At 46.7% G+C, this 144,179-nt stretch overlaps 2 protein-coding genes and 1 pseudogene across 2 annotated transcripts; 2 read left to right on the top strand and 1 right to left on the bottom strand.

The window, feature by feature from the left end:
- Nucleotides 1–44,148: 44,148 nt before the first annotated feature.
- LOC123130331 (uncharacterized) lies at nt 44,149–45,569 on the top strand. Its single transcript, XM_044550251.1, has one exon. The coding sequence runs from the start codon at nt 44,180–44,182 to the stop codon at nt 45,437–45,439; it is 1,260 nt and encodes a 419-aa protein (XP_044406186.1). The 5' UTR covers nt 44,149–44,179; the 3' UTR covers nt 45,440–45,569.
- A 4,173-nt stretch (nt 45,570–49,742) lies between these two features.
- On the bottom strand, nt 49,743–51,440 carry LOC123131537 (G-type lectin S-receptor-like serine/threonine-protein kinase LECRK1). Its single transcript, XM_044551180.1, has one exon. It carries the CDS (start codon nt 51,438–51,440, stop codon nt 49,743–49,745), a length of 1,698 nt encoding a protein of 565 aa, XP_044407115.1.
- A 2,487-nt stretch (nt 51,441–53,927) lies between these two features.
- Nucleotides 53,928–99,389, top strand: LOC123129471 (G-type lectin S-receptor-like serine/threonine-protein kinase LECRK1; annotated as a pseudogene).
- Nucleotides 99,390–144,179: the final 44,790 nt, after the last annotated feature.

The following is a 144,179-nucleotide window of genomic DNA, read 5'->3' as shown; positions in this document are numbered from 1 at the left end:
CTAGTCCTTCTAAGAGGAAGAAAAAGAAAAATGATAGGACTTTGCATGCTTCTAGTGAACCTGTTGTAGACACACCTAAGAATCCCAATGATATTTCTATTTCTGATGCTGAAAAACAATCTGATAATGAACATGAACCTAGTGATAATGTTAATGATGATGTTCATGTTGATGCTCAACCTAGTAATGATAATGATGTAGAGATTGAACCTGCTATTGATCTTGATAACCCACAATCAAAGAATCAACGTTATGATAAGAGAGACTTTGTTGTTATGAAGCACGGTAAAGAAAGAGAACCATGGGTTTAGAAATCCATGCCTTTTCTTCCTAAACCATCCAAGAAAAAGGATGATGAGGATTTTGAGCACTTTGCTGAAATGATTAGACCTATCTTTTTGCGTATGCGTTTGACCGATATGCTTAAAATGAATTCTTATGCTAAATATATGAAGGATATTGTTACAAATAAGAGAAAGATACCGGAAGATGAAATTTCCACCATGCTTGCTAATTATACTTTTAAGGGTGGAATACCAAAGAAACTTGGAGATCCAGGAGTACCAACTATACCATGCTCCATTAAAAGAAACTATGTTAAAACTGCTTTATGTGATCTTGGAGCCGGTGTTAGTGTTATGGCTCTCCCTTTATATCGTAGACTTGATTTGAATAAGTTGACACCTACTGAAATATCCTTGCAAATGGCTGACAAATCAACTGATATACCTGTCGGTATTTGTGAGGATGTGCATGTTGTGGTTGCAAACGTTACTATTTTAACGGACTTTGTTATTCTTGATATTCCTGAGGATGATAGTATGTCTATTATTCTTGGAAGACCCTTTTTGAATACTGCAGGGGCTGTTACTAATTGCACCAAAGGCAATTTCACTTTTCATGTTAATGGTAATGCGCATACGGTACACTTTCCGAGGAAACAACCTCAAGTCCACAGTATCAATTCCATTGGAAAAATTTCAACAATTTCTATTGGAGGTTTTGAATTTCCTCTTCCTACTATCAAGAAGAAATATGATATTCTTATTGTTGGGGATATGCATATACCCGTTGAGGTAACCTAGTGTTATTCGAAAATTCTCCGGTTTCATGTTATTCGAAATGAGTTTGTTAACAAGACCTGATCAACCTTGTTAGTGGATTCCTTTTGATGAGCATGAGATGGATGAATTTAGAAAACACAACTCTTTGTATCCTCCTTTTACTTTCTGATATTTATATTAAATAAAGCAAAAATAGTATATCATGTCTGTTTTCTGAATTATCCATGCAATAAAAAATACCCCAAAAATAATATTTCTCCAAATGCCTTGAAATTTAAATATGATTTTTTCTAGAATATTTTAGAATATCTGGCACTGAAAACACAGCAGGGGGAGCAGCCACGTGCCCACGAGGGTGGAGGGCGTGCCCACCCCCTGGGCGCGCCCCCTGCCTCGTGGGCCCATGGTGGCTCCCCTCCACTTATTCCAGCCACCACACACTCCTTCTTCCTCCCAAAAAAATCACTAGCCAGCTCAAACCCGAGTTCTTGCTCATCTTGCTGCCATTTCGACCTCCTCGCTCAAAGCTCCATTCACAAAAATGCTTTGGGGGATTGTTCTTTGGTATGTAACTCCTCCAATGGCCCAATTAGTTCTGTTCTAGTGCTTTATTCATTGCAAATTTTTGCTACTTAGGTGACCCTGTTCTTGAGCTTGCATGTCAAATTTATATGGTCAAAAGTAGTTTTAATGCATGATATATCCTCTAGGCACTTGTGGGAGTAGTTGCTATCAATTTTGTTGAGTTTGGTTCACTTTTATTTTGAAGTTCCTAAATTTTTTAGAAATTTTAAGAAAATGATGAAGAGATTTTTGAGGGGCTCATCGAGCCAAAGCTCGAAGGACAAGCAAAGTGAGGAGGATAAGAGGCCCAAATATAATATCCCTCGCACCGCGGAAGTTCGGCCGTGTGAATGGCCTTGTGATGATTACTTGAGAGCAGCCGGGATTTACGATGATTTTTATGAGTTGGCTGAGAATGCTGGCCTCACCAACTTCCTCCACGACCAACGCGAACAGCAAGTACCTTGTTCCGCCGGAGGCCTGATACGTCTCCGTCGTATCTACTTTTCCAAACACTTTTGCCCTTGTTTTGGACTCTAACTTGCATGATTTGAACGGAACTAACCCGGAATGACACTGTTTTGAGCAGAGTTGCCATGCTGTTATTTATGTGCAGAAACAAAAGTTCTCGAAATGACCTGAAACTTCACGGAACAACTTTTCAGAAATAATAAAAAATCCTTGCAAAAGATGAAGGCCAGGGGGCCCACCACCTGTCCACGAGGGTGGGGGCGCGCCTGCCCCCCTACCTCGTGGGCCCCCTGGAGCTCCTCCGACCTCAACTCCAACTCTATATATTTGGTTTCGGGGAGAAAAAAAATCAGAGAGAAGAACTCATCGCGTTTTACGATACGGAGCCGCCGCCAAGCCCTAAAACCTCTTGGGTGGGCTGATCTGGAGTCTGTTCGGGGCTCCGGAGAGGGGAATCCGTCGCCGTCGTCATCATCAACCATCCTCCACCACCAATTTCATGATACTCACCACCGTGCGTGAGTAATTCCATTGTAGGCTTGCTGGACGGTGATGGGTTGGATGGGATCTATCATGTAATCGAGTTAGTTTTGTTAGGGTTTGATCCCTAGTATCCACTATGTTATGAGATTGATGTTGCTATGACTTTGCTATGCTTAATGCTTGTCACTAGGTCCCGAGTGCCATGATTTCAGATCTGAACCTATTATGTTTTCATCAATATATGAGAGTTCTTGATCCTATCTTGCAAGTCTATAGTCACCTATTATGTGTTATGATCCGTTAACCCTGAAGTGACAATAATTGGGATACTTACCGGTGATGACCATAGTTTGAGGAGTTCATGTATTCACTATGTGCTAATGCTTTATTCTGGTACTCTATTAAAAGGAGGCCTTAATATCCCTTAGTTTTCGTTAGGACCCCGCTGCAATGGGAGGGTAGGACAAAAGAAGTCATGCAAGTTCTTTTCCATAAGCATGTATGACTATATTCGGAATACATGCCTACATTACATTGATGAACTGGAGCTAGTTCTGTGTCACCCTATGTTATGATTGTTACATGATGAACCGCATCTGGCATAATTCTCCATCACTGATCCATTGCCTACGAGCTTTCCATATATTGCTCTTCGCTTATTTACTTTTCTGTTGCTATTGCTATCATCACTACAAAATACCAAAAACATTACTTTTGTTATCATTACCTTTTGCTACCGTTACCACTATTATCATATTACTTTGCTACTAAACACTTTGCTGCAGATATTAAGTTTCCAGGTGTGGTTGAATTGACAACTCAACTGATAATACTTGAGAATATTCTTTGGCTCCCCTTGTGTTGAATCAATAAATTTGGGTTGAATACTCTACCCTCGAAAACTGTTGCGACCCCCTATACTTGTGGGTTATCAAGACTATTTTCTGGCACCGTTGTCGGGGAGCATAGCTCTATTCTTTGAGTCACTTGGGATTTATATCTTCTTATCATTATGAAGAACTTGAAAGATCCAAGAACTAAGATTTATCCCTCAACTACGAGGGGAGGTAAGGAACTACCATCTAGCTCCGCACTTGATTCACCTTCTGTTTTGAGTAAGATTGCGACACCTAAACCTGCTTCTGCTATTAGTTCTGATATGTCGCATGTTATTGATGATGCCACTTCTGCTATACATGATACTTATGATGAAGCTACTTCTATGCTTGATACTAATGTGCCACTTGGTGAATTTCTTGATGAACAACTTGCTAGGGCTAGAGAGAATGAAATTATTGAATCTGATAATACTGATGAAAGTGATGATGAAGACTCACCTGTTATTCCTAAGGGTTATGTTTTTGATAAAGAAGCTTCTTTTGCTATTTTAGCTTGCAAAGATAGATACGAACTCAAGAGGTTATTATCTAAATGGAAGCAGCAATCTCTTAATGCCAGAATGAAACCTGACCCTGCTTTTGCTACTTCACCAATCTGTGTTACTGGTAAGGATTATGAATTCTCTATTGATCCTGATATAATTACTTTGGTTGAATCTGATCCTTTTCATGGCTATGAATCTGAAACTGTTGTGGCACATCTTACTAAATTAAATGATATAGCCCCCTGTTCACTACTGATGAGAGAACTCGTTACTTTTATATCCTTAAAATATTTCCGTTCTCATTAAAGGGTGATGCTTAGATATGGTTTAATTCTCTTGATCCTGGTTGTGTGCATAGTCCCCAGGATATGATTTATTACTTCTCTGCTAAATATGTCCCTCCTCATAAGAAACAAGCTGCTTTAAGGGATATATATAATTTTGTGCAAATTGAAGAAGAGAGTCTCCCACAAGCTTGGGGGAGGCTTCTCAAGTTACTTAAGGCTTTGCCTGATCATCCTCTTAAGAAAAATGAAATACTTGATATCTTTTATAATGGACTAACCGATGCTTCCAGAGATTACCTGGATAGTTGTGCTAGTTCTGTTTTCAGGGAAAGAACACCGGATGAATCTGAAATTCTATTGAATAATATGTTGACAAATGAAAATAATTGGAAACTTCCTGAGCCAGCTCCTGAGCCTATTCCTAAACCAACTCCGAAGAAGAGGGGTATTCTATTTCTCAGTCCTGAAGATATGCAAGAGGCAAAGAAATCTATGAAAGAAAAAGGTATTAAAGCTGAAGATGTTAAGAATTTACCTCCTATTGAAGAAATACATGGTCTTAATTTACCGCCTGTTGAAGAAACATATGATCTTGATCCATCACCTATTAAAGAAGTGCATGGTCTTGATAACTCGACACAGGTAGTAAAGGTAAATTCTCTCTATAGATATGATAAAGCTGAAATCCCATTTACTAAGTTTGCTAGGCCATGCTTAGATGAGTTTGATAAATTTATGGTTAAGCAAGAAGATTTTAATGCTTATTTTGGTAGACAATTGAAATACAATTCAAATATGCTTGAACACTTGGGTGATTATATGGCTAATGTCAAAGTTGAACTTAAACTTATTAGTAAACATGCTTCTATGGTTACCACTCAAGTAGAACAAGTACTTAAAGCTCAAAATGATTTGCTCAATGAATTGAATAGTAAGAATAATGATAACGATGTTAGAGTTATGACTAGAGGTGGTAGAATGACTCAGGAACCTTTGTATCCTGAAGGCCACCCTAAGAGAATTGAGCAAGATTGTCAGAGAAATAATATAGATGCACCTAGTCCTTCTAAAAGGAAGAAAAAGAAAAATGATAGGACTTTGCATGCTTCTAGTGAACCTGTTATTGAAACACCTGAGAACCCAAATGATATTTCTATCTCTGATGCTGAAACACAATCTGGTAATGAACCTGAAACTAGTGATAATGCTAATAATAATGTTCATGATGATGCTCATCCTAGTAATGATAATGATATAGAAATTGAACCTGCTGTTGATCTTGATAACCCACAATCAAAGAATCAACGTTATGATAAGAAAGACTTTGTTGCTAGGAAACACGGTAAAGAAAGAGAACCATGGGTTCAGAAACCCATTGTCGGTGTCAAAACCGGCGGATCTCGGGTAGGGGGTCCCGAATTGTGTGTCTAGGCCGGATGGTAACAGGAGACAAGGGATACAATGTTTTACCCAGGTTCGGGCCCTCTTGATGGAGGTAAAACCCTACGTCCTGCTTGATTAATATTGATGATATGGGTAGTACAAGAGTAGATCTACCACGAGATCAAGGAGACTAAACCCTAGAAGCTAGCCTATGGTATGATTGTTGTATGATGAAGTTGTCCTACGGACTAAAACCCTCCGGTTTATATAGACACCGGAGAGGGTTAGGGTTACAAAGTCGGTTACAATGGTAGGAGATCTTGAATATCCGCATCGCCAAGCTTGCCTTCCACGCCAAGGAAAGTCCCATCCGGACATGGGACGGAGTCTTCAATCTTGTATCTTCATAGTCCTGGAGTCCGGCTGAAGGTATAGTCCGGCTACCCGAACACCCCCTAATCCAGGACTCCCTCAGTAGCCCCTAAACCAGGCTTCAATGACGACGAGTCCGGCGCGCAGATTGTCTTCGGCATTGCAAGGCGGGTTCCTCCTCCAAATTCTTCATAAAAGTTTGTAATGACCAAGAGTAGTGTCCGGCTCTACAAAATAAGCTTCCACGTATTGCCATAGAGAGAATAATATTAACACAAATCTAATCTGCTGACGTATTCCGCAGCGTGACATCACACTACGGCCAAGGCTTTGTTCGAATCGTTTTTGCTTTTCCACCTCAGCGTGTTTTGCGAGGCGGTTTCCTTGGCACGTCTTGTCAAAGCAGAGATCGTGTCCCCTTTGTTTACAGGATTCTCATTAATACGGACGTGGGTAACCCAACTGCGCCACTTATCACGGCGCTTGGGAGGCAAGCGAGTTTTACTAGGCTGGTGGGGACGCATAGTCGCATCCGCCCATATAAGGGGATAAGGATCCACCTTTTTACCTATGCCTTCTTCCTCCTTTGACTATCCATCTTCTGTGCACCCGAGCTCTAGCGCCCAAGCCCGCACTTCCTACCTCAACCCTCTCCAACAATGTCCGGAGCGGGAGGCAAGTGGATGGTCTCCTCCGTCACGGAGGGCCATGTCAAAAGGTTAAGGAAGGCCGGATACTTGTCCAAAGATCCCGCGCACCGGCTTCCGGAGGAGGGGAAGCTTCTCCCCACCCCAATGCCCCATGAGAGGGTAGTATTTCTTCCCCACTTCCTCCGCGGACTGGGTTTTCCTCTCCATCCATTTGTCCGCGGGCTCATGTTCTACTATGGCCTAGATTTCCACGATCTGGCCCCGAACTTCATCCTCAATATCTCGGCGTTTATCATCGTGTGCGAGGCTTTCCTCTGCATTCACCCCCATTTCGGCCTCTGGCTCAAGACCTTCAACGTCAAGCCAAAGGTGGTGCGCGGCAACCAGGCGGAGTGCGGAGGTGCCATGGCGGGCAAAATTGCCAACGTCCTATGGCTTGAGGGCTCCTTTGTGGAGACCTTGAAGGGGTGACAGTCAGGGTGGTTTTACATCACCGAGCCACGCGATCCGAAGTGGATCGCAGCCCCTGAATTCCGATCCGGACCCCCTACGCGTCTTACGTCCTGGAAGGAGACGAGCTTGTCGTGGGGCGACGAAGAAGAGTTGACCGGACTGCAAAAATGCATCCAGTCCCTGGTGAACAAGCAGCTCAAGCTTGTCAACGTAATCCAGGTCATGCTCGTCCGCCGGATCCTTCTGTGTCAAGAATGGGACTTCAATTTGTGGGAGTTCAACCCGGCGCAGCACCAAACTCTGAGCTGGCTCTTTGACACGACATACGAAGATGTCTGGAGGGGGCTAACCAAAGGCGCCGAGGCTCCCACATCCGCCTCCGAAGACCACAGATTCAGCTCGCAGCGTCCTGCTGGCGAGGTAAGATATTTCCATCTTTTACAGGATGTTATGTTTTTTCATAGTTTGACTCTATGCGGGATCTAAACTCCCTCACCTTTGACAGGATTGGCGGGAGAAGTCCGGACAGATTAACTGTCCGGCTCCCTTGCCCGAAGACCCAGCCCCTGCTCTCCTAGAGAAGCTACTGGTTCCGGCACCTTATATGGTGCCGGAGAAGAAGGCCAAGAAGAAGAAGGCCACGGGGACTTGAAAGAGTTCCCGGCATATGGTGGTGTCGGACTCATCGTCCGACGAGTCCGAGACGCACTCCTCCCGTGAAAACGAGGAGGAGGAAGAAGGAACCTCGCCCCCTCCAGTGGGGGGAGGAGAGAAGAGGAAGGCCGCCTCAGTAGGGGAAGCCGAGGGGTCCAAGAAGAGGAAAACCCCTCCGCCGGACTACGGCCCCGACGCTGACGAGGACGAAGAGGGGTGGTCGGACAGGGCCAAGCGTCCGGCGAGATCGTAAGTGTTCGGATACCAGAGTAACTCACGATATTCCTTTTGTTGCACAGCTTTCCCTAACGTCGGATATTATCATGCAGTCCGCCCAAGGACGGGCTCGACGAGTCGTCGAGCGGCTCCCTGGATTCATCGGACGTGAATTCAGTTCCGCCCGCTGCTTCCCCCCGTGCTGCGGATGACGACGAAGTGGCGTCACGACAAGCTCCGGGGCGAGAGGAGGTGGTCCAGGAGGAGCCGCGAGGCGACCTCGCGGACTCTAGGAGTGAAGGGGACAAGACCCCCCTGGGCTCCAATTCTGGCTTTAAGCCGGACACTGCGCCGGAATCATCAACGGTTCCGGACCGCGGTAGGCGAACTTCTGCCAAGAGGAGCAAGCCTACTGAGCGGGCGTCCTCCGTCCAGCCGGAGGCACCGAACAATCTGCTGGAGGAGCTTAAGGATGCCTCCATCAACGAGGAGCACCGTGCCATCATGAGTACGGTGATCCAGAAGGTTCGGTCCGCCAAAAGCGGACTGACTGAAGCTTGTGCTAGCCTTCTAACAGGCTTCGAGGTAAGTAAAAATATGTAAAAATATTACCATATAGACAGTAGCCCCTGATGCTCTGTTTGGCGTTCGGAAAGAAAAGCCGAATAGAGGATCTATAAAATATCACAGGAGTCTAACTAAAAAGGAGTCAATATACGTATGGAGGCTTCGCTACTGGCCACCGCTGCACTGACTGCGGAGGTGGGTGCCCTGAAGCAGGGCCTCGAGGGGACCGAGCAAGAGCTCGGCCTTGCCAAAACGCAGCTTGAGGAGAAAGAAGGTAAGATATACCTTATAGAAAAATTCCTATAGGGAGGCGCAATTGCAAAAAATGACAGGAGTATACTGCTTATTGTAGGGGCCACAACTGAGGTGGCGACCCTCAAGCAGGCGCTATCTGAGGCCGAGAATAAAGCGGCCACGGAGCGTGCCGAGCGGGAGAAATTTGAGGCGCAGGTCGGCGAGGTGCGGCAAGAGCTTCAGATTCTCATGCAAAAACATGAGAGTTTGGAGCTCGACTCGAAGACGCGAGCGTCCGAGCTTGCTGCGGCCCTTAAAACTGCCAAATCTGCCAAGGCCGAAGCCCAGAAGGCCCTCCAGGAATTGGATGCGGTGAAAAAGATAGCAGCGGGTAAGGCATTCTATATGCAAAGCAGACATATAAAAGTAAACTACTTGTTACTTACCCGAATCCGGAGCTCTCCAGGGGCATTCTTAGATCTTCCCCGCAGCGTATCCCATGCCGCCGCATTCTACCGAGCCGAGGAAGGCAGCTCGACGGAGAAGGTGTTCTGGTCTCAGTACGCTGAGGCCGGACACCCTGTGCCCTTGAGAGACCAGCTGAAGCAGCTGGTCGAGCTCCACAAGGCGGACGAACAGGCCCTGAAGGGCTTCATAGTTCGGCTGTGGCCTAGAGAGGCCCTGCCTGGGAGCTACTTTGGACTGGTGCGGCGGCTGGTGGAGGCTTGTCCAAGGCTCGAGGCCATCAAGCGCTCCGTCTGCATCGAAGGTGCCCGTAGGGCCCTTGCCTGTGCAAAGGTGCATTGGGGTAAGCTGGACGGTGAGAAGCTTGTGAAGGACGGGCCGCCGCCGGGGAAGGAGCATCGCAAGCCTGAGAACTATTACAAGGATGTTCTTGCTGGTGCCCGCCTTGTGGCGGATGAATGTACCAAGGATGTAATTTTTGAATGAACTCGCTTGTGTTATCCTGTGCACTGAAAACTTGTTCATATGCGCTAAGCAATGCTTGAATTTAAAATATTACTTTCTGTGCGGCCGTTTATCAAAAAATTGAGAGATGGCCAGTCGTCGGCTTCTGCCCCCATGCCACTAGTGCTGGGGTGTTCGGGATAAACCTGAGCGCTCTTTTTCCCATGATTGGGTCCGTCGAGGGAGGCGGTTAGCACAACGAACAAGGCAATCGGACTATAATGCTTGAACACTCTCACTTAGCCATAGAACTCTATAATTTTAAATTTCGGTGAAGCCCCTAGTATTCGGAAGACCGAGTTCGGGGCGCTATCCACGCCTTGGCCGGACAAAGCCGGTTCCTCGCTCGAAGCTGCATAAGCCTTTAAGGACTCGAAAAACCTCTTGAACAGCGACCGGTCTCTCGCCTCATCATGACAGTCAGTTTTAGCTTTCTCCACTGAGGTGCTCGGCCTAGCTCAACTGGGGCACAATCGCAGTGGTTCTCCTAGTGCTACCTTACCCGATATAGCGGAACCTAAGGCACCAAAACATAGGAGCCGGGCAAACCCAACTATTGACCCAAATCATGGTTCGGAGCCGATGCATATAGTGCTATAAGTTTGGGGTGCCGCACTTGTGAAAGTGGACGGACTTCTCACGCCATATTGGTGGGTACTGAAGCCCCTGGTGTATTTTGCCGTACCACAGTGTACGGATGCAACATGTTATTAATAAACATATATATATAAAGAGGGTAATGCAAAAAATAGACAAAAAGCTATGCATTGTTTACAGAAAGGCTGCTATGAAAGCAGAACGATACAAATAGTGCGATAAGCAAAATAAATTGGACTATTTAACATGTCCTGGCCAGGGCCAGGCCGCGGAATTGTATTAAAAAACAGGTATACTGCTCGCAATAGAGACCACCTGGGAATTCCATAATGCGGCGTGGCTTGTCTGCTTCCCTGGATCTTGCATCGTTTGTGCGGCAGTTGAATTACCGAACGGGTCGTCCGAAGTATGGAGTTCTGAGAATAAGAGAAAAAAAGAAGGAATCCGGCAGCCCCTGGTGCGGTTTAAGCCGTATTACGGGCGTGCCATGATAGTGCCCCTTCCCCTGTGCCCATGGTATTTCAAGAGCGTAGTTATGTACGCGAAGCGCTGGTTTTACTATATTGCGAGGGCTAGGGTTGGGGCCGCATTGCTACGCTAGCTCGGAACGTGCCAGGCGGTCTTGTTGTAGGGTACTCCGAGCGCGCTTGACAGTGTCCGGCTTTTTGAAGGCCGAACTAGAGAGCTGCCTAGAGAGGCTGCTTTGTACTTCTGCTGCTAGCGCTGCCGTGTGCTCCTCCGTTCGGAGGGAGCGTTCAGTGTTCCCATTGACCGTGATTACTCCTCTAGGGCCTGGCATCTTGAGCTTGAGGTATGCATAGTGCGGTACCGCGTTGAATTTTGCGAATGCAGTTCGCCCGAGCAGTGCGTGATAGCCACTACGGAACGGGACTATGTCGAAGATTAAATCCTCGCTTCGGAAGTTATCCGGAGATCCGAAGACCACTTCCAGTGCAACTGAGCCTGTACAGTTGGCTTCTACACCTGGTATGACGCCCTTAAAGGTCGTTTTGGTGGGCTTGATCCTCGAGGGATCTATGCCCATCTTTTGCACTGTATCCTGGTAAAGCAGGTTCAGGCTGCTGCCGTCGTCCATGAGGACTCTTGTGAGATGAAATCCGTCAATGATTGGGTCTAGAACCAATGTGGCGAAGCCGCCGTGACAGATGCTAGTGGGGTGGTCCCTTCGATCAAAGGTGACCGGGCAGGAGGACCATGGGTTGAACTTTGGGGCGACCGACTCCATCGCATATACGTCCCATAACGCCCGCTTCTGCTCCCTCTTGGGGATGTGGGTTGCGTATATCATGTTCATCGTCCGCACTTGTGGGGGAAATCCCTTCTGTCCACTGTTGTTCGGCGGCCTGGGCTCCTCTTCGTCGTCGCTATGCAGCCCCTTGTCTTTGTTTTCGGCTCTTAACTTGCCTGCCTGCTTGAACACCCAACAATCCCTGTTGGTGTGATTGGCTGGCTTTTCGGGGGTGCCATGTATCTGGCACAAGCGGTCGAGTATTCGGTCCAAACTGGACGGGCCCTGAGTTTTTCTTTTGAATGACTGTTTCCGTTGACTGGATTTGTAGCCTCGAAATCCGGCATTAACTGCCGTATCCTCATTGCTGTCGCTGTTAATGCAGCGCTTTTGTTTGTTCCGACGTGACCTGTCACTTTTGTCCTTGGTATTCGAATTACCAGTGTTCTTGGTTAAGTTGTTACGCAAGCTAGCCAGCTGTCTTCTCCCGCGCAAAAGCGGGTCATGAGTGTCGTGAGGGCTGCCATGGATTTCAGCTTTTCCTGTCCCAGGTGCCGGGCCAGCCACTCGTCATGGATATTATGCTTGAAGGCCGCTAAGGCCTCTGCGTCCGTACAGTCGACTATCTGGTTTTTCTTTGTTCGGAACCATGTCCAGAATTGCCTGGCCGATTCTTCTGGCCGCTGAATTATGTGGCTTAGGTCATCGACGTCCGGTGGTCGCACATAAGTGCCCTGGAAGTTGTCAAGGAATGCGGCTTCCAGGTCCTCCCAAGAACCGATTGAGTTTGCTGGCAAGCTGTTAAGCCAATGCCGGGCCGGTCCCTTAAGTTTGAGTGGGAGGTATTTGATGGCGTGTAGATCATCGCCGCGGGCCATGTGGATATGAAGGTGATAATCCTCGATCCATACCGCAGGATCTGTTGTGCCATTGTACGATTCGATGTTTACGGGTTTAAAGCCCTCAAGGATTTTATGATCCATTACTTCATCTGTGAAGCATAGTGGGTGTGCGGCGCCTCTGTATTGGGCTATATCACGACGCAGCTCGAAGGAGCTTTGTCTGTTGAGTTCGGCCCGGCCGGATTCATTGCGTCCAGAGTGACGATCACCGTCACATGCCGTGGGGTGCCTGCGCGATCTGTAGATCGATCTTGTTTGCCTTGCCTTGTCCTCCAGGATGTCGCGCAGGTCGGGCGCATTTTCCCGTGTCTTAGTATGCTTGACGCGGTGCCGGGGCATGGCTTGAGTGGAGGGCCAAGAGGCCTCTCTGTCGCGGCCACGAGGTGGCCGGTCGGCCATGTCATGCGTTGGTGATGTAGGTGCTTCCTCCTCTAGTTGGGGTAGCAGCCTGCGCTTTGGGTAACTCTTGGAGGGGCGTTCGAGTTCATACTCTTCGGCCGCAAGGACTTCAGTCCATCTGTCAGCTAGCAAATCCTGACCAGCTCTAAGATGTTGCCGCTTTTTCTTGAGGCTGCTTGCCGTGGCCATGAGCCTGCGTTTAAAACGCTCTTGTTCGGCAAGATCCTCTGGCACGACGAACTCGTCGTCGTCGAGGCTTGCCTCGTCTTCGGAGGGAGGCGTATAATTATCGTCCTCAACTTCTTGGTCCGCCGCCCTCTCGTGAGGGCTGGCTTCTCTGTCCTCCTGTGCCGAATTTTGCTGGAGGGGGTGTTCTTCGGTGCTATCCTAAGTAGTATTATCTTCCGTGCCGGAATCACCGTTTTTGCTTTGGCGGGATTTAGAGCGGCGCCGCTGACGCCGGCGCTTGGGCTGTTTCTTAGAGGTATCGTCCACCGCTGTTCCATCACCATCTCCATCCTTTGGAGTGTCCACCATATATATGTCATATGACGAGGTGGCCTTCCAACGCCCTACAGGTGCTGGTTCTTGTTCGTCTCCTGCATCGTCGTCCATGCCGTTGATGTCTTCGGAGTCGAAGTCAAGCATGTCGGTTAAGTCGTCGACAGTGGCTACGAAGTGGGTGGTGGGTGGGTTTTGAATTTCTTCATCGTCCGTATCCCAACCTTGCTGACCATAGTCCGGCTAGGGCTCTCCTGATAAAGAGAGAGACTTTAGAGAATTCAGGATGTTGCCGAAGGGCGAGTGCTGAAAGATGTCCGCGGCGGTGAACTCCATTATCGGCGCCCAATCGGATTCGATCGGCAGGGGTGCAGGGGGCTCGGAGTTCGGAGAGGAATCCAGCTCCTCGGAGTCACGGGCCATGCGGAGTGCGGGGCTGGAGTTCGGCTCGATCGCCTCTGAGGTCGCAGCCCCTGAGGCAGCGTCCAACCGCTGATCCTTGATTGGCGCAGTGGGCTCCGAATCACTGGTCGGAACCGATGCATGTGCGGCCTCCAAGGCGCTGTTCGGCAGCAGAGCTATACCGTGCCCATTGAGACAGTGCGGCACGCTTGGCTGTGGCTCGAATCCGTCGAAGATCATGTCCCTGCGGATGTTAGTCGTGTAGTTTAGGCTTCGAAACCTGACCTGATGGCCAGGGGCGTAACTTTCGATCTGCTCAAGGTGACCAAGCGAGTTGGCCTGCAGTGCAAAGCCACCAAAGACGAAGATCTGTCCGGGGAGAAAAGTCTCACCCTGGACTGCACCATGGTTGATGATCGAAGAAGCCATCGTGCCTGAAAGCAACGACACAGAGGAACTCTCAATGAAAGCACCAATGTCGGTGTCAAAACCGGTGGATCTCGGGTAGGGGGTCCCAAACTGTGCGTCTAGGCCGGATGGTAACAGGAGACAAGGGACACGATGTTTTACCCAGGTTCGGGCCCTCTTGATGGAGGTAAAACCCTACGTCCTGCTTGATTAATATTGATGATATGGGTAGTACAAGAGTAGATCTACCACGAGATCAAGGAGGCTAAACCCTAGAAGCTAGCCTATGGTATGATTGTTGTATGATGAAGTTGTCCTACGGACTAAAACCCTCCGGTTTATATAGACACCGGAGAGGGTTAGGGTTACAGAGTCGGTTACAATGGTAGGAGATCTTGAATATCCGCATCGCCAAGCTTGCCTTCCACTCCAAGGAAAGTCCCATCCGGACACGGGACGGAGTCTTCAATCTTGTATCTTCATAGTCCTGGAGTCCGGCTGAAGGTATAGTCTGGCTACCCAAACACCCCCTAATCCAGGACTCCCTCACCCATGCCTTTTCCTCCCAAACCATCCAAGAAAAAGGATGATGAGGATTTTGAGCGCTTTGCTGAAATGATTAGACCTATCTTTTTGCGTATGCGATTAACTGATATGCTTAAAATGAATCCTTATGCTAAGTACATGAAAGAAATTGTTACTAATAAAAGAAAGATACCGGAAGCTGAAATTTCCACCATGCTTGCTAATTATACTTTTGAGGGTGGAATACCAAAGAAACTTGGAGATCCCGGTGTACCAACTATACCATGCTCCATTAAAAGAAACTATGTTAAAACTGCTTTATGTGACCTTGGAGCCGGTGTTAGTGTTATGCCTCTCTCTTTATATCGTAGACTTGATTTGAATAAGTTAACACCTACTGAAATATGTTTGCAAATGGCTGATAAATCAACTGCTATACATGTCGGTATTTGTGAGGATGTGCCTGTTGTAGTTGCAAACGTTACTATTTTAACAGACTTTGTTATTCTTGATATTCCCGAGGATGATAGTATGTCTTTTATTCTTGGAAGACCCTTTTTGAATACTGCAGGGGCTGTTATTGATTGCACTAAAGGCAACGTCACTTTTCATGCTAATGGTAATGAGCATACGGTACACTTTCCGAGGAAACAATCTCAAGTTCATAGTATCAACTCTATTGGAAAAATTCCATCGATTATATTTGGAGGTTTTGAATTTACTCTTCCTACTGTCAAGAAGAAATATGATATTCTTATTATTGGGGATGTGCATATCCCCGTTGAGGTAACATAGTGTTATTCGAAATTTCTCCGGTTCCATGTTATTCGTAATGAGTTCGTTAACAAGACTTGATCAACCTTGTTAGTGGATTCCTTTTGATGATCATGAGATGGATGAAACTAGAAGGCACAACCTTCTGTACCCTCCTTTTACTTTCTGTTATTTATATTAAATAAAATAAAAATAGTATTTTTCTATCTATTATTTGATTATCCGTGCAATATAAAAATACTCCGAAAATAAAAATTCTCCAAATGCCCTGAAATTTAAATATGATTTTTTCCGGAATATTTGAAAATATTTGGCATTGAGAACACACCAGGGGGGTCATCCACCTGGCCACGGGGGTGGAGGGCGCGCCCTACCCCCCTGGGCGCGCCCCCTGCCTCATGGGCCCACGGTGGCCCTCCTCCACTTATCCTTTCACCCACACACTCCTTCTTCCACCCCCAAACACGAATATCCAGTTCATACCCGAGTCCAAGCTCGTTTTGCTGCCATTTTCGATCTCCTTGCTCAAAGCACCTCTCACAAAACTGCTTGGGGAGATTGTTCCTTGGTATTGACTCCTCCATTGGTCCAATTAGTTTTTGTTCTAGTGCTTTATTCATTGCAAAATTTTGCTGCTTAGGTGACCCTGTTCTTGAGCTTGCATGTCAAATTTATATGGTCAAAAGTAGTTTTGATGCATGATATAGGTCCTAGGCACTTGTAGGAGTAGTTGCTATCAATATTATTGAGTTTGGTTTACTTTTATTTTGAAGTTACTAAAAATTTCAGAAATTTTTCAGAGGAAGAAATATGTTTAGGAAAATGTTCCAAGGTGGTTCTTCAAGGAAGCAAGGACCCAGGCTTGCAATGCGTGATGCTGATGAAGAGCCACCAAGAGATGCTCCAGTGCGTCCTTGTGAATGGCCTTCTGAAAACTTTATGGATCGAGCGGGAATTAAGAAAGAATTTAACGCATATTTGTGTAATGCTGATCTTGTGAGCTTCGAGGAAGAAAAGTGCAGCCAGTATCACTATCTCACTAGTTCCTTTGTGAGGAGGTTTGAATTTTCATCTTCACGTAATTCTCCAACTGTCCTGTTTGATCTTTATGAAAATTCTTACACTATGGACTTAGAGGATTTTACCACTGCTTGCAAACTTCCACAATGGGGTAGTATCAGGGATCCTCACAAATCTGAATTCAGAGATTTTCTTGCTAGTATAACTGTGGGAGAATCTAGAGATATAACACAAGCTACCATAGGGAGCATTCACTTTCCTGCTATACATTATTTTGTTGTTTTCATAGGTAGATGCATTAATGGTAAAGATGAGGCATGTCACATGTGTGTCCCTGACCTCAGTATTCTTAGGAGTGCTGTGTTAGGAGATAAATCCTATAATTTGGGAGCCATTGTTGCACGTAGGTTGCATCTTAATAGATTTAATGGAGAATTCTTTGGTGGAATTTATGCAACCCGCATAGCTAATTTTCTTGGTGTAGCCATACGCGAAGATAATATTGAATTACCCCTGCTTACCTAGACTTTAATGCTATGGTTCACCACCAGGTTGTCGAGAGGAATGAATCACCTCTCCAGTATCGTTTAATCTTTGACAGACGCCGTGCTGTCCATATTACTCTCCCTGCTCCTGCCTTCTTTGATTACCAGGCAAAAGGAAGATATGTTATTACCAGAGAGGAGGCAGGTGAGTACGAGAGGAGGGCAGAGGCCGCTCGTTGCCACGCTGCAGCTCAGGAGGCGATAGCCGCTGCATCGCAGTACGACCCCAACTACTATTATGGATATCCGCCAGGCCAGTCGTGGCCATAGACCAACTTAGGCCAAAAGCCTAAGCTTGGGGGAGTAAGTATTTCTCACCAACATTACATTTATGTTCACGCACTCATTGCTAGATGTCGGTGCTCATACTTTTTCATTGTATCATCCATGCTACTTTATTTTCCTTTTTATGCTTTCTTCTTGTGTGTTTGATAAACCTTAAGAAAAACAAAAAAAATTAGTTGTAGCTTTTAATTAGTTTACTTTCCATGCTTGTAGTAGTAATTAAAAAGAAACCCAAAAATATTTCCTGTTCTTCTTTTACTTGTTGGGAGGTTTCCCGTGTAAATAGTTTTATTTCTTTTCTTTTCTTTGAGGGTCGATAGGAGAAGACCATAATTAAATTGTTGAAATAGCTCTTGCATGCATTATTGTTGATCTGACAAAAGAGCCCATATTGCCTTGTCTTCTCCTGTTTATTGAATGCTTGCAGATTCCAGCTTAGTCCAATGCACGTGCACTATTACTATTATTCACATCGTTCGGTCGTCCAAGTGAAAGGCAATTATGACGATATATGATGGACTGACTGAGATGAGAAAAGCTGGTATGAAGTCGACCTCTCTTGTTTTTGTAAATATGATTAGTTCATCGTTCCTGATTCAGCCTATTATGAATAAACATGTTTGCAATGACAACTAGAGATCATATTTCTTGTGCCATACTTGATTAGCTAGGAGCTTATAATGGTTTACCTTGCATGCCAACATGCTATTAAAATGGTTGTGATGTGGTATGATAGGGTGGTATCCTCCTCTGAATGATTTGAGTGACTTGTCTTGGCGCATGTTCACATATGTAGTTGAAACAAAATCAACATAGCCTCTACGATATTTATGTTCATGGTGTATTATATCCTACTCATGCTTGCATTCGGTGTTGATTAATTTTAATGCATGTTCATGACTGTTGTCGCTCTCTAGCTGATCGCTTCCCAGTCTTTTTCTAGCGTTCACTTGTACTAAGCGGGAATACTGCTTGTGCATCCAATTCCATAAACCCCAAAGTTGTTCCATATGAGTCCACCATACCTACCTATATACGGTGTCTACCTGCCATTCCAAGTAAATTTGTATGTGCCAAACTCTAAACCTTCAAATAAACATTCTGTTTTGTATGCTCGAATAGCTCATGTATCAACTAGGGCTGTCCGTATCTTCCATGTTAGGCGGGTTATTCTCAAGAGGAGTGGACTCCGCTCCTCACTCACGAGAAAATGGCTGGTCACCGGGATGCCCAGTCCCATGCTTTATGCAAATCAAATCAAAATAATTGCAAACAAAACTCCCCCGAGACTATTGTTAGTTGGAGGCACTCGTTGTTTCGAGCAAGCCATGGATTGATGCTTGTTGGTGGAGGGGGAGTATAAACTTTACCATTCTATTTGGGAACTTCCTATAATGTGTGTAGCATGGAAGATATCGCCATCTCTTGGTTGTTATGTTGACAATGAAAGTATACCGCTCAAAATATTATTCATATCTATTTCAAAACCGAGCTCTGGCACCTCTACAAATCCCTGCTTCCCTCTGCGAAGGGCCTATCCATTTACTTTTATGTTGAGTCATCATCCTCTTATTAAAAATCACCAGTTGGAAAGCACTGCTGTCATTTGCATCCATTACTGTTAGTTTACATTGAGTATGACTTGACTGGATCTCTTTTACCATGAATTACAATGTCTAGTCAGTCCTTGATCTTTAAAGGTGCTCTGCATTTATGTTTTGCGGTCAAAGAAAGGGCTAGCGAGATACCATCTTGTTATATCATATTATGATTGTTTTGAGAAAGTGTTGTCATCCGAGATTTATTATTATTGCTCGCTAGTTGATTATGCCATTGATATGAGTAAACATGATACCTAAATGTTATTGCGAATGTGGTTAGTTCATAATCTTTGCTGAAAACTTGAATGCTGGCTTTACATATTTACAACAATAAGAGGAAATAGAGTTTGTAAAAGTTTTTCTTTATCACTTTCAGTTTATCAACTGAATTGCTTGAGGACGAACGAAGGTTTAAGCTTGGGGGAGTTGATACGTCTCCATCGTATCTACTTTTCCAAACACTTTTGCGCTTGTTTTGGACTCTAACTTGCATGATTTGAATGGAACTAACCCGGACTGATGTTGTTTTCAGCAGAATTGCCATGGTGTTATTTTTGTGCAAAAATAAAAGTTCTCGGAATGACCTGAAAATCAATGGAGAATTATTTTGGAATATATAAAAAATACTGGAAGAAAGATCCACGTCAGGGGGCCCACACCCTGTCCACGAAGGTGGGGGCGCGCCCCCTGCCTCGTGGGCCCCCTGACGCTCCACCGACGTCCACCTTGACTCCATATATTCACTTTCGAGGAGAAAAAAAATCAGAGAGAAGGATTCATCACGTTTTACGATATGGAGCCACCGCCAAGCCTTAAATTCTCTCGGGAGGGCTGATCTGGAGTCCGTTCGGGGCTCCGGGGAGGGGAATCCATCGCCATTGTCATCATCAACCTTCCTTCATCACCAATTTCATGATGCTCACCGCCGTGCGTGAGTAATTCCATCGTAGGCTTGCTGGACGGTGATGGGTTGGATGAGATTTATCATGTAATTGAGCTAGTTTTGTTAGGGTTTGATCCCTAGTATCCACTATGCTATGAGATTGATGTTGCTATGACTTTGCTATGCTTAATGCTTGTCACTAGGGCCCGAGTGCCATGATTTCAGATCTGAACCTATTATGTTTTCATGAACATATGTGAGTTCTTGATCCTATCTTGCAAGTCTATAGTCACCTACTATGTGTTATGATCCAGCAACCCCGAAGTGGCAATAATCGGGACCACTCCCGATGATGACCGTAGTTTGAGGAGTTCATGTATTCACTATGTGTTAATGCTTTGGTCCGGTACTCTATTAAAAGGAGGCCTTAATATCCCTTTGTTTCCAATAGGACCCCGCTGCCACGGGAGGGTAGGACAAAAGATGTCATGCAAGTTCTTTTCCATAAGCACGTATGACTATATTCGGAATACATACCTACATTACATCAATGAATTAGAGCTAGTTCTGTGTCACCCTATGTTATAACTGTAGCATGAATAATCACATCCGGCATAATTCTCCATCATCGATCCATTGCCTATGAGCTTTCTATATATTGTTCTTCGCTTATTTACTTTTCCGCCGCTATTGTCACAATCACTATAACCCAAAAATATTACTTTTGCTATCATTACCACTACTATCATATTACTTCGCTACTAAATACTTTGCTGCAGATATTAAATTTCCAGGTGTGGTTGAATTGACAACTCAGCTGCTAATACTTGAGAATATTCTTTGGCTCCCCTTGTGTCGAATCAATAAATTTGGGTTGAATACTCTACCCTCGAAAACTGTTGCGATCCCCTATACTTGTGGGTTATCAAGGATGTCATCGAGCTGAACGTGTGCTGAACGCGGAGGTGCCGTACGTTCGGTACTTGGAGCGGTTGGATCGCAAAGACGTTCAATTACATCAACCGCGTTACTAAACGCTTCCGCTTTCGGTCTACGAGGGTTTGTAGACACACTCTCCCCTCCCGCTGCTATGCATCTCCTAGATAGATCTTGCATGATCATAGGTAAAATTTTGAAATACTGCATTCCCCCCAACAACACATTGAATACAATCAAACATGACATAGGGTTTTATCTCCTTTAAGAGAGCCCGAACCTGGGTAAACATCATGTCCCTATTGTCCCTTGTTACCATTGATCCTATGACACACAACTTGGGACCCCCTACCCGAGATCTGCCAGTTTTGACACCGACACTACGGGCATTGGAGCTTTGGGAATTCAGGCGCAGGGAGCAAGGGGTAAGGCATGAGAACGGATTGGATTCATTGACATCCTTTATAGGCCAGTAAAAATACCAAAGGCATGATACCGCGCGGTAATTTCGCCGGTTTCCAACACGACGTGTGTTATGTATGCACATGAGTCGAGGGATTTTATTAAAAATGCCGTGGTACACGATCCCTTTATTGACAGGACGTGCCAATAGCAACAGCCTTGAGCCACAGTAAAACCCGGCATAATGACTACTATAGGACTTTCCAGTTCTATAGTATGTGGTGGCGGTTCGGTTTTCGTTCAAAATTGTGAGAACACGACCTAATCGACTCACCCACTTAATCACTAGGAAACTTCACCATTAAGCTACCCAGGCATGAATCTTTGGATCCAATGTAAAGAAAAGTACTACTGAGGGAGCTTGGTTGGAGCTCCTCGGATGTTCAACATGTATCACTACTTAGACTAAAGCATGTTTACAATGAAGGGAGATGCAAAAAGAAATGATGAACCGGTTTGCAAGGCCGAAGATCAGTAATAGAGGGCAAGTCATTCAAGGACCTATCCTTAGCTTGAAAGACCAGTTTAGGGGCTACTGGTGGTATTCTGGATTAGGGGGTGCTAACCACGTCGGCCCCAGTCATGGGTTGGGCCGAGGACCCCCAGACAACCGACAAGTGTTGTCGGTGCTAAAACTGGCGGGTCTCGAGTAGGGGGGCCCTAGTTGGCAATCTTCGCACGATGGTAATAGGAAGTAAAGGGGACACAATATTTACCTAGGTTCGGTCCCTCTCAAAGAGGTAAAACTCTACGTCCTGTTTATATTGTATAATTGTGGATGGGGTACAAACTACATGATGATCTACCTCGAGATCATATGTGTGAGCTCTAGACTCTAAAACATTGCCTCTACAGACTAAACCCCTCGGCTTATATAGGCACCGAGGGTATGTAGGGTTGCAACTATTTTGACTATAACTAGGGATATATAACATGTCGATCATTTGAATATGCCTTGAAGTATACGTCAAGTCTTCGGAGGATTTCATCTTGAGTACGCTGAGGGTCATGACTTGCACAACCCATTCTTCAGTTGTTCGTGGATCTTAGGCCCAACCCATGAATGATAAGCAGATGTGGTGTGCACCTCCTAATCCAATACACCGTCAAGTGGGCCACATTTGCCATTCCCCGCGGCGTATTCAAGATGGAATCCTCAGAAGACTTGCGCATACTTCAAGACACATTTCAATCATCGACATGTTTATCCCTTGATGTAACCGACCTACATGGTTTAGACCATAGGGTTATATTAATTCACATACAATCTCGAGGTACATCATCCTGTACTTTGTACCCCATCCAAAATCAAAACAACTGAAGCCTGACATAGGGTTTTACCTCTTCGAGGGGGGCAGAACCTGGGTAAAACATCGTGTGCCTATTTGTCATGTTTCCATCTAGACAAGATCAGTAGCTCGGGACCCCCTACCCGAGATCCGTCGGATTCAACTCCGACACATTGCAGGGGTGAGTCGGAATCGACCAGAGGAGTCTCGACTCGCCCATTGCTTGCATGGGTGAGTCATACTCAACCAGAGGAGTCAGACTAGACCACTTCATGGGTGAGTCAAACTTGCTCGGGTTCGGCCATTGCAGGGGTGGGTTAGACTTGGCCAGAGGAGTCGGACACAACCATGGATGAGTCGGACTCAACCATGGAGAGTTTAACTCAACCATGCCAGTGGTGAGTCGGGCTCGGCCAAGGGGAGTCAAACTCGGACATGGCATGACCGCATGAGTGAGTCAAAGTTTCCAAGGTATGCCAACCAGACTAACGACCCAAGCTTCCGTAGTATTTACCAGTACGAGGCAAACTGGGCTTGGCTGCTCCGTTGCGCCAAATGACGCAAGGTCCCATTTCAAACCCGAAGTGCTCTCGAAAGGTTTGTCTTTGTTGGTAAAAATAGGTTTGCAACCACCTAGGGTACCAATTCAAACCCTTGTGATGGAAAATTAGGGAGGATCTCTCTTCAAAATTACATACTTGAGTGTGCGCAATTTGTAATCGGTCAAATTTGCAAACATGGGATTGAAACAGCTATTAACAAACTGGGATATACATTAATTCCGCTATTGTAGTAACATCAAATGCGATACAACACCATATATACATTGCAGCGAGAATATGGCTTTTTTGTTTATCTGGAAATGTCACACGAACTGAGGATAATGTTTCACAAACAAGCACCATACGGCAGCAACTACCAGAAAGACATCTCCTTTTAAAAAAGAATCTGCAAGATAAGCCCGTAACAAAGGGAGTACTGCAGCTTCAAGGCTGCTGTCAAAATAGTCGTAGCAGACCATGTCCAATGCAGAAGAAAGAATGCTTTGGTGGCTCCATGGCTGAGCAACAAATTTAACGAGTCACCCACTGCACAAAAAGGATCCGCAAAATTTTATTTACTTCACGGAAACGTACTCTGAGACTCCTCTTCTTGTCTGTAATGTAATACCTGGAGTGTAGCTTGATTCAGTGTAACCCGATGCACAACAAGAACCCTGTTGTTACATCATGTACTAATTAATAAAGATTTCTTAATGAATGGTGGATGCAAGAATTACAAATGTGAAAAACAGTAGACATTTCAAATGTAGTACCTGCTGCTGCAGTCCTCTCCTCCCTGTATTCATCAATGAAGACCCTCTAATTTTTGTATACTGGGTCATGCATGAGTAAAATCAACATTAATCAACTTGAGTGCGCTAAGCCGCCAATCACCAGCTATGTGATATTTTCCCAGCTACCGCATGTGAGAACAATAGAAAGAGAGGCATATATGAATCATTTTTTTCTGTGGAGGTGCCTGTATTCCCATATTATCTTTCCTCTCTCTTGATGAGTTGATATACTTGTGATTGCTTCAGAGACTGCTATTTGTTTAAAAAAAACCATAAGCCTTTGATGAGAATACGCATGTAGCACCTGAAGAGACTGATTATATATTTATTTCTATGAATATCACACATGTGACACATACAGATATTGAATATCCTGAGAAACATTCTGAACCCAAGCTGATTTGGAAAAGAAAAGACAGGACATTGCCAGAGCATAAAGCCATAAGATGAATAAATAGAAATGGTAACCAACTATTGGATGAGTTTGATTGCTCTACAAAGCAAATAGAAGTGTTGAAAAATTGAAAATACGGTAACAGGTTTTGGGCCTTCGATTAATTAAAAAGTTGAGGTGCACAAAAAATGAGCTTTAATGCACTACATACAGAATCGGCCGAAGAAAGAGAAGGCATGGAATGTCCCTGAATGGTGCATAACTAATGTAGCAGCAAAGAATGCTATCAATGAAAGAAAAAATATGTCTGCATCTCATAAAATTGTGATCACTGCTATACTGTCGATTTGACGGCAAACCATCTATATGATGAGGACATGACTACCTTGGATACGACCAAAAATATTGCATACATGTACATTTGTGAAGTGATTTCTAATGCAAACTATGCAATAATTTATTTATGTCATCTAGAACAAAAATACTTCACACAATTTTGTATTTTGTCTAATTGCAGGTGTATGAGACATTTGTACAATCCACATATGAAGATAAGGGAAAAGGAAAAGTTTAGGTTCTGTTCAAAAAGTCCTTTCACGTCACTTTTGGGCCAAGATAAGATAGAGTCCAAGTCTCTCACGTTCTGAATTCAAATTCGGACTGCATAGACATACCTGACTCAAAACGTCAACAACTTTTTCATACGGACTCCGAATTGGGTGATTCTTTTTTTGTTGGAAAGTAGATTTCGTGCTCTTTCCAACCCAATTGGAATCACCTTCAAATTCGTCCTGAGAATTGAGATATCGACGAAATAATCTAACACTGCAGCAGAATCCGAGTCAAACAACAAGTCCAAAGGTGTTGCATCACCTCCACTTGGGCCCATGAGCCTTGTACGACCTAGGGTTAGTTTTAGGCTGCCTTGGGACGTCCTCCCACCTCCTTGGCCGCCACCCTTACTCCTATATAAGTAGATCCATCTAGTAGCTTTTTGCTGAAGATTTGTTTAATTACAAGTTAGCCATTGCAACTTCGTGTACTTCGTTTGTGTCCAACGACCAGACCAAGACCGCTTACGGATCCCCACCATTATCAATACTTTATATATATTCGCAATATTCAGATTGCTTTATCATAATCTTGTTGGAAATATGCCCTAGAGGCAATAATAAATTGGTTATTATTATATTTCCTTGTTCATGATAATCGTTTATTATCCATATTAGAATTGTATTGATAGGAAACTCAGATACATGTGTGGATACATAGACAACACCATGTCCCTAGTAAGCATCTAGTAGACTAGCTCGTTGATCAATAGATGGTTACGGTTTCCTGACCATGGGCATTAGATGTCGTTGATAACGGGATCACATCATTAAGAGAATGATGTGATGGACAAGACCCAATCCTAAGTCTAGCACAAAGATCGTGTAGTTCGTATGCTAAAGCTTTTCTAATGTCAAGTATCATTTCCTTAGACCATGAGATTGTGCAACTCTCGGATACCGTAGGAGTGCTTTGGGTGTGCCAAACGTCACAACGTAACTGGGTGGCTATAAAGGTACACTACAGGTATCTCCGAAAGTGTCTGTTGGGTTGGCACGAATCGAGACTGGGATTTGTCACTCCGTATAAACGGAGAGGTATCTCTGGGCCCACTCGGTAGGACATCATCATAATGTGCATAATGTGACCAAGGAGTTGATCATGGGATGATGTGTTACGGAACGAGTAAAGAGACTTGCCAGTAACGAGATTGAACAAGGTATCGGGATACCGACGATCGAATCTCGGGCAAGTATAGTACCGCTAGACAAAGGGAATTGTATACGGGATTGATTAAGTCCTTGACATCGTGGTTCATCCGATGAGATCATCATGGAACATGTGGGAGCCAACATGGGTATCCAGATCCCTCTGTTGGTTATTGACCGGAGAGTTGTCTCGTCCATGTCTGCATGACTCACGAACCCGTAGGGTCTACACACTTAAGGTTTGATGACGCTAGGGTTATAGGGAAAGTATGCACGCGGTTACCGAATGTTGTTCGGAGTCCCGTATTGAGATCCGGACGTCACGAGGTGTTCCGGAATGGTCCGGAGGTAAAGATTAATATATAGGAAGTATGGTTTTGGCCACCGGAAGTGTTCCGGGCATCACCGGTAGTGTACCGGGACCACCGGAGGGGTCCGGGGTCCACCAGGTGGGGCCACCAGCCCCGGGGGCCTACATGGGCCAATAGTGGGAAGGGACCAGCCCCTGGGTGGGCTGGGGTGCCTCCCCACCAAGGCCCAAGGCGCCTCCAAGAGGGGAAGGGGCAAACCCTAGGGCAGATGGGCCCTAAGGCCCACCCCAGGTGCGCCTCCCCCTCTCCCCCTTGTGGCCGCCACCCAAATGGGATCTGGGGGCTGCCGCCACCCCTAGGGGAGGGAACCCTAAGGTGGGGGCGCAGCCCCTCCCCTCCCCCTATATATACTTGAGGTTTGGGGCTGCCCAATACATGTGATTTGCTCTCCCTGTTGGCGCAGGCCCTACCCCTCTCCCTCCTTGTCTCTCGTAGTGCTTGGCGAAGCCCTGCTGGAGTCCCGCGCTCCTCCACCACCACCACGCCGCCGTGCTGCTGCTGGATGGAGTCTTCCCCAACCTCTCCTTCTCCCCTTGCTGGATCAAGGCGTAGGAGACGTCACCGGGCTGTACGTGTGTTGAACACGGAGGTGCCGTCCGTTCGGCACTAGGATCATCGGTGATTTGGATCACGATAAGTACGACTCCATCAACCCCATTCACTTGAACGCTTCCGCTTAGCGATCTACAAGGGTATGTAGATGCACTCTCCTTCCCCTCGTTGCTAGATTACTCCATAGATTGATCTTGGTGATGCGTTGAAAATTTTGAATTTCTGCTACGTTCCCCAACAGTGGCATCATGAGCTAGGTCTATGCGTAGTTTCTATGCGCGAGTAGAACACAAAGCAGTTGTGGGCATCGATATTGTCAATTTACTTGCCGTTACTAGTCTTATCTTGATTCGGCGGCATCGTGGGATGAAGCGGCCCGGACCGACCTTACACGTACTCTTACGTGAGACTGGTTCCACCGACTGACATGCACTAGTTGCATAAGGTGGCTAGCGGGTGTCTGTCTCTCCCACTTTAGTCGGATCGGATTCGATGAAAAGGGTCCTTATGAAGGGTAAATAGAAATTGGCATATCACGTTGTGGTTTTGGCATAGGTAAGAAACGTTCTTGCTAGAAACCTATAGCAGCCACGTAAAAACTTGCAACAACAATTAGAGGACGTCTAACTTGTTTTTGCAGCATATGCCTTGTGATGTGATATGGCCAAAAGGATGTGATGAATGATATATGAGATGTATGAGATTGATCATGTTCTTGTAATATGAATCACGACTTGCATGTCGATGAGTATGACAACCGACAGGAGCCATAGGAGTTGTCTTAATTTATTTATGACCTGCATGTCAACATAAACGTCATGTAATTACTTTACTTTATTACTAAAGCGTTAGCCATAGTAGTAGAAGTAATAGATGACGAGACAACTTCAAGAAGACACGATGATGGAGATCATGGTGTCATGCCGGTGACAACGATGATCATGGAGCCCCAAAGATGGAGATCAAAAGGAGCAAAATGATATTGGCCATATCATGTCACTATTTGATTGCATGTGATGTTTATCATGTTTTACATCTTATTTGCTTAGAACGACAGTAGTAAATTAGATGATCCCTCATTAAAATTTCAAGAAAGTGTTCCCCCTAACTTTGCACCGTTGCGAAGGTTCGTTGTTTCGAAGCACCACGTGATGATCGGGTGTGATAGATTCTAACATTCGAATACAACGGGTGTAAGCCAGATTTACACACGCAATACACTTAGGTTGACTTGACGAGCCTAGCATGTACAGACATGGCCTCGGAACATGGAAGACCGAAAGGTCGAGCATGAGTCGTATAGAAGATACGATCAACATGAAGATGTTCACCGATGTTGACTAGTCCGTCTCACGTGATGATCGGACACGGCCTAGTTGACTCGGATCATGTTTCACTTAGATGACTAGAGGGATGTCTATCTGAGTGGGAGTTCATTAGATGAACTCAATTATCATGAACATAGTCTGAATTGTCTTCGCAAATATGTTGTAGATAAATAGCTCACGTTGTAGCTCCCTATTTCAATACGATCCTAGAGAAAGATTAAGTTGAAAGATATTGTAAGTAATGATGCGGACTAGGTCCGTAGTCCGAGGAGTGTCCTCACTGCTACACAGAAGGCTTACGTCTTTGATGCTACGCTCGATGTGCAAACCCCTACAACATCGTCTGTGGATATTGTGAACACCTGACAGACACATCCTGATGACTACTTGATAGTTTAGTGCACCATACTTTACGGCTTAGAATCGGGATTCCAATGACGTTTTGAACGCCATAGAACATATGAGATGTTCCAAGAGCTGAAATTGGGATTTCAGGCTCATGCCCGTGTTGAGAGGTGTGAGACCTCTGACAAGTTCTTTTGCCAACAAGATGGAGGAGAATAGCTCAGCTAGTGAGCATGTGCTCAGAATGTCTGGGTGCTACAATCACTTAAATCAAGTGGGAGTTAAACTTCCAGATAAGACAGTGATTGATAGAGTTCTCTAGCCACTATCACTAAGCTACTAGATCTTCGTGATGAACTATGACATGCAAGGGATGGAGTTGATCCCGGAGCTGTTCGCGGTGCTTAAGACCGCAAAAGGTAGAAATCAAGAAGGAGCGTCAAGTGTTGATGGTTTAACAAGACCACTGGTTTCAAGAAGGGCAAGGGCTAGAAGGGAAACTTCATGGATGGCAAACCAGTTGCCGCTCCAGTGAAGGAACCCAAGGTTGAACCCAAACCCGAGACTAAGTGCTTCTAATGTAAAGGGAACGGTCATTGGTAGCGGGATTACCCCAAATGCATGGCAGATAAGAAGGCTGTCAACTTCAACAAAATTTATACGTGTCATTAATGTGTACCTCACTAGTACTCCCAGTAGCACCTGGGTATTGGATACCGGTTCAGTTACTATTATTGGTGACTTGAAGAAAAAGCTAAGGACTAAACGGAGACTGGCTGAGGGCGAGGTGACTATGTGTGTTGGAAGTGTTTCCAAAGTTGAAGAGATCACCATCGCACGCTCCATCTGCCTTCGGGATTAGTGTTGAACCTAGATAAGTGTTATCAGGTGTCTACGTTGAGCATGAATATGATTAGATCATGTTCATTGCAATACGGTCATTCATATAAGTTAGAGAATAATGGTTATTCTGTTTACATGAATGATACCTTTCATGGTCATGCACCCTATGTGAATGGTTCATTGAATCTCGGTCGTGGTGATACACATGTTCACGCCAAAAGATGTAGAGTTAATAATGATAGTACCACTTTCTTGTGGCACTGCCGCTTAGGTCATTTTGGCGTAAGATGCATGAAGAAACTCCATATCGATGGATGTTTGGAGTCACTTGATTTTGAATCGCTTGACACATGCGAGCCATGCCTCATGGGCAGGATGACTAAGACCCCGTTTTCAGGTACAATGAAACGGGCAAGTGACTTGTTGGAAATCATACATGTTGATGTGTGTGATCCAATGAGAATTGAAGCGTGCGGTGGATATCGCTATTTTCTCATCTTCACTGACGATTTAAGTAGATATAGGTATATTTACTTAATGAAGCACAAGTCTGAAACGTTTGAAAAGTTCAAGCGATTTTAGAGTGAAGTTAAGAATCATCATAACAAAAAGATCATGTTCCTACGATCTGATCAAAAGGGGATTTTCTGAGTTATGAGTTTGGCAATCACTTAAGACATTGTGGAATTGTTTCACAGTTGAAGCCACCTGGAACACCACAGGGTAATGGTGTGTCCGGACGTCATAAACGAACCTTATGAGATATGGTGCAATCTATGATGTGTCTTACCGATCTACCGTTTTCATTTTGAGGTTATGCGTTAGAGACAGCTGCATTCACTTTAGATAGGACATCATCTAAGTCCGTTGAGACGACATCGTAAGAATATGGTTTGGCAAGAAACCAAAGTTGTCGTTTCGTAATGTTTGGGGCTGCGATGCTTAAGGCTTCAGCCGGAGAAGCTCGAACCCAAAGCGGACAAACACATCTTCATAGGATACCCAAGGGTGACAGTTGGGTATACCTTCTATCTCAGATCCGAGGGCAAATTGTTTGTCGCTACGAACGGGTCCTTTCTCGAGGAGTTTCTCTCGAAAGAATTGAGTGGGAGGAAGATAGAACTTGATGAGGTTGTCGAACCTTTACTTCAACTAGAGAATGATGCAACATAGAAAGATGTTTTCTGTGGAGCCTACGTATGTTGAATAGGAAGTTAATGATAGTGATCATGAAGCTTCGGATCAAGTTGCTATCGAACCTCGTAGGTCGACAAGGATATGTACTACTCCTGAGTGGTACGGTAATCCTATCTTAGATATCATGTTGTTAGACAACAATGAACCTACGAGCTATGGAGAAGCGATGGTGGGCCCGTATTCCGACAAATGGTTACAAGCCATTGAGATAAATGGATCTTTAAGAAGAAGACGGACGTGGGCGGTAATGTTACCGTCTACGAAGCTCGACTTGTGGGAAAGAGTCTTTTCACAAGTTCAAGGAGTTGACTACGATGAGAATTTCTCACCCGTAGCGATGCTTAAGTCCATCGGAATCATGTTAGCAATAGCTATATTTTTCGATTATGAAATCTTACAGATGGATGTCAAAACAAGTTTTCTTACCAAGTTTTCGTAAGAAAGAGTTGTATGTGATACAATCAAAGTTTTGTCGATCCTAAGGATGCTAAAAGGTATGCTGGCTCCAGCAATCCTTCTATGGACTAGAGCAAGCATCTCGGAATCGGAATATATGTTTTGATGGAGTGATCAAAGCTTTTAGGTTTATACAATGTTTGCTAGAAACTTGTATTTACAAGAAAGTGAGTGGGAGCACTACAACATTTCTGATAAGTATATGTGGATGACATATTGTTGATCCAAAATAATGCAGAATTTCTGGAAAGCATAAACGGTTGTTTGAAGAGTGTTTTTCAAAGGAATACCTGGATAAAGCTGCTTACATATTGGGCATCAAGATCTATAGAGATAGATCAAGACGCCTGATGGTACTTTCAAAGAACGCACACCTTGACATGTTTTTGAAGGAGTTCAAAATAGATCAGTCAAAGAAGGGGTTCTTACCTGAGTTGTAAGGTGTGAAGTTGAGTAAGACTCAAAGCATGACCACGACAGTAGAAAGAGAAAGGACGAAGGTCGTCCCCTATGCTTTTGTCATAGGCTCTATACGGTATGCCATGCTGAAGTACCGCACCTGGTGTGTGCCTTGTCACATGTCTGGCAAGAGGGTACAAAGGTGATCTAGGAGTAGATCACCAGATAGCGGTCAAAATTATCCTTAGAGGAATAAGGAAATGTTTCTCGGTTATGGAGGTGATAAAGAGTTCGACGTAAAGAGTTACATCGATGCAAGCTTAACACCTATCCGGATAGCTCTGAGTAGAGATACCGGATACGTATAATGGAGCAATAATTTGGAATAGCTCCAAGTGGAACGTGGTAGCAACATCTATGACATAAAGTTTTACAAAATACATAGGGATCTGAATATGGCAAGACCCGTTGACTACAACCTCTCTCACAAACATAACATGATCAAACCCAGAACTCATTGAGTGTTAGTCACATAGTGATGTGAACTAGATTATTGAGTCTAGTAAACTCTTTGGATGTTGGTCACATGGTGATGTGACCTATGAGTGTTAATCACATGGCGATGTGAACTAGATTATTGACTCTAGTGCAAGTAGGAGACTGTTGGAAATATGCCCTAGAGGCAATAATAAATTGGTTATTATTATATTTCCTTGTTCATGTTAATCGTTTATTATCCATGCTAGAATTGTATTGATAGGAAACTCAGATACATGTGTGGATACATAGACAACACCATGTCCCTAGTAAGCCTCTAGTTGACTAGCTCGTTGATCAATAGATGGTTACGGTTTCCTAACCATGGGCATTGGATGTCGTTGATAACGGGATCACATCATTAGGAGAATGATGTGATGGACAAGACCCAATCCTAAGCCTAGCACAAAGATCATGTAGTTCGTATGCTAAAGCTTTTCTAATGTCAAGTATCATTTCCTTAGACCATGCGATTGTGCAACTCCCGGATACCGTAGGAGTGCTTTGGGTGTGCCAAACGTCACAATGTAACTGGGTGGCTATAAAGGTACACTACAGGTATCTCCGAAAGTGTCTGTTGGGTTGGCACGAATCGAGACTGGGATTTGTCACTCCGTATAAACGGAGAGGTATCTCTGGGCCCACTCGGTAGGACATCATCATAATGTGCACAATGTGACCAAGGAGTTGATCACGGGATGATGTGTTACAGAACGAGTAAAGAGACTTGCCAGTAACGAGATTGAACAAGGTATCGGGATACCGACGATCGAATCTCGGGCAAGTATCGTACCGCTAGACAAAGGGAATTGTATACGAGATGGATTAAGTCCTTGACATCGTGGTTCATCCGATGAGATCATCGTGGAGCATGTGGGAGCCAACATGGGTATCCAGATCCCGCTGTTGGTTATTGATCGGAGAGTTGTCTCGGCCATGTCTGCATGATTCACGAACCCGTAGGGTCTACACATTTAAGGTTCGATGATGCTAGGGTTATAGGGAAAGTATGTACGCGGTTACGAATGTTGTTCGGAGTCCCGGATGAGATCCCAGATGTCACAAGGAGTTCCGAAATGGTCCGGAGGTAAATATTAATATATAGGAAGTATGGTTTTGGCCACTGGAAGTGTTCTGGGCATCACCGGTAGTGTACCAGGACCACCGGAGGGGTCCGGGGGTCCACCAGGTGGGGCCACCAGCCCCGGAGGCCTACATGGGCCAATAGTACGACTCCATCAACCCCGTTCTCTTGAACGCTTCCGCTCGTGATCTACAAGGGTATGTAGATGCACTCCTCTCTCCCTCGTTGCTAGATGACTCCATAGATTGATCTTGGTGATGCGTAGAAAATTTTAAAATTCTGCTACGTTCCCCAACAGTGGCATCATGAGCTAGGTCTATGCGTAGTTACTATGCACGAGTAGAACACAAAGTAGTTGTGGGCGTCGATATTGTCAATTTGCTTGTCGTTACTAGTCTTATCTTGATTCGGCGGCATCGTGGGATGAAGCGGCCCGGACCAACCTTACACGTACGCTTACGTGAGACCGGTTCCACCGACTGACATGCACTAGTTGCATAAGGTGGTTGTCGGGTGTCTGTCTCTCCCACTTTAGTCGGATCGGATTCGATGAACAGGGTCCTTATGAAGGGTAAATAGAAATTGGCAATTCACGTTGTGGTTTTGGCGTAGGTAAGAAACGTTCTTGCTAGAAACCTATAGCAGCCACGTAAAAACTTGCAACAACAATTAGAGGACGTCTAACTTGTTTTTGCAGCAAGTGTTTTGTGATGTGATATGGCCAAAGGTTGTGATGAATGATGAATGATATATGTGATGTATGAGATTGATCATGTTCTTGTAATAGGAATCACGACTTGCATGTCAATGAGTATGACAACCGGCAGGAGCCATAGGAGTTGTCTTAATTTATTTATGACCTGCGTGTCAACATAAACGTCATGTAGTTACTTTACTTTATTGCTAAACCGTTAGCCATAGTAGTAGAAGTAATAGTTGACGTGACAACTTCAAGAAGACACGATAATGGAGATCATGATGATGGAGATCATGGTGTCATGCCGGTGACAACGATGATCATGGAGCCCCGAAGATGGAGATCAAAGGAGCAAATTATATTGGCCATATCATGTCACTATTTGATTGCATGTGATGTTTATGATGTTTTACATCTTATTTTCTTAGAACGACGGTAGCTTAAATAAGATGATCCCTCGTAATAATTTCAAGAAAGTGTCCCCCCTAACTGTGCACCGTTGCGAAGGTTCGTTGTTTTGAAGCACCACGTGATGATCGGGTGTGATAGATTCTAACGTTCGAATACAACGGGTGTAAGCCAGATTTACACACGCAATACACTTAGGTTGACTTGACGAGCCTAGCATGTACAGACATGGCCTCGGAACAAGAAGACCGAAAGGTCGAGCATGAGTCGTATAGAAGATACGATCAACATGAAGATGTTCACCGATGTTGACTAGTCCGTCTCACGTGATGATCGGACACGGCCTAGTTAACTCGGATCATGTTATACTTAGATGACTGGAGGGATGTCTATCTGAGTGGGAGTTCATTGAATAATTTGATTATATGGACTTAATTATGATGAACTTAGTCTAAAATCTTTACAATATGTCTTGTAGATCAAATGGCCAACGTTGTCCTCAACTTCAACGCGTTCCTAGAGAAAACCAAGCTGAAAGACGATGGCAGCAACTATACGGACTGGGTCCGGAACCTGAGGATCATCCTCATAGCTGCCAAGAAAGATTGTGTCCTAGAAGCACCGCTACGTGACGCACCCGTCCCACAGAACCAAGACGTTATGAACGCTTGGCAGACACATGCTGATGATTACTCCCTCGTTCAGTGCGGCATGCTTTACAGCTTAGAACCGGGGCTCCAAAAGTGTTTTGAGAGACACGGAGCATATGAGATGTTCGAAGAGCTGAAAATGGTTTTTCAAGCTCATGCTCGGGTCGAGAGATATGAAGTCTCCAACAAGTTCTTCAGCTGTAAGATGGAGGGAAATAGTTCTGTCAGTGAGCACATACTCAAAATGTCTGGGTTGCATAACCGCTTGACTCAGCTGGGAGTTAATCTCCCGGATGACGCGGTCATTGACAGAATCCTTCAGTTGCTTCCACCGAGCTACAAGAGCTTTGTGATGAACTTCAATATGCAGGGGATGGAAAAGACCATTCTTGAGGTATATTCAATGCTGAAATCAGCAGAGGTAGAAGTCAAAAAGGAACATCAAGTATTGATGGTGAATAAAACCACTAAGTTCAAGAAAGGCAAGGGTAAGAAGAACTTCAAGAAGGACGGCAAGGGAGTTGCCGCACCCGGCAAGCAAGCTGCTGGGAAGAAGCCAAAGAATGGACCCAAGCCCGAGACTGAGTGTTTTTATTGCAAGGGAAGTGGTCACTGGAAGTGGAACTGCCCCAAATACTTAGCGAACAAGAAGACCGGCATCACGAAAGGTATATGTGATATACATGTAATTGATGTGTACCTTACCAGTACTCGTAGTAGCTCCTGGGTATTTCATACCGGTGCGGTTGCTCACATTTGTAACTCAAAGCAGGAGCTGCGGAATAAACGGAGACTGGCGAAAGACGAGGTGACGATGCGCGTCGGGAATGGTTCCAAGGTCGATGTGATCGCCGTCGGCACGCTACCTCTACATTTACCTACGGGATTAGTTTTAAACCTCAATAATTGTTATTTAGTGCCAGCTTTGAGCATGAACATTGCATCAGGATCTCGTTTAATATGAGATGGCTACTCATTTAAATCCGAGAATAATGGTTGTTCTATTTATATGAGAGATATGTTTTATGGTCATGCTCCGATGGTGAATGGTTTATTCTTAATGAATCTCGAGCGTAATGCTACACATATTCATAGTGTGAATACCAAAAGATGTAAGGTTGATAATGATAGTCCCACATACTTGTGGCACTGCCGCCTTGGTCAGATAGGTGTCAAACGCATGGAGAAGCTCCATGCAGATGGACTTTTAGAGTCTCTTGATTACGAATCATTTGACACGTGCGAACCATGCCTCATGGGTAAAATGACCAAGACTCCGTTCTCAGGAACAATGGAGCGAGCAACCAACTTATTGGAAATCATACATACTGATGTGTGCGGTCCAATGAGTGTTGAGGCTCGCGGTGGCTATCGTTATGTTCTCACCCTCACTCATGACTTGAGTAGATATGGGTATGTCTACTTAATGAAACACAAGTCTGAGACCTTTGAAAAGTTCAAGGAATTTCAGAGTGAGGTTGAGAATCAACGTGACAGAAAAATCAAGTTCTTGCGATCAGATCGTGGGGGAGAATACTTGAGTCACGAATTTGGCACACACTTATGAAAATGTGGAATAGTTTCACAACTAACGCCGCCTGGAACACCTCAGCGTAATGGTGTGTCCGAGCGTCGTAATCGCACTCTATTAGATATGGTGCGATCTATGATGTCTCTTACCGATTTACCGCTATCATTTTGGGGCTATGCTTTAGAGACTGCCGCATTCACTTTAAATAGGGCTCCGTCGAAATCCGTTGAGACGACACCGTATGAATTATGGTTTGGGAAGAAACCTAAGCTGTCGTTTCTAAAAGTTTGGGGATGCGATGCTTATGTCAAGAAACTTCAACCTGAAAAGCTCGAACCCAAATCGGAAAAATGCGTCTTCATAGGATACCCTAAAGAAATTGTTGGGTATACCTTCTACCTCAGATCCGAAGGCAAGATCTTTGTTGCCAAGAATGGGTCCTTTCTAGAGAAAGAGTTTCTCTCGAAAGAAATAAGTGGCAGGAAGGTAGAACTTGATGAAGTATTACCTCTTGAACCGGTAAGTGGCGCAGCTCAAGAAAATGTTCTTGAGGTGCCTGCACCGACTAGAGAGGAAGTTGATGATCATGAAACTTCAGATCAAGTTGCTACTGAACTTCATAGGTCCACAAGGACACGTTCCGCACCAGAGTGGTACGGCAACCCTGTCTTGGAAATCATGTTGTTAGACAACGGTGAACCTTCGAACTGTGAAGAAGCGATGGCGGGCCCGGATTCCGACAAATGGCTGGAAGCCATGAAATCCGAGATAGGATCCATGTATGAAAACGAAGTATGGACTTTGACTGACTTGCCCGTTGATCGGCGAGCCATAGAAAATAAATGGATCTTTAAGAAGAAGACAGACGCGGATGGTAATGTGACCATCTATAAAGCCCGGCTTGTCGCTAAGGGTTATCGACAAGTTCAAGGGGTTGACTATGATGAGACTTTCTCACCCGTAGCGAAGCTGAAGTCCGTCCGAATCATGTTAGCAATTGCCGCATACTATGATTATGAGATATGGTAAATGGACGTCAAAACGGCATTCCTCAACGGCTATCTTAAGGAAGAATTGTATATGATGCAGCCGGAAGGTTTTGTCGACCCTAAGAATGCTAACAAGGTATGCAAGCTCCAGCGATCCATTTATGGGCTGGTGCAAGCATCTCGGAGTTGGAACATTCGTTTTGATGAGATGATCAAAGCGTTTGGGTTTATGCAGACTTATGGAGAAGCCTGCATTTACAAGAAAGTGAGTGGGAGCTCTGTAGCATTTCTCATATTGTATGTGGATGACATACTATTGATGGGAAATGATATAGAATTCTTGGAAAGCATAAAGGCCTACTTGAACAAGTGTTTTTCAGTGAAGGACCTTGGAGAAGCTGCTTATATATTAGGCATCAAGATCTATAGAGATAGATCGAGACGCCTCATTGCTCTTTCACAGAGTACGTACCTTGACAAGATATTGAAGAAGTTCAAAATGGATCAGTCAAAGAAGGGGTTCTTGCCTGTATTGCAAGGTACGAGATTGAGCACGGCTCGATGCCCCGACCACGGCAGAAGATAGAGAAAAGATGAGTGTCGTCCCCTATGCCTCGGCCATAGGGTCTATCAGGTATGCTATGCTGTGTACCAGACCTGATGTAAACCTTGCCGTGAGTTTGGTAGGAAAGTACCAAAGTAATCCCGGCATGGAACACTGGACAACGGTCAAGAATATCCTGAAGTACCTGAAAAGGACTAAGGAAATGTTTCTCGTTTGTGGAGGTGACGAAGAGCTCGTCGTAAAGGGTTACGTCGATGCTAGCTTCGACACAGATCTGGATGACTCTAAGTCACAAACCGGATACGTGTATATTTTGAATGGTGGGGCAGTAAGCTGGTGCAGTTGCAAGCAAAGCGTTGTGGCGGGATCTACATGTGAAGCGGAGTACATGGCAGCCTCGGAGGCAGCACAAGAAGCAGTCTGGGTGAAGGAGTTCATTACCGACCTAGGAGTCATACCCAATGCGTCGGGCCCCATGACTCTCTTCTGTGACAACACTGGAGCTATTACCCTTGCCAAGGAGCCCAGGTTTCACAGGAAGACTAGGCATATCAAGCGTCGCTTCAACTCCATTCATGAAAGTGTTCAAAATGGAGACATAGAGATTTGTAAAGTACATACGGACCTGAATGTAGCAGATCCGTTGACTAAACCTCTCCCTAGAGCAAAACATGATCAACACCAGAACTGCATGGGTGTTCGATTCATCACAATGTAACTAGAATATTGACTCTAGTGCAAGTGGGAGACTGTTGGAAATATGCCCTAGAGGCAATAATAAAATGGTTATTATTATATTTCTTTGTTCATGATAATTGTCTATTGTTCATGCTATAATTGTGTTATCCGGAAATCATAATACATGTGTGAATACATAGACCACAACACGTTCCTAGTGAGCCTCTAGTTGACTAGCTCGTTGATCAAAGGATAGTCATGGTTTCCTGACTATGGACATTAGATGTCATTGATAACGGGATCACATCATTAGGAGAATGATGTGATGGACAAGACCCAATCCTAAGCTTAGCTCAAAGATCGTGTAGTTCGTTTGTTGTAGCTTTTCTGAATGTCAAGTATCATTTCCTTAGACCATGAGATTGTGCAACTCCCGGATACCGTAGGAGTGCCTTGGGTGTGCCAAACGTCACAACGTAACTGGGTGACTATAAAGGTACACTACAGGTATATCTCCGAAAATGTCTGTTGGGTTGGCACGAATCGAGACTGGGATTTGTCACTCCGTATGACGGAGAGGTATCTCTGGGCCCACTCGGTAATGCATCATCATAATGAGCTCAATGTGATCAAGTGGTTGATCACGGGATCATGCATCATGGTACGAGTAAAGTGATTTGCCGGTAACGAGACTGAACAAGGTATTGGGATACCGACGATCGAGTCTCGGACAAGTAACGTACCGATTGATAAAGGGAATTGTATACGGATTGATTGAATCCTCGACATCGTGGTTCATCCGATGAGATCATCGTGGAGCATGTGGGATCCAACATGGGTATCCAGATCCCGCTGTTGGTTATTGACCGGAGAGTCGTCTCAGTCATGTCTGCATGTCTCCCGAACCCGTAGGGTCTACACACTTAAGGTTCAGTGACGCTAGGGTTGTTAGGAAGACTTGTATGTGATTACCGAATGTTGTTCGGAGTCCCGAATGAGATCCCGGACGTCACGAGGAGTTCCGGAATGGTCCGGAGGTAAAGATTTATATATGGGAAGTTGTCATATGGTCGCCGGAAAGTTTCGGGGGCATATCGGTATTGTACCGGGGCCACCGGAGGGGTTCCGGGGGTCCACCGGGAGGGTCCACTTCTTTCAGAGGGCCTTATGGGCTGTATGGATAAGGGAACCATCCCAAGTGGGCTGGGGCGCCACACCCCCCTAGGGCCCATGCGCCTAGGGTTGGGGGAAACCCTAAGGGAGGGCGCCCCCTTGCTTGGGGGGCAAGCCCCCCTCCCCTTGGCCGCCGCCCCCCCTCTAGATCTCATCTAGAGGGGGCCGCCCCCCTTCCCCTTTCCCCTATAAATAGAGGGGTGAGGGGAGGGCTGCAGAGAACATCCAAGGCCCAGCCCCTCCCCTCCCCAACACCTCTCCTCCTCCATAAGAGCTTAGCGAAGCCCTGCCGGAGTACTGCAGCTTCATCACCACCATGCCGTCGTGCTGCTGTTGGAGCCCTCTTCCTCAACCTCTCCCTCCTCCTTGCTGGATCAAGGCGCGGGAGACGTCCTTGCTCCGTACGTGTGTTGAACGCGAAGGTGCCGTCCGTTCGACACTAGGATCTTCGGTGATTTGGATCACATCGAGTACGACTCCATCAACCCCGTTCTCTTGAACGCTTCCGCTCGTGATCTACAAGGGTATGTAGATGCACTCCTCTCTCCCTCGTTGCTAGATGACTCCATAGATTGATCTTGGTGATGCGTAGAAAATTTTAAAATTCTATTACATTCCCCAACATCACAATCATAGTTGAGGTCATTCACATCTTCGCTAGATCCAATCTGCATCTTATCTAGTTTTTTTTGGAAAGAGGGGGAGAGAGAAAAAAAGATAAAAAAACGAGAGAAAAAAAAGTTAGAGAAAAAAGAGAAAGAAAAAAAGTGTGAGGAGAAACAAAAAGAGAAGAAAAAAACAAAATTCGGATCTATCTAGACTCAATCTCGTAGTTGAATTCGGATTGGAATCTGTTGTGTGCACTGTTCAATAAAACAAGCATAACTTCCTCATATGAAGCCTGTTTTGGCTCCGCGAATATTCAAATGAAAGTTAGAGACGAGCCACATCTAATAGTTGCAGAAGCTAGTTCAATATTTGGCACCTCAAAATCGGCTTCTAAATAGGTCATTTTTCCCTCCGAAGTTCACGAACACAGCTTATTCCAGTTTTTCAATCCAGTTTTAAAATTTTTTGACTCCTCATATCAACTCGGAATTGAGTGATTCCTTTTGCGTTTGAAAGCTTGAGTCAATACCATTCTTGAAAAAAATATCAAAATTTGGCACAAATTTTTCTATAGGAAAGTTGGAGAGAAAGTTGTTAATATATGCTGCTTGGCTGTTGTTTCACATCATTATCTTTACGGTTATTGTGATCTTCACTTATATTTTGCTGTCCAGAGCTAATTCATATCCTTTATTGATGCTAGTTGTGCTACGGCGTGACCTCATTAGTGTTCTAGGCTCGCGTCTCTAGTCCGGTCTAGCCTAGGACCAGCACAGTGCCGTCGTTGAGCGTTTATTCAACATTGCATCTCTCAATTGATTATTGTTAATCTTTTGCTACCATATATAGCCAACCCAGATCCAAATATTTCTACACCGTGTATACGTACGTTCCCCTGGCAATCGCTTTACACAATCTTCGGAGTTATTTGACACCGCTGGTTGCCTGTTACCACCTGCCGCATGGTAAGAACTTGTAAGATATTGATATTTGCTTTACTGTGAGCACTTTACAACCACATCCTAGTAGTTCATAGGAACATTATTCTCGAATTCTCTTTCTTATTCCTACTAATCATGTCAGGTTTCGGAGATAGAAGTTCTTGGACGACGGACACATCTTCACCATCACGAGAGTTGGGACAACACACAAATGCACATGGTCAGGTTATGTCTTTACCGTCATTTGAGGGTAGATTTAATCCTGCTATTTATCTAGCTTGGGAGCTTGAAGTAGAACAAGTTTTTACTCACCATGATTTTTCTGAACTTGAGAGAGTACGAGTTACCACTAGAGCATTTACTGGTTTTTCTTCTGCTTGGTGGACTGTACATTGTAAGAAAAAAATTGATAACCAACCCACAACTTGGAAAGTTTTGAAAGCTGTAATGAGATAATAATTTTTTTCTCCTTACTACCATCGTGAATTGCTTCGCAAATTGGAGCAATTAAAACAAGGCAGTAAGACTGTTCATGCTTACTACCAAGAGTTCAAATCTTATATGCATCATTGCGACATGGAAGAATCTGAGGATGATACAATGAATAGATTTTTTGGTGGTTTGAACCATGATATCCGTGCAAGATTTCAGTATATTCCTCGTTGCATTACTGGTATGTATGTTCGTGCTTGTATCTTTGAGAGACAGATACAGGAGGATGCATTGGGTGACAACAACAACTACTATTCCAGTTCATGCTCACCACCGCCGGTTGGTTCCTTCATCGTTGCACCTACTAGAGCAGCCCCACCTTGGATTGTGAGCGTGACATCATCTCAAGAGTATGGTACATTGTCAACGTCCGTACCTACATCAGTTACGTCTTTGCGACAAGGTAACAATAAATGTATTGATGATATAACTTCACATAAGAATGATGCATGCCTAGTTAACTTGAATGCATCATGTGTTGAGTTACCTGTTGATTTGAGCACACCACCTATTTTAGAGAATCTTATTACTGTCATGAATGCGTCATGTGATCAAATAACTGAAATACCAACAATTTTGAGTGCACCTATTGAATTAACTGTTAATGCAAAAGAACCACTGTTTAATCATTTTGATATGACCTCTAATCTTGGTGATGATTCTATATCCAATGAATTATTGCGTGTTTGCTTATTGAAGCATGTTGTAGCATGTAAATTTGATGCAAGTAAGGTTTATTCACCAACGTTGGGATGGTTTAATGATGAACATTGTCAATCCTTTGATATGAATAAGAGCTTCACTTATATGTGCAAACTGAGTTGCAATATTTTCGTGCCTTCTACTTCTTGTGATAATACGGCTTCAGATTTTACAAACTATGAAAATTACTCATGTATACATGTGTCATTTGTGCAAAAACCAAGGGAAGTAAAAATGATGACATATACATGTACAACATGTATGCCTTGTCTTTTTTGTTAGCCACATTTCAGATTAAGCAACGCCGATGACGGCTTTGTTTTTAAGAAGGGGAGGATAATGAGGACATGACTACCTTGGATATGACCAAAAATATTGCATACATGTATATTTGTGAGGTGATTTCTAATGCAAACTATGCAATAATTTAATTATGTCATCCAAAACAAAAAATACTTCACACACTTTTATGTTTTGTCTAATTGCAGGTGTATGAGACATTTGTACAATCCACATATGAAGATAAGGGAAAAGGAGAAATTTAGGTTCTGTTCAAAAAGTCCTCTCACGTCACTTTTGAGCCAAGAGAAGATAGAGTCCAAGTCTCTCACGTTCTGAATTCAGATTCGGACTGTACAGACATACCTGACTCAAAACGTCAACAACTTTTTCATACGGACTCCCAATTGGGTGATTCTTTTTTTGTTGGAAAGTAGATTTCGTGCTCTTTCCAACCCAATTGGAATCACCTTCAAATTCGTCCTGAGCATTGAGACATCGACAAAACAATCTGACGCTGCAGCAGAATCCGAGTCAAACAACAAGTCCAAAGATGTTGCATCACCTCCACTTGGGCCCATGAACCTTGTACGACGTAGGGTTAGTTTTAGGCTGCCTTGGGACGTCCTCCCACCTCCTTGGCTGCCACCCCTTGCTCCTATATAAGTAGCTTTTTCCTGGGGATTTGTTTAGTTAAAAGTTAGCCATTGCAACTTCGTGTACTTTGTTTGTGTCCAACGACCAGACCAAGACCATTTTCGGATCCCCACCTTTATCAATACTTCATCTATATTCGCAATATTCAGATTGCTTTATCATATTGTTGCTTGTTCTTCGATTGCCTGCAGGAATAGACCTTCGTGGTCAGGCTGACCGTGCTTCCGGCATCATCAGTAACCTCAGGAGATTGGTTTAGCGATTGCTAAGGCGCAACGTCGTGCACGTTTATAGTCGGATCGCCAAAGTCGTCTCCACCAAATCGATAGTTATCATCTCATCGAAAGATCGGGACCCTCGCCTCTATCACTATATAAGTTGCAACTCCACCAAAGGAGAATTTTGCTTCCTACAACAATCACCCAAAAAATTGAAATATGCTACACTATTGATTTGACAGCGAACTACATATATCAGTTGCAAGTCCAGCAAAGGAGAATTTTGTTAATAATGTTTTCCGAGTTATAAGCAAGGATACAAACTATCTTATATATATCTGCATTCTTGCCTAACAAAGGCATGATAACATAAAGATCAAAATTGTCCCAAGACTGACAGCAACGCAAGCTCACAAAGCCGCCGCAAACAGAAAAGATAGGGCTGGGAGTGGAACCTCGATGCAGACCGACGTCGACAGATCAGTACGGCGGCGGCTGGATTCTCCGGACCGGCAGATCACGCCGCCGCCGGCGCAGCTGCCGGACGACCTGATCCACTACAGCATCCTCGCCCGCCTCCCCTTCCGGCTGCTCCTCCGCCTTGCCCCCGTCTGCAAGGCGTGGCGCCGCCTCATCCTCCACGACCCCGTCTTCGCCCGCGTGCAGGCGCAGTGCCCCTCTCCGGCCTCCGGCGTCCTCGCCCGCTTCCACCAGGGCCGGCTCGAGGTCCTCACCCCCGGGGCCGCGGCCGCCGCCGTCGCCTCGCCGGACGCCGGCATGTCCTTCTTGCCCATCGTCGGCGCGCACCGGCAGCACCTCCGGCTCTGCTCTACCACGAGCGGCCTTCTTCTGGTCACCACCGGCAGCACCTTCTGGGTCGTCAACCCAGCGACGCGCGCGTTCCGCACCGTCCCCTACTCCGGCGAGGGCGCCTTCAGGGCATGCCTCGCGTACGACCCGGCGACGGCGCACAAGGAAAGCTACCACCTCGTCGTCCCCGCCCGGGCAAACATGGAGCTGCGGAGGTTCTGGATCTTCTCCTTCTCGTCGCTCTCGCGCGGGTGGCGCGCGTCGTGGGCGACCGTGCTGATGCCGCCGTACGGCGGTGTGCAGCCCAAGGCTTTACACCTCGGCGGGCTCTCGTACTGGCTTTGCGGCCGGGGCGACGTGCTCTGGTACAACTACGGCGCCGACGCGGCGGGAAAGCTGCTACCGCCGCCGCCGCACGGGAGGAAGAGGCCGTCCTCCCTGGTCGACGGAGGAGGGTTCATGGAGGGCAGCAGAGAGCTGGTGGCGTGGCACGGGCGGATCGGGATGATGTCGGCGAGCCCCGCCCTGCTGGCCGTGTGGGCGCTGTCATCGTCACCCTCGGCCTCGGGCAATGCGTCGTCGCCGGCGCGGTGGGAGATGGTGCACCGGAGGAGCTGGGACGATATCCCTGGCATGGCGCCCCCCGCGTCGCGCTTCCTGTGGTCGGTGGTGCCGGCGGGAGTGGACGTCGGCGCGGAGGAGGTCTTGGGCCTGGCGGTGCGGATCGGGTTCACGCAGCGCCGCCGAGTGGGTGGCGGAGTTGACAACGAGAATGTGTGGCGTCGCGAGGTGTTGCGGTACGACATGCGTACCGACGCCACGACCACGGTGGCGGAGCTGGTCGGGAAGGAGAAGCACGACGACTTCGTGGTCTTCGGCTACCACTCCAGCATGGCGTCATTGTACTAGCAGCTAATTAAAAGCTCTCCGTCTCAAGGTTTTTTCTGATAGTAATTTGATGGAACTCGATCATCGCAGGTACCGATAGTATTCTGGATATTTCACTTTTCAGCTATCTATCTACCTCTTCGTTTCTAAATATACAAGGCTTTTTAAAGATTTCAATACGGACTACAAACGAATGTATATAGACATATTTTAGAGTGTAATTCACTCATTCTGCTTTGTATGTAGTTTATATTGAAATATCTAAAAAAAGACTTATATTTAAGAACAGAAGGAGTATTGTATTATCAAAACAAAATGGTTTATTTGAATCTTTGAAAATCCTAGCTATTCATAGCATGATTTTATGCAATCTCAAAGAGGAAGCGGTTATTTTCAGGGGATAGGGAGATGTTTACTTTTGCTACCGATTTCTACAAGAAATTTTTGGTCCTGCAGAATCTAATGTACATTTTTTTTGCGGGATAAGATGTATCGCTCCGTAAACTAATATAAGAGTGTTTAGATCACTAAAATAGTGATCTAAACGCTCTTATATTAGTTTACAAAGGGAGTACATGTTTACTTAGGACCTGAGAGTTATTAGATACAGTTTTGCTAAAGCACATCTAGATGTGTCATAAGTATTGCATATCTAAGTCCTAAGTCATTGATCTTACATGGAGATTCGTGTGTATATTTTCTTTTTTCCTTTTCATTTCCTTCTTATACTTGATTGAGTGACTTAGATGTGCAATAACTAGATGATCATCTGGAATTAAGTAGTACTGCCATTTTTCAATTATAGCATAACAAGGCTGCTAGCCTGATGGTTTTGCTAGTGAATTTTATCTGCGGTTTTGGCCATTCGTTTATGGGGATTTGTATTTTTTTTAGTTCTATATATCATGGTAGGCTTGATCTTGTTAGGTTGAACTATGGTTTGTTAACTTTGTTGCTAATTAAGGGTACATGAGGTGATAAAAATCAGATATTTAGGTTGCATTGCTTTCTTAATACCTTTTTGAAAATCTTTACAAAAGTTATTAATAATAGATCTATTACTCTAACTGATAAGATTATTTCTTCTCTTCAAACATATTCCACAAAAGGGTAGGTTTATTTAAGATGGGTTAATCATACTCCATTAAAAAATTAATGAGGTGGTTAGAAAGAAAAGAGATGATTCAAGCCAATGAGATTGTACTTGAATGGGGAGGGGGAGGGGGACCGCTTCTCCCGTGTCGCTCTCGGAAGCGACGTCGAGGCTAACCCTAGCCCCAACCCCCGCATCCTCCACAAACCCCCGCGACGGCGAAGCTCGGTCGGCGGCGGGGCTCGTCCTACCCCCCCCCCCCCCCGGCAAGCGGCGGAAGCGCGAGGCATGGCAGAGCAGCGGGGGTGCGGCGATGGCGAGGCGCTCAGCGGGGCGGTGGTGTGGAACGACCTTCAGGCCGTGGTGTGTGGCAAAGGCGTAGCGCCGGTGTCGGACAGGCACAGGGGCGGCAACGTGAATGCGAATCGAACGCTAACCTGACGTTGGGGGTGAGGCTTTGGCCTCCCTTGGTCGGGTGGCGACGAGGCGCTCGGCGCCTCCATTGGCTACCTTCGGCGCGGATCCGTCAAGCAGAGGGCTTGGTCATGGCGGGGATCTCATGCGCCCTACCATGATCCGGTTCGATCTCGTGCGATGGATGCACTAGTTGGCGATGTGGTCACAATAGCTCGGGCGACGGCGGTTGGCGTTCCGTGGCGGGACACGGGTCGTGCTGGCTCCTCCCTTCTCCTAGGTTCATGTCGGCAACACGGGCTACTTGCATGGCGGAGATGGCCACGTCATGGGGCTCATACTTGGGAAGATCAGATTGGGGCTTGTGGCGGTTCGGAGCTCTTGCTCCAGGTAAGTGATGATGTGCTCGGTCCGTGTTGTGCCCGTGGGCAATGAGGTCTCTCTCCCCGTGGGTGCGGTGCTCTATGGTGGTGGTCGGGTCGCTGCTATTCTGTCAAGCAGATTGATGTCGAAGGTCACAGGCATGGCGTCATGTGAGCTTGCTCAACGACAACCGTCGGTAGTCACAGGGTTGTATCTTCACAGGTTCACCGGGACCGACTGGAGATGCAGGTATGGGCGCCTCCTACCCAGGCCCGGCCAAGGGGCCCCCAAGTATGTTTTGTGCTTTTGTATGGGCCTATTGCCCTGACCCAAATGCTAAACAGATGAAGTATTACATACCCCGTCCGCAAAAAATGAGCGTAGATCGTTTTCCTCTGATATCCTTCCTGTGACGATTGAATTTGAGATCTGTTTGCTGCTACGATTGATGAATGGGTCAGTTATTGCATGCGAATAATTAGGAGTTGTTGCCAAAAAAGCTCCTGATTTCCTCCCTTATCCACCAGCCGAAAATAGTGCATCCAATTGTTTTGTCTTGAGATGTGCGTCTGATTTTTGGACTAACTTGTAGTAGCGTACAGCCACGCCAAGTGGATCGAGGGAGATGATAGATCGCTTCCTGATATCCATCTCCTGTAGAGCCCCGAGTCAGGGGAGGGCCGGACCGCCGGAGTTAGCCATGTCGCTGCCTCCCACGCAGCCATACCGTCTCGCCGAGAGGCCTCGCACTGTGACGGCGAGATTGCAGTTACAGCGAAGATAGGTATGCCTATGATCTCTGTGTATAGCTAGCGTATGCCGTATCGGAGTTTATCCGGATGATTTATCAAAATTCATCGAAATTCCTCTGCATTGGTGCAACATTAGACATTATTTATGTAAAGATGATATTGGGGGTTATAATATTTGCGAAAGATATTTGAGTTTGCCGACTCATTGATAGTTGCCACATCCATAAACTAATGTTGATTTGGATGACAAGGATTTTGCATATTACAATGTTGACATCAACATGGATAATAATAATGTGAGTTATCTTTGGCTTTTAAATCATCTGCAAGTCCTTGGAGGTGCCAAGTTTTACTATGGGTGCTTATGATCTAAGAAATTGGGATAATCTCAATGAAATAGCTAGTGAAGAAGAGACTTGTATAAAACAAAACTAAAATTGTATTTCCTTTAGCTGACAATTCAAAATAGTTATTTAATAGTCTTTTATGGTCTACCGTAAGGGCCCCGAGTTATAGTTTCGTCCCGGACCCTGAATTCTCAGGACCGGCCCTGCTCCTACCATGGAGGCGTCGACCCACAACCCATGGTTGATGCTGGGCTAGGAGTGAAAGAAGACACCTTCTACTCTTTCTACCGCAATGTGGGCAGTTAGTGGTATCTCGAGCATGGATGTCGTGGGGGCGGGACATGTTGGGTCCCACCATTAGAATTCCTGGGGAAAGAGAATTTTGGATGGTCAATGCATGGAAGGACAACGACCAACGCGTGATGCTCGATCGAGCGTTCCAACAGCGCGGCCGCGAAGGAGCTTTCCGGCCTTCCTACATGCTTTTTGATGCTTAGCAAACCAAAATTTCTTGTTTCCTTGAGGGTTTAATATATCCTTTTCCAGATTTTTTTCCTTCCAAAAGTAATAGTAACCCTGTGTTTGTATTTTGTACCTTCCACCAATTTTAACGGCATCTATATTTGATAGCCAAGTTGTTCATGATGTTCCGAGCGACTTGGATGATATGAAAGTTCATCACTAGGAAGCGGGGGGCACCATGGCGGCGGTGATGGCTTGGATAATTAATTTTATGCCCCTACTTGTATCCCATCGATTTGATTTGCCGCTAGTTAAAAAAAATCAGTTTTGCCCGAGTGTGTTTGCTCCTCTTATACTTTTGCCCTTTGACCATTTGATCGTTACTTTGAAAACTTCATAACAAATTCATACTAACCAGAAAAATGAAAATAAGATATCTAAATGTTCTAGAAAAACATCATTTATATGTGCATGTCATTTGCATTCATGACAAATGTGTTCGACTCCACCAATTTTAACGGCATTTCCATTTGATAGCCGAGTAATTCATCATGTCCCGAACGACCTGGGTGATATAAAAGTTCATCACTAGCTAAGAAGCCGGAGGCGAAGGAAATGGTACGTCTAGATGTCCTTCCAGCATTAAGATGGCGGTTTTGATGGACGGCCTAGACTGAGGTTCTCCTTGCACGCACAAGAGCCCAACCTTCACCACCCTCTCCACGGCCGCCGTATCGACCTCCTCCTCGCTTTTCATGGCCCTCTTCACCTCACCCTTCAGTAGGCACTCATACACCAGCTCCATCAGGGTTTGCTCCTCGCCGGCCTCCTCCATTTCCATGTTCCTCCTGCACGTCACGATCTCCAGCAGCACCACGCCATAGCTGTACATGTCAATCTTCGCCGTGACAGGGCCCGTGCCCCTGTACCACTCGGGGGCCAGGTACCCACGCGTGCCGCGGACACCGGTGAAAGTGCGTGTCAGGTTGGAGCAGTTTGGCAAGCCCGAAGTCGGCTATCTTGGCCGTGCCGGCCGCGTCTATGAGGATGTTCTGCGGCTTGATGTCATAGTGGATCACGCGGCTGCTGAGTTCGTCATGGAGATAGTGCAGGCCCCGGGCCACGTCGAGCACGATGCCAAGGCGGTCGGACCATGGAGGCGTCGAGGCAGCACCCCTGAACAGCAGGTCGGTCACCGAACCGTTGCTCATGAACTCGTACACCAGGAGACGGTGTGCGCCCTCGTGGCAGAAGCCGAGGAGGCGGACCAGGTTGCGGTGGCTCGTCCGCCCGATGGCGCGCACCTCTCTCTGGAACTCCTCTTCGCCATCCTCCACGAGCTTCTCCAGCCGCTTCACGGCGATAGCCTGCTCGCCGTTGCGCAACGCACCTTTGAACACCGTGCCGAACGCGCCGCGGCCCACCGGGTCACGGAAGCAGTACGTGGCATGCTCCAGTTCCTGGTAAGTGTACAACCTCAGGGGCGCTGCCTCCTCCTCCTCCAAGCCTTCGCCGTCGTCGGCGCTCGCGTTTGCAGGTGCCACGTTCCGAAGCACGGCCCTCCGTTTCACGTTGAGCAGCCACCCGGACGCAATGAAGGCCGACAACGCGACACATGCCAGGATGCCGATGCAAACCAACACGATGATGGTCGTGCGCCCAACGGGTTTGTTGTGGGTGCCGCTGCTGCCTGTCACCGCTCCCGCGGTCTTGACGAACATCGTGTATCTGTCTCCAGCGCGGCCGTACCGCAGAGGGAGCTGCTGCTTGCTGCACGTGCCTTTGTCGGTGTCCCGCAGCACTGCGACGCACAAGCAGTCGGCCATGCATGCCGCCACACATTCTGGCGCGCTCGTGGCCTTGCTCACCGCGTCGTACGTTATGTCTGCCCACTCCATGTTCGGCATGGACTTCACGAAGAAGTCTGCGGCGTCTTGTTGTTGCCCCCCTTTACAGTCGCCGGCGCTGGAGTTCACCGTGCAACCGAGCTCCGCATTGCTCGCGTCGAGAAAATCGAACCCCGGCGGGCACAAACAGCTAGGCCGATCCTGGTCAAGGACACAGTAGCTGTTGTGCCCGCAAACACCATGGACGCATCGATCGGTGAGAGCGCTCCATATGACGGTGGTGGTATTGGTCGCACCGCCAGACATGGAGGTATGGCGGTACAAACGCAGAACTCCATCAGGATCAAGCGTGAGTCGGTAGTAGGCTTGCTCTCCCGCTTTTAAGGCCCTAGACCGTGTCAGGTTCTTGGTAAAGCTGCCATCGTTGTTCACCAGGTAGAGCAGGCCACTGGTATCAAGGCGTAAAATGAGGGTGAAACCCAAATCGAACGTCCCCGTGTTCCAGTACGACGAGGCTGGGTCGTTCGGTGTGCTCACCGGGTACAACACCAGGTTGTCGTCCTCTTGCTGGTTGACGAGCCGGTACTTCCCTGCGGCCTTGTTGATGTCGGACAAGCTGGAGAAGAGCTGCGCCGCTGGCATGAGGTCCTGCCCGGCGACCAGGGTGTCCGTCGGGGACTCAAACGTCTGCCACACCACCGTGTCATCAGCGCCGAACAGCACAAAGTTGCCGTCATCGCGCATGGCACCTGTCACGGCCGGCCTTGATGGCTGCGCGACGGTCCTGTCGTGGTCGCCCGCGCCGGTCCAGAGGAGACGGCCGTCGTCGGCGAGCCTTAGCGTGCCGCGCGTTGCCGTGTCGTTGCGGTTTGCAGTCCACGTGATGGTTACGTTGGGCGCGGTGGCGAGCAAGACGCCAACAGCGAGGCCGCCTTCTGTGGCGTAGAAGCCGAAGGAGAAGCGGCCTGACGGGGACGACCAGCCGGCGCCTGCGTCGGCCTTGAGGGGGGACAGAGATGTGATGCCCGTTTGCGCGCATGAAAAGTCAAGGGAAACAAGCGTGGCTAGCGCTAAGCACAAGAGCAGATGCAAATGGTTGGCAGCCATGGAGCTATACTTGCTCGCTAAGTGCGTGGAGTACGATGATTGCACGTACTAGTAGCAGTACTAGCTAACCAACCATTCAACAGGTCAATCGTGTTTTCTCAAGGAAGACGAGACTTGTTGTTGGGCGAAATATTCGTAGCTTCGACCATTCCATGGAAGAAAACGGACGACGGAACGTAGCTCTCGGTGATTAATCAAACTAGCAGAGAAGGCGTGCCGGCAGAGTGCAGACGATTGGATAGTGATACTACGGACTTCTTCTGTGCCCGTTGCCGGCCGCGACGCATAAAATAATGGCGCCGGCTATGGATAATAGCCCGTGCTACGCGTCCGCCAGCTCCAAAGGGTTTTTTAGTTTCTTCCCTCGTTCTTCCGCCTCGCAGATCCTTGAAAGATTTTGTCCAGTCCTTTAGATATCTCAGGACTAGGCCAAACACCTGTTTCGTAGAAATCAAAGAGCATCTATAAACACTATAGCATTTCTACAATTCCACCGCCCCCACGGAACCGTAGATGTGATCACATTTAACTGCAAGTGTTTTTCTCGCACAGCCACCATCTCGCCGGTGACTTGAAATTAGTGATGGACAAATTAAACAAAGTTTCGACCTCTTTCCACATCAATCTAGCCACTACACATTCAAAAAACAGGTGAAACGCCGTTTCTATCTCAGTGCAATGCACACATTCTAGGGGTTCTGGCAGTCCTCTTTTTCTCAAATTATCACAAGTCATAATCTTGTTTTGAGAAAATAGCCAAAGCAACCCTTGAATCTTAGGTGGTACCTTAATGTTCCAGACTGCTGGCAGGAAAATGGGTTGCACCCCTCGAAAGTTAACTACAACATACATTGTTTTCGTGGAGTAAACCCCTTTAGTTTCATATTGCCAAATTAAAGAATCCTCATCTTGGCAAATTCTAGTGAACCTAAGAATGTGAACCAAGTCAAACCACTGGGTCATAAGCTCATCAGTAAACGTTCTCCTGAACGAACATTTAAGCTCCTGCCCATCCCACAAATCAGCAATAGTCTTATATTTGGCATGGTAATGCTCCCTTGGCTACACAATTTTGGGATCTTTATTTCTTAGTGAATGAGAAAATAAGACTATTGCTGATTTGTGGGATGGGCAGGAGCTTAAATGTTCGTTCAGGAGAACGTTTACTGATGAGCTTATGACCCAGTGGTCAAGGTTGGAAAAAGCGGTAGGCGTAAGCGAGGCGGTTGGCCTTCTCCTAGTGCCTAGGCGGTGCCTAAGCGCCCTAGGCGGTAATATAGTTTTAAATTGTAGTGTATTTGTGATTATTATATGTGTGTTGATATTAGTTCAGGGCATATAAATAAGTTAATTACCATCTAGTGCCATTGAAATATAACCCGTTTGGCATATCAATGCAATATGTGGCATGATTTCTTTCTTGGGTAGGCAATTCCTTGCTTGCCCTACCTAGACCTCCATTTATGTCCTAGGCGAGGCGTTTGGCCATTGCCTAGCGCCTAGGCATGCCTAAGCGTCTCCTAGGCACCGTCTTTTCCAATAGAGCCAGTGGTTTGACTTGGTTCACATTCTTAGGTTGACTAGAATTTGCCAAGATGAGGATTCTTTGATTTGGCAATATGAAACTAAAGGGGTTTACTCCACGAAAACAATGTATGTTGTACTTACCTTTGGAGGGGTGCAACTTGGTAGCTAGTACTGCTACTAGTAACTGCAACCATCGTACTCTACGCAGTTAGCAAGCAAGTATAGATTGAGCCTTGTTAGCAGCTCACCACCCATGGCTGCTAACCATTTACATCCGCTTGTTTCCCTCGACTTTTCATGCGCGCAAACGGGCATCACATCTCGGTCCTCCCTGGAGGCCGCCACAGGTGCCAGCTGGGCGTCCCCGTCAGGCCGCTTCTCCTTCGGCTAAGTATAGATTGAGCCTTGTTAGCAGCTCACCACCCATGGCTGCTAACCATTTACATCCGCTTGTTTCCCTCGACTTTTCATGCGCGCAAACGGGCATCACATCTCGGTCCTCCCTGGAGGCCGCCACAGGTGCCAGCTGGGCGTCCCCGTCAGGCCGCTTCTCCTTCGGCTAAGTATAGATTGAGCCTTGTTAGCAGCTCACCACCCATGGCTGCTAACCATTTACATCCGCTTGTTTCCCTCGACTTTTCATGCGCGCAAACGGGCATCACATCTCGGTCCTCCCTGGAGGCCGCCACAGGTGCCAGCTGGGCGTCCCCGTCAGGCCGCTTCTCCTTCGGCTTCTATGCCACAGAAGGCGGCCTTGCGGTTGGCGTCTGGCTCGCCACCGCGCCCAACGTAACCATCACGTGGACAGCGAACCGCAACGACACGGGAACGGGCAACACGCTAAGGCTCGCCGACGACGGCCGTCTCCTCTGGACTGGTGCCGGCGACCACGACAGGACCATCGCGCAGCCGTCAAGGTTGGCCATGACGGGCGCCGTGCGCGATAACGGCAACTTTGTGCTGTTCGTCACCGACGGCGCGGTGGTGTGGCAGACATTCGAGTCCCCGACGACACCCTGGTCGCCGGGCAGGAGCTCGTGCCCGCGGCGCAGCTCTTCTCCAGCGTGTCCGACACCAACAGGGCCGTGTACCGGTGGGCATGCCAAACGACGTAGCCTCGTCATACTGGAACACAAGGACGTTCAATCTGGGTTTCACCCTCCTCTTGCGCCTTGATACCAATGGCCTGCTCTACCAGGTGAACAACAATGGCAGCTTTACCAAGAACCTGGCAATGACACAGCCCAGAGCCTTAAAAGCGGGAGAGCAAGCCTACTACCGACTCACGCTTGATCCTGATGGAGTTCTGCGTTTGCACCGTCATACCTTCGTGTCTGGCTCTGGCAGTGCGTCCAATACCACCACCGTCGTTTGGAGCGCTCTGACCGATCGGTGGGATGTCCATGGCGTTTGCGGGCACAACAGCTATTGTGTCCTCGACCAGGATCGGCCTAGCTGTTTGTGCCTGTTGGAAATATGCCTTAGAGGCAATAATAAATTGGTTATTATTATATTTCCTTGTTCATGATAATCGTTTATTATCCATGCTAGAATTGTATTGATAGGAAATTTAGATACATATGTGGATACATAGACAACACCATGTCCCTAGTAAGCCTCTAGTTGACTATCTCGTTGATCAATAGATGGTTACGGTTTCCTGACCATGGACATTGGATGTCATTGATAACGGGATCACATCATTAGGAGAATGATGTGATGGACAAGACCCAATCCTAAGCCTAGCACAAAGATCATGTAGTTCGTATGCTAAAGCTTTTCTAATGTCAAGTATCATTTCCTTAGACCATGAGATTGTGCAACTCCCGGATACCGTAGGAGTGCTTTGGGTGTGCCAAACGTCACAACGTAACTGGGTGGCTATAAATGTACACTACAGGCATCTCCGAAAGTGTCTGTTGGGTTGGCGCGAATCGAGACTGGGATTTGTCACTCCGTGTAAACAGAGAGGTATCTCTGGGCCCACTCGGTAGGACATCATCATAATGTGCACAATGTGATCAAGAAGTTGATCACGGGATGATGTGTTACGGAACGAGTAAAAGAGACTTGCCGGTAACGAGATTGAACAAAGTATCGGGATACCGACGATCGAATCTCGGGCAAGTATCGTACCGCTAGACAAAGGGAATTGTATACGGGATTGATTAAGTCCTTGACATCGTGGTTCATCCGATGAGATCATCGTGGAACATGTGGGAGCCAACATGGGTATCCAGATCTCGCTGTTGGTTATTGATCGGAGAGTTATCTCGGTCATGTCTGCATGGTTCCCGAACCCGTAGGGTCTACACACTTAAGGTTCGATGACGCTAGGGTTAGAGGGAATAGACATACGTGGTTACCGAATGTTGTTCGGAGTCCCGGATGAGATCTCGGACGTCACAAGGAGTTACGGAATGGTCCAGAGGTAAAAATTTATATATGGGAAGTCCTGTTTTGGTCACCGAAAAAGTTTCGGGATTTATCGGTAACGTACCAGGACCACCGGGAGGGTCCCGGGGGTCCACCAAGTGGGGCCACAAGCCCCGGAGGGCTGCATGGGCCAAGTGTGGGAGGGGACCAGCCCCAGGTGGGCTGGTGCGCCCCCCACAAGGGCCCAAGGCGCCTAAGGGGAGGAGGGGGGCAAACCCTAAGGGCAGATGGGCCTTAGGGCCCATGCCTGGTGCGCCTCCCTCTCCCCTGCCCCTTGGCCGCCCCCTAGATGGGATCTAGGGGCTGTCGCCACCCTTAGGGAGGGAACCCTAGGTGGGGGCGCAGCCCCTCCCCTTCCTCTATATATACTTGAGGTTTGGGCTGCCTAACACACACGATTCAATCTCCTTCTTGGCGCAGCCCTACCCCTCTCCCTCCTCGTCTCTTGCGGTGCTTGGCGAAACCCTGCTGGATCACCACGCTCCTCCACCACCACCACGCCGTTGTGCTGCTGCTGGATGGAGTCTTCCTCAACTTCTCCCTCTCTCCTTGCTGGATCAAGGCCTAGGAGACGTCTCTGGGCTGTACGTGTGTTGAACACGGAGATGCCGTCCGTTCGACACTAGGATCATTGATGATTTGGATCACGACGAGTACGACTCCATCAACCCCGTTCACTTGAACGCTTCCGCTTAGCGATCTACAAGGGTATGTAGATGCACTCTCCTTCCCCTCGTTGCTAGATTACTCCATAGATTGATCTTGGTGATGCGTAGAAAATTTTGAATTTCTGCTACGTTCCCCAACAGTGTCCGCCAGGGTTCGATTTGCACTATGAATTCCAGCGGGCGACTGTAAATGGGGGCAACAACAAGATGCCGCAGACTTCTCTGTGAAGTTGATGCCAAACATGGAGTGGGCGGACATACCGTACAAGGTGGTGGGCAATGCCACAAGCAAGGCAGAATGCATGGCGGCATGCATGGCGGACTGCTTATGTGTTGCAGTGTTGCGTGACGCCGCCAAAGGCATGTGCAGCAAGCACCAGCTCCCTCTGTGGTACGGCCGCGCTGCAGGCAGATACACGTTGTTCGTCAAGACCGCGGGAGCGGCGACAGGTGGTAGAGGCACCCCAGCAAACCCGTCGGGCGCACGACCGTCAGCGTGTTGGTTTGCATCGGCATCCTGGCATCCATCGCGTTGTCGGCCTCCATTCCGTCCGGGTTGCTGCTCCACGTGAAACGGAGGGCCATGCTTCGAAACGTGGCACCCGCGAACGCAGACACCGACGGCGGCGAAGGCTTGGAGGAGGACGAGGAGGCGACAGCGCCCCTGAGGCCATACAGTTACGAGGAGCTAGAGCGCGCCACGTACTACTTCCGTGACCCGGTGGGCCGCGGCGCATTCGGAACGGTGTTCAAAGGCGCGTTGCGCAACGGCGAGCAGACTATCGTCGTGAAGCGGCTGGAGAAGCTGGTGGAGGACGGCGAGCGGGAGTTCCAGAGAGAGTTGCGTGCCATCGGGCAGACAAGCCACCGCAACCTGGTACGCCTGCTCGCCTTCTGTCATGAGGGCGCCAATCACCTCCTGGTGTATGATGACCCACAAGTATAGGGGATCAATTGTAGTCCTTTCGATAAGTAGGAGTGTCTAATCCAACGAGGAGAAGAAAGAAACGACAAGTGGTTTTCAGCAAGGTATTTTCTGCAAGCACTAAAATTATAAGTAATGAGTAGTTTGATAGCAAGATGATTTGTAATGAGCAAGTAACAATAGTAGTAAAAAATGTAGCAAGGTAGCCAAATCTTTTTGAGGAAAAGGACAGGCCAAAATGGTCTCTTATGATAAGCAAAGCGTTCTTTAGGATGCACGAGAATTTCATCTAGTCACTTTCACCATGTTGGTTTGATTTGTATTCACTACTTTGATAATTTGATATGGGGTTAATTATTCTTTTGCCCTCAGTGGTGTCCATGTGCTCAGTTTTGCCCTCAGATGCGATTTGTGCTCAGTTTTGCCCCTAGTCCATGCGCAGCTACTATGATGAGGCCAAACGGCCAGATTTTAGTCCATTTTGTTTGCCGGTGTTAGTGGTTGTGGGTCCGGATCTTACAAGTGGGACCGCGTGGACGTGGGTTCGGAGCTGACATGTGGGTCCGTCCAACAAAATCCTCAAATCATTCCTAGGGTTCTAGCCGACCAAATCGACGCCCACTTTGCCCATCCGCCGGCCAGCCGGCCAGCGCCGCTGATGGTGTCCTGGACTACGGGGTACTCAACACGTCGTCTCCCGAACAGGTGTATCGGGCCGAGGACCCCCATGGTGGTTCACTACTGGGTCAGTTCGGACAACCCATGCCACACACAAGGAAGACTCCACAAAACTTGGCGCCCAAAACAAGGACTCTCCTAAAACCCTAGGTCTCCGGTGTCTTATATAAACCGAGACCAGTCTAGTCAATAGACAATCGCATATTCATTATAACAATCTCGTGAGATGTATGTACCATGTATTATCCCCCATATGAATACAATCAAAAGCAGGACGTAGAGTTTTACCTCCATCAAGAGAGCCCGAATCTGGGTAAAATCCCGTGTCCATGTTACCATTGCTCCTAGACGCCTAGCTTAGAACCCCTACTACGAAATACGCCAGATATAGAATCGACATTGATACTTCCATTGAGAGCCTGCTGGGCGATCGTCGCGGATGGGTGGGACGATCAGGTGATATTTTTTTAGTTAGATTGGTTCCATATGAATTAGGTTCTTTGCAAATTAGCTCCGTCGACTCGCTTGTCTTTTCTCTGTTTTGTTTGTAGAATTTTTGGTGACCGAGCTTCGAAGGAACTCGGATGGCGGCTGCCGCTTCAACGGCCCCCGATCCGAGCTGTCTGTAAGCGCCGACGTACACGGCCGCGGCAGCAAACCGAAGACAATTCCCAGGCCGATTTGGTCCAAGGGATCGTGGAACAACTCGGCTGGTGACCGGTGGAACTACTCGTGAGAATTACAGCATGTAGCTCGAGAAGATGCCCTGCATCAACATATATCTGGAGACAACGATCCGCCGGTGGGCTAGTTCCTCCACCACGTGAAGCGCCAGGAAAGCTAATTGAGCTCGTGTATTAATACCATTAGTCTAAAGCGTAGCACGGTCTTCAATAATTGAATAGTGCATCTTTGCTTTACTTTACTAGTTCACGTGAAGGAATCTAATGTTTGATCTTTGTTGTTCTTCATCAATTGCTCGTGCATACCCCTCTGGAAGATCAAACCGGCTCAATCGATCTGGCTGCTATACAGGAGACAATCGATCCTACATCGACCTAACTACAGCATGATGCGTAAAAGTCCGCTGCTCTGTCCATCGCAACCACGCAGAACAATGCCAGGTTTTATTTTTTCCTAACTGTCCATTTACAACGTAAATTTATACAGTTTTGCTAAAGCACATCTAGATTTGTCATAAGTATTGCACATCTAAATTCTATGTCATTGATCTTGCGTTGAGATTCGTGTGGATATTTTTCTTTTTCTTTTCCTCTTTATACTTGATTCACTCACTTAGATGTGCAATAACTAGAGCACATCTAGATGTGCCCTAGACACACCCTAAATTTTTACGTAAAATATTTTTTGTTGGTTTCTACCGCATTATTTTTTGCAGCCATATTTTGGGACAACACATGTATATGGCGTTTTAGGTCTACTTGGTCTTGGTCTAACCTAGCGCACCTACTTCGAGCCCGTGGCTGCAACTTCACGCGGATAGACTATCCAAAGCCTAATTTTCTCGCCAGAATCGCTATGTGCACTAGGAGATTATTAGGGAGATTCAACTTTTTTCTCCCTCTTTCTTCCTTATTTAATTATAAGTCTTGAGGAAATAGACTACTTTAATAAGCAGTTTGTCTTTGGATACGTATGTTACTAATTATTCTCTAATTTTTTGAGGTCTGAACGTTGTGCAAACTTGTTTTGAGAGGTGCCGTTCATTGTTAAGGGAGCTCCTCCGTGCCGCTCCAACATGGCTATCTTCTCGACAGTTCAGTTTGTCTTGCGCCGACTGACGGACACCTCGTGCGCGACATGACCTGCATTATAAATTTGGGCTTCGTCACGCCATCAGCACATTGCCTGGACACCATCAGTAGGCAATATGTTCGATCCAGGTTGCGCGGCGGCCACCTGCTGCACATCTAAAAAAACAATCCAAACAGCAGCGAACCAGCCGAGGAGATGGCGCAGTACCATGCACAACAAGCACGTGAGGCCGACAAGAGTTCGGCTCAGCGCGGCAACAGGAAGATTTGTTCTTTCCTTTTCTCTATTATTTAATTAAGTTGGGAGGCAATCTACACTTTTCACTAATGGTCTCTTTTTCATATGCTTCCCTGATGCAATTAGCACTACCAGTTGCTTCACGACCATCGAGATTGGATTGATGCGACAAGCAGCTTACGTGGTACCTACCACATGAAGTTGCATGAGTAATTCGGGGGCGTCTCTTTCACAACAATCGCTACATGCGGATTAGGCCGACAGTCACTGCACTGACCGACACCTCCGCAAATGAGTTCGGATCATACTAGGCCGATGTTGTCGCCCCGCGCATGCCGACCTGCATTGATGGGTCCGCGCTGCCACTCCGTCGAACCAACCCTGGCGCACAGGCCAAACTTACCTCATGATTCGCTTTGCATATATTAATTATGCAATTTTTTCTTTCAATTTTTTTGCTTGCACTGTTTTATGTGTGCAGGTGGTCGATCTTGACTGTGTTACGCTATCACTTCGATGTGCATGAGACTTCAGCATCCGCCGATCACAGCTTCGCCATGTTAACTGGACCGAGAACTTCATCTCGCCACATCGGCCGCGTAGCGTCGTCGCTTCATCAAAGTGACGTCCACCATGCCGAACTGGTCGACTGGCGTGGTGGCTTCATTGTCACCTTGCCGACCAACTCCGCCAGATCAGCTAGACTGGGGGCTTCGCCTTACCACATCGGCTGAGTCATGTCACTATTCTGGGGTGCCGAGCTCCTTGCTCGGACACCTCGGGCTTGGGGGCTGGAACCTCGGCCATGCCGAGGACTGCGAACCTTGTCGGATCTGTCACATATCAATGGGTGTCTTCGTCCTGTCACAGGCTCAAATCGCGTCATCAACACCGAACACATTAACCAGCTAAGTCGCTTTCATGCTCAAAAACTTTCAGTTTTAACTTTAGTTCGGTTCGACCAAGCATTATCCTTTTTTGGCAAAAAGTTGTTTGTGAAAAACTTCCTTGTCAAAACTTTGTTTGTGACACACAAATTCAAATACTCTGTTTACTTGGGGGCTTCCTTTATGAAGCCTTTCCTCTTGCATATGATTATACTTGTATGACTTCGTTCCTTGTTTGTGTATTACGCCACAATATGCATCATATTGACTTAAGTGTTCCGCAAGCTCGGTTGCCTTGCTCCTGTGTTTACCCCTACGTTCCCGATTGTTCGGCTAGGGAGTAAAGGGAGCACCTCTGCGATTGTCATGATCGGGTCATCCGAGCTCGGACCTCAGACTGGGTGAAGCCGAAAGCTAGCGCTCTTATTGTTTTAAATCATGGTCGGCACACAACGGAACTCATGAATACAAAAAATCTATTGCACAAGTCTCATAGTAGCAATGAGCAACCGAAGAAAGGTATCGGTGGAGGTACTATTTTCTTCGAAGATGCTTCTTACACTTCGTCAGTAATATAGTATAAGTTCCCTGATCGCGCTTTGTCTGTTACAGCCTTATGGCCTGATTGCCTGGTTATCGAAAACACCGTCGGTATTCTCGATAGGTGGAGTACATAACACTTTTCGGCCCTTGGCCAAAGAGGGAGAAGCCGACGATCGGTTAAGACGCGTTTAAAGTTCGGGCGAACACAAATATGATAGAAGTACTTTGGTACATACACCCATTATAGATAAAATTCTTTTACCCAAATCACTTGGGGGCTCTTAAATTAATATGAGCAGTTTTCTTCTTAGTCGTTGCAAAATCTTTTTCTAACACTCCTTTATCGACTCAGGTGTATGATCAATAGCCGGGTAGCCTGGTTTCTCTCTAAAGCCGCTCGCGTTTAGTTTGCTAAACTGGCCTGAGAAACACTCTGCCTTCGGGATAGGGAGGTTGAAGACGAAGGCTGACCCACTTGAAGTCTAGAGATTGGTTTGTCATGTCAAAGCACGATGGAAGAAGCAGGGCATTCTCTTGGTTGAGGTGTTCGGCGTGAAACTCTTTTCTAAAACTACAGTTCGGCATCTTTTCTGCCGAACCCCACCTCGGTATTGTCAAAACATACATGACAGTTGAACTAGTTCCCGAGGAGGTACGATCCTAGGGTCGGCCATTTTGCCCAACCCAATTCCGGGGGGCTACTGCATTGATGATCCAATGTAGACAATTTAAGTGCAAATATAGTTTTCAAGGAGATTATGATCCTCAGGTTGGTCGGTCGCACCCAACCTGAGTCTCGGGGACTTTGCACACCGCTTTTTTGTGTCCCGGAGTATTCTGCCGAGCTAGGAGTTGATCCTTAGGCCGATTTTGGGAATCAACCTGAGTCTCAGGGGCTACTGGGATCAGCGGTCTTATGTCATCCTTCAGGTGCATCTCGGGTTTTAGACCGATACACACTTTGAGGGCTACTGGCTATATATCTCGACAGAGAATAAATTGCACCAATCAAAAATATTGACAAAAAATTGGCCCGCAGTCGGGGTGGTGCACCACCTCGGAAGCAGTCCGGCATAAAGCTCGGGCGCCAGTGGCTAGCTCCGTAGAGGGCATTTCCGACATTAAGCTCGGCTAAACTCCTTCAACTTTTTTGATCAAAGGTGATCTATGACACCTCGGATATAGTCCGGCGTTGGAGCTTGGACATAGTCCGGCGTTGGAGCTGGGACCTAGTCCGGCGTTGGAGCTCGGATGCAGTTCGGCGTTGGAGCTCGGCTGCAAAAGATACCTCAAATGCAGTCCGCTGTTGGAGCTCGGACGCAAGAGGACACTGCCACCCGGGAACAACTTCAAACCCGAGGTGTGGCATAAAAATAACAAGGCATTAATAAAGGTCGGAAACTTAAAAGGGCTCCTCGGATATCCGATGTGTAAACTCTTCGGATGAACTTTGGTGATCCTCAAGATCGAAGATGAGAAGATTTGTTGAACCAGTTTTCAAGACCGACGACCGAAGACGAATAACAGTTCGGAAGAATCGAGGAGTGTCCCCAACTTGAAGACCAGTTTAGGGGGCTACTGATGATGTCCTGGACTAGGGGGTACTCAACACGTCGTCTCCCGAACAGGTGTATCGGGCCGAGGACCCCCATGGTGGTTCACTACTGGGCCAATTCGGACAACCCATGCCGCACACAAGGAAGACTCCACAAAACTTGGCGCCCAAGACAAGGACTCTCCTAAAACCCTAGGCCTCCGGCGTCTTATATAAACCGAGGCCAGGCTAGTCAATAGACAATCTCATATTCATTATAACAATCTCGTGGTAGATGTATGTACTATGTACTATCCCCCATATGAATACAATCAAAAGCAGGATGTAGGGTTTTACCTCCATCAAGAGGGCCCGAACCTGGGTAAAATCCTGTGTCCATGTTACCATCGCTCCTAGACGCCTAGCTTAGGACCCCTACTATGAGATACGCCGGATATAGAACCGATAGCCGCCGCCTGCGCCGTAGCCAGCACCTGCCTAGCCACCAGCTGCACGGCCTGCTCCGCCGCTACTGTCCTGCGTCGACGCTCCATCGCTACCTGCTCCGCCCGCCACCTTCCTGCGACGCCACAGGTGGGGCGCCCGCCACCTGCTCAACCCACGACGCGGCCTCCTTTCGTGCACCCGGCTGGAGCACTCAAAGGTGGGGGGCTGGTGGAGCTATTTGAACTAGGAGGAAGAACCCCAGGGCGAAATGGCGAGCAAGGCGACCCCGGAGTATTTGGCGAAGAAGGCATCCGGCCGGAGATCCGTCGTGTCCACGACTGGGTTCTCAAGGGGTAAGTCACGCCTCCTGTTTAGATTGAGCGTAGTTGTGCATTTGAACAATCGGTTCGAATAGGTTTGCCCGATTAGTGTGCTGATTGCGTCTCAGTTTTTCATCGGTTAGGATGGAGTTGCGGTTTGCTTTCTTGGTGCACATTAGAAGGGACCGGTACATGTTCAATGCAAAGAATAAGAAGAAATTCCAAGGAGGTTTCGATTATCAGTTGCCAATGGCTAGCAATTGGAGTTTTAGACAATTTGGGGAGGTAATTTGTAGCCAATATCCTTGGGGTTTGCTTGATGAAATGTTATACAAATACTATGATGGGGAATGGGTGACATTTAGTAATGATGAAGAGCTGGCTACCATGTTTGCTAGGCATAAAGAGAAAGAGAATTTTCATGTGAGGCTGCAAATTGATGTTCTTGAGCAGGCATTTGGACCTAGGATGGCGGGTGCGACATCTCGGGGAGAACCAAGTCATCGTAATGGCATCTCTAGCCAGAACAGTTCAGTTAGTGCACGGCGACGCGGTGGCTCGACAAGCGTGGGCAACGACAGTAGGGGCCCCCTTGAAGTGGAGGCTGATGACTACAATTCTGGGGTTGATGAAGAGAAGCTATATTCTGATGTTATTAAGAATTTACGACGGGCACCTCGGGCTGAAAACCAAGATGAGGCTCACAATGCAGTCCGTGTGGATGATGACGCAGTGGGTGAGGACGAAGACCTTGCAGATGTTGAATGTGACCCTTTGATTCCTCATATGGAAGAAGGGACCGTTTTTGCATCCATGACTGAGTGTAGAAATGCACTTGTGACATACTGCATCAAGGTAGAATGTATTTTCAAAGTTGACAAGAGCGATCAAGTACGTTATAGAGTGCACTATCCGACTGAGGGTTATCCATGGAGAATGCTCGCATCTAAAATGCAAAATAGCACTACTGTTCAGGTCAAAGTGAACCATTTTAAGCACACATGCCAGGAATCAACCCTTAGGAAGGATACAATCAGTAGAGCCAAGTCAAGATGGGTGGCAGAAGAAGTAAATAAGTGGGTGAAAGAAAACCAGCAAGTGGGTCCAAAGGAATTGCAGAAGAACATCAAAGATAAATTCAAGATAGATTTACCATACATGAGGTTGTTCAATGGTAAAACAACATGCTATGGATTCTATTTATAGTAACCGGCAGGAAAGTTTTCATTTGTTATATTCATTCAAAGTGAAGTGAAGAGGACCAGCCCATGTAGTATTGTAGATATTGACCACCACACCATGGAGTACACATTCAGGGGAGTGACAAAGACCAAGGAATGCTTTAGGAGGGTTTTTTTCTGCTTTGAGGCTTGTCGCCGGGGTTTTTTGGCAGGCTGCAGGCCTTATTTGGCTATTGATGCCACTTTTCTCACAGGAAGGTTTAAAGGACAGATAGTAGCAGCTTGTGCAGTTGATGCACACAGTTTTGTATTTCCAGTTGCCTACGGTGTGCTGGAGACGGAGTCTGATGAGAGCTGGACTTGGTTTTTGCATAATCTGCGTCGGGCTATTGCACATCCCCATGGGTTGGTCATTCATACAGATGCCTGCAAAGGTTTAGAAGTGGTCATGGACAATGTGTTCCCTAGAGCATAGGGAATGCATGCATCACCTTGCTACAAATTTCATGAAGAAATTCAAAGGAAAGGTGTATACCGTCAATTTATGGCTAGTATCTTTGACTTACAGTGTGAAGAAGCACAACTACCACTTGAGGCAGTTATACATGAATCCCAAAGTGAAAGAATACTTGGAAACACACCACTCCAAGTTATGGGCCAGAAGCCAATTCAGTGAACTGAGCAAAGTTGACTATGTGCACAATAATCTAGCAGAGTCTTTCAACTCAACGATCTGGAAACTAAAGGGTCATTATGTGGTGGATTTGCTTGACATGATAAGGATAGAATTCATGCAGAAATTTCATTATCGTGCAGGAATAGCCGAGGCAAAATTCATGGGCCACATTATCATCCCTACCGTGATGAATGAACTGAAGCAGAAAACAACAGGCTTGGAAATGAACATGACTCTTCGCTCAGGTACCACAACAGAGATATCATATTTGGATAAAGAGAAGAGGGAATGGAGATATCCAGTGGATTTAGAAGCTAGAACTTGCAGTTGTAGGCAATGGCAGATAACTAGGTTTCCATGCATTCATGCCTTGTTTATCATCACTTCTTTCCCAGGTCCAGCAGGGAACATACAACAGTATGTGCATGATTACTACTCTGTTGCAAGGTTCAAAGCCACATATGTGTATGCCTTGCCTTCTATGAAGGGAAAACAACAATTGGACATGGTGGACCCTAGATTCAAGCTTTGCGCTCCAGTTCTGAAGAGAGCAACAGGTAGACCAAGGAAGAGTCGAATCAGACCTCGCAGCAAAGGAGCTAGACTCAGAGCGAGGAAGCATAAGTGCACAAGGTGTGGTGGGTCTGGTCATTTCGGTAAGTATTGTGATAACACATTAGATCCAGCGTTCGAAGAGAGTTCGATGAAGGCTTCGATGAAAATGTTGGTCAGCAGCCGGTTGCCTCAACAGATGATGAAAATTATGGTCAACAGCCGGTTGCATCAAATGAGGATTTTGACGAGGTTCCAAATGATGATGGTCAATAGCCGCATGATTTTGACGATGATCCAAAATATCCTCCAAATGATGATTCAAGTGAGGCTCCAAATGGTGATCATGGTGATCCAAGTGAGTCTCCAAATGGTGATCCAAGTGAGGCTCCAAATGGTGATCCAAGTGAGGCTCCAAATGGTGACCAACCTTCTGTTGTTGTGAGTTCTGTTAGGTATGTAAATCTTGCAAATACTACTGTACATTTATCACTTGACATAATCTCATTACCCTTTATGTTTTGCACAGCTCTATGGTAGGTTTGAAGAAGACGCGCAAGGTGTCGACAACCAAGAGGAGAAGAGAAGAAGCAATGAGCACAAGGTGCACGAGGAGCAAAGTGATGGCAAGAAGCTCAAGGAACAGACAGAAGCCCCAATGCTATTTATGAAACATTATGAATAATGTTGTAACTGTTGAATGATGTTGGACCTATGTTAGAACTTCAAATTTGACATGCTATATGGATGTTGGAATTCCTTTTTTTTGATTTTTTCGAATTATGTTTTGCTCATTTGAATTCTGGTCAAACCTAACTTTGACCAAGATTTAAACAAGTAACATCAAAATGAAAAACTAAGCATGGATCCTTCTTGGTCGGGGATATACCCCACGATATGACCCGGCCGGAGATATGACCCGGCTGGGACTTGGTATTTCATTGGTAAGTCGACAGCTATCGGGGATATACCCCGTGGCGTAAACCGGCCGGAAGTTAACCCGGCCAGGACTTGGCGGTTTATCTGAAGACCCCGCTGATACTTGGTGAGTTACTGGCGACCCACCCTGACCTGGCGGTTTACAAGCAACCCACCTGGCCTTATGACTCACTGGTGATCCGGCGTGCGGGACAGACGGAAGACAAGGCCCAAAAGGCCGGTTCACGTTTAATGGTGGGCCGATTTAAGAGGAAAGGCATGAGGAACGTTTATCTTACAAGGAGTTAAGACCTGAACTTGTATCCGGTTTGTATTAGAGATAGACTAGTCCTAATCCTAATAGGACTCTACATGTAACCCGCCCCTCCAACATATATAAGGAGGGGCAGGGCTCCCCAAAAGGGACAAGATTCACAAGTTCCACAAGTCGGACAAGTTAGGTTTAGACAATAGCTCTCAAGTTAGAGCACTCTTGTAACCGTGATCATCATCATCAATATCAATGAAGCAGGATGTAGGCTTTTACCTCCACCGTGAGGGGCCGAACCTGGGTAAAACATCGCGTCTCTCGTCCCGCTCAACCCCTCTCAAGCTACCACATGGATGCGTTGGCCTCGCGACTAAGTCCTGACACTAAGGACATCTGCCATGACAATTCCACGACAGTTGGCGCCCACCGTGGGGCCTGTGCACAGTGGTGTTGAGTTTTTGAAGGGATTTCTACAGGGATCGAGAAGCTTGCAATTTTTTGGAAAAATAATCATTGCAGAAGGATTACAATCAGATTTGATACTCATCCGGGATTCAAGAGAGATTAAAGTTATGACCCGTTTGTAGCCACAAGTCACCGAGGTCAATAGAGCCACCACAAATCGCCAAGGAAACAATCACGGGCATGTTATCATGGTTTCCACATGAGGACTATGGTCAAATCAAACTTGACCCAGGGAAGGACTTGGACGCAGCCACAACCCGGATCTGAGCCGACTCGACGCACTTCATCCCGCCTGATCAATTTACTGCCTTACGGTGCGCACGGTGGGAACGTGTCGAACCGCCTCGCAGTGGAGCTGGTTGTGGACGTTGACCCAGATCTCTGCCTCCTGTGCTGTGGCCCGCTGCAATCGAGCCACCCGGCCTCTGTCGCCTCAGCTTTTCCTGCTGCCGTCCCAAACACGGCCTCGCTATTTTCCTTCAGTCGTGAGCCATCTCAAAACGGCCATCGTCAGGTTAGGTTCAGAAAGGAGAAAGAATAAGAGGAAAGAACACTACTTGGAGGAAGACACAGATTTGAGTCAGCATAGCCGTCTACAACCCGGAAAAGCGAACGTGGGCATGACCTCCACTGGTGCGCCGCCGCGGCCGCGGCCAGGGCGACGGCCTCGCATCGAGCCACCTGTCTCCGACACCTCGCCGGTCCACCCTAGCAATCGCGGCCTCGCTCCGCCTCTGCCGCGGCCGAGTCACTGTTGCACCAGTGCGTCACAGCCGCCCCACAAACCGGCCACGGACCAGCTTCACTCTCGAGTCGCCGTCACAGTGCTCGCTTCTGCCAAGGCTGAGTCCCTGTCCGATCTGAACCGGTTTCCAAAACCGCTGCGGTCTTGCCTCGTTTCGCCCGCGCGGCCTTCGAGCCGCCCTTGTCTTCATCACCAGTAAACAGCCACGGGTTCAGCCGTCGCTCTGTGCTGTGGCTTCACCCCTATTGACCCGACCAGCCATGACCCGCTGCCGCACCTTTAGGCCACAACCTTGCCTTCACTGTGGCCGGTTCCACACCTTGCGCCGTCTCACGCTGCCGCCACAGCATCCCGCCGGGTCTCCTACTCGCTGCCGACTGCTTCTACTCGAGTCGCTGAGCCAACGCCTCTAGGGCTGGCCTCGCCTCCGCTGTTGCTTGCCGCCAGACCGCCCGGCCGCCTCATGCTGCTGATGATGAATCTCCACTTCTGACGCTGGGCATGCAGCATGTGCTAGTGCTACTTGGTTCAGTAAATGGCCAAGACTGTCGTGACAATGGAGCTCGCACCTGTAGCGGTGCCGTACATCGCAGGGTCCGCATAGCCGGGGGAGTGCAAAGGATTTCGTCCATGGGACCTGAGTTTCGGAGTTATAACGTACCAGGACCAAAAAGGAGTTTACGATGCAAGTCAAACTTCAGTGGACCTTCGGAAAAAGTTACTAAGCACGCCATGCCAATTGCCATGTGCTACTTTGGACTTACTAAGAAAAAAGAAAAGGGACGGATTGTTTCCCCACGTGGAGATCTCAATCATGCTGGGCAATCAAAGACAAGAGAGCTAGTACTGCTACTCATTTTCAACGGTATACATCAGATCAATTCCTTTGTGAAAAGTCAAAGCACCACGGTGCATTATCCGGCATCAATATCCGCCTTATCCGGCAAAAAATCAGGTGCTATTTTTTCAATGTTTTTCATCACATATATTAATTTATTCAAAAAACAATTATTTTGTCCTGCAATATTTTGATGCAGGATAATTATTTATGACAAGGGTATTGTTATACGCGAACATGAAGCGCGTGCCAGCATAATTTTGTACTAGCATTCCCCCGGGCCATACTGCTTGATGGATACACGTGCGCGTACAATGCCACGGCCGACTTATCTGTCTGAGCCGCCTCTGATGTTGCGGTCGTCTTTGTCGTCCGTCTCTCGCGGCCTGGTCTACATCAACATACCGGGCCGCACTTGTCTGGATGAACTGTTTATGGACTATGAGCAAGTCACTACTTGGGAAGCCCGCCTTTCTTCCCACAAATTGGAGGCAAATTATCATCAACCATCGTCTGCACTGGATGGTTCAATGGACATGCACACAAGTCGCCGCTACTATAGTTTGGTTAAAACTTCAAGGATCCAGTTGGAAGGAACCATTGGCCGAGTTGCTGACACGGCTCATACGGGATCATTTATAACCCGCCGCAGTCACCTCAACCTTCTGTGGATTCACATCATGCTGTCAACACCAATGATATACAAGTTATGTTGGTTTATATCACGGTCAAATATGGAGAATCTCAATCCAACTCCTCGAGTCACCTTGAGACTTGGGGGCTACAATGATATGACTTAGCAAACGTTGCCGGTTTTCAGTGAAGTCAAGAACCCCAATACGTTGGAGGGAAAGATAACCCGGTCCCGGATTCACATCGTGCTATCAGAAGGTTTCCGGATTAGAAAGTATATGACAGTTACAAAATCCCGGCTCAATGAAGAAGTTTCGGGTCATCAGAAAAGGATTCCGGTTTACAATCCGGTACAAGGGAAATTTGTTCTCCGACAAAGCTCTGAAGCTCTCAAATCCGGTTTAAGAATTTCCGGTTCAAAAGGGAATTAACTTCTCGGAAGTTCGAGTTTAAAGGCCGTCAGAAAATTTCCGGCTAAAAATGAAGATTCCGGTTTAAAATCCGGTTGAAGGGAAAGATGTCTCCCACAAAGCTTTGAAGGTCTCCATATCCGGTTCAAGATCCCGGTTCAAGAAGAATTTATCTCTTGCAAAAAGTTAAAAATTGCCAAAGAGGACCTGCTGCCATGATGCGCGGTTCAAACATGGGTATCCCGCCTTACTGGCCTGACATATTATTGATCACATGGGGGCTTCTGCTTCATAAAGCGGGGTCTCTGTTCTTTTACATCATGTGTGGTTACACGGAGTTGTTCTAAAGCGGCCTCCGGTTTACCCCTTGAGTTCGCTTTTTAAAAGCATCATGTTATATCACTTGGAGGTTTGGTCGTGTCCGAACCAATACCATACCTCTTGATAGGCGAGAGCCACCAGATCACTTGGGGACTTGGTCACATCTGAACCAGTCATGCCTCTTGATCGGCCTAAAGCCACAGAATCACTTGGGGGCTTGGTCGAACCCAAACCATTGCCATGCCACTTGGTCGGCATAAATGCCACGGTTTCATTTGGGGACCTGGCTGACTAGAACCATAGTTACACCTAACGGGAGCTTGGTCGTGTTCGGCCATGGTAACGCCATTTGATCAGCTCAAATAAACCTTTTTTGCAAACGGTTTTGTCATTGCTTTTGCTTCGCACTTTTCTTTGCAAGATACTTTTTCTTTTTATTGCGTTTTTTTAAACCGACAAAGTTTTCAACCAATCAATTGACGGAACACAGTTCACGTCAATCCGGAGACTATTTGCCCGGTTTGATCCTTGTTGTTAACATCCTCTTATGGAGTAAACCGGTGTTTATCACAGCCCGGCACGGTTTTATCATAAACCGGCACAATATGGAAGGAGTTATCAGTACTCAAGATTTGGGTTATCACCCTTATTACAAAAAGCTGGTAAAACCAACAATGTGATTCAATGTCACAGGTATGATATATTTCATATTTGATTATTCTTAAGTGCAGCCTTGGTTATAAACCCGGGTTATATGTTGGGCATTATGACCCGTCCGGCGGTAAACCGCCAGGACAATTTAAACTTGTTGTATGCAGAAACAGGTTTGTTAAACCAGCCTGACTTTTGACTATAAGTCGCCAGTATGATGAGAAATTATCCGGTGTTTGTTAACCGGCCTGGTTTTGGACTATAAGTCGCCAGTATATATATATTTAGATTGCACCATTAGAATCATGCGCTTATACATCATTGGGTTATATTATTCAAATAGCCAAACTTGGCTGAATTTTCATTATGATATTGAATGAATAAGGTTTTCACCGGATTATATTATCTTGAATAGCCAACATGGCTGGATTTTTATGGTTATTAATAACCGGTATTATTAAGTTTTCAAAGTCGCTTTAGCGCAATGGCTATTATGTTATCAAAGGATATGATTTATTCTACAATGGAAGGAATAGTCCCGAGTGCTGCAGGCTTACGACCCGGCACTTGGGGGCTACATTATTCAAATTGAGATTACATGCAAGTCTCATGTCGCTGCAAGCATGCATCATGACACTTGGGGGCTAATGCAAAGTCATTTTTACTAGTCTTATTGAAGACCCAACTCATCATATTATAATGAGCCGGCCCTTGGGGGCTACCAATTGCTCCTGTCAACAATTCAAGGTACACAAATTTTCGTCCATAATATTGAAGGATTCATTGCTCAGTTGGTAAAGCACAAAACTCTTAACCTTGTGGACGTGGGTTCAAGCCCTACGATGGAAGCTACATTATAAGATGTTATTTTCATTGAAGTATATATCAAGTCCCGGTTCAGTATTATCTTACTAAGACGGCCCTTGGGGGCTACACATCACTGCTCAAGTCTACATGATTATATTTATAAAGTCCCTGCTAATTATTGCATAATGACCCGGCCCTTGGGGGCTACACTGATTGAAGTTTTTATAAGCAATTGCAAGTCCCAGGTTGCTGCAAGCATGACAACCCGGCACTTGAGGGCTACATATATGGAGTATTCAGTTTATATGATTGAGATGAACATACTGGATTTCTTCAAGGTTGAAACACTTATTGGAGCAAGTCTTAAGTTATCACTATGTTCTCCTCTTAAGACTTGGGGGCTACAGGTATTATGCATATAAAGGAGGAACATCTTCATTTTATTAGTTTTGAGCAAATCAGGAAGATCAATTACATGACCCGGTGTCGACAACAATTATGACCCGGCACCATCAATATTTATAAACCGGCTATTTTGGTAATATTAAACCGGCAAGTTTTACATCTTCAAACCGGTTGAATATCAGATAAGTATTTTCAGACCCATGTTTCTTAAACCGGCGCTTTGGGAGCTGAGTCAAAGGAGTTATTCTTCACGATATTTCTCGGTGACAAACCAAGGCCGGCAAATTGATTATGAAGCTGGTATGTTAACCCGGATTTCTCAGAAGGAGGAAATAATAAGGACTTAAGGATGATCAGGTACCGGTTTATAAAAATTCTTAACCCGGAGCATAACCTATCAAATTTGTTCTTGTGTTTATTTTGCAGCATAAGTTTACCATGAATAAATCCAAGCTAAACTTGGGGGCTAATGTCGGGGATATACCCTGCGGCGTAAACCGGCCGGAAGTTAACCCGGCCAGGACTTGGCGGTTTATCTGAAGACCCCGCTGATACTTGGCGAGTTACTAGCGACCCGCCCTGACCTGGTGGTTTACAAGCAACCCACCTGGCCTTATGACTCACTGGTGATCCGGCATGCGGGACAGACGGATGACAAGGCCCAAGGCCCAGAAGGCCGGTTCACGTTTAATGGTGGGCCGGTTTAAGAGGAAAGGCATGAGGAACGTTTATCTTACAAGGAGTTAAGACCTGGACTTGTATCCGGTTTGTATTAGAGATAGACTAGTCCTAATCCTAATAGGACTCTACATGTAACCGCCCCTTCAACATATATAAGGAGGGGCAGGGCTCCCCAAAAGGGGACAAGATTCACAAGTTCCACAAGTTGGACAAGTTAGGTTTAGACAATAGCTCTCGAGATAGAGCACTCTTGTAACCGTGATCATCATCATCAATATCAATGAAGCAGGATGTAGGCTTTTACCTCCACCGTGAGGGGCCGAACCTGGGTAAAACATCGCGTCTCTCGTCCCGCTCAACCCCTCTTAAGCTACCACATGGATGCGTTGGCCTCGCGACTAAGTCCTGACACTAAGGACATCTGCCGTGACAATTCCACGACAGCAGCTGTTTAAGATGTTTAAGCCGGTAGATGTTTAAGATGTTTAAGCCGATAGATGTTTAAGATGTTTAAGCCGGCAGATTGTTTAAGATGTTAAGCCGACAGATGTTAAGCCAGATGGTAAGTCAGATTGTAAGCCAGACCGTAAGCCAGATTGTAAGCCGGATTGTAAGAAGCCCAAGAAGTTAAGAAGCCCATGGAGAGAAGCCCGTGATGAGAAGTCAGAATAATTTAAGTCTTAATCTGAGTTGGACTCTACATGTAACCCGCCCCTTCAACTTATATAAGGAGGGGCAGGGCACCCCAAGAGGGAGGAGTTGAATAATCGTTAAGTCTAGACACAGCTAGGAGAGCCGGAGAGACGATGACTCCCTCATGATGATAATGAGACCTAGCCACAAACAACATGTAGGGTTGTTACCGGATGATGTTTCCCGGGGCCCAAAGCTGTCTAAATCTTTGTCTTGCGTGTTGTGTCTCTCGATTCCGATCAACCCCTCTCAAGCTATCACATAGATGCGTTGACCTCACGACTAAGTCCTGACACTAGGACATCTCCCGTGAAAAATCCACGACAGTTGCCGTCCACCGTGGGGCTTGCGCTCGGTGGTGTTGAGTTTTTGGAGGGATCCTAATTAAGGTTTCGAGAAGTTTGTCAAATTTCTAGATGAAGAAAAGTCAGCTTTGAAAGGACCTATGTCAGTTTTGATTAAGATCAGAAATTGTTTATCAACAGAATTGATCCGGTTGGTTGACCGTGAACCGCTGGTGCTTCGTCAGACCTCCAGGAGAGGGCCCGCTGCCACCGCGAGCCGCCGACACAAGCCTCCGTGTGATTCAAGGTTTTCTGAGTCAAATTCGATGGGGGAGCTCTGCTTTTACTAAATCGCCGCCGGGCTGAATCGGATAAGGCTTCGCTGGCTAACACGAGGTGAGCATATGCTTGGAAGAAAAATAAACCCGTGAGTGAATTAGTTCCCGAGAGGCAAACAGAACAAACATTCCATCAGGCTCTCACGTGCAATCCTTGTACAAGGACGGGATTTTCCACAACCGCTACAACCCGGAGAAGGAGTTAGCGCATAGGTGGACCTGCATCGTCTTTGCTTTGAGCTCTTTGCTGCGTGATGAGTCGCTTTTGCTGCGGCCAGCGTTGAGTCGCCAGCTACTGTCACACGAGGGAGCCGGCCCTGTCGCCACGAGTTGCCGTCATTTTCAGGCTGCCCCTCACTCAGCTTTGTACCTGAGTCGCCGGGTGCTATTGTCGCGTCTGTAGATGGCCGCTCCCGTCATGAGCTTGCGCCGAATCATCGCCTCTGCCTCTACAGCCACGAGCTTCGCCGCTGCGGCTCGTGCCGAGCCGCCTCGCCTCAACGGCTGCTCCAAGTCACCACTTACAGCCGTCTTCGAGTCGCCAGAGGACTCGGCCTCGCTTGCCTCCAAATTATCGTCATGGCCTCAAGCTGGATGCGGCCTTGATACAAGCCGTCGCCACCTTCGCTGATTTCCGCGGCCGGATCAAGTCGCCTGTCGCTCCGAGCTGCCGTCGCTCCCCTGCGCCGGGTCTCGCCATGACCCATTTCCTGAGCCGTCGATTCTGCGCCAGCTCTGACGAGTCGCCGGCCTCGCCTCCATGCTTCGCTGATCCACCCCCTCGGTTACACCCGGGTTTAATTTCTGGCATTCAACCTCTGCGTGAGCCGCCCCCTGAAGCCTCAAGTCACCATCGCCACATCTTCACCATTATGGCTGCACTTCAACGACCTCGAGCCGCATCCATCGCCTAGCAGTGAGCCACCCCGGCTTTGGGCACAGCTTCTGCCATTTGCCTCGTACCGCGGTCTCGGGTCAAGTCATCGGCCACGGTCGTAACCCGCCTCGCTGGGGCTCAGTCGCCATCCTGAGCGCCTCCGTCGTTCTACTTCACGTCTGCCTTGAGTCGCCTTTCTACTTGCCTCCGTCGACCCGTCGTGGAGCGCCACATGTCGAACCGGCCTCCGAGCCACTCCGACACCCTCTGCGGCATCTCCGACCGGACCGCGAGCCACCTTCGTCAAAGTCAGGCTGCCCCTCCACCAGGCTCCAAACCGCCGCCCACCGTCTCGCCTTCGCCTCGGATTCGCTGTGGCACAATTTCTTCGAGCGTTGTGGCCGCCCCGAGCCTGCCTTCGCCGAATCGCCCTTGTACAGGGGTTCCGCCCCGTTGCCCCGCCCGCCGGCTCTCGCTGGGACCCACTGATTCACCTGCTGTTGCTCACCGGGGCTCGCTGACGCCGACCCGCTGTGCTTGCCTCTGCTAGAATTCCTCGTTTCCGCCGAGCCGTTGTCGAGCCACCAAACCCATGGCTGCTATCGCGCTATTCTACTCGGGGTTGGCCTCCCTCGCCGCAGCCACGACCTCCTTTGACCCGGCCGCACCTCCCGCCTCTGTGGCTTTGAGCCACCCCACGGTGCGAGGCGTTGCTTCACTAGCCGGCAGCGTGAGCCACCGGCAGCCTCTGAATCGTCGGCTCTACCTCCGTGTACGAGTCACCATCGCCGAGGTGTTTTCAAGTCACCAGTCTCGTTCGCCTCACTCTAGCTACAGGCCGGCCTCACCTTGACCAGGCCCACACCCCGCCGCCGTGGGTTCGCCCCCGAGCCGCTGCAATACTTCGCCTCCACCGGCCGCTCTGCTGGACGAGCCGTCGTGCCTGAGTCCGAGGGCTAGCTCCCATTTCCACCTGTGAGTCAAGCCGCCACCGATCTCTGCTCCGGCTTGCTGCTATGGTTGCCACGGTTGGTGAGCAGCCTACACCACCAGAGTCACCAAGCCTCTCTGTCACTTGTTCCCGCAAGGTCACCCGCCTCCTTCGCACCTCTCACCCCGCGCACCTCTCGCCCCTAGATGACCGTGGTCGGATGCCTCTTCTGTGTGCGCCGCTTTGACCTCCCGCTGCTGAGCCGCCCATCTCTGCGCCGGGTCTCCACGCTTCGTTGGGCGCATGGCCACGGCTCCGCCTCGCACTGTCTGACTACCGCCACTTCTTGCGGCCCCGAGCCGGCTCATTCCTTGCACAGAGCCACTGTACCTGATTCAGAATCGCCTCCAAACTATTTCCACATGCGGATAACCTGCCTCGGGGTCACTAGCGTTGCCTTTGAGTCGCCATCGCCTCCGAAGCGACTCGCCCTGCCATGGCCGGCCTCGAGCCGCCACCCTGCGGCCATGACCGTGGCCGACCCGCCTCGTCTTCGTCGCAAGCCGCCGCGGCCCTGCCTGTGCATCGCCTCGGCCACCTCGCGAGCCCGCGGTTGGCTCAGCCCAGCCTCGCGCTGGTTACTCCCACGCATTCACTCGCCGGCTGGAAGAAATCATGTGGCCGGGCGCTGGACATACTACCAGAAGCATTAAATGCAAGATTTCAACTATGAGGGAGTGGCTACATTACAGTTGAAGTTACTGGAGAAGATCTATGGACGCTATATATGACTCATTTTTCGTCTAGACAAATCAGGTGAAAACTGTCCAATCAACTTTTGTTAATACATTTTTGTTTTCTTCGAGAATAATTACTCTCGTTTGTGCAATTTCTTATGCAGAACAATTCATCATTACAAAAGAGGCCATCAAGCTATGGCCCTTGTCTACACCGGACGGGTCAATGGACAGGGTCAATTATAACCCACCGAGATTCAACATATTCCAGCAATCCACTGGTGCTAATTTAACAACCGTCAGAAGATTTCCGGCTCAAGGGTAATCAGTCTCACTGAAGCTCTCAAATATCCGGTTTAAAATCCGGTTCAAGAGAAATCTGTCTCCCACAAAGCTCTGAAGCTCTCAAATTCAGTTAAAATTCCGGCTCAAGAAGAATATTATCTCTCGCAAGTTTGAGTTCTCAGGAAAAGTTAAAAGGTTGCCCAAGAGACTTTGCTGCCATTATGCATGGTTCAAACATGAGTATCCTGCCTTATGGGCTTATCTTGGTCACTTGGGGGCTTCCTTCTCATCGAGCATAGCTGTCGGTACCCTCTTGATCGACGCAATGCCAAAACTTATGGTCACTTGGGGGCTTCCTGCTAATCGAACATAGCTGTCGGTACCCTCTTGATCGGCGCAATGCCAAAACTTATATGGTCACTTGGGGGCTTCCTGCTCATCGAGCATAGCTGTCGGTACCCTCTTGATCGGCGCAATGCCAAAACTTATGGTCACTTGGGGGCCTCCTGATCGTATTCGAATCATAGTTGTGAATATCCCTCTTGATAGGCATGTAAGCATGTCACTTGGGGGCTTCCTGTTCAAACATAGGCGTATTCGACCAAAGAGAACATAGCGTTACTACCCTCTTGACCAGGTTTATTCAAACATAAGCGTATTCGACCAAAGAGAACAAATTCTGATTGGGCCATCCTACCTGTAACCAGCTACTTCAACTCCATCAGGTCATCCTGATTGATCCGCCGAACTCTTAACGATCAGTCTTTACGGCGTATTCGACCAAGATCTGAGCTCAATTAAGGTTCAAACGGCGGCTTGTCATGTGAGAGCATGGTTTACAAATAGTCAGGATGGATCCAGGCTTCATAAGCCGCCTTCCTTGAAACTTGGATAAATCGGCCCGTGATGTATGCTGTTACTCTGGCCCCGCATACTCCTGATAATTCTTTGAGCAAGACCAGACTTTATCTAGGGTTCGAATGTCGATTGGGCACACTGTGAGTTAGGCTCACGGAACACATGAACAATCTAGTGGCTCAGGCTAGTTTCATTGAAGTTTCTGTCATCATACACATACATCATCATATATTGCATCATCATTACATCAACATAGCATACATCATATATGCATAGATATATTGGTTTATATTACAGGAACCGGTTTTCAAAACCAGGTTATATTATTTAAATCTTTAATAGCCAAACATGGCTGGATTTTTATTATGGTTATCAATAACCAATATTATGATTGAGGTTTTCAAAGTCGCTTTAGCGCAATGGGTATTATTTTACCAATGGATATAATTTATTCTACAGTGGAAGGAATAGTCCCGAGTCGCTGCAGGCTTACGACCCGGCACTTGGGGGCTACATTATTCAAGTTGAGATTACATCAAATGTGCAAGTCCCATGTCACTTCTAGCATATACCATGGCACTTGGGGGGCTAATGCAAAGTCATTTTTTGCTCACCTCATTGAAGACCCGACTCATCACATCATAATAAGTCGGCCCTTGGGGGCTACCAATTGCTCCTTTCAACAATTCAAGTCTACATGATCATATTTACAAAGTCTGTTCTCATTACTGCATAATGACCCGACCCTTTGGGGCCACACTAGTTGAAGTTTTTATGAGCATAAGGCAATTTCAAAGTCCCAGGTTGCTGCAAGCATGACAACCCGACACTTGGGAGCTACATATGTGGAATACTCAGTTCTGGCTAGTGATTGAGAAGAACAACACAGATTTTTTCAAAGTGGTAATATTTATGTTGAAGTAAGTCTTAAGTCATCACTTTGTTCTTCTCAAGACTTGGGGGCTACAGGTAATATGGATATGAGGGAGAGAAATCTTCGAAATTCTCAGTTTTGACCCAGCGTCGGCAACAATTATGACTCGGCATCATCTATTTATAACCTGGCAAGTTTTTTTCATCTTTAAGCCGGTTGAAGGTCAGATAAGTATTTCAAGACCAATATTTTTAAGCATTGGGAGCTGAGTCAAATGAATTATTCTTCACAGTCTTTCTCTGTGAGAAACCAACATTAGCAAATGGATTATGAAGTTTGCTTATTGACCCAGATTTTCTAGAAGAAGGAAATAACAAGGAGTTAAGGATGATCAGGTGTCGGTTTACAAGAATATTTAACCCGGAGCATAACCTGTTAAAATTGTTCTTGTGTTTTGTTTACATGATCAGTTTAACATGGATAAATCCAAAGTAAACTGGGGGCTAATGTCGGGGATATACCCCGCGGTATGACCCGGTCGGAGATATGACCCGGCTGGGACTTGGTATTTCATTGGTAAGCCGACAGATGTTTAAGATGTTTATGCCGACAGATGTTTAAGACGTTTAAGCCGACAGATGTTTAAGCCTGCAGATGTTTAAGATGTTTAAGCCGACAGATGTTTAAGATGTTTAAGTCGGCAGATGTTTAAGCCGGCAGATTGTTTAAGATGTTAAGCCGGCAAATGTAAAGCTAGATGGTAAGTCAGATTGTAAGCCAGACCGTAAGCCGGATTGTAAGCCAGATTGTAAGAAGCCCAAGATGTTAAGAATCCCATGGAGAGAAGCCCGTGATGAGAAGTTGGAATAATTTAAGTCTTGATCCGAGTTGGACTCTACATGTAACCCGCCCCTTCAGCTTATATAAGGAGGGGTAGGGCACCCCAAGAGGAGGAGTTGAATAATCATTAAGTCTAGACACAACTAGGAGAGCCGGAGAGACGGAGACTCCCTCATGATGATAATGAGACCTAGCCACAAACAACATGTAGGGTTCTTACCGGATGATGTTTCCTGGGGCCCGAAGCTGTCTAAATATTTGTCTTGCGTGTTGCGTATCTCGATTCCGATCAACCCCTCGCAAGCTATCACATAGATGCATTGACCTCACGACTAAGTCTTGACACCAGGACATTTGCCGTGACAAATCCACGACATTCTTAGTCACTCCAAAATGAAGCTGTGGTGAGGTTTTTGAAATTTTCATGAAAAATGTGCTAAAAAGAGGGGTCCAAAGGTATGGTGAACGACATCATTTCTAAGCAAGGTTTTTTTCGACCTTGTCTAAATCAGCCAAATAACTTTCTTACACATATATTCTATATATATATAGACTATGTGCACTGGTAATTCCATTTTTATTTTGTTTTGCTCATTTGAATTCTGGTCAAACTTAACTTTGACCAAGATTTAAACAAGTCTAAAACATCAAAATGAAAAACTAAGCCTGGATCCTTCTTAGTAACTCCAAAATGAAGTTGTGGTGAGTTTTTTGTAATTTTCATGAAAATGTGCTTAAAAAGAGGGGTCCAAAGGTAGCGTAAATGGCCTCATTTCTAAGCAAGGTTTTTTTCGACCTTGTCTAAATCAACCAAATAACTTTCCTACACATATATTCTATATATACAGACTATGTGCACTTGTTTTTCCTTTTTTTTTTATTTTTTTAATTTGTTTTGCTCATTTGAATTCTTGTCAAACTTAAATTTGACCAAGATTTAAACAAGTCTGAAACATCAAAATGAAAAACTAAGCCTGGATCCTTCTTAGTCACTCCAAAATGAAGTTGTGGTGAGTTTTTTGAAATTTTCATGTTCATTTCCCCAAAACACTTCTCTTCACTTCATACAAGAGAGTTTGAGATACTTGAGATATCACATAAGACACATGAACTTTTCATTTAAATGTATGTAAACCTTGGTTATCAACTTAAATCGTTAGTATATGACATAAGAAGACTATGTGCGCAGATTTTTCATTTTTCTAATTTTTATTTAATTTATTATGCTCAGTTGAAATCTGGTCAAACCTATCTTTGACTGCTCCAAACCCCTCCCAAACCCCACTAACCCTAGCGCTGAACAAGGACCGTCCATCTAACCCTAGCGGCAATCAAGGTTCGTCGATCTAACCCTTTTAGAATGAATCTGCGGGGAGGAGGGGCGATCCGCGAGATGCAATCTGATTGGCTGTGAGATTGTTTTTTCTCAACAAGTACCAGCGCGTTGGATGGACCATTGGGCCGTATCGCTGTCTAGGCCTGAGAAGTAGTTAATAGCTCGTCTCAGCCTTTCTAGGCTTGCATGCATGGGAAGGCCGGCGACATGGGTTTGCATGCGCTGGAGGCGGACATGCATGCATGCGAGCGAGGCGAGCGAGGCAAGGCGAGCTAGGTGAGCTAGGTGGCCATGCACGTATTGATTCAGGGTTAGTCCATTGTTTTAGATTACGGCAGTGGTTCAGATTACGGCAGCGAGTCAGATGCACACGCCCGGTCAAAGAGCTTCCCTATGCAGTGATTCAGATGCACGCACGCGCCCCATGCATCGTTTCCGTGCAAAAATTTAAGGGTCCCAAACTTAACAGATACACACACGCGTCTGGATTCACACACGCACCATTCTCATCCCTTCTCTCTTCCTCTCCCACCCACAGGCCTATAAATAGGGTGCCTCTCTTCCTCTCCCACTCACCACCCAAAAGCATGTTGGGGAACGCAGTAATTTCAAAATTTTACTACGCACACGCAAGATCATGGTGATGCATAGCAATGAGAGGGGAAGAGTGTTGTCCACGTACCCCTCATAGACCGTAAGCAGAAGCGTTATGACAACGCAGTTGATGTAGTCGTACGTCTTCACGATCGACCGATCCTAGTAGCGAAAGTATGACACCTCCGTGATCTGCACACGTTCGGCTCGGTGACGTCCCACGAACTCTTGATCCGGCTGAGTGTGGAGGGAGAGCTTCGTCAGCACGACGGCGTGATGACGGTGATGATGATGCTACTGTCACAGGGCTTCGCCTAAGCACTACGATGATATGAACGAGGTGGATTATGGTAGAGGGGGGCACCGCACACGGCTAAGGGATCAATGATCAACTTGTGTGTCTATGGGGTGCCCCCCTCCCCCGTATATAAAGGAGTGGAGGAGGGGGAGGGTCGGCCCTCCTATGGCGTGCCTCATGGGGAGTCCTACTCCCACCGGGAGTAGGATCCCCCCTTTCCATGTAGTAGGAGTAGGAGAAGGAAAGGGGGGTGCCCCCCTCCGTTCGTAGTCCAATTCAAACTAGAGGGGGAGGGGGCGCGTGGCCTGCCTTGGCAGCCCCTCCTCTCTTTCCACTAAGGCCCATAAGGTCCATTAAACTCCCCGGGGGGTTCGGGTAACCCCCCCCCCCCGGTACTTCGGTATATGCCCGAATTTCACCCTGAACCCTTTCAATGTCCAAACATAGTCGTCCAACATATCGATCTTTTGTCTCGACCATTTTGAGACTCCTCGTCATGTCTGTGATCAAATCCGGGACTCTGAACTACCTTCGGTACATCAAAACACATAAACTCATAATACCGATCGTCATCGAACGTTAAGCGTGCGGACCCTACGAGTTAGAGAACTAGGTAGACATGACCGTGACATGCCTCCGGTCAATAACCAATAGCAGAACCTGGATGCTCATATTAGTTCCTACATATTCTACGAAGATCTTTATCGGTCAGACCGCATAATGATATACATTGTTCCCTTTGTCATCGGTATGTTACTTGCCCGAGATTCAATCGTCGGTATCTCAATACCTAGTTCAATCCGTTAGTGGCAAGTCTCTTTACTTGTTCTGTAATGCTACGTCTTGTAACTAACTCATTAGCTACATTGCTTGCAAGGCTTATAGTGATGTGCATTACCGAGAGGGCCCAGAGATACCTCTCGGATACACGGAGTGACAAATCCTAATCTCGATCTATGCCAACTCAACAAACACCATCGGAGACACCTATAGAGCATGTTTATAATCACTCAGTTATGTTGTGACGTTTGATAGCATACAAGGTATTCCTATGAAAGTGACGAAATGAGAGACTCTCTATCATGAATATCATGGTGCTACTTTGAAGCACAAGTGTGGTAAAGGATAGTAACATTGTCCCTTCTCTCTTTTTATGTCATTTTTTTATTTGGGCCTTTTCTCTTTTTTATGGCCTCTTTTCTTTCCTCTTTTTTTTTAATTTTTCGTCCGGAGTCTCATCCTGACTTGTGGGGGAATCATAGTCTCCATCATCCTTTCCTCACTGGGACAATGCTCTAATCATGATGATCATCACACTTTTATTTTCTTACAACTCAACAATTACAACTCGATACTTAGAACAAAATATGACTCTATATGAATACCTCCGGCGGTGTACCGGGATATGCAATGAATGAAGAGTGATATGTATCAGAGAATTATGAATGGTGGCTTTGCCACAAATATGATGTCAACTACATGATCATGCTAAGCAACATGACAATGATGGAGTGTGTCATAATAAACGGAACGGTGGAAAGTTTCATGGAAATATATCTCGGAATGGCTATGGAAATGCCATAATAGGTAGGTATGGTGGCTGTTTTGAGTAAGGTATATGGTGGGTGTATGATACCGGTGAAAGGTGTGCGGCATTTAGAGAGGCCAGCAATGGTGGAAGGAAGAAAAGTGCATATAATCCATGGACTCAACCTTAGTCATAAAGAACTCATATACTTATTGCAAAAATCTACAAGTTATCAAAGCAAAGTATTACACACATGCTCCTAGGGGGATAGATTGGTAGGAAAATACCATCGTTCGTCCCCGACCGCCACTCATAAGGAAGACAATCAATAAATAAATCATGCTCCGACTTCATCACATAACGGTTCACCATACGTGCATGCTACGGGAATCACAAACTTTAACACAAGTATTTCTCAAATTCACAACTACTCAACTAGCATGACTCTAATATCACCATCTCCATATCTCAAAACAATTATCAAGTATCAAACTTCTCATAGTATTCAACACACTCATAAGAAAATTTTATTATTAATCTTGAATGCCTAACATAATTAAAGAAAATTACCATGCTGTTTTGTAGGACTCTCAAAATAATCTAAGTGAAGCATGAGAGATCAATAGTTTCTATAAAACAATTCCATCACCGTGCTCTAAAAAATATAAGTGAAGTACTAGAGCAAAACTATATAACTCAAATGATATAAGCGAAGCACATAGAGTATTCTAACAAATTCCAAATCATGTGTGTCTCTCTCAAAAGTTGTGTACAGAAAGGATGATTGTGGTAAACTAACAAATAAAGACTCAAATAATACAAGATTCTCCTAGCAAAACACATATCATGTGGTGAATAAAAATATAGCTCCAAGTAAAGTTACCGATAAAAGCAGACAAAAGAGGGGATGCCTTCCGGGGCATCCCAAAACTTTGGATTTTTGCTGTCCTTAGATTATATTGGGGGTGCCATGGGCATCCCCAAGCTTAGGCTCTTGCCACTCCTTGTTCCATAATCCGTCAATTCTTTACCCAAAACTTGAAAACTTCACAACACCAAACTTAAAGTAGAAAATCTCGTGAGCTCCGTTAGCGAAAGAAAACAAAAGACCACTTCAAGGTACTGTAATGAACTCATTATTTATTTATATTGGTGTTAAAACTACTGTATTCCAACTTATCTATGGTTTATAAACTATTTTACTAGCCATAGATTCATCAAAATAAGAAAACAACACACGAAAAACAGAATCTGTCAAAAACAGAACAGTCTGTAGTAATCTGTAGCTAGTGCAAGATCTGGAACCCCAAAAATTATAAAATAAATTTCTGGACGTGAGGAATTTATCTATTAATCATATGCAAAAATAATTAACTAAATATCACTTTCCAAATAAAAATGGCAGCAGTTCTCGTGAATGCTAAAGTTTCTGTTTTTTACAGCAAGATTAACAAGACTTTCCCCAAGTCTTCCCAACGGTTCTACTTGGAACAAACACTAATTAGGAACAAAAAATACAACCAAAAAAGAGGCTAGGTAAATTATTTATTACTAAACAGGAGCAAAAAGCAAGGAATAAAAATAAAATTGGGTTGCCTCCCAACAAGCGCTATCGTTTAACACCCCTAGCTAGGCATAAAAAGCAAGGATAGATCTAGGTATTGTCATCTTTGGTTTTAGGGAAGAAAAGAGCAAACTTGCTATCTATGGAATTAATCTTTCTATTTTGATAAAGCACATGGCTATTAATGGTAGAAGAAAGATTAAGTATGTTACGGAAATTTCAATCTAAGCTAGCCTTCATCTCTTTGATAGATTCGTTTTGGTAAGAGAGCAAAAGAGATGTAGATTCAACTTTCTCATTCATGGGGTGCCCAAATATGGTTTTCATCTTCTCATAAGTGTCTACGGCATCCCCTTCAAGAAAGCCTTCTTCAAATATAGAATCTAAGACATGCTTAAAAGAATAAGGAAGGGAAATATAAAAGCTTTTTAAGTAAATTTCAATTTGGTATTGAGGCACATAGCTAGCCCTGATCCTTAATAGTCTATACCAAGCATCTTTCAAAGATTCATCAAGTAAATAACGAAAAATTCCAGAATCATCTTCATCAAAATTATTAAGATTCTCATTGATAACTCTGGTAGGTTTTTCCATAGTATCCTTATTTATGAGCTTAGCGAGAATAGAAGGGTTGTCCAAAGTACTAAAACTCGGGAGAGTGCCCCCACCCCTTTTTTATTCAGACATGGCGGAGGAAAAGCGAGCAAGAAAAAGAGAGGGTGAATAAAACGTCAAGGGTGAAGTGGGGGAGAGGAAAACGAGAGGCAAATGGCAAATAATGTAATGCAGGAGATAAGGGTTGTGATGGGTACTTGGTATGTTGACTTTTGCGTAGACTCCTCGGAAACGATGCCAGAAATGGCTCGTTGTCGGGAGTCAAATCTTAACTTGCGCGAACCTCCCCGGCAACGGCGCCAGAAATCTTCTTGCTACCTCTCGAGCACTGCGTTGGATTTCCTTGAAGAGGAAAGGATGATGCAGCAAAGTAGCGTAAGTATTTCCCTCAGTTTTTGAGAACCAAGGTATCAATCCAGTAGGAGGCTATGCGCGAGTCCCTCGTACCTGCACAAAACAAATAACTCCTCGCAACCAACGCGATAAGGGGTTGTCAATCCCTTCACGGTCACTTACGAGAGTGAGATCTGATAGATATGATAAGATAATATTTTTGGTATTTTTGTGATAAAGATGCAAAGTAAAATAAAAGCAAAGTAAAAACCAAAGGAAATAACTAAGTATTGGAGGATTAATATGATGAAGATAGACCCGGGGGCCATAGGTTTCACTAGTGGCTTCTCTCAAGAGCATAAGTATTTTATGGTGGGTGAACGAATTACTGTTGAGAAATTGACAGAATTGAGCATAGTTATGAGAATATCTAGGTATGATCATGTATATAGGCATCACGTCCGAGACAAGTAGACCGACTCCTGCCTGCATCTACTACTATTACTCCACTCATCGACCGCTATCCAGCATGCATCTAGAGTATTAAGTTCATGAAAAGAGAGTAACGCCTTAAGCAAGATGACATGATGTAGAGGGATAAATTCATACAATATGATAAAAACCCCATCTTGTTATCCTCGATGGCAACAATACAATACGTACCTTGCTGCCCCTACTATCACTGGGAAAAGACACCGCAAGATTGAAGCCAAAGCTAAGCACTTTTCCCATTGCAAGAAAGATCAATCTAGTAGGCCAAACCAAACTGATAATTCGAAGAGACTTGCAAAGATAACCAATCATACATAAAAGAATTCATAGAAGATTCAAATATTGTTCATAGATAATCTTGATCATAAACCCACAATTCATCGGTCTCAACAAACACACCGCAAAAAGAAGATTACATCGAATAGATCTCCACAAGAGAGGGGAGAACATTGTATTGAGATCCAAAAAGAGAGAAGAAGCCATCTAGCTAATAATTATGGACCCGAAGGTCTAAGGTAAACTACTCACACTTCATCGGAGAGGCTATGGTGTTGATGTAGAAGCCCTCCGTGATGGATGCCCCCTCCGGCAGAGCTCCGGAACAGGCCCCAAGATGGGATCTCGTGGATACAGAAAGTTACGGCGGTGGAATTAGGGTTTTGGCTCCGTCTTTGATCGTTTGGGGGCACGTAGGTATATATAGGAGGAAGGAGTACGTCGGTGGAGCAACAGGGGGGCCACGAGGGTGGAGGGCGCGCCTATGGGGGGTAGGCGCGCCCCCTACCTCGTGGCCTCCCTGTTGGTTGCTTGACGTAGGGTCCAAGCCTCTTGGGTCTTGTTCGTTCCAAAAATCACGTTCCCGAAGGTTTCATTCCGTTTGGACTCCGTTTGATATTCCTTTTCTTTGAAACCCTAAAATAGGCAAAAAAAAATAGCAATTCTGGGCTGGGCCTCCGGTTAATAGGTTAGTCCCAAAAATAATATAAAAGCAGATAATAAAGCCCAATAATGTCCAAAACAGTAGATAATATAGCATGGAGCAATCAAAAATTATAGATACGTTGGAGACGTATCATAGAGCATCTTTATAATCACTCAGTTACGTTGTGACATTTTATAGCACACAAGGTGTTCCTCCAGTATTCGGGAGTTGCATAATCTCATAGTCTAATGAACATGTATAAGTCATGAAGAAAGCAGTAGCAATGAAACTGTAACGATCATAATGCTAAGATAACGAATGGGTCTTGTCCATCACATCATTCTCCTAATGATGTGATCCCGTTCATCAAATGACAACACATGTCTATGGTTAGGAAACATAACCATCTTTTTTAAACGAGCTAGTCAAGTAGAGGCATACTAGGGACACTTTGTTTTGTCTATGTATTCACACATGTACTAAGTTTCCGGTTAATACAATTCTAGCATGAATAATAAACATTTATCATGAAATAAGGAAATAAATAATAACTTTATTATTGCCTCTAGGGCATATTTCCTTCAGTCTCCCACTTGCACTAGAGTCAATAATCTAGTTCACATCGTCATGTGATTTAACACCAATAGTTCACATCTTTATGTGATTAGTTCACATCTCCATGTGACTAACACCCAAAGGGTTTACTAGAGTCAATAATCTAGTTCACATCTCTATGTGATTCACACCCAAAAAGTACTAAGGTGTGATTATGTTTTGCTTGTGAGAGAAGTTTAGTCAACGGGTCTGCCACATTCAGAGCCGCATGTATTTTTCAAATATTCTATGTCTACAATACTCTGCACGAAGCTACTCTAGCTAATTGCTCCCACTTTCAATATATATCTGGATTGAGACTCAGAGTCATCCAGATCGGTGTCAAAGCTTGCATCAACGTAACTCTTTATGACGAACTCTTTATCACCTCCAAAACTGAGAAATATTTCCTTAGTCCTCTAAGGATAATTTTGACCGCTGTCCAGTGATCTTCTCCTAGATCAAAATTGTACTCCCTTGCCAAACTCAGGGCATGGTATACAATAGGTCTGGTACACAGCATGGCATACTTTATAGAACCTACGGCTGAGGCATAGGGAATGACTTTCATTCTCTCTCTATCTTCTGCCGTGGTCAGGTTTTGAGTCTTACTCAACTTCACACCTTGCAACACAGGAAAGAACTCTTTCTTTGACTGTTCCATTTTGAACTACTTCAAAAACTTGTCAAGGTATGTACTCATTGAAAAAACTTATCAAGCATCTTGATATATCTCTATAGATCTTGATGCTCAATATGTAAGCAGCTTCATCGAGGTCTTTCTTTGAAAAAACTCCTTTCGAACACTCCTTTATGCTTTCCAGAAAATTCTACATCATTTTCGATCGTCAATATGTCATTCACATATACTTATCAGAAAGGCTGTAGTGCTCCCACTCACTTTCTTGTAAATACAGGCTTCACCGCAAGTCTGTATAAAACTATATGCTTTGATCACACTATCAAAGCGTACATTCCAACTTCGAGATGCTTTCACCAGTCCATAAATGGATCAGTGGTGCTCAGACACTTTGTTAGCATCTTTTGGATTGACAAAACCTTCTGGTTGCATCATATACAACTCTTCTTTAAGAAATCCATGAAGGTTTGACATCCATTTGCCAAATTTCATAAAATGCGGCAATTGCTAACATGACTTGGACAGACTTTTAAGCATCGATACAAGTGAGAAAATCTCATTGTAGTCAACACCTTGAACTGTTCGAAAACATTTTTGCGACAATTCGAGCTTTGTAGATAGTAACACTACTATTAGTGTCCGTCTTCCTCTTGAAGATCCATTTATTCTCTATGGCTTGCCGATCATCAGGCAAGTCAACCAAAGTCCACACTTTGTTCTCATACATGGATCCTATCTCAGATTTCATGGCCTCAAGCCATTTCGCAGAATCTGGGCTCATCATCGCTTCCTCATAGTTCGTAGGTTTGTCATGGTCTAGTAACATGATTTCCAGAACAGGATTACCGTACCACTTTGGTGCGGAACGTATTCTGGTTGACCTATGAGGTTCGGTAGTGACTTGATCTGAAGTTTCATGATCATTATCATTAACTTCCTCACTAATCGGTGTAGGCATCACTGGAACTGATTTCTGTGATGAACTACTTTCCAATTCGGGAGAAGGTACAATTACCTTATCAAGTTCTAGTTTCCTCCTACTCACTTCTTTCGAGAGAAACTCCTTCTCTAGAAAGGATCCATTCTTAGCAACGAATATCTTGCCTTCGGTTTTGTGATAGAAGGTGTACCCAACAGTTACTTTTGGGTATCCTATGAAGACACACTTCTCCGATTTGGGTTTGAGCTTATCAGGATGAAACTTTTTCACATAAGAATCGCAATCCCAAACTTTAAGAAATGATAGCTTAGGTTTCTTGCTAAACCACAGTTCATACGGTGTCGTCTCAACGGATTTAGATGGTGCCCTTTTTAACGTGAATATAGCTGTCTCTAATGCATAACCCAAAAACGATAGTGGTAAATCGGTAAAAAGACACCATAGATTGCACTATATCCAATAAAGTACGGTTATGATGTTCGGACACACCATTATGCTGTGGTGTTCCAGGTGGCATGAATTTATGAAACTATTCCACATTTTTTAATTGAAGACCAAACTCATAACTCAAATATTCGTCTTCACGATCAGATCGTAGAAACCTTATTTTCTTGTCAAGATGATTTTCCACTTCACTCTGAAATTCGTTGAACTTTTCAAATGTTTCGGACTTATGTTTCATCAATTAGATATACCCATATCTGCTCAAATCATCTGTGAAGGTTAGAAAATAACGATACCCGCCATGAGCCTCAACACTCATCGGACGGCATACATCAGTATGTATTATTTCTAATAAGTTAGTTGCTCGCTCCATTGTTCCGGAGAACGGAGTCTTAGTCATCTTGCCCATGAGGCATGGTTCGCAAGCATCAAGTGATTCATAATCATGTGATTCCAAAATCCCATCATCATGGAGTTTCTTCATGCGCTTTACACCAATATGATCTAAACGGTAGTGCCCCAATTAAGTTACACTATCATTATTAAGTTTGCATTTTTTTGGCTTCAATATTATGAATATGTGTACCACTACGATCGAGATTCAATAAACCATTTATATTGAGTGTATGACCATAGAAGGTTTTATTCATGTAAATAGAACAACAATTATTCTTCACATAAATGAATAACTGTATTGCAATAAACATGATCCAATCATATTCATGCTCAACGCAAACACCAAATAACATTTACTTTAGGTTCAACACTAATCCCGAAGGTAAAGGGAGTGTGCGATGGTGATCTTATCAACCTTGGAATCACTTCCAACACACATCATTACCTCGTCCTTAACTAGTCTCTGTTTATTTTGCAACTCCCGTTTTGAGTTACTACTCTTAGCAACTGAACCAGTATCAAATACCGAGGGGTTGCTATAAACACTAGTAAAGTACACATCAATAACATGTATATCCAATATACCTTTGTTCACTATGCCATCCTTCTTATCCGCCAAGTATCTAGGGCAGTTCCACTTCTAGTGACCATTTCCTTTGAAGTAGAAGCACTCAGTTTCAGGCTTGGGTCTAGCTTTGGGCTTCTTCACGGGAGTGACAACTTGTTTGTCATTCTTCTTGAAGTTCCCTTTCTATCCCTTTGCCCTTTTCTTGAAACTAGTGGTCTTGTCAACCATCAGCACTTGATGCTTTTCTTGATTTCTACCTTCGCCGATTTTAGCATCCCGAAGAGCTTGGGAATCGTTTCCGTTATCCCTTGCTTATTATAGTTCATCACGAAGTTCTAGTAACTTGGTGATAGTGACTAGAGAACTTTGTCAATCACTATCTCATCGGGAAGATTAACTCCCACTTTATTCAAGCAATTGTAGTACTCAGACAATCTTAGCACATGCTCACTCGTTGAGCTATTCTCCTCCATCTTGTAGGCAAAGTACTGTCAGAGGTCTCATACCTCTTGACACGGGCATGAGTATGAGACAATTTCAACTCTTGGGACATCTTATATGCTCCCTGGCGTTCAAATGTTTTTGAAGTCCCGGTTCTAAGCCGTAAAGCATGTCACACTAAACTATCAAGTAGTCATCATACCGAGCTTGCCATATGTTCATAATGTCTGCATCTGTTCCTGCAATAGGTCCGTCACCTAGGAGTGCATCAAGGACATAATTCTTCTGTGCAACAATGAGGATAATCCTCACATCATGGAGCTAGTCTGCATCATTTCTACTAACATCTTTCAAAATAGTTTTCTCTAGGAACATATCATAAATAAAACGGGAAAGCTATACACGAGCAATTGATCTACAATATAGATATGCAAAATACTATCAGGACTAAGTTCATGATAAATTTAAGTTCAATTAATCAGTTTACTTAAGAACTCCCACTTAGATAGACATCCCTCTAATCATCTAAGTGATCACGTGATCCATATCGGCTAAACCATGTCCGATCATCACGTGAGATGGAGTAGTCTTCAATGGTGAACATCTCTATGTTGATCATATCTACTATATGATTCACGTTAGACCTTTCGGTCTCTAGTGTTCCGAGGCCATATCTGCATATGCTAGGCCCGTCAAGTTTAACCCGAGTATTCTGCGTGTGCAAAACTGGCTTGTACTGTTGTATGTGAACGTAGAGCTTATCACACCCGATCATCACGTGGTGTCTCGGCACGACGAACTGTAGCAACGGTGCATACTTAGGGAGAACACTTATACCTTGAAATTTAGTGAGAGATCATCTTATAATTCTACCGTCGAACTAAGCAAAATAAGATGCATAAGGGATAAACATCACATGCAATTAATATAAGTGATATGATATGGCCATCATCATCTTGTGCCTTTGATCTCCATCTCCAAAGCACCATCATGATCACCATATTCACCGGCTTGACACCTTGATCTCCATCAAAGCATCATTGTCGTCTCGCCAACTATTGCTTCTACGACTATCGCTACCGCTTGGTGATAAAGTAAAGCAATTACATGGCGATTGCATTTCATACAATAAAGCGACAACCAAATGGCTCCTGCCAGTTGCCGATAACTGTGTTACAAAACATGATCATCTCATACAATAAAATTTAGCATCATGTCTTGAGCATATCACATCACAACATGCCCTGCAAAAACAAGTTAGACGTCCTCTACTTTGTTGTTGCAAGTTTTACGTGGCTGCTACGGGCTGAGCAAGAACCGTTCTTACCTACGCATCAAAAACCACAACGTGGTATAGTGATTGCTTTTTGATCTTCAGAAAGAACCCTGTTCATTGAATCCGATTCAACTAAAGTTGGAGAAACTGACACCCACCAGCCACCTGTGTGCGAAGCACGTCGGTAGAACCAGTCTCGCGTAAGCGTACGCGTAATGTCGGTTTGGGCCACTTCATCCGACAATACCGCTGAATCGAGAATCAATTAGTGGCGGCAAGCAATATGTATATACCCACGCCCACAGCTCCTTTGTGTTCTACTCATGCATATAACATCTATGCATGAACCTGGCTCTGATAGCACTATTGGGGAACGCGGTAATTTCAAATATTTCCTATCCACACGCAAGATCATGGTGATGCATAGCAACGAGAGGGGAAGAGTGTTGTCCACGAACCCTCGTAGACCGTAAGCGGAAGCGTTATGACAACGCCGGTTGATGTGGTTGTACGTCTTCACGATCGACCGATCCTAGTACCGAAAGTACGGCACCTCCGCGATCTGCACACATTCCGCTCGGTGACATCCCATGAACTCTTGATCCGGCTGAGTGTGGAGGGAGAGCTTCGTCAGCACGATGGCGTGATGACGGTGACGATGATGCTACTGTCACAGGGCTTCGCCTAAGCACTACGATGATATGACTGAGGTAGATTATGGTAGAGGGGGGCACCGCACACGGCTAAGGGATCAATGATCAACTTGTGTGTCTATGGGGTGCCCCCTCCCCCGTATATAAAGGAGTGGAGGAGGGGGAGGGCCGGCCCTCCTATGGCGCGCCTCATGGGGAGTCCTACTCCCACCGGGAGTAGGATTCCCCCCCCCCCTTCCATGTAGTAGGAATAGGAGAAGTAAGGAGGAAAGAGGGAGAAGGAAAGGGGGGAGCCCCCTTCCTAGTCCAATTCGGACCAGAGGGGGAGGGGACGCGCGGGCTGCCCTGGCAGTCCCTCCTTTCTTTCCACTAAGGCCCATAAGGTCCATTAAACTCCCCGGGGGGGGGGGGGGTTCCAGTAACCCCCCCGGTACTCCAGTATATGCCCGAACTTCACTCGGAACCCTTCCGATGTCCAAACATAGTCGTCCAACATATCAATCTTTATGTATCGACCATTTCGAGACTCCTCGTCATGTCTATGATCAAATCCGGGACTCTGAACTACCTTCGGTACATCAAAACACATAAACTCATAATACCGATCGTCACCGAACGTTAAGCGTGCGGACCCTACGGGTTCAAGAACTAGGTAGACATGACCGAGACATGTCTCCGGTCAATAACCAATAGCGGAACCTGGATGCTCATATTGGTTCCTACATATTCTATGAAGATCTTTATTGGTCAGACCGCATAACGATATACATTGTTCCCTTTGTCATCGATATGTTACTTGCCCGAGATTCGATCGTCGGTATCTCAATACCTAGTTCAATATCGTTAGTGGCAAGTCTCTTTACTTGTTCTGTAATGCTACATCTCATAACTAACTCATTAACTACATTGCTTGCAAGGCTTATAGTGATGTGCATTACCGAGAGGGCCTAGAGATACCTCTCCGATACACGGAGTGGCAAATCCTAATCTCGATCTATGCCAACTCAACAAACACCATCGGAGACACCTGTAGAGCATCTTTATAATCACTCAGTTACGTTGTGACGTTTGATAGCACACAGGGTATTCCTCCGGTATCCGGGAGTTGCATAATCTCATAGTCTGAGGAACATGTATAAGTCATGAAGAAAGCAGTAGCAATGAAACTATAATGATCATAATGCTAAGCTAACAAATGGGTCTTGTCCATCACATCATTCTCCTAATGATGTGATTCCGTTCATCAAATGAAAACACATGTCTATGGTTAGGAAACATAACCATCTTTGATAAATGAGCTAGTCAAGTAGAGGCATACTAGGGACACTTTGTTTTGTCTATGTATTCACACATGTACTAAGTTTCCGGTTAATACGATTCTAGCATGAATAATAAACATTTATCATGAAATAAGGAAATAAATAATAACTTTATTATTGCCTCTAGGGAATATTTCCTTCAAAGCCAGATCCATTCTCTCCAACTTCAAACACCCAAGCGACCAAGTGAAGATGCAGTACAATGGGCCGACCTTCCTTCGTCCGCCTGTCCTGCTGGAGATGTGCTACCCACCGAGCGTGCTCGTGGAGAGGGAGCTCCATGTGTGGGTGACTTCAAGGTGGAGGGGGTCCGTTGAGCTCACTCGCGCTTTCCTCAGAGCCGGCTATGCCCACCTCCCACGGGGCTCGCCTAGGATGTTCACCCTCAGCGACGTTCGTGACCGCGACGACATCCTCCTTGTGCTCACTGTCACCTTCACCAACCCGTTTGACGCGCGTGAGCTCCTCAGTCAAGTCTTTTGGTGCGGCTGTGAGTCCATCTTCTTCACGGTGTACAGCATCTTCACCAACTACGAGAGCATCTTCCCCACTCCAGGCCAAATGCACTCCCTTCCCTACGACGACAAGGAGGAGGAGGTGTGAAGTTGAAGATGGTGTTGAAGGGGCGCGCGGCCAAGGTGGAAGAAGGAGGTCAACATGAAGATGTTCAAGAAGGGGTGTGAGCCCGGAGTCAAGCTCGTCATGTTTTAGTTTTATCGTTTTTATTTTGTTGCTTTTCTATGTCGTGTGTGCCGTGTCATGTCGTGTCCTGTCCGTGAACTTATCTAAAGGTACCCATCTATCTAAGGGTACAGTGTGTTGCATCTTATCTATCCAAGTTATTATGTGTGTTAAAAAATGTTCGTGCCCAAACATATCATTTCTTGCCTGAACCTAGTCATGAACTAACATGCAAATTTATTCCCTTTAAATCCTAAACCAAGTGCCACTCTAACCAAAATAATGTGGCAGTGCAAACATACATTTCCAACCCTCCAAAATTTTAGTGCAAAACAAAGGAAAAGAACTCTCACGTGTGTGAAAACATTCAGTACAAGCAAACGGTCTCACTATGTGTACCCTCCTTCCCTACCCATGTCAAAGTCTTTCCATCTGTCCTAGTGGTTACCAGCGTAGCCCTAAACGCCACAAACCCACGCTGTCCTGGGTTCAAGTCCCCAGCTGCACCAATTTTTTGTGCATTTTCCACCCTTCATTTTTTTAGACAAATTATTTTTTCTCAATGTAATGCCCATAAAAAATGTTCATTAATTTTGGCACCAGGTGTAAACCTCTAGCAGAGCTAAGGCATATTTTCCATGACATTTTGGTCTTTGATTTAAATCATGGTATATTTGAATTGGAGTAATTAAATTGCTATTAAATATTTAACAGCTCTAGAAAAAATCTAAAATTAATTGTTTGGCTCTGGAATAATTCAATTAGCTTCCACAAAAAGTTTCAGCATTATGATTTACTGTCTAAATTAAATCAGAATAGTAAACAGAAAAACACGAAAGAGAACCCCGGAATGGGCCTAATTGGATGTCGTTGGCCCATTAGCCTAGCTGGCACTTGGCTCTACGCTCTGAATTTGGGCCACAGAGGAACCTTTTTTTTGAAAGAAAGGCAGAGCAGAGAGCTACATTTCATTGATCAAAAGTTTCTGAATTCCTCATTTCTTCTTTCGTTTTTCAACATATTTAAATGTTGGTCACTTCTTCTCCTTTTCCAACATTTAAACAACTTTGACCAACATTTAAACTAGGTGAATTTCTCATACAATTTCAAGCTTACAAATTCCTCCATAATTCATGTCTTTCCATACATTTTCAACATTACAACCAGTGCGATTACCATACCTACAAATGCCCAAAAGTAATTGCAAACGGGTATTGGTATTTGTGCTTGATCTTCAAGCTTCCTAACCTTCTTCTTTAACATCCTAAGCTCAACAGCTAGCTCTCTGTCAGTGCGTGCTTCGCCCTCCATCTCTTCTTCCGGAGCTTGTGCTGCGGCCACTGCCGTTCGTGGCAGCATGTGCAACCATTCTTCATGCTCTTGTTGCAGTTCATTCATCAGAGTCTTGGCCAGAGCATCGACCCAAAGAAAGAAGCATGTCACCTGCATGAAAGCCAAACAGATCAACCCATTGCTCAAAGATCCCGACCACGAAAATGGTGCAATTGCCCCGATTCTTACCCCATTCTCGTTGCACACGTAGAACAAACGATTCTGGTTCCTCGGTGTGTGAGAAACCCTTCGATCAACGCCCTCCCGGCACCACGGACAGACGAAGATAGGCATGTCCACACGCGCCCGGCTCTGCATCCGCGAGGTGGCGTGGGAGCTTGAGGAAGATATGGAGCTCGGAGCCGAAGGGGATCTCAACGCTGCTGCGCCCTCCATAGCTAGCTTCCCACCGCCGTGCTCTCTCTCTCGCTGTGGTCACCACCGTGCTCTCTGTCGCCATGGTCACCGTCGCTCTCTGTCGCCCGCTTATATAGCACACCCGCAACGACTCTCTACTCAATGGCTCTCTGCTGGGTCCCACAAGCCACGCATGCAACGGTCTGATCGTCTAGGGCGTCTCTGCCGCCTGGTCCCACCTGTAAGGGCCGAGTCAAAAGGTTGACCTGACGGAGACGGTAGAGTTCACGGAACGAGTTGGTGTGCACGGACTAGGGGCAAAACTAAGCACGGTTCGCATCTGAGGGCAAAACTGAGCACATGGACACCACTAAGGTCAAAAGGATAATTAACCCTTTGATATGTGGGTGGACCGATGCTTAGGTGTTATTCATACTTGAACCAACCTCCTACTTATGATTAACCCCCTCGCAAGCATCCGCAACTACGAGAAAAGTATTAAGAATAAATTCTAACCATAGCACTAAACTTTTGGATCCAATCGGTCCCTTACGGAATATCACATAAACTAGGGTTTAAGCTTCTGTCACTCTCGCAACCCATCATCTAATTACTACTCCACAATGCATTCCCTTAGGCCCAAATATGGTGAAGTGTCATGTAGTCGACATTCACATGACACCACTAAGGGAATCACAACATACATACCATCAAAATATCGAACATATATCAAGTTCACATGATTACTTGCAACAAGATTTCTCCCGTGACCTCAAGAACAAAAGTAACTACTCACAAATGATAATCATGCTTAAGATTAGAGGGGTATTAAATAGCATATTAGATCTAAACATATAATCTTCCATCAAATAAACCATGTAGTAATCAACTAAAAGATGTAATCAACACTACTAGTCACCCACAAGTACCAATCTATAGTTCCGGTACAAAGATTGAACACAAGAGATGAACTAGGGTTTGAGACGAGATGGTGCTGTTGAAGATGTTGATGGAGATAGCCCTCCCCAAGATGGGAGAGTTGTTGGTGATGATGATGACGATGATTTTCCCCTCCGGGAGGGAAGTTCCCCCGGCGGAATCGCTCCGTCGGAGGGCAAAAGTGCTCCTGCCCAAGTTCTGCCTCGAGATAGCGGCGTTTCGTCTCGAAAGTTCTCTCCTTATTTTTTTCTAGGTCAAAATGACTTATATACTAGAAGATGAGCACCGGAGGTGGGCTGGGCTGAGCACAACCCACCAGGGCATGTTCTAGTGTCGTGGGCTCACCAGGTGGCCCCCCTTCGGTAGTTATTTTCTCCAGCATTTCTTATTTATTCCATAAAATTCCTCGTGAAGTTTCAGCTCATTTGGAGTTGTGCAGAATAGGTAGTCTGATGTAGCTTTTCAGGTCCAGAATTCTAGCTGCTGAAATTCTCCCTCTTTGTGTGAACCTTGCATATTATGAGAGAAAAGGCATTAGAGTTACTCCAAAAAGCATTATTATGCATAAAACAATATAAATAACAGTAGGTAAACATGATGCAAAATGGATGTATCAGTGTACAAGTTCATGAGCAATGGCTCGATGGCCGACCTGCTGTTCAGGGGTGCTGCCTCGACGCCTCCATGGTCCGACCGCCTTGGCATCATGCTCGATGTAGCCTGGGGCCTGCACTACCTCTACGATGAGCTCAGCAGTCGCGTGATCCACTGCGACATCAAGCCGCAGAACATCCTCATAGACGCGGCCGGCACGACAAAGATCGTCAGCTTTGGGCTCGCTAAATTGCTCTAACCTAATCAGACACGCACTTTCACTAGTGTCCGCGGCACGCGTGGGTACCTGGCCCCTGAGTGGTACATGGGCATGGGCCTTGTCACAACGAAGGTTGATGTGTACAGCTACGGCGTGGTGCTGCTCGAGATCATGACGTGTAGGAGGAGCATGGAAATGGAGGAGGCCGGTGAGGAACAAACCCTCATGGAGCTGGTCTATGAGTGCCCTACTGAAGGGTGAGGTGAAGAGGGCCATGAAAAGCGAGGAGGAGGTCGATACGGTGGCTGTGGAGCGGGTGGTGAAGGTTGGGCTCTTGTGCGTGAAGGAGAGCCTGAGTCGAGGCCGTCCATCAAAACCGCCATCTTAATGCTAGAAGGACATCTAGATGTACCATTTCCTTCGCCCCCGGCTTCCTAGCTAGTGATCAACTTCCATATATATCACCCAGGTCACTGGGAACATGATGAACAACTCGGATATCAAATGCAGATGCCGTTAAAATCGGTGGATTCCAAAAAATGGTACAAAATATAACAAACATGGTAATACTATTATTTTTGAACATTTTTTCTGAAAAAGGGATATATTAAACCCTCAAGGAAACAAGAAATTTTGGTTTGCTAAGCGTTAAGAAGCATGTAGGAAGGCGAGAAAGCTCCTTCGCGGATGCGCTATTGGAACGCTCGATCGAGCATCACACGTTGGTCGTTGTCCTGCTTCCATGTATTGGCGATCCAAAATTCTCCCCCCATGAATTCTAATGGTGTTGCAAACTCGATTCGCCATTGTTCATGTCTTGGCAAAATTTTGGGATCAAAAGCTTTTATGATGCATCATGACAGCTTATGTGATCATGCACAATAGAATCATAGAAGACGAGTGAGGTCAGCGAGAGGACTTTCAATATGAGAATGAGAGTAGGAAAATTTACATAGCTCGTGTGAACCCAATGAGGGATGTACATCATCTTTAGATATTTCTTCAAATGCATGGACAGATTGAAGACCGTGTGAGGCCTGAACAACTTTGTGATGACCTTGTGGAGTACTTGTGGGAGCTACATGGGCGTTGAACTTCTTCATGATTACTTTGAAATTATGATGAATTATAAGTGTTTGAGAAAAACAATATTTGATTTATTTTGACGACAATTGGTTTTGCATATGTATGTATGCACTATATAGAGAGAAACGGGAAAAACAAATTATAGAGAGATGTTTATAAGGAGACCACTACAACCGCCCACCTTCTCTCCCAATAAATTTATTGTGAGAGCCCCTAAACACACTTATTAGGAGAGAATTTTGAGGAGACTGCTGGAGATGCTCTTGGTGATTTGTTGGTAAAAGTTTTATATGTACGAATTGTTTATCACATTATTACCCCACTGATCACATTATATATGATGTCTTGTGGGTAGGAATTGGGAGAAATCTTATTGTTGTGACCATGTGAAATTGGATAAAGTTTAATATTTTTGGTGTTGTTATTCCCCAGTGGTGTTGTGCGAGCATGGATTGCATATCAATTCATCTTTATGGGCCTAGAGGACAACATTATGTGATAAATTCGCTTGGGATGAATGGCTGGAGTGACAGATATTACCGTGTCCTGAGTTTGTGAAGTAATTGCAGGAGGAGTATTGATAACCCACAAATATAGAGGATCGCAATAGTTTTCGAGGGTATAGTATTCAACCCAAATTTATTGATTCGACACAAGGGGAGCCAAAGAATATTCTCAAGTATTATTAGCTGAGTTGTCAATTCAACTACACCTGGAAACTTAATATCTACAGCAAAGTATTTAGTAGTAAAGTAATATGATAGTAGTGGTAATGGTACCAAAAGTAATATTTTTGGGTTTTATAGTGATTGTAACAGTAGCAACGGAAAAGTAAATAAGCGAAGAACAATGTATGAAAAGCTCGTAGGCATTGGATAAGTGACGGAGAATTATGTCGAATGTGATCGATCATGCAACAGTTATAACATAGGGTGTCGGTGTCAAAACCGGCGGATCTCGGGTAGGGGGTCCCGAACTGTGCGTCTAGGCCGGATGGTAACAGGAGACTGGGGACACTTTGTTTTACCCAGGTTCGGGCCCTCTCGATGGAGGTAAAACCCTACTCCTGCTTGATTAATATTGATGATATGGGTAGTACAAGAGTAGATCTACCACGAGATCATGGAGGCTAAACCCTAGAAGCTAGCCTATGGTATGATTGTGTATGGAGTTGATTCTGTCCTACGGACTACAACCCTCCGGTTTATATAGACACCGGATAGGGTTAGGGTTACATAGAGTCGGTTACAATGGTAGGAGATCTCGAATATCGTCATCGCCAAGCTTGCCTTCCACGCCAAGGAAAGTCCCATCCGGACACGGGACGAAGTCTTCAATCTTGTATCTTCATAATCCAGGAGTCCGACTGAAGGTATAGTCTGGCTACCCGAACACCCCCTAATCCAGGACTCCCTCAGTAGCCCCTGAACCAGGCTTCAATGACGACGAGTCTGGCGCGCAAATTGTCTTCGGCATTGCAAGGCGGGTTCCTCCTCCAAGTCCTCCACAGAAGATTGTAATCACCAAGAGTAGTGTCCGGCTCTGTAAAATGAGTTTCCACACATTGCCATAAAGAGAATAATATTAGCACAAATCAAATCTGCTGACGTATCCTGCAGTGCGCCATCACACTACAGCCAAGTCCTTTACTCGAGTCGTTTTTATTTTTCCACCTCAGCGTGTTTTGCGAGGCGGTTTCCTTGGCACGTCTTGTCAAAGCAGAGATCGTGTACCTCTTTTACGGGATTCTCATCAATACGGACGTGGGTAACCCAACCGGGCCATTTATCATGGCGCTCGGGAGGCAAGCGAGTTTTATTAGGCAGGTGGGGACGCATAACCGCATCCGCCTATATAAGGGGATAAGAATCCACCCTTTTCACCTACGCCTTCTTCCTCCCTTGCCTATCCATCTCTCGCTCACCCGAGATCCAGCGCCCAAGCCCGCACTTCCCACCTCAACCTTCTCCAGCAATGTCCGGAGCGGGAGGCAAATGGATGGTCTCCTCCGTTATGGAGGGAAAAATCAACAAGCTAAGGAAGGCCGGGTATCTGTCCAAGGACATCGTGTACCGGCTTCCCGAGGAGGGGCAGCTGTAGGATCGAAAGTATGTCTAGAGGGGGGGGTGATTAGACTACTTGACCGAATAAAAACTCAACCTTTTCCCAATTTTAGTTCTTGGCAGATTTTAGCTATCTTAGGACAAGTCAAGCAATCATCACACAATTCAAGCAAGCATGCAAAGAGTATATTGGCAGCGGAAAGTAAAGCATGCAACTTGCAAGAATGTAAAGGGAAGGGTTTTGAGGATTCAAACGCAATTGGAGACACGGATGTTTTTCCCGTGGTTCGGATAGGTGGTGCTATCCTACATCCACGTTGATGGAGACTTCAACCCACGAAGGGTAACGGTTGCGCGAGTCCACGGAGGGCTCCACCCATGAAGGGTCCACGAAGAAGCAACCTTGTCTATCCCACCATGGCCATCGCCCACGAAGGACTTGCCTCACTAGCGGTAGATCTTCACGAAGTTGGCGATCTCCTTGCCCTTACAAACTACTTGGTTCAACTCCACAATCTTGTCGGAGGCTCCCAAGTGACACCTAGCCAATCTAGGAGACACCACTCTCCAAGAAGTAACAAATGGTGTGTTGATGATGAACTCCTTGCTCTTGTGCTTCAAATGATAGTCTCCCCAACACTCAAATCTTTCTCATAGGATTTGGATCTAGTGGAAAGAAGATTTGAGTGGAAAGCAACTTGGGGAAGGCTAGAGATCAAGATTCATATGGTTTGAATGGAATATCTTGGTCTCAACACATGAGTAGGTGGTTCTCTCTCAGAACATATGAGTTGGAATTGTGTATGTGTTCTGATGGCTCTCTCCACGAATGAAGAGGAGGTGGAGGGGTATACATAGCCTCCACATAAAATCCAACCGTTACACACAATCTACCAATCTCGGTGGGACCGAATCAACAAACTCGGTCGGACCAAAAAGGTAAACCTAGTGACCGTTGGAGATTTCGGTGGGACTGACATGCAACTCGGTAGGACCGATTCGGTTAGGGTTTGGGCATAACGTAATTTCGGTGAGACCGATTGCACAAACTCGGTGAGACCGAGTTTGGCAATAAGCTAACCAGAGAGTTGGTCAGGTAAACTCGGTGGGACCGACTCGCTCTTTCGGTGAGACCGAAAAGTTACAAGAAGGAAATATAGAGTGTACATTGCAATCTCGGTGGGACCGATTCGCTCTTTCGGTGAGACCGAAAAGTTACGAAAGGGAAACAGAGAGTTTGCAATCCCATCTCGGTGAGACCGAGATCCTTATCGGTAGGACCGAATTGCTAGGGTTTGGCAGTGGCAAATGACAAGTGAAACTCGGTGGCGCCGGATTGAAAGAATCGGTATGACCGAGTTTGGCTTAGAGTTTAGGTCATTTGTGGCTATTGAAAAGTGGTTGAGGATTTTGGAGCATATCACCAAGCACATAAAGCAAGAGGCTCATTAAGCAACACCTCATCCCTCCTTGATAGTATTGGCTTTTCCTAAAGACTCAATGTGATCTTGGATCACTAAAATATAAAATGAAGAGTCTCGAACTTTTGAGCTTGAGCCAATTCTTTGTCCTTAGCATTTTGAGGGTTCCACTTTCACATCCATGCCATGCCAATCATTGAGCTTTCCTAAAATAATCATCTTGAAATAGCATTAGCTCAATGAGCTATATGTTGTTATGAATTACCAAAACCACCTAGGGATAGTTGCACTTTCAATCTCCCCCTTTTTGGTAATTGATGACAACATATAGATCAAAGCTTCGACAAATTATAATAATCATGAAATACATCGTCGCTTTGAGAAGTATGTGACAAGTAAGAGCTCCCCCTAAATTTGTGCATATTTAGAATTTGCTTTGGACTGCAAATGCACAAGGAATTAGAGTCATGGGTTACTCTTCCATGTCACATACGTCTTGGTGGAGCGCTCAAAAATGATAAGAAAGAAGTACATGCACTCATCACCAAGAATAGTGAGTGATCACATAAGATGGATAGAATGATAATATTAAGCAAACATTAAGTGTAGCTTATGATCAAACACATGATCATCGATGTCTCACACAGATAAGGGCATAGTATCTCACACACAAGGAAATAAAGTTCGAAGAAAAAACACCAAATAAAACAAGAGAGAATAAAAGCAACACTCTCTCTCGAAGCCTATGATCTATACATTTTCTCCCCCTTTGGCAACAAGTTACCAAAAAGTTCCTAGAAAATGCATAGTGCTAAGTCGACACTCAGGCTTGATCTTCCTAAGGACATTCTCTTCATCTTCCTCTGCAGCTTCAGGCACTGGGGCCTTGTTCTTTTCAGTGGCTGGGATGCTTCTTGTGTTTCTATTTGGCTTTGGCTTTGGAGCTGACTTGGCCTTGGAAGCAGCTCCCCCTGATTTTATGGCATCACCCATTAGCTTGGGTGCCTTAGGTGCTGGTGCAGCTTCTTCTTCTTCTTCCTCCTCATCTTCCATGATGGAGGCCTTGCCAAGCACTCTGGCTACAGTTCTCTTTACCCTTTCCTTCCTCGTTTTGCCTTCAGCAGCAACAGGCTCAATGGGAGTGGGCTTCTCAGTTGAAGCTCTTGCCTTAGACATGGGTTGCCTGCCTGCTGGCCTTTTGATCTTCAGCCCTGGCTTTGTGCCCTGTGCTGGCTCAACTCTCTTGGAGATGGCTTCCTCCTCTGCCACATAATCCTCATATTCTGAGTCTGAGGTTCTCTTCCTTCTCTGACGTGTGGCAGCTTTAGGCAGATTGCTGGGGGTGCTCCTACTGCCATCATCTGAGGAACTTGAGGGACTAGTGCCCTCACTCAACTGCACTTGTTGCTCTGACAAGTTCTGGCTGTCACTTTGGTCTGACATGATGCAAACTCTGATTGCTGACCCTATGAATAGATTATAGATGAGATAGAGTGGATGAGCATCACAAAATGCAGAGATTTTTGCAAAAGAATAATTCAAAAACTTAGTTTTAGTTTTCCACTGAAAGCATCTCGGATCTACCGATTTCTAAACTCGGTGACACCGAAGCAGTTTTGGCACCAGAACTAGTGAACTCGGTCAGACCGAGTCACAGTTCGGTGGCACCGAGACTGCTAGGGTTTCACAGAGTTCCAAAACGGTCACACCGATAAGTAATTCTCGGTCAGACCGAGTTTCACTTGTGCAATGGCATAAGCCAAATCGGTGGGACCAAGTTTTTCAACTCGGTGGGTCCGAGATGGTTTCGGCGGAAACCTAACCCTAAAATTTTCGAATTAAACCTAATCTACGAGTTCATTGACTGGATAGGAGTTTATCAAACGTGGCAAGAATCATGATGATCACAATGTGCTAGGAATCGAATTGGAGAATAGCACAAAGATCGAGTCCATACCCTAGTTCGGCGAACAACGGCGGGGCAGAATTCCCGTTGACGGCGACGGAGACCAGCGACTAGAGGCGGCTGGCGGCGAGGAGACGATCCAGAGACCAAGTCGGCAGAGCAGGCTATCGCGCGGGCGAAGGGGTTCGGAGAAATTTCCAAATTTTTGCCCGTGACTATATATAGCCCGACCCTGTCGGTGTGACCGAGTGGAACAACTCGGTGGCACCGAGATGCAAAACTGTATACAGTTATTGCAACTCGGTGTGACCGAGTGGTTCAAATCGGTTGCACCAAGATCGAAAACCTAGATCAACTTAATGATCTCGGTAGGACCGAAAGTATGGTATCGGTCAGACCGAGAATCACAAAGAGGTTTTGGAAGTTTAAGTCTATGACGAATCGGGGACTTCGAGCGCTCCTCACACAGAGTGGTACGAATCTGACTTGATCAAATTTTGTGATGCAGCATGAATAGAGTTTGAGACGAGAAAAGCATAGATAGCTAGAGGAGGATCTTAGGCATTCTTGTCCATCCACTTGGCAAAAGGAAATAAAGCCAAGCAATCAAAACAACAAGTGGATGTCCTCGAATGAGTAAAATATGCAGCCAATATGCTCACACAATAAGATGGCAAATGAAATATGTGGCAAAGCATGCACAAACAATTCTAGCATCTATCAAGCAATTTGCGATGACTAGGTCATCTATATATGAGTATATTGACTTAGGAGTCAAGTGAGAACACTTGATCGTAGGTCATACTCATCGTTTAAGCTCAAGTGTGGTTACCACTTTTACATAAAGCATTGTTGTATTCACATCTTTAGAGTTGCTTTAACTCAAGTTTTAGAGTAAAGCTCCCCCTAGATGTGATATCCCCCCTAAGAGGGATGAACTAACCTTGGGTTTTGTCGATGATGACTTCATGTAGATGTTGAAGATGTGGATGCTCAATGTTGACGTAGATCACTTGGAGCTATCCATTTGAGTGAATTGCACTTTCAATACCTACATGGGTTAGTCCCACAAGGAACAAACAAGGATATCCATAGACATAGAGTGATGCACACACAAGATGATGTCCATGAAAACTTTAGGTTACCTTGTCCCTTGTCTTACCAACAAGAGGGTTTGTGACTCCTTGAACTAGTGCATGATGTGGAAGTTGATTGCACTTGTTCTTGCCAAAATGATGAGAGTGAAATATGTTGGCGGAGTCACCCTCAAGAACTCTCTAGTTCTTCTTCTTTTGGATCCACACCATCTTGATGGGAATCCTTGGAGTTGTAGTCATACTTGATGAAGTGGAACTTGATGTGGTCTTGGGAATCCACTTGACTAAGGTCTTAGGAGCTTCTTCAAATGCATCAATCTCCTCTTGAAGCTTGTCCTTGCCTTTTTGCTTGTAGTCTTGTGGTGGAAGATCATCTTGGGCTTGTGTCCCCTTGAAAGAAGTATCATACTTCTCTTGTTGAGGAACAAACTTTGTCTTGGGGTATTGATCTTCTTCCCACTCAACTCCATTGGCATTGAACTTTCGTTCAAAACCAACACCTTGATTCTTCCGGTGCATTCCTTGCTTGCGCACAATTTCCTCGAATTGCTTACTCCCGGCAAGGCTTTTGTATACTCCTTTCTCTATAATTCCCTTCAATAAGCTATTTTCTTGCTCAAGTGTAACTTGGCTAAGAGAGTCATTAGTGGAATTAAGAGAACTACTAGAAGCAACAATATTGGATTTAGCATGATCATTGTTACTACTAGAGGAAGAATCTTTCTTGTTCTTGTTACTAGACTTGACTTGAGGCATGTAAGTGGATAATATTAAACGCTTGGCAATGTAAGAAGAACTTTTCTTGCGGAGATCATCATTGATTGCTTTTAAGAACTCATGCTCTTGCTCAAGATTGAGCTTTCCAAAGCGTAATTTCTCATAAGCTCTTAAAAGTTCTCGATGATCTTCGAAGATAGTTTCATGAGCTAACTTAAGAGTGTTTAGTTCTTTAGTTAGAGCCTCAATCTTCTCCTTATCATTGTCATTCGTTTTATTTTGATTAGCATGATTAATTGATGTTTCATCATAGTACTCATCACTAGAGTTGTCAACGAGCAAATCATCATCACCTAACAAGTCATCTTCATCACTATTAAAATCAACATACTCGGGGTGTGTTACCTTAGGACCTTTGGCCATGAAGCATCTTCCAACTCCTTCGTTTGGTGAGTCAAATATGTCATAGGAGTTGGTTGACACGAGTGCTAGACCGGCAACACCTTCATCTTGAGTATCTTCGGAGTTGGAGTGATAACTTCTCTCGGAGTGGCTGTCGGAGTCGGAGCCGGATACCCATTCACCAATATGAGCTTGATGTCTTCGTTTTGTGTAGCTCCTTGATGATTTTTCCTTCCTTTCCGAATCCTTGCTTCTCCGTGAGTATCTTCGTTCATAACAATCATCTCTACTCCTTCTCTCTCTTGGTGGTGATTCTTTGCTTCTTCTTTTTGGAGAGTCTTCTCTTCTCTTGTAAGGAGCCATACACTCATTGGAATAGTGTTCGGGTCTTCCACAATTGTAGCAGTTTCGCTCTCGACTAGAGGATCTTTTGTCATTGTAGGACCTTGACTTGAAGTTTCTATCTTTGCTTCTACTCTTGTAGAAATTGTTGAAGTTCTTCACCATTAGGCTCAATTCTTCGTTGAAGTTTTGTTTCTCACTTGATGATGTGGGGACTTCACATGAGGCTTTGTAGGCACCACTTGATTTGTTGTGAAGTTCCTCTTTATCCTTAAGTGACATCTCATGAGCAACAATTCTTCCAATCACCTCCGTTGGCTTGAGATCTTTGTAATTGGGCATCATTTGGATCAATGTGCACACGGTATCATATTTTCCATCCAAGGCTCTTAGAATCTTCTTGATGATGAATCTATCGGTCATCTCTTCACTTCCTAAGCCGGCAATCTCATTTGTGATGAGAGCAAGCCTAGAGTACATTTCAGCGACACCTTCACCATCCTTCATTTTGAACTTGTCAAGTTGACTTTGAAGCACATCCAACTTGGATTCCTTGACGGAGTCGGTACCTTCGTTCATATCAATCAAAGTGTCCCAAATTTCCTTTGCATTCTCAAGGCGGCTGATTTTGTTGAATTCTTCGGGGCACAATCCATTGAAGAGAATATCACAAGCTTGAGCATTGTATTGCAACATCTTCAACTCATCTGCGGTAGCTTCACGGTTTGGTTCTCTCCCATCAAAGAAGTCACCTTGCAAACCAACACAAACAATAGCCCATACGGCGGGGTTATGTCCAAGAATATGCATTTTCATTTTATGCTTCCAGCTAGCAAAATTAGTGCCATCAAAGTAAGGACCTCTACGGTGATAGTTTCCCTCGCTAGACGCCATACTCTCCTAGGTTGTGAAACCAAGGCTAGGATCACCAAGAGCTATGGAGATCAAGGCAAATGGAGACCAAAGCTCTGATACCACTTGTAGGATCGAAAGTATCTCTAGAGGGGGGGTGATTAGACTACTTGACCAAATAAAAACTCAACTTTTTCCCAATTTTAGTTCTTGGCAGATTTTAGCTATCTTAGGACAAGTCAAGCAATCATCACACAATTCAAGCAAGCATGCAAAGAGTATATTGGCAGCGGAAAGTAAAGCATGCAACTTGCAAGAATGTAAAGGGAAGGGTTTTGAGGATTCAAACGCAATTGGAGACATGGATGTTTTTCCCATGGTTCAGATAGGTGGTGCTATCCTACATCCACGTTGATGGAGACTTCAACCCACGAAGGGTAAGGGTTGCGTGAGTCCACGGAGCGCTCCACCCACGAAGGGTCCACGAAGAAGCAACCTTGTCTATCCCACCATGGCCATCACCCACGAAGGACTTGCCTCACTAGCGGTAGATCTTCACGAAGTAGGCGATCTCCTTGCCCTTACAAACTCCTTGGTTCAACTCCACAATCTTGTCGGAGGCTCCCAAGTGACACCTAGCCAATCTAGGAGACACCACTCTCCAAGAAGTAACAAATGGTGTGTTGATGATGAACTCCTTGCTCTTGTGCTTCAAATGATAGTCTCCCCAACACTCAACTCGAGATCAAGATTCATATGGTTTGAATGGAATATCTTGGTCTCAACACATGAGTAGGTGGTTCTCTCTCAGAACATATGAGTTGGAATTGTGTATGTGTTCTGATGGCTCTCTCCACGAATGAAGAGGAGGTGGAGGGGTATATATAGCCTCCACACAAAATCCAACCGTTACACACAATCTACCAATCTCGGTGGGACCGAATCAACAAACTCGGTCGGACCAAAAAGGTAAACCTAGTGACCGTTAGAGATTTCGATGGGACTGACATGCAACTCGGTAGGACCGATTCGGTTAGGGTTTGGGCATAACGTAATCTCGGTGAGACCGATTGCACAAACTCGGTGAGACCGAGTTTGGCAATAAGCTAACCAGAGAGTTGGTCAGGTAAACTCGGTGGGACCGACTCGCTCTTTTGATGAGACCGAAAAGTTATAGAAGGGAAACATAGAGTTTGCAATCCCATCTCGGTGAGACCGAGATCCTTATCGGTAGGACCGAATTGCTAGGGTTTGGCAGTGGCAAATGACAAGTGAAAATCGGTGGCGCCGGATTGAAAGAATCGGTATGACCGAGTTTGGCTTAGAGTTTAGGTCATTTGTGGCTATGGAAAAGTGGTTGAGGATTTTGGAGCATATCACCAAGCACATAAAGCAAGAGGCTCATTAAGCAACACCTCATCCCTCCTTGATAGTATTGGCTTTTCCTAAAGACTCAATGTGATCTTGGATCACTAAAATATAAAATGAAGAGTCTTGAACTTTTGAGCTTGAGCCAATTATTTGTCCTTAGCATTTTGAGGGTTCCACTTTCACATCCATGCCATGCCAATCATTGAGCTTTCTTGAAATAATCATCTTGAAATAGCATTAGCTCAATGAGCTATATGTTGTTATGAATTACCAAAACCACCTAGGGATAGTTGCACTTTTAGCAGCTCATCCCCACCGCAAGGCCCCATGAGAGGGTGGTTTTTCTCCTCCACTTCCTCCGCGGACTGGGGTTTCCACTCCACCCATTCGTCCGGGGGCTCATGTTCTACTACGGCCTAGATTTCCATGATCTGGCTTCGAACTTCATCCTCAACATCTCGGCGTTTATCGTCGTGTGCGAGGCTTTCCTCCGTGTTCCCCCCATTTCGGCCTCTGGCTCAAGACTTTCAACGTCAAGCCCAAGGTGGTGCGCGGCAGCCAGGCGGAGTGCGGAGGCTCTATGGCGGGCAAGATGGCCAACGCCCTATGGTTCGAGGGCTCTTTCGTGGAGACCCTAAAGGGATGGCAATCCGGGTGGTTCTATATCACCGAGCCACGCGATCCGGAATGGACCGCGGCCCCCGAGTTCCGATCCGGACCCCCCACACGGCTTGTGTCCTGGAAAGAGACGGGCCTGTCGTGGGGTGACGAAAAAGAGGTGACCGGATTGCAAACATGCATCCGGTCCCTAGTGAACAAGCCAGTCCGGCTAGTTAATATAATCCAGGTTATGCTCGTCCGCCGGATCCTCCCGTGCCAACAACGGGATTTCAATCTGTGGGAGTTCGACCCGGCGCAGCACCAAACCCTCAACAGGCTATTCGACACGACGTATGAAGACGCCTGGAAGGTGCTATTCAAGGGCGCCGAGGCTCCCGCATCCGCTTCCGAGGACTGCGGATACAGCTCGCAGCGTCACGCTAGCAAGGTATGCCATCTACACCCTTCACAGGATGTTTAAGCCTTTTTTCATAGTTTGACACTATGCGGGATCTGAACTCCCTTACCTTTGACAGGCTTGGCGGGCAGTAGCCGAGCCGATTAACTGTCCGGCTCCGCTGCCCGAAGATCCAGTCCCAGCTTTACTGGTGAAGCTGCTGGCCTCGGCGCCTTATGTGGTGCCGGAGAAGAAGGTCAAGAAGAAGAAGACCGCGGGGACTCGAAAGAGTGCCCGCAACGTGGTGGCGTCGGACTCGTCATCTGACGAGTCTGAGGCGCCCTCCTCCCGCTAGAACGAGGAGGAGGAAGAAGAAAACTCTCCCCCTCCAGTGGAGGGAGGAGAGAAGAGGAAGGCCGCCCCAACGGGGGAGACCGAGGGGTCCAGGAAAAGGAAGACCCCTCCACCGGACTACACCCCTGACGCCGAAGAGGGCGAAGAGGAGTGGCCGGACAGGACCAATCGTCCGGCGAAATCGTAAGTTCGGGTATCAGAGTAACTCATGATGTTCCTTTATTGCGCAGCTTTCCCTAATGTCGAATGTAATCATGCAGCCCGCCCCGAGCCGCACTCAACAATTCGTCGAGTGGCTCCCTGGATTCATCGGACGTGAACTCTGTTCCGTCCGCTGTCTCCCCCCGCACTGCAGATGACGCCGAAGTGGCGTCGCAACGAGCTCCGGGGCAGGAGGAGGTGGTCCTGGAGGGGCCCCAAGGCGACCTCCCGGACCCCAGGAGTGAAGGGGAGAAGACCCCTCAGGGCTCCAAGTCCGGCTTTAAGCCGGACACCATGCCTAAATCTTCAACAATTCCGGACCGCGGCAGGCGAACTCCTTCCAAGAGGAGCAAGCCTTCTGAGCCGGCAGCCTCCGTACAATCGGAGGCGCCGGACAATCTGCTGGAGGTGCTTGAAGGGACTCGAGCGGTCCAAGCGAGAGGTCGGCCTTGCCAAGCAAGAGCTCGAGGAGAAAGAAGGTAGGAAATACCTTATAAAAAGATGCCTATAGAGAGGCGCGATTGCAAAAAATAACAGGATTGAACTGCTTATTTTAGGGGCCACGACTGAGGTGGCGTCTCTCAAGCAGGCGCTGTCCGAGGCCGAAAAGAAAACAGCCGTGGAGCGCACCGACCGAGAGAAACTTGGGTCTCAGGTCGGCGAGATGCAGCAAGAGCTTCAGGTTCTCATGAATAAACATGAGAATTTGGAGCTTGAGTCGAAGACCCAAGCATCCGAGCTCGCGACGGCCCTCGAGACTACCAAGTCTGCTAAGGCCGAAGCCCAAAAGGCCCTCCGAGAATTGGAGGATTTCAAGAAGATAGCAGCGGGTAAGGCATTATTTATGCAAAGCACAAATATAAAAGTAAACTACTTGTTACTTACCCGAATCCGGAGTTCTCCAGGGGCATTCGCAGATCTTCCCCGCAGCGTATCTGATGCCGCCGCATTCTACCGAGCTGAAGAGGGCAGCTCGACGGAGAAGGTGTTCTGGTCTCAGTATGCTGAGGCCGGACATCCTGTGCCTTGGAGCGACCAACTGAAACAGCTGGTCGAACTCCACAAGGCGGCCTAACAAGCCATGAAGGGCTTCATAGTTCGGCTATGGCCCGGAGAGGCCCTACCTGGGAGCTACTTCGGGCTGGTGCGGCGGCTGGTGGAGGCCTGTCCGAGGCTCGAGGTCATCAAGCGCTCTGTCTGCATCGAAGGTGCCCGTAGGGCCCTTGCCCGTGTAAAGGTGCACTGGGGTAAGCTGGACGGCGAGAAGCTTGTGACGGACGGGCCGCCGCCGGGGAAGGAGCATCGCAAGCCGAAGAACTACTATAAGGATGTTCTTGCGGGTACCCGCCTTGTGGCAGATGAGTGCACCAAGGATGTAATTTTTTGAATGAATTCGCTTGTGTTTATCCTGTGCGCTGAAAACTTGTTCATGTGTGCTAAGCAATGCTTATTGAATTTAAAATATTATTTTCTGTGCGGCCGTTTATCAAAAATTGAGAGATGGCCAGTCGTCGGCTTCTGCCCCCATGCCACTTAGTGCTGGGGTGTTCTGTGATAAACCTGGGCGCTCTTTTTCCCATGGTTGGGTCCTTCGAGGGAGGCGCTCAGGACGACGAACCAGGCAATCGGACTATAATGCTTCAACACTCTCACTTAGCCATAGAACGTTATAACTTTAAATTTCGGCGAAGCCCCTAGTTCAGAAGACCGAATTCGGGGCGCTATCCATGCCTAGGTTTGGGTCATCCGACTCCTCGCTCGAAGCGGCATAAGCCTTTAGGGACTCGAAAAACCTCTCGGACAGCGACCGGTCTCTCGCCTCATCATGACAGTCAGTTTTAGCTTTCTCCACTGAGGTGCTTAACCCATCTCAACCGGGGCACAATCGCAGTGGTTCTCCTAGTGCTACCTTGGCCGATATAGCGGAACGTAAGGCACCAAAACATAGGAGTCGGGCAAACCCAACTATTGACCCAAATCATGATTCGGAGCCGATGCATATAGTGCTATAAGTTCGGGGTGCCGCACTTGTTAAAGTGTACGGACTTCTCACACCATATTAAAGGGTACTGAAGCCCCTGGCGTACGTGCCGTACCATAGTGTACGGGTGCAACATGTCATCAGTGAACATATATATGAAAGGGGTAATGCAAAAAGTAGACAAAAATCTAAACATTGTTTATGGAGAGGCTATTTATCAAAGCCGAACGATACAAATAGTGCGGTAAGCAAAAGATATTGGACTATTCAATATGTCCTGACTTAGGGGCAGGCCGCGGAATTATATATAAAGTAGGTATACCGCTCGCAACCGAGACCACCTCGGAGTTCCATAATGCGGCATGGCTCGTCTGCCTCCCTGGGTCTTGCATCATTTGTGCCGCAATCGAATTGCCGAACAGGTCGTCCGAAGTATGGAGTCCTGAAAGTAAGAAGAAATTAAAAAAAAAGGAATCCGGCAGCCCCTGGTACGTTTTAAGCCATATTTTGAGCATGCCGTTATTGTTCCCCTTCCCCTGTGCCCATGGTATTTCAAGGGCATAGTTATGTACGCGAGGTACTGGTTTCGCTAGGTCGCGAAATCTAGGGTTGGGGCCGCATTGCTATGCTTGCTCAGAGTGTGCCAGGTGGTCCTGCTGTAGGTTACTCCGGGCGCGCTGGGCAGTGTCCAGCTTTTTAATGGCCGGACTGGGGAATTGCCTAAGAAGGCTACTTTGTACCTCCGCTGCGAGAGCTGCCGTGTGCTCCTCCGTATGAAGAGAGCGTTCGGTGTTTCCATTGACCGTGATTACTCCTCGAGGTCCTGGCATCTTGAGTTTAAGATATGTGTAGTGCGGCACCGCATTGAATTTTGCGAATGCGGTTCGTCCGAGCAGGGCGTGATAGCCACTGCGAAACGGGACTATATCGAAGATTTACTCTTCGCTTCGGAAATTGTCCGGGGATCCGAAGACCACGTCAAGTGTTACTGAGCCTGTACAGTTGGCTTCTACACCTGGTATGACGCCTTTAAAGGTCGTTCTTGTGGGTTTGATCCTTGAGGGATCTATGCCCATTTTCCGCACTGTGTCCTGATAAAGCAGGTTCAGGCTACTGCCGCCATCCATGAGGACTCTTGTGAGGTGAAATCCGTCAATGATTGGGTCAAGAACTAATGCGGCGAAGCCGCCGTGACGGATGCTAGTGGGATGGTCTCTTCGATCAAAAGTGATCGGGCAGGAGGACCATGGGTTGAACTTTGGGGCGACTGGCTCCATCGCGTATACGTCTCGTAGCGCACGCTTTTGCTCCCGCTTGGGAATGTGGGTTGCGTATATCATGTTCACCATCCGCACTTGTGGGGGAAAGCCCTTCTGTCCATTGTTGTTCGGCGGCTTGGGCTCCTTGTCGTCGCTGTGCAGCCCCTTATCTCTGTTTTCGGCTCTTAACTTGCCTGCCTGCTTGAACACCCAACAATCCCTGTTGGTGTGATTGGCTGGCTTTTCGGGGGTGCCATGTATCTGGCACAAGCGATCGAGTATTCTGTCCAAACTGGACGGGCCCTGAGCATTCTTTTTGAATGGCTTTTCCGCTGACCGGATTTATAGCCTCTGAATCCGGCATGGACTGCCGTGTCTTCATTGTTGTCGCTGTTAACGCGGCGCTTTTGGTTGTTCTGGCGTGTCCTGCCACTTTTGTCCTTGGTATCCGAATTACCAGGGTTCTTTGATAGGTTGTTACTGCGAGCTAGCCAGCTGTCTTCTCCCGCGCAAAAGCGGGTCATGAGTGTCGTGAGGGCTGCCATGGATTTCGGCTTTTCCTGTCCCAGGTGCCGGGCAAGCCACTCGTCGCAGATGTTACGTTTGAAGGCTGCTAGGGCCTCTGCGTCTAGACAGTCGACTATCTGGTTTTTCTTAGTTAGGAACCGTGTCCAGAATTGTCTGGCTGATTCTTCTGGCTGCTGAATTATGTGGCTTAAGTCATCGGCGTCCGGCGGTCGCACGTAAGTGCCCTGGAAGTTGTTGAGGAATGTGGCTTCCAGGTCCTCCCAAGAACCGATTGAGTCTGCTGGCAAGCTGTTAAGCCAATGCCGAGCCGGTCCTTTAAGTTTGAGCGGGAGGTACTTGATGGCGTGGATATCATCGCCGCGTGCCATGTGGATGTGAAGGAGATAATCCTCAATCCATACCGCCGGGTCTGTGGTGCCATCGTATGATTCGATGTTTACGGGTTTGAAGCCCTCTGGGATTTTATGATCCATTACTTCATTCGTGAAGCATAGCGGGTGTGCGGCGCCTCTGTACTGGGCTATATCACGACGCAGCTCGGAAGAGCTATGTCTGTTGTGTTCGGCCCTGCCGGATTTGTTGTATCCGGCGTGTGGATCATTGTCACGTGCCGTAGGGCGCCTGCGCGATCCATAGATCGATCTTGTCTGTCTTGCCTTGTCCTCCAGTATGTCTCGCAGGTCGGGCTCATTTTCCCGTGCCTTAGTTGTGCGGCGTCGGGGCATGGCTTGGGTGGGGGGCTGAGAGGCCTCTCTGTCGCGGCCACGAGGTGGCCGGTCTGCCATGTCATGCGCTGGTGATGTAGGTTCTTCCTCTTCTGATCGGGCTAGTGACCTGCGCTTCGGGTAACTCTTGGAGGGGCGTTCGAGTTCATACTCTTCGGCTGCAAGGTCTTCAGTCCATCTGTAAGCTAGCAATTTTTGGGCAGCTCTAAGCTGTTGCTGCTTTTTCTTGAGGCTGCTTGCCGTGGCTAAAAGCCTGCGTTTAAAACGCTCTTGTTCGGCAGGGTCTGATGGTATGACGAATTCGTCGTCATCGAGGCTTGCCTCGTCTTCGGAGGGAGGAGTATAGTTATCATCCTCGACCTCTTGGTCTGCCGCTCTCTCATGAGGGCTGGCTTTTCCATCTTCCTGTGCCGAATCTTGCTGGGGTGGGTGTTCTTCGGCGTTATCCGGGGTAGTATTATCTCCCATGCCGGAATCACCGTTTGTGCTTTGGCGGGATTTAGAGCGGCGCCGCTGACGTCGGCGCTTTGGCTGTTTCTTGGGGGCGTCATCCCTCGTTGTTCCATCGCCATCTCCGTCTTTTGGAGTATCCACCATGTATATGTCATATGACGAGGTGGTGTTCCAGCGCCCTACAGCTGCTGGTTCCTGTTCGTCTCCTATATCGTCGTCCATACCGTCAATGTCTTCGGAGCCGAAATCAAGCATGTCGGTTAAATCGTCGACAGTGGCTACCAAGTGGGTGGTGGGTGGGTTTTGAATTTCCTCATCGTCCGTATCCCATCCTTGCTGACCGTAGTTCGGCCAGGGCTCTCCTGATAAAGAGAGAGACTTAAGAGAATTCAGGATGTCGCCAAAAGGCGAATGCTGAAAGATGTCCGCGGCAGTGAACCCCATTACCGGCGCCCAATCGGATTCGATTGGCAGGGGTGCGGGGGGCTCGGAGTTCAGAGAGGAATCCGGCTCCTCGGAGTCACAGGCCACGCGGAGTGCAGAGCTGGAGTTCGGCTCGATCGCCTTTGAGATCGCAGCCCCTGAGGCAGCATCCAACCGCTGATCCTCGGTCGGCACAGTAGGTTCCGAATCAATGGTCGAGACCGATGCGTGTGCGGCCTCCGAAGCGTTGTTCGGCAGCAGAGCTATATCATGACCGTCGAGACAGCACGACGCGCTTGGTTGTGGCTCGAATCCATCGAAGATCAAGTCCCAGTGGATGCCAGCCGTGTAGTTTAGGCTTCCAAACCTGACCTGATGGCCAGGGGCGTAGCTTTCGATCTGCTCAAGGTGGCCAAGCGAATTGGCCCGCAGTGCGAAGCCGCCGAAGACGAAGATCTGTCCGGGGAGAAAAGTCTCACCCTGGACCGCATCGTTGTTGAAGATCGAAGGAGCCATCGGGCCTAAAGGCGACAACACAGAGGAACTCTCAATGAAAGCACCAATGTCGGTGTCAAAACCGGCGGATCTCGGGTAGGGGGTCCCAAACTGTGCGTCTAGGCCGGATGGTAACAGGAGACTGGGGACACTTTGTTTTACCCAGGTTCAGGCCCTCTCGGTGGAGGTAAAACCCTACTCCTGCTTGATTAATATTGATGATATGGGTAGTACAAGAGTAGATCTACCACGAGATCATGGAGGCTAAACCCTAGAAGCTAGCCTATGGTATGATTGTGTATGGAGTTGATTCTGTCCTACGGACTACAACCCTCCGGTTTATATAGACACCGGATAGGGTTAGGGTTACATAGAGTCGGTTACAATGGTAGGAGATCTTGAATATCCGTATCGCCAAGCTTGCCTTCCACGCCAAGGAAAGTCCCATCCGGACACGGGACGAAGACTTCAATCTTGTATCTTCATAATCTAGGAGTCCGGCTGAAGGTATAGTCCGGCTACCCGAACACCCCCTAATCCAGGACTCCCTCATAGGGTGACACAGAACTAGCTCCAGTTCATCAATGTAATGTAGGCATGTATTCCGAATATAGTCATACGTGCTTATGGAAAAGAACTTGCGTGACATCTTTTGTCCTACCCTCCCGTGGCAGCGGGGTCCTATTGGAAACTAAGGGATATTAAGGCCTCCTTTTAGTAGAGTACCAGACCAAAGCATTAACACATAATGAATACATGAACTCCTCAAACTACAGTCATCACCGGTAATGGTCCCGATTATTGTCACTTCAGGGTTAACGGATCATAACACATAATAGGTGACTATAGACTTGCAAGATAGGATCACGAACTCACATATATTCATGAAAACATAATAGGTTCAAATCTGAAATCATGGCACTCGGTCCCTAGTGACAAGCATTAAGCATAGCAAAGTCATAGCAACATCAATCCTAGAACATAGTGGATACTAGGGATCAAACCCTAACAAAACTAACTCGATTACAGGATAAATCTCATCCAACCCATCATCGTCCAGCAAGCCTACGATGGAATTACTCACACATGGCGGTGAGCATCATGAAATTGGTGATGGAGGAAGGTTGATGATGACGATGGTGACGGATTTCCCTCTCCGGAGCCCCGAACGGACTCCAGATCAGCCCTCCCAAGAGAGTTTAGGGCCTGGCCGTGGCTCCATATCGTAAAACGCAATGAATCCTTCTCTCTGATTTTTTTCTCCCTAAACACGAATATATGGAGTTGGAGTTGAGGTCGGTGGAGCGTCAAGGGGCCCATGAGGCAGGGGGCGCGCCCAGGGGGGTAGGCGTCCCCCACCCTCATGGACAGGGTGTGGGCCCCCTAACATGGATTCTTCTTCCAGTATTTTCTATATATTCCAAAAATAATCTCCGTTGATTTTCAGGTCATTCCGAGATCTTTTATTTTTGCACAAAAATAACACCATGGCAATTCTGCTGAAAACAGCGTCAGTCCGGGTTAGTTCCATTCAAATAATGCAAGTTAGAGTCCAAAACAAGGGCAAAAGTGTTTTGAGAAGTAGATACGATGGAGACGTATCAACTCCCCCAAGCTTAAACATTTGCTTGTCCTCAAGCAATTTACTTGATAAACTGAAAGTGATAAAGAAAAACTTTTACAAACTCCGTTTGCTCTTATTGTTGTAAATATGTAAAGCCAGCATTCAGGTTTTCAACAAAGATTATGAACTAACCATATTCATAATAACATTTAGGTCTCATGTTTACTCATATCAATGGCATAATCAACTAGCGAGCAATAATAATAAATCTCGGATGACAACACTTTCTCAAAACAATCATAATATGATATAACAAGATGGTATCTCGCTAGCCCTTTCTGAGACCGCAAAACATAAATGCAGAGCACCTTTAAAGATCAAGGACTGACTAGACATTGTAATTCATGGTAAAAGAGATCCAGTTATAGTCATACTCAATGTAAACTAACAATAATGGATGCAAATGACAGCGGTGCTCTCCAACTAGTGCTTTTTAAAAAGAGGATGATGACTCAACATAAAAGTAAATGGATAGGCCCTTCACAGAGGGAAGCATGGATTTGTAGAGGTGCTAGAGCTCGATTTTGAAATAGAGATAAATAATATTTTGAGCAGTATACTTTCATTGTCAACATAACAACCGAGGGGTCTCGATATCTTCCATGCTACACACATTATATGCAGTTCCCAAGCAGAATGGTAAAGTTTATACTCCCCCACCACCAACAAGCATCAAGCATGGCTTGCCCGAAACAACGGGTGCCTCCAACTAACATCAATCCTGGGGGAGTTTTGTTTGCAATTATTTTGATTTGATTTGAGCATGGGACTGGGCATCCCGGTGACCAGCCATTTTCTCATGAGTGAGGAGCAGAGTCCACTCCTCTTGAGAATAACCCGCCTAGCATGGAAGATACAGACAGCCCTAGTTGATACATGAGCTATTCGAGCATACAAAACAGAATGTTTATTTGAAGGTTTAGAGTTTGGCACATACAAATTTACTTGGAACGGCAAGTAGATATCGTATATAGGTAGGTATGGTGGACTCATATGTAATAACTTTGGGGTTTATGGAGTTGGATGCACAAGCAGTATTCCCGCTTAGTACAAGTGAAGGCTAGAAATAGACTGGGAAGCGACCAGCTAGAGAGCGACAACAATCATGAACATGCATTAAGATTAATCAACACTGAATGCAAGCATGAGTAGGATATAATTAACCATGAACATAAATATCGTAGAGGCTATGTTGATTTTGTTTCAACTACATGCGTGAACATGTGCCAAGTCAAGCCAATCGAATTGTTCAAAGGAGGATACCACCCTATCATACCACATCACAACCATTTTAATAACATGTTGGCACGCAAGGTAAACCATTATAAACTCCTAGCTAATTAAGCATGCATAAGCAACTATAATATCTAATTATCATTGCAAACATGTTTCATTCATAATAGGCCGAATCAGGAACAATGAACTAATCATATTTACAAAAACAAGATAGGTCGAGTTCATACCAGCTTTTCTCATCTCAATCAGTTCATCATATATCATCATTATTGTCTTTCACTTGCACGACCGAACGGTGTGAATAATAATAATAATAATGCACGTGCATTGGACTAAGCTGGAATCTGCAAGCATTCAATTCAAGGGAGAAGACAAGGTAATATGGGCTCTTTGTCAGATCAACTATAATGCATAAAAGAGCCACTCAGCATTTTCATCGTGGTCTTCTCCTCTTGACCCCCAAGGAAAAGAAAGGAAATAAAACTATTTACATGGGAAAGCTCCCAACAAGCAAAAGAAGAACGAGAAATATTTTTGGGTTTTCTTTTTAATTACTACTACTACAGGCATGGAAAGTAAACTAGCTAAAAGCTACAACTAATTTTTTTGGTTTTTCTTAAGGTTTTTCAAACACACAAGAAGAAAGCTTAAAAATAAAATAAACTAGCATGGATGATACAATGATAAAGTATGAGCACCGACAAGTGGCATGAGTGTGTAAACATAAATGTAATGTCGGTGAGAAATACGTACTTCCACAAGCTTAGTCTTTTGGCCTAAGTTCGTCTATGCCCATGGATCAAAGTTGTAGCTGGGGTCGTATTGAGATGCGGCAGCAATTGCCTCATGAGCTGCAGCTTGGAGGCGAGCTGCCTTCGTCCTCCTCTCGTACTCGCTCGCCTCCTCCCTGGTTATAACATATCTCCCTTTTGCCTGAAAGTCAAAGAAAGTAGGAGCAGGGAGAGCGACATGATAGGTACATCGTCTGTCAAAGATTAGTCAGTACTGGAGGGACTGACCGTTCCTCTCAACAAACTGATGACGAACCATAGCATTATAATCTAGATAAGTAGGAGGCAACTCAATATCATATCCACGTATGGGTACCCCAAGAAAATTAGCTAAACAGGTTGCGTAAATTCCACCGAACAAATCTCCATTAATACTGTTAGTATGCAACCTACGTGCAACAATGGCCCCCAAGTTATATTGTCTATCTCCTAATACAGCACTCTTGAGAACACTAAGATCCGGAACACACATATGACATGCCTCATCCTTACCGTTTATGCATCTACCTATAAAGAGAGCAAAATAATGTATGGCAGGAAAATGAATGCTCCCTATGGTAGCCTGTGTTATCTCCCTAGATACCCCCACAGTCATACTAGCAAGAAAGTCTTTATATTCAGATTTGCGAGGCTCACTAGCACTACCCCACTGAGCGATTTTATAAGCAGTATTAAAATCTTCTAAGTCCATGGTATAAGATTTACCATAAAGACCAAATAGGACATTACGAGAATTGCGCGATGATATAAATTTAAACCTTCTCACAAAGGAATCAGTTAAATAGAGGTACTGACGGCACTTATCTGCCACGAAGCTCTCAAGATCGGCGTTACGTACATATGCTTCAAATTCCTCCTTAATCCCTGCTCGAACCATGAAGTGCTCTGACGGCCATTCACAAGGCCGCACTTGAGCATCTCTTGGTAGTTCATTGTCCGGCTCGCGTATTGCGGGCCTTGGGCCTTGCTTCCTTGAGGAACCACCTTGGTACATTTTCCTAAACATATTTCTTCCTCTGAAAAATTTCTGAAATTTTTAGTAACTTAAAATAAAAGTGAACCAAACTCAACAACATTGATAGCAACTACTCCTACAAGTGTCTGGAGGCTATATCATGCATTAAAACTACTTTTGAGCACATAAATTTGACATGCAAGCTCAAGAACAAGGGCACCTAAGCAGAAAATTTTTGCAATAAATAAAGGACTAGAACAAAAACTAATTGGACCATTGGAGGAGTCACATGCCAAGGGACAACCCCCAAAGCAGTTTTGTGAATGGAGCTTTGAGCAAGGAGATCAAAAATGGCAGCAAGATGAGCAAGAACTCGGGTTTCAGCTGGTTGGTGATTTTTTTGGGAGGAAGAAGGAGTGTGTGGTGGCTAGAATAAGTGGAGGGGACCCACGTGGGGTCCATGAGGCAGGGGGACACGCCCAGGGGTGGGCGCGCCCTCCACCCTCATGGGCACGTGGCTACTCCCCCTGATGTGTTCTCAGTGCCAGATATTCTCAAATATTCTAGAAAAAATCATATTTAATTTTCAGGGCATTTGGAGAACTTTTATTTCTGGGGTCTTTTTTATTGCATGGATAACTCGTAAAACAGATCGAAAATACTATTTTTGCTTTATTTAATATAAATAACAGAAAGTAAAAGGAGGGTAAAGAGAGTTGTGTTTTCTAACTTCATCCATCTCATGCTCATCAAAAGGAATCTACTAACAAGATTGATCAGGTCTTGTTAACAAACTCATTTCGAATAACATGAAACCAGAGAAATTTCGAATAACACTAGGTTACCTCAAAGGGGATATGCACATCCCCAACAATAAGAATATCATATTTCTTCTTGACAGTAGGAAGAGGAAATTCAAAACCTCCAATAGTGATTGTTGAAATTATTACAATAGAATTGATATTGTGGACTTGAGGTTGTTTCCTCAGAAAGTGTATCGTATGCACATTACCATTAACATGAAAAGTGACATTGCCTTTGTTGCAATCAATAACAGCCCCTGCAGTATTCAAAAAGGGTCTACCAAGGCTAATCGACATACTATCGTCCTCGCTAATATCAAGAATAACAAAGTCCGTTAAAATAGTAACGTTTGCAACCACAACAGGCACATCCTCATAAATACCGACAGATATAGCAGTTGATTTATCAGCCATTTGCAAAGATATTTCTATAGGTGTCAACTTATTCAAATCAAGTCTACGATATAAAGAGAGAGGCATAACACTAACACCGGCTCCAAGATCACATAAAGCAGTTTTAACATAGTTTCTTTTAATGGAGCATGGTATAGTTGGTACTCCGGGATCTCCAAGTTTCTTTGGTATTCCACCCTTAAAAGTGTAATTAACAAGCATGGTGGAAATTTCAGCTTCGGTATCTTTCTTTTATTTGTAACAATATCTTTGATGTACTTAGCATAAGGGTTCATTTTAAGTATATCAGTCAAATGCATACGCAAAAAGATAGGTCTAATCACTTCAGCAAAGCCCTGGGGACTACGCACACAACCAGGATCAAGAGAATTAAACCATGTTTTAGCATCACCCTTGAATGAGAACGGAAATAACTTAAGGATATAATAATAGCGAGTTTTCTCATCATTAGTGAATAGGGTGACTATATCATTTAATTTAGTAAGATGTGCCACAACAGTTTCAGATTCATAGCCATAGAAAGAATCAGATTCAACCAAAGTAATTATCTTAGGATTGACAGAGAAATCATAATCCTTATCAGTAATAAAGATACATGAAGTAGTAAAAGCAGGGTCATATTTCATTCTAGCATTCAAAGACTTTTCTTTAAGCTTAGCTAATAATTTCTTAAGATCAGATCTATCATTGCAAGCTAAGAAGTCTCTTGCAGTTTCTTCATCCATAACACAATCCTCAGGAACAACAGGCAATTCATCTCTAGGGGGAGAATCTTCATCATCACTTTCATCAATATTATCAGTTTCAATAATTTCATTTTCTCTAGCCCTAGCAATTTGTTCATCAAGAAATTCACCTAGTGGCACAGTATTATCAAGCATAGAAGTAGTTTCGTCATAAGTATCATGCAAAGCAGAAGTGGAATCATCAATAACATGCGACATATCAGAATTACTAGCAGGTCTAGGTGTCGCAAGTTTACTCAAAACGGAAGGTGAATCAAGTGTAGAGCTAGATGGCAGTTCCATACCTCCCCTCGTAGTTGAGGGAAAAATCTTGGTTCTTTGATCTTTCAAGTTCTTCATAGTGATAATCAGATATAAATCCCAAGTGACTCAAATAATAGAGCTATGTTCCCCGGCAACGGCGCCAGAAAATAATCTTGATAACCCACAAGTATAGGGGATCGCAACAGTTTTCGAGGGTAGAGTATTCAACACAAATTTACTGATTTGACACAAGGGGAGCCAAAGAATATTCTCAAGTATTAGCAGCTGAGTTGTCAATTCAACCACACCTGGAAACTTAATATCTGCAGCAAAGTATTTAGTAGCAAAGTGATATGATAGTAGTGGTAACAGTAGCAAAAGTAATATTTTTGGGTTTTATAGTGATTGTAACAGTAGCAACGGAAAAGTAAATAAGCGAAGAACAATGTATGAAAAGCTCATGGGCATTGGATCGGTGATGGAGAATTATGTCGGATGCGATCGATCATGCAACAGTTATAACATAGGGTGACACAGAACTAGCTCCAGTTCATCAATGTAATGTAGGCATGTATTCTGTCGGTGTTCGGGGAACGGGGGTCCCCAGACTTGCCTGCCTGCGGCCTGCGGCGTGGATTAAAGGGGGGCCCAGCACGGCCCATCTTCATCAACACAGACCCAAGACCCTCGCGAGGGGCCAAGCCTCGCGGGGCGGACCACACGGAACTTCCTCAGGCACGACCTCATCAGGCTGGCTCGCGAGGAGGCGGAGAGATCAAGGAGGGGTACCTCGCGAGGTGCCCGTGACGCAAGCCATGACGACCAAAGGCGCCAAGCGGGCGCCAGCCACGCAGTGTCCTCCTTTCCTCTTTGGTGCAAAGGGAGCAAGCGCAGGCAAGAGCATCAAGCAAAGGCACCCGTTTCGGTGCAACGAGACCAAGACCAGTCCAACGGCAGGGAGGAAGTCATTGTGGAGTCCAAGCCAACGTCACCACCAAAGCCTTTGGCAGGCGAGGACCAACTTTAGTCAGGATAAGTGTACCAGATGTTCCCCTTCAAAATGGCCAATTGTTGGCGCCCTTCCCGCTCAATATTTGGGAAGAGGCCCAGGGCCTTTGCCTATAAATAGGACTAGCCACCCCCAGGGTAGGGGGGCAATCAAGAAGGGAGAATCTAGAAGCCAAGAGAGAAACTAGCTAGGATCGGATCAAGTAGCATCACACACACAGAGAGAGAGAAGGGCGACTGAACTCCTCCTAGCAGTTCATCCCCCCAGCCAAGAACAGACCCTCGCGAGGCTGTTGTTCCTTGTATTGCTCATCATCATCAGCCCAAGAGGCAATCCACCACACCACACACTGGAGTAGGGTATTACACCACAATGGTGGCCCGAACCAGTATAAACCCTGTGTCTCTTGTGCTGTTCTTTCCATAGCTTAGATCTTAGCGAGGCGGAGGGGTGCAAGTAGGTAGAAGGCGAAATCTCCGCACGCACCCCAGTGTTCAAACCTCAAGGGTCTGCCGGAACCCGAAATCCGACATTTGGCGCGCCAGGTAGGGGTGGCCGAAATCCACCTTTTACCGCTTCATGTCCCGTCGCGTCGTCATCACCATGTCCGGCAACCAGGCGGGCAACCCAGATCCATGGGCGGCGTGGCCCGCCCGCGCAGAGCCGCTCGCCTCGGGCGACCCCGTGCCCCAGTTAGCTCGCGGTCCGCAGGGCGCTGCGGGCCGCGGGCGATGCGGACAGGCTTCGACAGCTCTCACACCATGGCAGGCGCGGTCGGCAGCAAGGGCCTCCAATCACGCTGCGACTACGACACCGTACACCCGCTGGGAGCAGGCGAACTCAAGGGCCGCACTCACGGTGGCCTGAGAGCTGCTGCAGTGCAGGCTGCTGGAGGGCGGCCACGACGTGCTGCTAGAGCGGGTGGCAGAGCTCTTGGGCTTCGCCGCCTCGGGGGCTCACCCCTTCTGCACCCAGCTCCCATCTCAAGCCCAGGGCGGCCCGCGCAGGGGCTCTGCGTGCGCCCGTGGGCTCCAAGGCTACCCCAACGCCGGCGAAGCTGCCCCCGCTCCCGGTCCATGAAGAAGAAGGACTCGACGCGACCCACAGCCCCAGTGGACGCGCTACCACCCCACGGTGGGCGCGTCAAGCAGGACTGCATGGCACACGGAGCACTACGGCGTGGCCTTCGGGATGACGGCGCCAGAAGAATACGTGCCCCTCATGATGGACCAAGGACACCCTCACGAGGGCGAACAAGGCTCGCTCCTCAGCCCAAGCTGGGGGGACGAGGCGCCAGAAGCTGAGCCCTTCCAGGAGCCCCGGGACAGTCCCACTGGCCACGCTGGAGGCAACGATTATCGGGTACCGCTAATTCCTTAGGAGCAGGCATACGCTAATCATGGATCGCAGGAGGTGCAGGTCGCCACAGCGAGCAGCTGCCCCGCTCCCACAGTCTCCTACCCCTCGGGAGGAGGGCGCAGGGGGCTGCAGGAGAGGGGCCGAGATCCGACATCACCATCACGGCGTTCGAAGCAAGGTGTTCTCAGGAGGTAGGCCCTCTGCTGGGGAGGTGCCTCAGGGCCTGCCCCTAGCGGAGGACCCGTGGTCGTCGGGGGAACCGCTGGTGGCCGCTCTACCCCATCGGCGGCGTCCTGGTTTCCGGTCGTCGTTGATGGCACTAGAGTGTGGCACAAGGCGGGGCCCTCGTTTGGCGATATGAAGCAAGGCCGGTACGTGTGAAGAAGGCCCAGTGCCTGTGAAGCTTGCCGCCCCGTGACACTCTCACGTAATAATGGGTGGGGTTGTACACGCCCCGGAGTCTCAGGGGTGCCGGCCTCAGGCCCTGGGGCTCCCTCCCACGCCCAGTGGTAGCACTTAGCTCCGAGCTGGTGAGAAGACGTCCAAGACTAGATTAGGTGCCGGACGCGGCCTTTTGTCTGCTTTCGTTGCTTTTCCCTTTGGTTGTCACTTTCCCCGCTGGATTCAAGTTGGATTCGAATTTGAGATTTGCGTGTGTTCGGGGAAGGGGTGCTTAGTCTCGTTCGAGCAATTTCTCGCGTTTTGATTACCACTTCGCCTCAGCTGCCTCCCCTCATGAGCCCCTCGCGAGCCGGGTCAGGCCTAGCTTGCGCGCAGCCCAGACTGCCGCCGCTGCGTCCTCTCAGGAGGGTTTTTACTGCAGATCCTACGGATTCGATCAAGGAACACTCGGGACACCACAGCCTCCCACAGGCTACCTAAGGGCCCGCACGGGACGAAGGTAAACTAGCCAACCAGCGCGTCGCTTAGCCAACCACTTGGCGCGGGCGCATGTGCAATGTAACATCTACTATTACGATGAACACAAGTTTTACATGAGGGGCTCCCCCTCCCAAAATGCTCTCACAGCCATCAGGCCAAAACGTGAGTTCTATTCATGCAGGGTAAGGAAACAGGAACGATGCATGATCAGTCGGATAAATCCCCCAATGCGTCCTCAGGAGCACCACCCGAACCGTTGCTGGCGTCGCTGGACTCGCCATCGTTGTCTGCGTCGCCGCCAGCGGCGTCAGGGCCGTTCACCACACTGCCCTCGTCGGCAGCCACGATCACGCTGTCATCGTCTGAAGCGAAGGCTCTGACAAGAGCATCCACATTGTCTTCCACCCAGGGCGCCAGGTCGTCTCGGATGGCCTGGGGGACTAGGGCGATGGCGGCGTCGAAATCGAAGTGGGGATCCATGTTTCGGAGATGGCTGAAGACGCGGGAAAAGGCGCGCCTGAGCAGGGCGCGGATCCTCTCCTCCACCAACCTGTCGGCCCTGACCGACCACGCCTCCAGCTGCGTCACGACGTCGGTGAAGAACTGAAGGTTGCTGGCATAGTTGACTGCGTGCGGCTCACCAACAGCCGCCTCGCAAATGTTGCCCAAGGCTGTGTTGGCTCTCTCCCGCAGCGTGGTGAGCATGGGGCCGTGCTCATGCTCCAGGATCCGCCGCTGACGTATCTCGTCCGCATTCTGGCGCGCGACGGCTTCAGCCTCCTCCACCCGATGGCGAAGAAGGAGCACCTCGGCCTGGGAGGTGGTTGACTCCCCTTGCGCTACTTCAAGGGTGTCCCGAAGAGCATCGGCCCGCCGCGTCGCTACCTCCAGCTTGGCCCTCAAGGCAGCAGCCTACCTTCAGCCTCGACCCGGATCAACCCCAGCCTCTCCTCGGACTCGCGCTCGAGGTCCAAGCGCGCCATCGCCACCCGACGTCCAACCTCCTCTAGGACACGGGCTTCCCGTGCAGCGACATCATCCTCCGCCTGCGTCACCAAGCGCTCCCTCATCTCCAGACGCTCGTACTCACGGGTACGTTCGGCGGCTTCCAGCGTCAGCGCCTCCTCACGCTTCTGGAGCTCTGCTGGGTCTCCAGAGGCCACCTTCATCGACGCGAGGGCTGCCTCGCGCAGCTCCACTTGCTCCTCCAGTGAGTGGCACTACGCCAGGAGCTCCCGAGCCCACTCCTCCGCCGCCTCTCGCCGCCGGTCAGCTTCCCAGGCCTCCTCAGCGGCCCAAGATCGGGCCTCCCGAGAGGCCACCAGCGACGCCTTGCCTCTTCGTCGTCAAGATCGCGCTGATGGCGCGCAAGGGCGATGGCGCCCTCCAGCTCGCGCCTCTATGCAGCCAGGCGCAGGCCCTCGGCCTCAAGGCGCGCGTCTTCATCACCAAGCTCCTCACCAAGCAGGCTCACCCCGTCAGCCGCCCTTCGAAGGAATCCTTGGCGAAGAGCATGACGCTCTCTGGCGCGCTCGAGCACGTCTTCCACACCATCATCTGCCCCAAGCAAGCGCCGGGGGCCATGGATCAGCACTCCCCCTCCGGGCAGGGGGCTGGGGGCTGGCACCCTCGCGACGGCTGGGTACGCCACGCCAGAAGCCCGGCCTGGAGCCAGCCCATCCCCAGATGAAGAGCGCAGGGAGCGCCTCAGCCAGTCGCAGTCCACAACCAGGCGAGAAGCCCACGGCAGGCTGGCTATGCCACGAGAAGGCCCGCGAAGGAGGATCGCGAGGTGCGCAGGGCCTCGATGCGCCTCGGGACGGTTCGCCTCTCCGATCGCCCTCACCATAAGGGCTCTGCTGCTCGGAGCGCTTGAGAACAATAGAGGGGGCGAAGCCAAGGGGGGCGGCACCTCAACCATCTCCGCGAGCTCGGCTAGAAGGGGCCTGCGGAGCAAGGATCAGTAAAAGCAACAGAAGGATCGGGAGCTGGAAAAGGAGAATGCTTACTCATCAGTGGCGAAGTACTTCCTACGCTTCAGCAGGCGACGAGGGTAATCGTCGCCCAGGGCCTCCCTTCTCTTCCGGAGGGCCTCAAAGTCCATGCGGAAGCGACCCAAGAGTTGAGCGCAGGGATCAACCTACGACGAGGATGAAGCGTCAAGGCGATCCGCGTCAGGGGCGCCTACCCGATGCGCACTGCCAGTCGCCTCACCAAGAGAAGCGGCTGGGGCCTCAGGGGCCTCAACCGCAGGCGCTGAGGGCAGCTGCTTGCCGCCCTTAGCCTCAGCGGCACGAGCCCCAAGAGCTGCTCCCTCATGAGCATCGCCCGGCGCTGTCACCCCACCGGGAGCCTCCTCGGCCTCTGGCGCCTCACGCCTCCCTGCTCCGCCACCCGAGGAAGAGTCACCTTGGCCGACTGGAAGGGCAGTCACCATCACTGGGTTCTCGCGAGGCCCCCGGAGGCCGGCGGGGCGCGGCCCCCACTCATCAAAGATAGGCATCTGATTCACAAAATCGCCCCTGTTCTGGCAGAGGTACAGCAAGGCCCCTCCCTGCTAGATGCTGCCAGGGTTGGGGTCCCCAGTCAGGATCAAGAGCACTGTCCTTAGCACTTCAGGTGTCAGGTCCTCTTCCTGGAGCCTCATACGATCGTCACACCCGCTGAAGGCCCACATCCGGCGGGAGTGGCGTTGGAGAGGAGCAATGCGGCGAAGCAGGAACTCCTTCACCACCTTGGGAGCTTTCACGCCAAGCGACCTCAAGAACGCGAAGCGGTGCCAGACAAAGACGAGCCGGGGGCTCTCAAGCGTCTCCTAGCCCCAGCCCGAATTGGGGACAGTAGGCGAAGTTGGCCCCAATAGCAGGGGGCTGGGAACCCCTGCATCCACATATAGCCACCACTCGCGGAACCCAGCCGTTGGCAGAGGGAGACTGAAGTCAATCGATGAGGCCGCTGTCTCAGACGCGGCAACGAAGCTCACGCACGCCCCGCATTGGGTAGGGTCGACAAGGCGCAGAGAGAAGAAGTGGCGCAGCAAGGCAACCGAAGGAAGGATGCCCACCATTGCCTCGCAAACAAAGGCGAAGACCGAAAGGAGGGTGATGGATTCAGGACCCAGATGCATCATGTGGATCTGATAGTGGGAAAGCACGGCATTGAAGAAATCAGAAAAGGGGGGAACCAGACCCACCCACAGGGTGTCGGCAAAATACTGGACCTCGGTGACTATCCTGTCGATGGAGAAGTGGGACGCGGGCCAGGCCGTCATCCTCCCGCATTCGTTGAAGATAGTGGCCAGAGCCGAGCTGACCTTGCCCAAGCCCTCGGCGGGGGCCGCCAACGGCGGCGAGCAAGGCGGAGGCATGGGTTTCTTCCCTCTTCACTTCTTCGTCGGAGCCATGGCGATGGGAAGGGGGGAGTTCGAGATTGGGTTGAAAACAGAAGCTGGAGTTCGAGAGGAGGAAGGACAGAGGGCGCTCGAGCAACAGAAAGGGGAGCGGTTGTGTACGATTACGAGTCCGCCTAGCACGGCGCAAAATAAGGGGGCGTGGGGGAACAGTGCCGCCCACGTCCAATCAACCGGCACGCGGCGCCCAAGGCCGCAGGCTGTTAGGGCCCGCGGCGCTTCGCTCTTGCCCTTTCGCCTCCCTGCATGGTCAAGTCCGGGCGCGCCTTGGGCCCGGGGGCTACTGTCGGCATTCTGGGAATGGGGGTCCCTAGACTTGCCTGCCTGCGGCCTGCGGCGTGGCTCAAATGGGGGCCCAGCACGGCCCATCTTCATCAACACAGACCCAAGACCCTCGCGAGGGGCCAAGCCTCGTGGGGCGGACGACACGGAACTTCCTCAGGCATGGCCTCATCAGGCTGGCTCGCGAGGAGGCGGAGAGATCAAGGCGGGGTACCTCGCGAGGTGCCCGTGACGCAAGCCATGACGACCAAAGGCGCCAGGCGGGCGCTAGCCGTGCAGTGTCCTCCTTTCCTCTTTGGTGCAAAGGGAGCAAGCGCAGGCGAGAGCATCAAGCAAAGGCACCCGTTTCGGTCCAACGAGACCAAGACCAGTCCAACGGCAGGGAGGAAGTCATTGTGGAGCCCAAGCCAGCGTCACCACCAGAGCCTTTGGCAGGCGAGGACCAACTTTAGTCAGGATAAGTGTACCAGATGTTCCCCTTCAAAATGGCCAATTGTTGGCGCCCTTCCCGCTCAATATTTGGGAAGAGGCCCAGGGCCTTTGCCTATAAATAGGACTAGCCACCCCCAGGGTAGGGGGGGCAATCAAGAAGGGAGAATCTAGAAGCCAAGAGAGAAACTAGCTAGGATCGGATCGAGTAGCATCACAGAGAGAGAGAGAGAGGAGGGCGACTGAACTCCTCCTAGCAGTTCATCCCCCCAGCCAAGAACAGACCCTCGCGAGGCTGTTCTTCCTTGTATTGCTCATCATCATCAGCCCAAGAGGCAATCCACCACACCACACACTAGAGTAGGGTATTACACCACAATGGTGGCCCGAACCAGTATAAACCCTGTGTCTCTTGTGTTGTTCTTTCCATAGCTTAGATCTTAGCGAGGCGGAGGGTGCAGGTAGGTAGAAGGCGAAATCTCCACGTGCACCCCAGTGTTCGAACCTCAAGGGTCTGCCGGAACCCGAAATCCGACATATTCCGAATATAGTCATACGTGCTTATGGAACAGAACTTGCATGGCATCTTTTGTCCTAACCTCCCATGGCAGCGGGGTCCTATTGGAAACTAAGGGATATTAAGGCCTCCTTTTAATAGAGCACCGGACCAAAGCATTAACAGATAGTGAATACATGAACTCCTCAAACTACGGTCATCACCGGTAATGGTCCCGATTATTGTCACTTCAGGGTTAATGGATCATAACACATAATAGGTGACTATAGAGTTGCAAGATAGGATCACGAACTCACATATATTCATGAAAACATAATAGGTTCAGATCTGAAATCAGGGCATTCGGGCCCTAGTGACAAGCATTAAGCATAGCAAAGTCATAGCAACATCAATCTCAGAACATAGTGGATACTAGGGATCACACCCTAACAAAACTAATTCGATTACATGATAAATCTCATCCAACCCATCACCGTCTAGCAAGCCTACGATGGAATTACTCACACACGGCGGTGACCATCATGAAATTGGTGATGGAGGAAGGTTGATGATGACGATGGCGACGGATTCCCCTCTCCAGAGCCCCGAACGGACTCTAGATCAGTCCTCCCGAGAGAGTTTAGGGCTTGGCGGCGGCTCCATATCGTAAAACGCGATGAATCCTTCTCTTTGATTTTTTTTCTACCCGAACACGAATATATGGAAATGGAGTTGAGGTCGGTGGAGCGTCAGGGGGCCCACGAGGCAGGGGGGCGCGCCCCCACCCTCTTGGCCTCCTCGAAGCTTCCCTTACGTGGATTCTTCTTCCAGTATTTTTTATATATTCCAAAAGTAATCTCCGTTGATTTTCAGGTCATTCCGAGAACTTTTATTTCTGCAAACACCATGGCAATTCTGCTGAAAACAGCATCAGTCCGGGTTAGTTCCATTCAAATCATGCAAGTTAGAGTCCAAAACAAGGGCAAAAGTGTTTGGAAAAGTAGATACGATGGAGACGTATCAAGTGTGCAGGGACCCAAAGTTTAGGCTGGTCGTAATGGGAGTATCATAAGCGGTATTATGCATACCAACTAGACTTTTTGGATGATGTGACACACAAATAAATGAGGATAGAGAGAGTGTGGTATCATATCATGATATCGTATCATATTAAACGTTGTACTACTTTGTGTCATGCATGACAATTAATAAGGCACAAGCCACAAAAAAGGTAGTTTTTCACTGAAACTTTGTGCACGCACATAGAATGTCCGGATATACCTGCGGGATTTTTGTTCTGAACTTTTCAACTTTTCAAAATGTGTATTTAGACAATGGGTGCATATGCACCTAGGAGCCAAAACACCGCGTCCAACCTAAGATACTGACTTATGATACTATGCATTATGGATATAGTATCATATGCATGATACTAGTATATGATACTCCCCATTACAATCAGTCTTAGTGCCGATGGTCTCGTGTAGTAGTAGTGCAGTAGTGCAACTAATTGGAATTGCATTTCAAACGTACAGCTAGCTTCCAGATGAGAGGGGAGGCCATCAACCGTCGCGGCTACATGGGAACCTGGGCACGCGCGGATGTCACCCCCGTCATGGAAACGAGGCTGCTTGGCGGAGAGGACGCATCCTCCCCGCTGCTTGATTTGTTTCTCTGCCCCCTTCGTACACGTGCCACCGTCATGCGCACCTCCTCTGATCTCCTCGAAGTTACCGTCATAGGCACGTCTCCTCCTTGGTCCCACACATCGAAACGAGTTCCAGCGTGAAGTGAATCAGGCTCGGGTCGGTGAAAGTTCAGTCCGACAAAAGTGGCGCATGAAGGAAAATCCATGCAGCCATGAGACCAGTGGCGGAGCTTAGTGAGGGCCAAAAGGGGCAATGCCCCCCCCACCCCACACCGAATTTATTTCTTTGTATAAACACATAGTAATATTTAATAACATTTAGGCAAACTTCATTTAGGACTCATTTACCTCCCTCACAAATCGCATTTGAAGCTCCGCCACCACATGAGACGATGAATCCTGGTGCCATACGCCACTTGAACATGAAGATTATTTCGCAATATCCGTGGAGTCGTTATTTTGGACACATCTCCAAGTCACGGTTGCTCTTGAACCAGTTTATTATCTTCTGGGAGAATCAAAACAAACTTCTGATCTGCAAGCCTGTTTAGATCTTCCTAAGGGGCCTTGAGGGAGTCCTGGATTAGGGGGTGTCCGGATGGCCGGACTATACCTTCAGCCGGACTCCTGGACTATGAAGATACAAGATTGAAGACTTCGTCCCGTGTCCGGAAGGGACTTTCCTTGGCGTGGAAGGCAAGGTTGGCGATACGGATATGTAGATCTCCTACCATTCTAACCGACTTTGTGTAACCCTAACCCTCTCCGGTGTCTACATAAACCGGAGGGTTTTAGTCCGTAGGACAACATACAGAACAACAATCATACCATAGGCTAGCTTCTAGGGTTTATCCTCTTCGATCTCGTGGTAGATCTACTCTTGTACTACCCATATCATCAATATTAATCAAGCAGGACGTAGGGTTTTACCTCCATCAAGAGGGCCCGAACCTGGGTAAAACTTCGTGTCCCTTGCCTCCTGTTACCATCCGGCCTAGACGCACAGTTCGGGACCCCCTACCCGAGATCCGCCGGTTTTGACACCGACATGAGCTTTCATTGAGAGTTCCTCTGTGTCGTCGCCGTTAGGCTTGATGGCTCCTACGATCATCAATAGCGATGCAGTCCAGGGTGAGACCTTCCTCCCCGGACAGATCTTCGTCTTCGGCGGCTTCACACTGCGGGCCAATTCACTTGGCCATTTGGAGCAGATCGAAAGCTATGCCCCTGGCCGTCAGGTCAGATTTGGAAGTTTAAACTACACGGCTGAGATCCGCGGGGACTTGATCTTCGACAGATTCGAGCCACTGCCGAGCGCGCCGCACTGTCACGACGAGCATGATCTAGCTCTGCCGCCGAACAGTGCCCTGGAGGCCGCACCCGCATCGGCTTCGACCCTTAATTCGAAGCCAACTGCGCCGATCAAGGATGGGTGGTTGGACGTCGCCTCGGGGATTGCGATCCCAACGGCGATCGAGCCGAACACCAGCCCCGCACTCCGCGAGACTCGTGACTCCGAGGAGCCGGACTCCTCTAAGGACTCCGAACCCTCCGCGCCCCTGCCGATCGAATCCGATTGGGCGCCGATCATGGAGTTTAATGCCGCGGACATCTTTCAGCACTCGCCTTTCAGCGATATTTTGAAGACACTAAAGTATCTCTCTTTATCAGGAGAGCCCTGGCTGGACTACGGTCAGCAAGGTTGGGATACGGACGATGAAGAAATTCAAAGCCCACCCACCACCCACTTTGTAGCCACTGTCGACGATTTAACCGACATGCTCGACTTCAACTCCGAAGACATCGACGGTATGGATGCCGATGCAGGAGACGATGAAGAACCAGCGCCTATTGGGCCCTGGAAAGCCACCTCGTCATATGAAAGTGCAACTATCCCTAGGTGGTTTTGGTAATTCATAACAACATATAGCTCATTGAGCTAATGCTATTCCAAGATGATTATTTCAGGAAAGCTCAATGATTGGCATGGCATGGATGGTGAAAGTGGAACCCTCAAAATGCTAAGGACAAAGGATTGGCTCAAGCTCAAAAGCTCAAGACTCTTCATTTTATATTTTAGTGATCCAAGATCACATTGAGTCTTTAGGAAAAGCCAATACTATCAAGGAGGGATGAGCTTAATGAGCCTCTTGCTTCATGTGCTTAGTGATATGCTCCAAAACCCTCAACTACTTTCCCATATCCACATTTGACCTAAACCCTAAGCCAAACTCGGCCCTATCGATTCTTTCAACCCGGCGTCACCGAGTTTCACTTGTCATAGCCATTGCCAAACCCTAGCAAATCGGTTCTACCGATAGGGATCTCGGTCTCACCGAGATGGGATTGCAAACTCTCTGTTTCCCTTTCGTAACTTTTCGGTCTCACCGAAAGAGCGGATCGGTCCCACCGAGATTGCAATGTAAATTCAGTGTTTCCTTTTTGTAACTTTTCGGTCTCACCGAAAGAGCAAATCGGTCCCACCGAGTTTGCCTGACCAACTCTCTGGTTAGCTAATTACCAAAATCGGTCTCACCGAGTTTGTGTAATCGGTCTCACCGAGATTACGTTATGCCCTAACCCTAACAAAATCGGTCCTACCGAGTTGCATGTCAGTCCCACCGAAAATCTCTAACGGTCACTAGGTTTACTATTTCGGTCCGACCGAGTTTGTTGATTCGGTCCCACCGAGATTGGTAAATTGTGTGTAACGGTTGGATTTTGTGTGGAGGCTATATATACCCCTCCACCTCCTCTTCATTCGTGGAGAGAGCCATCAGAACACATCTACACTTCCAACTCATATGTTCTGAGAGAGAACCACCTACTCATGTGTTGAGACCAAGATATTCCATTCCTACCATATGAATCTTGATCTCTAGCCTTCCCCAAGTTGCTTTCCACTCAAATCTTCTTTCCACCAATCCAAATCCTGTGAGAGAGAGTTGAGTGTTGGGGAGACTATCATTTGAAGCACAAGAGCAAGGAGTTCATCATCAACACACCATTTGTTACTTCTTGGAGAGTGGTGTCTCCTAGATTGGCTAGGTGTCACTTGGGAGCCTCCGACAAGATTGTGGAGTTGAACCAAGGAGTTTGTAAGGGCAAGGAGATCGCCTACTTCGTGAAGATCTACCGCTAGTGAGGCAAGTCCTTCGTGGGCGATGGCCATGGTGGGATAGACAAGGTTGCTTCTTCGTGGACCCTTCGTGGGTGGAGCCCTCCGTGGACTCGCGCAACCGTTACCCTTCGTGGGTTGAAGTCTCCATCAACGTGGATGTAGGATAGCACCACCTATCCGAACCACGGGAAAAACATCCGTGTCTCCAATTGCGTTTGAATTCTCCAAACCCTTCCCTTTACATTCTTGCAAGTTGCATGCTTTACTTTCCGCTGCCAATATACTCTTTGCATGCTTGCTTGAATTGTGTGATGATTGCTTGACTTGTCCTAAAATAGCTAAAATCTGCCAAGAACTAAAATTGGGAAAAGGTTAAGTTTTTATTTGGTCAAGTAGTCTAATCACCCCCCCTCTAGACATACTTTCGATCCTACAAGTGGTATCAGAGCTTTGGTCTCCATTTGCTTTGATTTCCATAGCTTTTGGTGGTCATAGCCTTGGTTTCACAACCTAGGAGAGTATGGCGTCTAGCGAGGGAAATTATCACCGTAGAGGTCCTTACTTTGATGGTACTAATTTTGCTAGTTGGAAGCATAAAATGAAAATGCATATTCTTGGACATAACCCCGCCGTTTGGGCTATTGTGTGTGTTGGTTTGCAAGGTGACTTCTTTGATGGGAGAGAACCAAACCGTGAAGCTACCGCGGATGAGTTGAAGATGTTGCAATACAATGCTCAAGCTTGTGATATTCTCTTCAACGGATTGTGCCCCGAAGAATTCAACAAAATCAGCCGTCTTGAGAATGCAAAGGAAATTTGGGACACTTTGATTGATATGCACGAAGGTACCGACTCCGTCAAGGAATCCAAATTGGATGTGCTTCAAAGTCAACTTGACAAGTTCAAAATGAAGGATGGTGAAGGTGTCGCTGAAATGTACTCTAGGCTTGCTCTCATCACAAATGAGATTGCCGGCTTAGGAAGTGAAGAGATGACCGATAGATTCATCATCAAGAAGATTCTAAGAGCCTTGGATGGAAAATATGATACCGTGTGCACATTGATCCAAATGATGCCCAATTACAAAGATCTCAAGCCAACGGAGGTAATTGGAAGAATTGTTGCTCATGAGATGTCACTTAAGGATAAAGAGGAACTTCACAACAAATCAAGTGGTGCCTACAAAGCCTCATGTGAAGCCCCTACATCATCAAGTGAGAAACAAAACTTCAATGAAGAATTGAGCTTAATGGTGAAGAACTTCAACAAGTTCTACAAGAGTAGAAGCAAAGATAGAAGCTCCAAGTCAAGGTCCTACAATGACAAAAGATCTTCTAGTCGAGAGCGAAACTGCTACAATTGTGGAAGACCCGGACACTATTCCAATGAGTGTACGGCTCCCTACAAGAGAAGAGAAGACTCTCCAAAAAGAAGAAGCAAAAGAGAAGAATCACCACCAAGAGAGAGAAGGAGTAGAGATGATCGTTATGAACGAAGATACTCACGGAGAAGCAAGGATTCGGAAAGGAAGGAAAAATCATCAAGGAGCTACACAAAACGAAGACATCAAGCTCATGTTGGTGAATGGGTATCCGGCTCCGACTCCGACGACCACTCCGAGAGAAGTTATCACTCCGATTCCGAATATACTCAAGATGAAGGTGTTGCCGGTCTAGCACTTGTGTCAACCAACTCCTACGACATATTTGACTCACCAAATGAAGGAATTGGAAGATGCTTCATGGCCAAAGGTCCTAAGGTAACACACCCCGAGTATGTTGATTTTAATAGTGATGAAGATGACTTGTTAGGTGATGATGATTTACTTGTTGACAACTCTAGTGATGAATACTATGATGAAACGTCAATTAATCATGCTAATCAAGATAAAACGAATGACAATGATAAGGAGAAGATTGAGGCTCTAACTAAAGAACTAAACACTCTTAAGTTAGCTCATGAAACTATCTTCGAAGATCATCGAGAACTTTTAAGAGCTCATGAGAAGTTACGCTTTGAAAAGCTCAATCTTGAGCAAGAGCATGAGTTTTTAAAGGCAATCAATGATGATCTCCGCAAGAAAAGTTCTTCTTACATTGCCAAGCGTTTACTCTTATCCACTTACATGCCTCAAGTCAAGTCTAGTAACAAGAACAAGAAAGATTCTTCCTCTAGTAGTAACAATGATCATGCTAAATCCAATATTGTTGCTTCTAGTAGTTCTCTTGATTCCACTAATGATTCTCTTAGCCAAGTTACACTTGAGCAAGAAAATAGCTTATTGAAGGGAATTATAGAGAAAGGAGTGTACAAAAGCCTTGCCGGGAGTAAGCAATTCGAGGAAATTGTGCGCAAGCAAGGAATGCACCGGAAGAATCAAGGTGTTGGTTTTGAACGAAAGTTCAATGCCAATGGAGTTGAGTGGGAAGAAGATCAATACCCCAAGACAAAGTTTGTTCCTCAACAAGAGAAGTATGATACTTCCTTCAAGGGGACACAAGCTCAAGATGATCTTCCACCACAAGACTACAAGCAAAAAGGCAAGGACAAGCTTCAAGAGGAAATTGATGCATTTGAAGAAGCTCCTAAGACCTTAGTCAAGTGGATTCCCAAGACCACTTCAAGTTCCACTTCATCAAGTACGACTACAACTCCAAGGATTCCCATCAAGATGGTGTGGATCCAAAAGAAGAAGAACTAGAGAGTTCTTGAGGGTGACTCCGCCAACATACTTCACTCTTATCATTTTGGCAAGAACAAGTGCAATCAACTTCCACATCTTGCACTAGTTCAAGGAGTCACAAACCCTCTTGTTGGTAAGACAAGGGACAAGGTAACCTAAAAGTTTTCATGGACATCATCTTGTGTGTGCATCACTCTATGTCTATGGATATCCTTGTTTGTTCCTTGTGGGACTAACCCATGTAGGTATTGAAAGTGCAATTCACTCAAATGGATAGCTCCAAGTGATCTACATCAACATTGAGCATCCACATCTTCAACATCTACATGAAGTCATCATCGACAAAACCCAAGGTTAGTTCATCCCTCTTAGGGGGGATATCACATCTAGGGGGAGCTTTACTCTAAGACTTGAGCTAAAGCAACTCTAAAGATGTGAACACAACAATGCTTTATGTAAAAGTGGTAACCCCACTTGAGCTTAAACGATGAGTATGACCTATGATCAAGTGTTCTCACTTGACTCCTAAGTCAATATACTCATATATAGATGACCTAGTCATCGCAAATTGCTTGATAGATGCTAGAATTGGTTGTGCATGCTTTGTCACATATTTCAATTGCCATCTTATTGTGTGAGCATGTTGGTTGCATATTTTACTCATTCGAGGACATCCACTTGTTGTTTTGATTGTTTGGTTTTATTTCCTTTTGCCAAGTGGATGGACAAGAATGCCTAAGAACCTCCTCTAGCTATCTATGCTTTTCTCGTCTCAAACTCTATTCATGCTACATCACAAAATTTGATCAAGTCAGATTCGAACCACTCTGTGTGAGGAGCACTCGGAGTCCCCGATTCGTCATAGACTTAAACTTCCAAAACCTCTTTATGATTCTCGGTCTGACCGATATCCTACTTTCGGTCCTACCGAGATCATTAAGTTGATCTGAATTTTCGATCTCGGTGCAACCGATTTGAACCATTCGGTCACACCGAGTTGCAATAACTGTATACAGTTTTGCATCTCGGTGCCACCGAGTTGTTCCACTCGGTCACACCGACAGGGTCGGGCTATATATAGTCACGGGCAAAAATTTGGAAATTTCTCCGAACCCCTTCGCCCGCGCGATAGCTGCTCTGCCAACGTGGTCTCCGGATCGTCTCCTCGCCGCCAGCCGCCTCCAGTCGCTGGTCTCCATCGCCGTCAACGGAATTCAACCCCGCCGTTGCCGCCGTAGCGAGTCTCCGCCGAACTAGGGTATGGACTCGATCACAGTGCTATTCCCCGTCCGATTCCTAGCACATTGTGTTCTTAATGATTCTTGCCACGATTGAAACACTCCTATCCAGTCAATGCATTCGTAGATTAGGTTTTGATTCGAAAATTTTAGGGTTAGGTTTCCGCCGAAACCATCTCGGACCCACCGAGTTGAAAAACTCGGTCCCACCGATTTGGCTTATGCCATTGCACAAGTGAGACTCGGTCTGACCGAGAATTACTAATCGGTGTGACCGATTTTGGAACTTTGTGAAACCCTAGCAGTCTCGGTGCCACCGAACTGTGACTCGGTCTGACCGAGTTCACTAGTTTAGGTTCCAAAACTGCTTCGGTATCACCGAGTTTAAAAATCGGTAGATCCGAGATGATTTCAGTGGGAAACTAAAACTAAGTTTTTGAATCATTCTTTTGCAAAAATCTCTGCATTTTGTGATGCTCATCCACTCTACCTCATCTATAAACTATTCACAGGGTCAGTAGTCAGCTTGTTCAACATGTCAGATCAGAGTGACAGCCAGAATGTGTCAGAACAACAAGTGGTGATGAGTGAGGGAACTAGTCCCTCCAGCTCTTCAGATGATGGCAGCAGAAGTACCCCAAGCAATCTGCCAAAAGCTGCCACTCGACAGAGGAAGAAGGGAACTTCAGATTCTGAAGATGAAGATTATGTGGCAGAGGAAGAGGCCACATCAAATAGAGTTGAGCCAGCTCAAGGCACAAAGCCAGGACTGAAGATCAAAAGGCCAGCAGGCAGGCAGCCTATGTCAAAGGTTAGAGCTTCAACTGAAAAGCCTGCACCTAAAGAGCCAGTTGCTGCTGAAGGCAAGAAGAGGAAGGAAAGGGTCAAGAAGACCGTAGCCAGAGTGCTTGGAAAGGCTTCCATCATGGAAGAGGAAGAGGAAGAAGAGGTTGCTGCACCAGCACCTAAGGCACCCAAGCTAATGGGTGATGCTATAAAATCAGGGGCTACTGCATCTAAGCCCAAGGCTGCATCAAATGTCAAGACAGCACCAAAAAGAAATACAAGGAGCATACCTGCTGCTGAGAAGAACAAGGCCCCAGTGCCAGAAGCTGTTGAAGAAGAGGATGAAGAGCAAGTTCTTAGAAAGCTCAAGCCCAAGATCCCAGACCACAACGATGCTCATCCTGTGGCTGAGGATATGAAGCTCAGGAGAGACTCAGGGCTCAGGAAGTGGAGAGAAGCAGATCTGTATGCTTCAAGGAGAAGGACTGCTGTGGACTACAGATTTCATACCAAGGAACAACAAGATTTCTATGAGACAGTGGTGCTTGATAAGAAGCCAATTGTTTGTGACATGAGATGGGTCGACTGGACTTACATGAAGGAAAATGAGGAACACTACCCTGGAGTATATGACAGCTTTAGTGTGTGTGGAGTTGCAGACTTTGTTGGGCATAAGCTCACAAAGTGGAATGAGGAGCTAATCATGCAGTTCTACTCCACATCACACTTCTACCCAGATGGAAGGATCACATGGATGTCTGAAGGTACGAGGTACCAATCAACTGTTGAGGAATGGGCAAAGTTGATCAATGCCCCAGAGGAGCAAGCAGATGACTTGGACATTTATGCCAAGAAGAAGATGGACCACAACTCAATGTCCAACATGTACAAGGAGATTCCCAATGAAGCTCTTGATACTTTCAAGTTTGGGTCTGTGCATTATCTTCTGTCAGGGCTGCCTACCATCAATTGGATATTGAGGCACACTCTCTTGCCCAAATCTGGAGATCACAAGATGATCCGAGGCCATGCAATCAATTTGCTTCATGTATTTGATGTACCTCAGAAATTCAAAGTCATGAGCCTCATAGTAGAAACAATCAAGAGGACTGCAGCAGACCAGAAGAGGAGCTGTGGATATGCCCCACAAATTCAGGAGCTCATTAACTCCAAGATGGGCACGGGCATATACTCATTGGACAAGGAACACCTGCCCATCCGTCCATATTTTGAGGATAATCAAGTTGTGATGACTAAAAATGAACCATCGTCTGCCCAAGCACAAGCAAAGAAGGAGAAGGCAAGGAAGGAGAAAGCTGCCAAGATGCCAACTCAAGAGGAGGCATCTGAGTATTTCTTGAAGACCAAACAAGAGCAGCTTGGTTACCTGATTGCATCCACCCTGCGGATTGAGAAGGACTAGCCACCCTAACTCAAAACCAGGCAAGCCTAGAGAGAATCATGGAACAAAAGTTCTATGACTTGGATGTCAAGGTGACAAAGATTCAGACTGCAGTGGAGCAGCTCCAGGATGACATGCAGGAGAGGAGAGGCAGGACTACCACTGATGCCTTTGCCAGAGTGCCACGAGGTCCGAGGTCGTCTGCCGTGCCAGTTGCTGACACCAGAGCCACCACTTCAGCACCAGCTATAGCCTCAGTTCCACCAGCTCCAGCATCTACTTCAGCCTCAACTCCAACCACGTCTACAGAAGGCTTCGTCCTTGGAGTGCTCCGGACTCCACCACCACCAGAAGATCAAGCCTGAGAGTCGATCTAGCACTATGCATTTTCTAGGAACTTTTTGGTAACTTGTTGCCAAAGGGGGAGAAAAATGTATAGATCATAGGCTTCGAGAGAGAGAGAGTGTTGTTTTTTCTCTCTTGCTTTATTTGGTGGTTTTTCGAACTTTGTTTGCTTTTGAGTGCTTGAGATACTATGCCGTTATCTGTGAGACATTGATGATCATGTGTTTGATCATAAGCTACACTTAATGCTTGGTGAATGCTATTATCTTATCTATCTTATGTGATCATTCACTTTTCTTGGTGATGAGTGCATGTATTTCATTCTTATCATTTTAAGCGCTCCACCAAGATGTATGTGACATGGAAGAGTAACCCATGACTCTAACCCTTTGTGCATTTGCAGTCCAAAGCAAATCTTAAATATGCACAAATTTAGGGGGAGCTCTTACTTATCACATACTTCTCAAAGCGACGATA

This window comes from Triticum aestivum, chromosome 6A (assembly GCF_018294505.1).
Source record: "Triticum aestivum cultivar Chinese Spring chromosome 6A, IWGSC CS RefSeq v2.1, whole genome shotgun sequence".
Taxonomy (NCBI): domain Eukaryota; kingdom Viridiplantae; phylum Streptophyta; class Magnoliopsida; order Poales; family Poaceae; genus Triticum; species Triticum aestivum.
The sequence above is the reverse complement of the archived record's forward strand: the minus strand, read 5'-3'. Positions and strand labels throughout refer to the sequence as shown.

Excerpts from the sequence above, each read along its gene's own strand:
- LOC123130331 (XM_044550251.1), top strand. The coding sequence starts at position 44,180 with ATGCAGACCGACGTCGACAGATCAGTACGGCGGCGGCTGGATTCTCCG.
- LOC123131537 (XM_044551180.1), bottom strand. The coding sequence starts at position 51,440 with ATGCGCGATGACGGCAACTTTGTGCTGTTCGGCGCTGATGACACGGTG.